Source organism: Coffea arabica, chromosome 6e (genome assembly GCF_036785885.1).
Source record: "Coffea arabica cultivar ET-39 chromosome 6e, Coffea Arabica ET-39 HiFi, whole genome shotgun sequence".
Lineage (NCBI taxonomy): Eukaryota > Viridiplantae > Streptophyta > Magnoliopsida > Gentianales > Rubiaceae > Coffea > Coffea arabica.
The window spans coordinates 10,223,503-10,349,701 of NC_092321.1; the positions used below are offsets into that span (position 1 = coordinate 10,223,503).

Genomic DNA, 126,199 nt, shown 5'->3' on the forward strand with positions numbered 1-126,199 from the left:
GAACGAATTCTTGGGGAATCCCACCATGGAATTGATTCTCCCCAAGTTGGATGAACCTCATGAAGCTTAGATTTCTGACCTGAGGAGATATAGTTCCAGACAACTGCTTACTCCTCAAAGTCAAGGCAATGACCCTTTGGTGTCGAGTGCCACAAGTGACTCCTTCCCACTGGCAATGGTGCTATGAGTGGTTCCAGGAATCACCAAGAACCGTTTTTATTCATTTCTCAAATGTTTGATGTTTGGGTTTAAGCAAAAACAAAAGGAGGACAAAGAACAGATGCATAGGAAAGGACGAAGAGATACAAGTGCTATTTTTAACTTCCTAAATTGACCCTGAATTTTGTCTTGGAAATCGTGTGAACAGACAGATTGACAAACTTAACGGCTAAATCTAACAGAATGGCCACGAGTTTTAACTTTATACATTTTAGTGGCCAAAATCATACTTTTAATAGTTGAGTGACCAAAACTTGACGATTGCAAAAGTTTAATGGCCTGCCGGATAATTTACTCTAATATATATAATTGTAAATTATAGATATTATTATATATTGTATATATAATTATATTCATATATAGGTTGGGTCTTAATTGGGTCTGAACTCGGTATGATCCAATTTTCGCTCACATTTAATTGAGACTGGTCTAAATTCTGCTCGATCTAATTAAAATTTAGGTTCAATAAATTTGTTTTGGATCAAACAAATTGAATTTAGACTGATCCAACTGCATTAATAACTTTAATTGAATGTATTCAAAGCAAGGCGGGGTTGACCTCCTCACTCAAATTCCATTTTTTTTTCTTAATGTCTTTCGTAACTCCATCAAACTTCCCCCCACCAAAAAAAAAAAAAAAAAAAAAACCTAAGACCTGCAGAGAGAGGTCTCTAAGCGTGAGGGACACAAAAACTCATTTAAAAGAATGTAAGGGGGTACTGTGCAATCCCCCCCCCGCCCCCCCAACCCCAAACAAAAAAAAAATCCTGACCGGAAAACCCTATAACCCAAGTCCCGCCACAATGGGAAGAAGCGAACGAAATTGAGAAAGAACTTGGCAGATAGTTGACCAAAATCGGGATGGAGGGGTTCCAGAAATCTGTTCGTACCGCCATGTCTCAATCAAAAGACAGCTCAGACGACCTCGCCACCGCTCTTTCTTCCACCTTCGAGAAAGCTAAAGCCTCCTTCAACAACTTCTCTGCTGCTGCCACGACTGCCACTCCGTCCAATTCCATCCCAGCTGATCCCCCTCAGCTCTTGCTCACCAGACAGTCCGGGTACGCCAATTACCCTCGAACCCTTCTTTCTTTTTTCCATTTTCCATTCGTTTTCTGATTTTTTTAATTATAATGTCATGTATTGTTTTCGCCACCAGTCTCTTACCTCGCTAGAAGCAAATTTATATCCAAATCCAAACGATTAAGAGATATAACGATTATAACATATTTTCACCGAGCGATAACCCATTTATTAGTAAGATACACAATAGCAATCTAAAGCATAAAAGCCAACGCATTTGCGTTTCAAATAATTTTTGTACGACAAACAATACTCTAGACCGTTTTTGAGAAGTACATTTGGATTTGGGTCGTTTTTCTGCGAAATGATTTTTTCTGATAAGTTATTCAATTACCTTTTTATGCGTCACAGGCATGTTTATCTAAAAATTGCTGCATTAATAGTTTCTTAGAAACTCTGTACAAGATATTGTGCATGCAACTTACCCTTTCGGATGCCTATATGATATAGGGGATTTTCCATAAGTGATGTATGCTATACTGTTATGTTGGGTCTAATTTAGAATGCTTCGGGGGCTATTTGCAGATTTTTGCATTTCTACATAATAGATGAAGACGGTCTCCTGGGATTCAATTGTCCACTTCTTTACTTGCATTGGTCGACCATTACCTCCAACTACTGATTAGTATTTCGTGTCATGCACTCCATTCCTCTGTCTAGTGCAAGATAAGTGGGCATGGTTGTGGGTGTGGGTTTTGTGGGGAAAATGCCATGGATTTAGTAGTGCTCTTAGGGGTTTTTGACTTTGATGCTGTTATTAGCCAGTGTTCAGGTCAAAGAAACTCATCCACCTTGAATACATGTGATGATGTGTTTGTCTAATGAAATCAAGTGCTAATTAAAAGTCTTTCCCACAGAAATCTCTAATTAAAGATAAGATGTGCATCTTATATGACTATGTGACTGTCAAACCTTTATAATTTTGTTGATTTTTTTTCATTCATGATTATTTTTTGACGGAGCTCTTTGGACCTGCTTATCTCTTGATGCAGAAAGGTAGTGTCACTGTTGACTTGCTCAAAGCTTTGTGCCGTTTTCTTTGTTGCTGGAGTATTTGTTGGCTACACCCTCAAGCGGCGTGTCCGGCGCTGGGCATCCAAACTTCTTAGGGGGTTGAAAGATGAATGAATCCATAGTGCATAATGACAAGAATTTTGAGCTTACCATTGCTACATATGGCACAAGATTGTAGTTACTAACAAAGGGCAATTGAGGTACAAGAAGTTTTGCATATTCCACAAAGAATGAAGCTGTTGGGGCTATTGGATTTTCTCCCTTGATAGAAGTTGCATGTTTACTTTTACATACCTTTGCCCATGCTCTGTTACTAATATGAGTTGGCCGTACAAAATTCCAAGTGACTCAAGAGTCTGTTTTTCTGTACTTCTATATATTAAAAAATTTTCACGTAATGGTTAATTTATTCTGCAGACCTCAGCGTGCTCAACTTTGTAATATTTCGTCTTCCAATGCTTTATCAACTCTTTTGTTTAAATAGTAGCTTTGTACCTTTGTTATTTTATCACATAAGGTGTAGTGCTTTATAAACATGTGAAGAGGATTTTGCCAGATATCATCTTTAAATTGATCCTGCAGCCTTCTTGTTTAAGCAAGGGTTTTTGGAGTACATGAAAAGAGAAATTAAGGAGGAGAAGGGAATGGAAACCTGCTCCACATTAGTTTTAAGCACTTGCTGTGGAGGCAACTCAGGATCCCATCTTAGGTGAGTTCCTGTCAATTTCTTATTTTGTAAGTTGATGATGTTTGTCTGACCAGGTGAAAGTTACTTCTCTATCAAAAATCTATTTCCTCTTCTTGTATTTGTAAATGAAAGAGGAGATTATCTCTGAAATATGGCTTGTCAGATAGAATTGATATCAAGAGATATGCCATCCATTATTCAAGTACACAGAAGCATCAAAATTTTCTTCTTCCTTCTGGAAACTCTAAGAAAATTTGACTACTCTAACTGTATGCTGTGTATTTACATTTTTCCATGTAATTTGTATAATAGTCCGTCTTGTTTAATTTGTATAATTACAGAAAGGGTAAAACTTCTTCATGTGCTTGACTGAGCTTTCTCTGCTTCAAAAATACTCCTTGTGGAACTCAAACCGTGTCGATGTCTTGTAAGTTAACTCATGTGATAGATTTTTCAGCTCCTTGGCCAGGACAGGCATCCCACAGTAGAACACTCCTGCAAAGTGATACGGCCTTTTTCTTCAGCAAATATGATATGCTTACTTCATAATATTAGTTGCAAAAAACCTCTCATGGTATATCCATAAATAATCTTTCAATCCCATCTTGCTCTTAAATGAGGAAGTATTTCTGGCATCCTAATGTCCTGCTGTTGTTTGAGTTATTATTGCAAGTATACTTTTAGGTTTACCACCTAGTATAGGTTATTGTATGCAGCTGGTGGTTGAATTATATAGGACTGACTTCAAGAAACACATGGTGTGTTCCTAGATCTCTATAAATTTGTTTAAAAACAATAATAGATATTCCAACATTCGTAAACTTTTCTTTAGGATTAAATGTTATCTCTTTCAGTCATTGCTCTAAGTTCCTGGTTTTTGGAAATATTTTGAGGATATTATCTGGTTATTGTTGCAATGACCTACTGAAGTGTAGCTTAGCCATTTGATGGTATTGAAAGGGAACGACTGTTTTTGTCAACCTATGATCCTGATCAGCATGCAGCTTGTAAATGATGACAGAATGCATATAAGTTGTTAGTTCTGGACTTTACCTACTGTAGAATATGGATGCTTCATGGCTATTCTTTTGAACACTTCTCTCCAATTTGGTCGTGCAAAATGTGTCCTTACCTGCAAAAATTTTGGAACAAATTTCTTCAGTTTTGGAACTAAATTGTGTTAAACACTGATGTGCCTTCTACTGTAACTAGATGCTATTGCTTGAAAAGACCTTGGTTACATTAGGTTGCTTATGTAATACTAGTATAGTATCTGTGTCGTACTTTGGTGCCAGAGAGGATGTCCACCCCATGTTTGGCATGGTTAAGTGCTTGGATCATGGTGATGAGAGTTGACCTCGCGTCACCCTCTTCATAAACACTGGTAAGATAATTATGCATCTCAATCTGTCCCTGTTTCAGCATAAGAGTCAGCAAGTCTATCAGGATTTTAATTATAATACGTGAAATTATAACTGCATGCATAGATTTCCTTTTAGAATAAGATCTGCTTTACTTTATGATCCATCTCTGCAACTTCATGCATTACTCCTTTAAACCACTCGAAGGATCCAGGCTCCCTTGTAACCCAATAGAAGTGTGCACTTTTAGCTCTCTGTGGTTTCTTCTTTGCGCTTGATGTTGTGCTGGAAGAGCCAATACTAGTCATACTCTCATCTGAAGTGCTGGTTTCTGTTGTTGAATCCTATCCAGAGTGAGAGAATAGATACCATAAGTTTTAGGAATTTATCATCATTGGTTAGAGAGAGAGAGAGAGCTCTGCAGGTTCATCTGTACCCCATGATCTTCCGTTTTTGTGTTGTTGAGTAGATCCCTGAGAATACTTATAAAAGGTGTGGCTCCAATTCCTAATCCAACCAAAAGTAACACATCATAGTTCTGGTAATCCTGTGCTGGAGCGCCATATGGTCCGTCAACAAGCAGTCGTGGTAAACTGTATCAACAATTCATGTTATATCAACCTTCCCATAGTTAATTATAATGAAAATGGACTTTGATTCTGTTATTCGCTTCAGGTAAGTTACCCATTTTTGTCTATATTCCCTAGTTCTCCAAACTTGGCTCGACCAATGGCTGTTGATGAAGCATTAACGTCTGTAAACACTCGCTTTAGTTCTAGCGTCCAGTCTCCAACCGTACGAATATGAAGGCTGAGGTTGTCATCCCCAGGAGCTGAAGTTATTGAAAATGGATGCCTGGACAAATGTCAATGTACATGCTTAATGCTTTGAGTGGTCGTACACATTCCTCTAAGAAAGAATGCACAAACTTACCATTCAAATGGGGAGATTGTTGGGCACTTCAAGAATATATACTGCCCGCTTTTGTATTTGAATCCATTGGGTTTTGAAATGATCAAGCTGAAAACATCTCCGGGGAGCACAGAAACCTGTAAATGCCAAGGTCACCTTAACAGCAGCAGCTTGGATGAGAAGGAAATTCTCAGGTAGATTTGTAGCCACCCAAGTGACCAAATCATCATCAGCAATGTGGTGCATGCTGATGTAATACAAGGTAGGATTTGGGGACTTGGGTAGGCGTGTGTGGGTCCACCCAAGAATTTGACAGAAAGGAAAACTACTACTGTTGTCCGAGAGAGTTACCTTCAGGATTTTAACTGCATAATGTCCTGACCGACACGTTCTCAGGCTTCTTTCTGCTACATAGAGCAAGAGGGGAACAGAAATGTACATCCATGTCTGCGACATTTTAGAATTCATTATGCAATTAAAATTTTGAATTGACACGATGAGTTTTTCAAAGTCCATTCGCGTGTTGAATGTTCTCACCGATTTCTGGTACCATTTGTGGACGAGGAACAGGAAGGATCCGTGTATCAGAAACAATATGTAGACCAGAGCTAGAAGATGATGAGAATACCAGAATGCATTGAATCCCGTCAATCTGTTAAATGGAAATGGCAGCTTCACCACATTCTTCCGGAAGAGTCGCGTGGCTAGGGTGAATGCTATTGTCATCAAAATCACCATGCCGATTCCAGACAACCCTACCACTCCGGTCAAAAGGCTTTTGTAGGTGGGTTTTACGTTATTGAAATCTGCAGCTATAACTGCAAACTTTTCGGGGGGTGAGTTAACAAGGCGGGGGAAATCACAAACCATGTGGTTCCCTGCATGGATCACGACTCCAATAGCTATGGCGCCCGCTATTATCTGCAGATTAAAAATAATGTAGTTGAGAACAGATCTTCTTTTTTTTTTTTTTCAAAAAAAAAAAAAAAATCGTTCTCTGTATCTTTTCAACTGTTACATTAGAATTTACGCTAGCGCATGCATGAACCTATCCATCACAAAAAGACTCTGAACTGGAGCACAAATTTAGCGGAAGAGTATTTATGTCTCACCTGATGGAAATTAAGGTTGTCATCGAAGGGAATGAATAGCCTTGCTCTTGTAGATCTAAGCCAGGTCAAGATATTGCGACACACCGGCAAGAGAATGAGAGCCATGTTGAGCTTCAGAGTCTCTGCAGCCCCTTTGGCAGTTGTCAAGCAGTAACCCATTACTTGAAATGCTGCCTTTCGCCTGTACTGCAAGAACTTCCATGTAAACAGTCCGGCCATGGCCATCAGCCACAGCAGCAAGATCCAACCCCTTTGCCAGTTCTCCAGTAAGAGGCATTTCAGCGCGCATCTTAGCCTCCGCACAGCATCTTTGGGCCGAAAGTTGCCTAAATTCTGACTCCATCCTACACTTGCTTGGCTCAGAGGCCTGCTGTAGTTCATGTATGCGTCCCTTTGTAGAAGCAGTGTTTCCAATTGCCACAACTGAGCGACGAAAAAAAAACAAGGGGAATTTTCTCCCTTCTATGTCTTTCCAAACAAGATTTCTTTGTCTAAACCTTTTGGACATGCCTTCGGCCTTTATTTGATAGTTATTCTTTCTTTCTTCTTTTTTTTTTTTTGGGGTGCAAGTGCAATAAATAGATAAAATACGAGTTAATGCGAACCGAAATGAAATTGTTAAGTGAAAATTTTGAATTTTGAGTTACTGTCAAAGGCAGCCAAGGACTGACAAATGTATATATTTTTTTCTGAGTTTGTAGCTTCATTTTTTGCAAAAAAATTGTATGGCTTTGTAGTGGGTAACGATGGCTATGGACACGGAAGCACACTGTAAAATTAACAAAAGATTAGACAACTCATGTCACTGGTGTTGTTAGAGACGGCCGGCCAATTCAGCTGTCTTTTCATTTATCTTTAAGACTTTGGGGCTGAGGGCCAAGGTTTGTTTATGTATCGTCATTTGGGAAAAAAACAAAAAAGAGAGAAAAAATCTAGCTGAGCTGTTTAGCATCAAGATTGATGATGGATCTTCTTCTTTCACTACTATTTAAGTACGTGTACATGTCGAAATGGTTTAAACAGGGATCTTGTTTGGACAAGACAATTAGGGGAGGCAATCCCGATAATTGAAAGGGTGAGATACGAGAAACCCGACAAAAGAATTAGAGGTAGCTGTTTAATTTAATTAATACCTCAATGTAACCGAGATTTTCTGGGTCTAATTCTTCCATTATTAAATCAGCATACTCTTCGGCACGTTCTTTCAATGTGGACAACTTATTCGCAGAAGCACTCAGCATTATTAGCTGTTTTTTTCCAATATAACCACCAAAAAAAAAAAAAATCAGATAGAGATTAGGCTTATCTTATGCTTATCCCAAGGTCAAACCAAAAATTAAAATATAAAAAAAAAGTAAAAGAAAAATGAGTTGCCTTGCCTGAGAGATACATATTCCTACCAACTACTACTTGTTGTTTTCTTAACAACAACATATATAGTAGTTGTTTCAAGAAAACCACAACAGAGAAGTAGATAAAACTTTAGCTAAATAGGGGAACCTTGTGTTTAAATTTTCGATTAATCTTATTTCCTACACTGGCAGTGTATGCACTGTCAGCGTTGGATGAATAACAACTATATAAAGTTTGAATTTGAATTTTAACTTTTGCACACATGTCATAAATCAAACGGTGATAGCATATACACTGTCAGTATATATAAGATTTACTCTTAAAATTTTGGTAAAACAGGCAAGGGAGACGCATGGTTTTGGATTCATGAAATCTCTCGTTCAAGTCATTAGGAAATAATCTTTATAATAATTATTGAAGTAAGTTAAGATAAAACATGGGTTGACTAAAATTCAACAACTTGCTTTTCTTTTAATCATTGAGAATGTACTTAAACTATATCTTACCTCTCGGACTTCATCCCTTGTGATTCTTCCATCTTCATTGCTATCCACCCTATAATTCAATATATAACAACCAAAAAACAAAAAAAGATTAAAGGAAAAATCTGTGACATTTCCATCACTAACTTCGATAACTAAAGAAATGGAGAAGAATAAAACCATCTCCTAATTAAATTTGCTGCTCATGCGGTATGATGTACTACTCTACTCTCACTAATTTGGCGTAATTTATTCTTGCATGAGTTAGAACACAAATTAGAATCCCCTGCCAATCATTTGTGTAGTAAATAAAACTTAACATAAAAGTCTCCTGCTTATGCTGTTTCGAAAAAAAAAAAATCCAATATCGCGAACGCATAGAATTGAAAACAGAATCAAATTCACAAAACTGGATCATAAGAAGAAAATCCCTTGTAATATGAAGAAGGGTAAAAAAAAAAAAAAATGAGGAAGAAGAAAGCGCACATGTCAAAGAAAATTTGGAGACGGGCGTCGAAACTCTGATCAGAAATCTGCAACCAAAAATCATGCAGCTCGGCTTTGGTTATCATCCCAATCCTCTGCCGCCTCCGACGCGCCAATGCATCAAAAACCCCCACCGCGAATTCCTTCGAATCCGCCATCCCTATTTTCACATTTAAACATAGATAATTTTTTTAAAAAAAAGGAAGAAAGAAAGAATGTCTTCATGCAAAAGTAATGGTTAAGATTTTTTTTTTTGTGTCGTTTCCATATTACAGCATAATTAATATTAACAGTCGTAGTGATCGTTGTACTTCATGCATAGCTAGTAGTACTCTAGTTACTGTATACGGTCGTTACCTATGCATTCACCAAAATCTTCTCGAGAAAGCAAGCCATCTTTGGCCAGGGAATTGAACCGTTCCTCCACTTTTCTCCACAGCTCAGTCGCGTCGCAATCCCTCGTAGTTTTACTAATGAACCGTAGTCCTTTCAGGGCTCTCTGGGCGCTCGATTTCGTCCTCATTAGCTTGGCCTTCATCTTCATCTCTTCTCGTTTATCCGCCACCAATGTCGTTGAGCACTGATCGCCGACTTCAGATGAAGCCCCGGACGAGGACGCCGGCGATTTTAGCCAGAAGAACTTCCTCCTTAAAGCCGACGAACTCCTGGACAAAAATCCATTGGCGTTCTGAGGAGACACGAGCTCGCTATTTCTTTCTCTCTCTTTCTCTCGTCCCCCTCCTCCTCCTTCGCCGCCACCGCCTGCAGGCGCAACACTGTATAAAACAATGGAATTATCGTCGACCTCTAGCGTGACTTCGACCAAGTCCTGCTCGGGATTGTTGGCGTTTCTCCTCAAATCGTTGAGAAACACCGGCAGCATTGCTCCTCCGACAAAGCCGAAGTCTTGAGAGTCATCCGGCAGGTCGAAGGAGCGGCTGTAACTCGAACGCTTGGAGCCGCTTCCCAGTGACGGCGTCCTCAAAATCGAGACCATTTCCAAAATGCTATCCTGCTAGTGAAGGAGTATTACTTGATCAGTTTATAATTTGTCGTGGATATCTATGAAAAAACATTACATTTGGGGAAAGAATTAAACACTACTATTTGGTGATGATTTTGGAAAAAGAAGAATGCGAGGAGGGAGGAGAAGTACAAGGAGGTGGAGCTTGGATCACACGCTTGGTGGTGAAGGTATAATTTCGGGTTGCAATTATTTTTTTGTTAAATGAAAGCATGTAAACAAAACAAACACCTCTCAACTGATCCGGAGGCACACGATTTCAACGCTTTAATTTAGTTCTTGTGCCTTAGTCGTGCCTTTGGGAGTAGTTGGGGTTCGTTCAAAAATTCCAATCCAACAATATACAATATATATACCTATATGTGTACACCTCTTCGTTCATTCTTGTAACAGTGTGACTTTTTCTTCTTTTTTTTTTTCTTTTTGTTTTTTTTTAGCACCGAAAAGTTTGGTTGATTTCAACTTCGATTACAATTAACACAGTTCTTTCTTACATTAATTATAGGATTTGAATACACACGACCTTGAAGTGCCGATTAATCTTTCTTTTATTTATATTGGCTGCTAGCTAGTATGTGACTGTGTGTGTGGTCTTACCATAAGACCATCCTATGGGGTGAAGGTGAACCTTAATTTGTAGTACCGCTACCAGAAGGAGGTAGCAGTACCGTGCAGTACATTTGTTGGAAGGTTTGGTGGGCTGGCTTAAGTTTCCTGCTTTAATTACCAAACTCTTTACTGTTCTATCCAGCACTATACTTGTTTGTTTCTACTCTTTAGCGTGGAAATTGAATACAAGAATTTTTATACGTGTTTACAGGAGGGAAGAGGAAAGAATTTTTAAGTATTTGGTTTGGCTGAATCCACGGCAAGGATTGCGCCAAGTAGAGGTGGATGTAAATGTTAACAGGTTTAAAATAGGTGCAGGGTTTCTTTATGTTGTACTGGTACGACTACTGGAATTAAACTAAGTAATGGATGTCCAATTTATTTTTAAGCGTCATGATTAGTGCCAGGAGCAGTTTGATGAATGCTACAGCCTAACTGAAAACAGGAACGTAATAAGAGTATAACTGGGTCAATACATCAAATTATACACAGGATCCAGTCTAATCTTAGGTAATTAGATTACCCAGAATAAATAATCATAATTAGTAGCACGACAACTTGGATTGAACTTTGATGAATTCGATCGATTCGAGATCTGCTTACTCAGCTATAGGAGTGCGAGTTGAGTCATTTTTTTTTAACTGAAGGCAAATCGTATGAATTGTGCGCAGGATTTCTTGCGAAAACGTGCCTACAATCGTATAAATTGTATGTAGGTAGGATTTCTCAAGTGTCACGAATGCCTCTTTTGGCCACGGATCGATCTAAAGGGTAGTTTTTTTAGGCCACGGCTTGATCGAGGGAAAAACAAAATTGATACTATAAAAATAAAGGAAACGGCAATAGTTGTGAAATCTCAATGATTTACAGACATGTATAACTCTCAAAGTTATATATAGCATCTGTAATTTTACGAATATGTAGTTTCTTTTTTTTTTTTTTTTTGCAAGTTCTGATGTGGATCAAAGTAATTTTGCATGATTTTGACTTTTTCCGTTGCTGTAATTAAAATTTAGTCACCTATAACCCAACTTCATTTTCCACGATGTAATTATTTTTTCTTCTTTCTTTCGAAGAGGGATGATATTTGGTCAACGTTTAAGACAGCATTGAGGTGATTTGTAGACGGGTCTCCTAACTCCTAAGAGATAAAAACACGCGGCTTTAGACTTCTACTAGGAGATTGAGTATTCTGATGTATTAATAATGGAAAATGTTAATTGCACCTCGCTTTTTTTTTTTTTTGTTAATCACGCTCTCATTATTTATTTTATTATATAGTCTAATAAATGAAAACTATATGATAAGAATGAAAATGGGTGCGATTAAAGGCAAAGGGAGTGCCATTAATCTTTTTTATTAATAAAATGATACTACTATGTGACAGTGCATGACTTAAAAGCCTTGAATTTTGCTATCTTCTTTTCCTTTTTCTTTGCTTATTTAAAATTTTTGTTTAATTTCGTGGAGCAATTGAAAGTTATGCTTTTGTAGCTATTTTAGGTTTTAGCATTAACCTATAGATAAAGAGATTTACGTTTATCCACGAAATATACAAAATTCCATGTAAAATCAAATAATACCTGTTGGTGTCCATAAATATTTGTGTGGTTGAATTATAAAGCCTTATTGACACGGATCCATACGAAAATATACACACGCTCCAATCAAACAGCTGTTTCTGCTCGACTAATGCTGATTTGATCCTTACTTTTGACTAGAAAGAACAACTTAATCAAACTTCTATTGTAACGTAGATGTTTGTGGTTTCAAAATTACAGGGCTGTGATGCGATTATTATTGATTTAACAATTAGGGGTGCCACGGACAATGACCCCTTAACCGTCAAATGTTTGTAATTTTCATAAGAATATTCCAAACCATTATTTAGTCCCTAAAAGTTACGACCACTTTTACGTGTTTATCTAATTAATAAAATATCTCTCACCTGCAAATCCCTTCTCCGTCCGTATATATTTTCCCTCACATCTGTTTTTTACTTAACACAATCAGGATCGATAGTGATAATTAAGTATCAACTTCGGAAAATAATTAGCTTCATAGTTCAAAACTAGAGTGCATTAATTTTTGGACGATACACTATCAGTGTATAATTATTTTTTACACTAGCATGTTCGTATCATGTCACATACACGAATTCCAATTACACGCATGTGCCATACATTCATAATTGCTGGCGTAAAAAAATTACTACACTATCAACCAGCTCATAAAAAGTTACCGGTTTAAACTCATCGTTGTCATTTTCTTGCTCTTTCCAACTGTGGACAAACTTACTATAAAGGAGAAAGAGAGAAAGATGAAAGGTGGTGTCATTAATTAATGTAACTATTATATTTGTGGCTGAAGTTAATGCATCCTCCATCATAAGTTGAAAATTTTGCTATTAAGTATTAGCTAATCATTCAACAAATCATAGAGACCTTCTCCAACTCTCTTTGACCAACGAACAAATAAACCTTTTCAGCTCCAAGAACATTTTGTTTTGTTAGTGTTTCAGGCTATAGACTCCACAAACAAAAATAACTTCAAATTCAACAACCTAATCCAAGCAGGCCTAAAGCTCCTCCCTATAGGAATGCTGCCCATATCGGTTAAATTTACATGCACATTTCAAGAAGGAAATTCATATTCAACTGAGGAGCACCCTAGCTACTTAAGTAAGCACAGAAACTTAAATAGACACGCAATAGCTCTATTCAACAAAGTTTCAATCTGAAACGTTCAAGTACTCAACAACCTCAGAATAGAATATGCAAGCTGAATTAATTCATTAATCAGACCAAAGTAATAAACAATCTAAGCACATCTTAACAATCGTATTCGTGTCCCCCACTACCCTTCTTTGCCTACAGTACCAAGTCGTCTAGAACGCCTGTTTTTTATTTTTGGCATATTAATTTGGGTTATGGGGCCAGGCTACGATTGGGGTGGGGTTGAAGAGGTCGGTTCTGGAGAATAGTTGGTAGAATATCAAATTGAATGTACAATTCTCTCGAGTTCCTTCAGAGAAATTTGAGTACCAACTCATCATCTAGTTTGCAAGGAATGTCCAGAACTAGAGTAGCAACCACAATTTAATAAAGTCAATTTTCGATTGATATTCTTCAATTGCTATCCGAAGACACATAACTTAAAATGGTCAACTTTATAATCAGTATCACATTAGAAGATTAAATTTGATTCCCTTCTCGCTCCAATTAAAATCATGCTGTGTAGCTGTATCCTCACATTCTTTTTCTTTCTTCTTCTTTCAGTTTGGCATGCCACATATCACGTCCAGACAGACGAATACTAGTCGTGAAAAAGCATTTCCACCTAACTTTTTTAAAAAAAAAAATCAATAAGCCAAACATTAAGATCACCTAGTTGGCTTGTGATCCTTGATAATTAAGTTGATGAATGTAGAAGTATAAGTCTTTGGATTAAAGAAACCGAACAATTGTCCCTGGATTTTTCTGAAGGGGTTAGTTACATCTTGGAGATTTTGGAGAAGCTTTAGAGCTCGATCTCAAACAAGTAGAAGAAAGTGGCATGCTGCAAAAAAAAAAAAAAAGCCCGGAAACCTCTTTCTAACCTTGAACTCGATCTTGAAATGTAATTTTGCGGCCATCAAATTGAAGAAAATTTTTTGTCACTTCTAATCATGAAATAAGAGCATAAGAAAGAAAAACAAAAGAGAGAACCATGAAATAACAAAATGAGCAAGCGCCTATCCTCCCCTGACAATGTCGAACATCTTTTTGGTTTTTTTTTTTCTTTTAATTTTGAAAGCGACACATGTTTTGATAACAGTTGAAGGAAGATGAAAAGTATCGGGCATGCATGGTAACGTTGGGAAAGTTCGGTTCCGATTGCACATTCTATGAGTACACGCAATGAATGAAGAAGTACAACTACAACATGGATCCAATTGCTTTGTCGTTCTTGTACTTTGTACTAATTTTGTCCGTGGTGGACTTTTGTTGGATCTTTCAAAAAAAAAAAAAAAAAACCTTTTGTTGGAAGCTTCTAAGTTTCAACTTACAAGTGAATTATTAAGGTTGAACGCTTAGAATATATTAGAAAGTTAGAACAGGAGCAAATTTGTAAAACATTTCACGGTCTCATGATGCTTAGATTATTTGATAACGTCTAGAAAATGGATAATTGTTGTTGTTTGAGGGAAACTGATTAATTATGGTACCAGAAGATGGTTTTCTGAAAACCGATTGCTTTCGCTTCAAGGCTTGAGTTATTGTGCATGCGGCTAAGTAATTAAGCATCAAGCTACGGGAAACCCAAGGTACTGCCCACTTCAACAAGAAAACAAATCTCCCTATCAACCCAGAGAATGTCAAAGGAAGGTAGGCTGCTTAAAATATATGTGTATATAATACTTCATATTCTTTTTCTTTTTTGATCAGCTAAAGTTGACAATAAACTGAGTACGTACCCCAAAAAAAAACAAACAAACTTTGAAAAGCAGAGTGATATATATGACTAGTATAAAGATGAAAATGAGCGACTACATATAGGCTTTGATAATACCAAAAAAAAAACAAAAAATCTTTTTTTTTTTTGGATAGAAGGCCTAAAGGTTCATTGGCATATTGGATTGGCTTGCATTTAATTTTAAATGGGTGTGTGATGTGTCATAGGTAGTTGCGCGGATCAAGACATATGACTAACCCTCAACCAAACGTTAATTCAAGTGGTAAAAGCTTGGTTTAGGGCAGTAGTTAAAGGGTGAGTTAAACTACATCTACGTACAATGACATGCATGCGAGCCATCTGTAATTCCACCCTGTGTGAGGGAAACGTTTGAATGGGAGGGAAATTTACGATTGACCAATTTAATTTTTCAGGCCGGATTTTAAGATAAATTATGTGTTGGCGATAGCTTGAGCCTCGAACACTTGTGTTTCTTATGGATTCATTGTGCAATCACTCTAATGCAGAATATACAGCAAATAGGGAAACCCCAATACATATTCTCCATTGGAGCTAGCTTGAAGTAAGAAGACAATTAAGTGGTGTACAATGAAAGAGGATTTCTTGCAAATATGTATGTACGGCTTTTATATATATATATATATATAAAAAGATGGTAAAGAACACTGTGTACTTAGGTCCTATTTGATAACTCAATTCAGTATTTAAATTTAATAGATTCAGATTTTAACATGTTCAGATGTCATTGATAACCAAAAATAGATAATTAAGTGGTACTGAATATTCTATGCAAAACTTGTCTTAAAAAAATAAGTGATAGGTTATTAACTTATCATTTAATATGATATACACTCAAATATATCAAATTTACTACTTAACAATTTAGTAATTTAATGAATTTAGACTTGAGATTTTATATTTCAGATTTTAGTTTTATCAAACGCCCCCTTAATTTCTTATGCCAAAAATACGAACTCATTTCTTTTCAAATTTCCACAGTTTAATAATTAAATGTTCTAGCAAATTTATCTTGACATTTATAAAATTGAAATTTCGATTAAGCCTTGAATACTTGTGTTTCTTAATTGTGGATTTATTGTGCAATCACTCTATTACAGACGACCAAGGATAGCAAATCCATTCTCCGTTGGGGCTAGCTAGTTGGGAGTAAGAAGACATTTGACATGTGGTAAAGAGTAACAAAGAATACACTACTTAATTTTCTACGCAGATTCGCCACTCTTGGATTACGAACTGATTTCTTTTAAACTTTCCACTATTTCCATAGTTTAATGAATGTTCTTTATTACGTTAACATGTCGTTAATTAATTAATACCCTGTTACCCTGTAGCTAGGTACCAAAATCGACACGTATTCGAGCGGAAATTTTCTTATATATTTTGACCCTTGTTCGGTGCGAAACTAGATGACATTTGTACAATACAATTAGTAGAATTGCATTCTCATCTTTTCATATTTTTCTTTTTAAAAAAAAAAAAAAACCTTCAAGGTTATAGGTTCATCAAGATTATTTTAATATCTATGTTGTCATATTATATAGTATTGAGTTCGACAGAAATAAGCAATGTTCTCTGAATCAGGATGTATTGGTTTAAAAATTGAATCCTGAACCCACTGCCGTGCTAGCGCTAAGATATTCTTTAGACGGGAAACCATTAAGATAGAGCACAATCTGTTCAAGAAAGCAAGAAACCAGTTATATCCTCGCCTTCTTGGAAATGCCATGAAAGCTTGTTTCTTCACTCCTATATTAACATATCGCAACATCAAATTTTGAAAGGGGAACCAATTTCGACATGTATTGAATGTGAGAAATCAATTCGGAGATAAAGTGAAATGAAAGGCCTCGATTAAGTTATCAACAAACTTTGTTGTTCCCTTGCCGTCAAATAATTAATATAGACATTATTAGCATGTAGTGTATACGTTGCGTGCAGGGATTTGAAAATTAATAATGTCCCTCTCAATAACTCGATTCATAAGAGCTTTTGGAGACTAATTATGCATATTTTACATAACAAAACCGTGGAGTCATTTGAATATAACCACCAATCTTGACTTCCCTGGTGAGGCTGCGTTTCTTCCACTGTGAGGCTGAAACCCTATAGTAATTGTTACGTGAGCAACCGATCATGAAGCTGCCTTTCTTCATGCTGAAACCCTGAGCAACCAATCATGACTTCATGCGGTTCGAGGCTTCACAAAATGAAAATGAGTTCTGTTCAATTAAAATCTAACTCGTGTAATTCTTACTATATTTGGTGTAAAATTTTAGTGTAACCGTAAATATAATTGTATGAGTTGACAAATTCAAGTTTTGTACGGTTTATGATAAAACTTGTAAAACTCACATCAACGGATTCTGAAACCATGCATACGGTATTTGTTAGGTGGGCCGAGATATTAATTACAGTTGTGGAATTAGTGACATAAATACTACTATTCACTTACCTGCAAGCTGGAATTTGAACCCCCAGCCTTAGCAGTGGAAAGTGGAAAAACCTTAGGATAAGGTGGTTGAATTGTGATCTCGAACTTGCAATTACATTCCTTGGTGTTATTGCTAAGATTACCAACTTATTATGACTTTGGGGCTGGCTCTGAAAGCCACAGCTGAGCATTATTTGTCATTTTACGGTGAAAGAAACGTTAAAAAGGTGGCAAATGTTCTTAAAAATGTCAAATTGAAAAGGCTTAAACTCAACTAATCCGCTTTCAATTGTAAGCCCCGCGCACGTGTTTTACCAATGCAAGAATGTGCCTTTCTTTTGCTATCTGAACAGCTTGGAGTTTAGACTCGTTCTTTTTGTCTTTTTTTTAAGCAAAACCGTAAGTCTTTTGTTAAGATGAACAAGCAAGGAAAAAAAAAAAAAGATGAACCGTAAGTCTTGATTTTACCAGAGAGTGACTCTCATATACAGTTTAGACTCGTTGTTAATTTCAAGAAGCTGTTGCTATTGATGTACCCGGTTAAGAGCTGTGCAGATAAGTACGGCTTTCAATATAAGACTCGGTCAATTCATCTTCCATATATTCTCTCATTGGAACGATGGTATTTCCACAATGGCACTTCACCAACCTTTCTAACGTGTGCTTGTGGTTTCAGAGCTATTCTTCTTCTGTTATTTTGTGTGAGTTGAAAAGGATTTTCCAGTTGTCAAATCTGAGAACAAATTTTTCAAAAATTTGATATGGAGTATGGACTTGAGTAAGTACTATATGGACGACAATAAGCCAGGTGCCTGCAAGGAGAGAAATGGGGTAGGGAAAATATGGGGCTGGAGGCCGAGAGGGGGAGGGAGTTTTCTCCCTTGACTTTAAACAAGGCAAGTGGTGGAAGAGGACACCCTCGCCTCATTTCTAGCCTATAAATAAATAAATAAATAAATATATATATAACATATACAAAAAACACGCACATATATTATAAAATATATGCATATATGTTATAATTTGAAAACTAATAATATCCTAAATTGTGTGATGAAATGATGATTTTATTATTTTTTTGTTTACTTGAATTTTTCACACATTGCAATTTGTTTACCAAACAAATAAATGACGACTGCAAGTTTAAATTGGCTATCTAATATGAAGAAATAGATTCAAAAGATCAAATAAATTTTAAAATTGATTTCACGTTGAATATTTAGCTAAGAATTCAAAAAAAAATTATAAAGCTGTGTATTGATTTTTTTAAAAAATTATTTAGCTAAGAATTCAAAAAAAAAATTATAAAGCTGTGTATTGATTTTTTTAAAAAAAAAAATCAGGTCAAAATAAAATAATAAAAATTATAGTTAGCCAGTGGCCGGGGGATGGGACAAGGCACGGACTTGGGTAAGCAGCAGTGGGGATGTTCAAAACACTGCCCCAAAACAACTTCCCACAGATGACGAAATCTAACATGGGCTCGGGCAAAAAGATTGACAGCCTAGGGAATCATATAGGCCAGATATTGGGCCTTTCTTTGTCAAACCTGCCTCTCATTTTGGACTTGGGTTGAGGGTTCACGTAATACCCATAAAATTCATGCAAGAAAGTAGGAGCCTTTTGCCGCTCAGGATGGTGGTTCAACATGATTAGGTTGGGCGCTGTTGATGTATACTTTATAAACTTTTTGTATACATAATGAAACGATACACACAAACCAATTTTATAGGTAAAACGAGTTGTATGAAATACAAAAACCTTAAAATTGTACCAAAAATCTCAATCCTACCGATCCACTATATGCAAATAGTCATGCAAAATGTAAACCAAATTACTTTTTAATTATGGGATATACACGTTGAAATAATATACACAAACAAATTATACACGCAAAAAGAGTCGTACGCGATACAGAAACCTTAAAATCGCACAAAAAAAAAAAATCTCAACCCTAGTGGTCTACTATATGCAGATTGTCATGCAAAATATAAACCAAATCACTTCTAATTATGACCAAGAGACCGTTTGACATTCAAATTTACACTAGCACAATCAGAAGCAAGCGTTCAAAAAGACAGCAAAAGGAAAGTTAATCACTCGCGCTAAAGTGCTCAAGTTTTGAAGCCGAAGGCATCCTTCAAAATTACATGCACACGTGGAATGGAACGTCAAGTAAAAACAAAGTTAAAGCTAATCAGTCGTGAGAGATGCGAGTTTTGCTGCGGTTCTGCTGATCCCATCAAATCAAGATTTCTAATTTCCTTAAACTAATTGAATCTTTTTGGAGCCCATTTTGGAGTTAGTAACGAGGACACTAAAAGTCAATGGCCGTTTATAATCCTATGGTATGGTCCAATATCGCAAAAGGAGGTGAAGCCAGAAGAGCTGGAGAAACTCACTGCGACAAAAAATGAAACGTACTTTAAACAAATCTGAAGGTTGGGTACGTTCAAGTTCTTTTGGGGATTTTGTTTCGTAAAAATTACTCTCTATTTTTTGGTACAACTAATTTATTTATTTATTTGTTTTGGAAGGGCGGGGCGGGGGGGTTAATGTTCTGAAATATTTTCTCTTCTTCGGAGAAGAAGCTTAAAAGAGAAAAAGGCTGTCCATTTTTGCTACCCTTCTCCTCCTCAATCCTCCCCACCTGGAGCTCCTCTTCTTTCATGCATGAATAACTCATTATCATCATAATGGTTTTTCATCTTTACATGATCGCTAGTTGACGGCCCCTCTGCCTCCTTCCTTCCTTCCTTCATCCCCACCTTAGCCTTTTCAGGTACACTATTGCCCTCTCTCTTTTTTCTGTGCCATTTATTTGCATTTGCTAGCATGATCATACTGACTAATTGTCCTTGATAGAATCTTTCACCAATTTACCTAGGAAAATTATGCATGATGTATTTCAATGCGATGAATATCTCCTTATAGCTTAATTTTAGGTAACGAAAATTTTTCTTATCATTTCTTGATGCTTTAATTCCATTTTCTACGGCTTTTTCACGGCTTTTTCACATATCTTCCTTTTCTTACTTGATGTTTCCTTCCCTCTTTATATGCCGACCTTAATTTCTTTCTTGTCCTTGTGTTTGTGTGTGTGTTTATGTGGTTTTGTGGCTGAGGATGAATGTCTCACCTGCCCTTAAGGACCTAGAGATTTTAACATCTCAATTCTGTCCGTTTGACGATCATGATCATATAGTCCGATAGCTGCACCATTATTATAAAAAAAAAAAAAAAAAAAAAAAAAATCTAAATTCATATTTTGGTGAACTATATGTGCAGTTATAGCCAAAAAGCAAAGAATTACGTGTAGATTTAAAGTTTCTTGCCAGGACATTGGACATATCTATCAGTTTATTCCTCCAGGAGCACAAAATATTAGCTAATAGATGCACGATCATTATGTTCATTGCACTTTTCTTGCTTCTTGAAGGCCGGTGTTTGATTCGAATACTGCCATATTGGCAATTATCTGATTTCATGGTTTGTTTAAGCAGAGCATCTTGTTTGTTTGGCAAAAGCCTGACAGTACAACTCACAAGAAGAAGGCATTTCGCTCTAGACCTTACTTTGGATTGCTTCAAACAGGAAAATCAATTTTCTAGTACATGTACTGCTGGAAATGCCACTTTGTTAACGACATAATATAATTTTTTTTTTTTAAATCTCTAGTCCAAGAAAGTCATTAGATTATACTGATCATGTGAGGGCAGGAGGCTCTACATCCGCGTATCTCTTAAACAAATCTAAATAACTACGAGGACTAAAATTAGCTTTGTTCCATTGGAATCAATCATGCATTGGCTCAAAATTTATAGTGATTTAATTAATCATAAAGGGATTTCTCCAGCTTGTAATTAACTGTTGTCTTGATGCATAGGCAATACTAATTCAAACCGCAGTACAGAGACAAGATCGCACTTGTTATGAAAATTCTCCTCAACTTCAGTGTGAATTCTTGTTGTTACTTGTTCACATGCATCTCTTTTACCATCATTCTATAAAATGCAGCGGAACAAGATCTGATGAGACACATTAATCTACAGGGGACTGGGCGATCTAGTCCTTGAATCGAAGGCGACCAGTATTCTCATCACTAGTCTTGTAGTAATTAATCTTGCATTAATGGAAGACCATGGAGGAAGCAAGGTAACTGGAATCAGACAAATTGTTAGACTCAAGGAATTCCTCCAAAAGTGGCAAAATGTCACACTTGGAACGAAGGATGGTGATGCTAGTAATACGCAATGCGACAACAATCAAAGCCGCGGAGGAATTTCACCTGCAATATCTAGGAGGCTGATGAGTTGCAATGTCTACTGTGATTCCGATGAGGATGGTTGCGCGAGTCCTGAACCACCCCACGATGTCCCCAAAGGATACTTGGCTGTTTATGTTGGCCCTGAGCTTCGGAGGTTCATCATTCCCACTCGCTATCTTAGTGATCCATTATTTAAGGTGCTGCTAGAAAAGGTTGAGGAGGAGTTTGGTTTTGATCATAGCGGCGGCCTCACTATCCCGTGCGAGACTGAGACCTTCAAGTACCTCCTGAAATGCATGGAAACTCATCAGAGAGATCAGGCTGAGGCTGAACACAACCATGATGATGCAGGTAGTGCATGAGATAAGACCCTTCTCTGATTAAGGTTGGTTTAATTGGACTGCCATCAAATTAAGGAAGATGTTTCTGATCTTAGAACTCTTGTGTGTGTAATTTCTTGCAGCTGGAACATCATCTCCTGTTGAGGAGTGACTACAACAGTGTCATAGGAATGGTCCCAGTTTTTTTAGGGGCTGATGATCTTCTGGTGTAAAGTGATGTCTCCTTAATTCTATGCAAATATGACTATTTTCTCTTTCATTTTTCGTTTTTCGTTTTTTCTCTTCGGTGTTCAAAGTGACAGATGATTAATTAGAAGATAGATAGACATTTTTGCAAGGCTTAATTGCCCAATGTCAACGATAGCTTTGCCTGCCTTCCCTTAATTACCTTGAGGATTATGCCCACATTTGATGCTTGTAATTGATTAAAAAGAAATGTTATTTTCTCCAAGAACGTCCAACGTAATTCTTGGTATGGTTCTAAAGGAAGATTTCTTAGATATTGTTAGTAGCTATGAATACATTTGAGAGCCCTGTTAGGGCATTTCTTTTCCACATTATTTTTGTGTAATTATTCTCACATTGTTCTTTTCAAAGTCATAATGTGCAAGTCCTCATCCTTGCTATCCACATTGAATGTTACCTCAAAAGAAAAAAAAAAAAAAGATTTTGTTATATTTCTCAGACGCTGTTCTGTGAATGTTAATGAACCAGCCCAATTAGAATTGCTTTTGGTGCCTTATAAGTGGAACAGAAGTGACCCAGTTCTACTGCAGCGGCGGCCTGTGTAGTGGACGGACAAGGCCCAAAACATAACCCAAGATGTCATGCCCGTGAATCAACTAAATGATGGATATGGATACGCATGTACGAAAAGGACGTGACACTCCATCATCCCATTTAAAGTAACAGAAGAAATGGAATCCCGGAACTTTATTTTGGGAGTGCTAATCTCGTTTACCAATTTTTAATTACACTTACCTATCGTACAAGAAATTATCCCTTAATGATGGATGCTTGATATTTTAACTACCAACGAATTAATCTTTCCTACGCTGTCAAGATATTCACTGACGATTCTAGATGCATGTTACATCATTTTAATTTGAATTTAAATACCAAATTTTGTATATGTGACATGTATTTAGATTCGTTAATGTGTATACTGTCAATATATACATCTAAATTAAATTTTGACCTAAACTAGCTCGCCATAAACTCTTTAAAATGCAGTGTCATGAGAAATTTCAAAATCCAATTTTCGATCCGAACATGCAACTGTATATCTCATACTGCATCATCTCAACACCCGATCTTTATAGCCAAATTTAGCATTACAACTCACAAGCCTCTTGACCCATTAAGAAGTGCCATTCTGCTATCAAAAAATCAACTTGTTTTCCGGATAAAACCTCCTTTTTATAAATTCAAAAGGTAAAATGTAAAAGGCCTAAACACAAATTCTTGCTATTTTTTGGAGTTTTTGTAGAAAAATATATTATAATAATTTGATATATGTAAGGTAAAAAAAGTGATTAGAAAATATTTCCACAAAAAACGTAACAATTCTTTTGATAAAAACCTGCAATCCAAACACCACCGTCTTTTTAAATCCCACACACCACAGATATTTTCATAATCTTAATTGTTATTATTATTATTATTATTTTACTCGCAATAGCATTTCCTTTTAACATCTTGTCTAGTAATTCTTCCAACGAACCAGTTAATGACAATCGTTCCCAGACGATGTGGCATTTTTTAAACTCGGTATAATTTTACGTGAACTACTTGTAAAATTACGTAACAAAAAAGGTGTAATTATTATGTATGAAACTTATATGAACAATAATATAATATCGCATCTCTATTATAAAATATACAAGCAGTTCACTTAAAATTACAAAATATTCAAAAAAATGTTAACACCATTCGGGGACAATTGATCTGGCCTACTGGGCACCCAGTAAATCCTTCTCCCAGTCATATGCTATGGGCGAATATACCTAATCTTCTGTGAGTTTAAATTGGTTCTGATCAATATTGCTGCATTATTTATTGTTGTCAGGGTTTCACGTCTTCTTTTTCCTTTTGCGGGTAAAATTTCATGTCTACAAAAGCATGCAGCCACGTCTCCGTGCTAATTAACTCTAAAGTTGCTCGGTATTAAAAATACAAGCATTCATATGGGATCAAGGATTGAACAATAAACAGTCATCATTAGCGTAAATTGAACTTTTGTATATTAATCGTACATTTTCATCCTTGAACATGCGCCAAGAAGTATGATTAGATGTAAGATTACTCCTGATCATGAAATACGTATGTGATAACAGCCTTTCATTCTCCAATCATCCTGGATAATCACTACTGAGTTTAAAGAAACTTAGGAGTGATTGATCGATAATTTGGTTTTGTAATCCATATGCTAAAATGCAGCATAGCATTATCTCTATACGTGCTTAATCTCCGACGAGTTTTTGAACCAAGAATTCTCTTCTTCATCACCAATCAAATTATTGTTTGCGACTCAGGATTCTATTTTAACTTCAGTTATACTTTATAAGATGAAAACAAAGTGAAAAATAGCCAATTTCTTAGTATTTAAAAAAAACAACTATTTTCACATCTATGACTAACCATCTAAATCACTTTTTATAGTTGAACTGTCAATATCAATACACACTAATTTAACCTCTCTAAGTAAATATGAGGGGTAACACTTCCTCTCAAAGCATCAGACGTAAATGAAAAGAAGATTAAATAGGTGCCAAGTCATTTTGATCTCCATGCAATGTACTAGTGGAAGAATTAAAGTTTGAGCTAGGAAGATGCCCGACTGTCCAGCATGAAATCGCAGTAGATTCGGCGGGAGCCCACGTTGTTTGGCATCAAACTGACATCCATATTAGCGAGTACTATATGGATGTGTTCAGGTACGTCAAGTTGGCTGCTGAGTTGAAGACTGCTGCTTCCATGTGTGTCTGGTTTTCTTCTATGCCTATTGACTACCTCTGCGACGTACTGAGTAGGAGTAGTAGTTAATATTGACTGAATTCTTCAGCTGCGTTCGCTCGAGGGCAGTAATACTAATAACTAATGACCCCGATTGTCCCTTTCTGCTCACTGTCTCCTTGGTCCCTGTCTCCTTTTCCCTTTTCCTTTTTCACCGATGATTTTCTATAAAGAGCCCACAGGAAATGGGTGGTGAGAACGTGGGATTTCGGGGCCGCGATTGCACATGTCATGTCTCCTGCTTCCTTCTGCGCTTCTTTTGGAGTTTTCTTCCTGACGGCACTAGTGAATGGTTCAAATGTTCATTGTTCAACCCAAATGGAAAAAAAAAAAAAAAAAAAAAAGTAGTAGTAGTAGTAGTAAACGAAAATGTTTGGATTGAACTTCGACATTTATATTAGCATTAGCATTGTATATTGCAAAAAATTATGATAGAGGCAATAGTCCATCGTTGAGATAGCTAATATCCTGGATTTCATTTCATTTATTTGGGGTTAATGGAAGAAGATTAAAGGTTGCCAAGCTCATATGGAGAGGATCCGAATCCCCTAGCTCTTGCCTGGTACTTGGAAAGAGTGGATAGGATTATCCCTATGTGATCGGTAGCATCTCATTTTCAAAGTTCAAGTAAAAGTTTAATACTCCGCGCTACAAGATATGGGAAATGCTTCTGCCAACTCCTGATAAGTAACTATCAAGAAGGATAATGGAGCCAGCTTTAGTTGGGGTACAATTTTGGTCCCATTTAACAGAATTTTAGTTTGGCGATTTCCTGGTACGTGAACGAACCAGTTGAACTGGTTCTTATTCATTCATGTTTAAAAAACTTCAACCATAATGGTCATCATCACCACTAATTGACCTCTTACTTCTCTTTTCTCGTTTCGTGTTTTTGCCAAATTGTAATCCTGTTTCCTTTCAGGCATATCTGCGTGGTCACTGTTTCATCAGCCAGACTCGCAAAGGAAGAAGTCAGGACTTGCCTCTTTTTGACAGTATGGTTCAGTGGAGACTCAACTCAAGAAGCGGACAGTGATGGTTTCTTTTCATTTCAAGTTTCACGTCGTCCATTTGCTAGCTACTGACAGTTGTTGGTCCACTTGTCTTCTCCAAATTTTCTGTGGGCCGAACCTTGTTTATTTTGCTCCTGTCTTCTCCTGAAATTTAGTCCCATTATTTTCTTTTTCTAACATTTTCCACCACTCACCATACGTCTGTGCTTAGTCCTTTTAGAAGGCTGTAGATAGAGATGGGTGGGTTAGAAGAAAGGTCTAAATACGAGGAATACAACAATTGTGACTGTGTGTATTCACATGATAAATTAAATACTATAATTTACATGTGTTAACAAGTGATCACTCGGTATTAGACCTGCCAATCGGGTAACATGAATCGGGCTTTCATAAACTCAGATTTAGCTCATTTTATTTGTAGCAATTTTGGGGTTCGGGCCATGAGATTTGGGTTAATAAATATGAAGATCATACTCAACTTACAAAATATTCAAATTTTGAACCTTATTCGGACTTAGCCTAAACTCACTTGTTACTCCTCAATTTTCTTAATATAATTACTATAACTATTAAGTTGTAAAACTAATTTAAAATTCACAGGACTACAATATTAAAACTAAATATGAATAAGTAATAGTTTTTAAAAAGTACATAAATCAAGAATTTTTCAATGGTATTTATATCTAATTCATTTAAAGTATACAAAAAATAGTAATAAAACATGCGGTCATATAAGAAAACTTGCGTACCCCTCTAATTTAAAAAAAAAAAGTGGTCATAAGCCAATACGTTTTCAAATGTTGGAATTTCTTCATAACCTTGTGATTTGAATCCAAACATGCTTGATGATTTGTGTTTTTGCTAGAAATTCTAGACCAAAAAGAAATCAGCCAATATTATGCCAACACAAAAATTTATTCAATCAATAACAAAAATTAGAACTTCAGTTATGTATTACCAATATTGACTCTCAAAAAAACTACCAAAAGAGTTTTCAGATGTATTTTTGTGTTTTATAATTTATATATATTTAGTATCTAGCAATAATATATTTGGATATATAATTATGTATAATATCAAAATATAAATATTACATATATATCATTATATGTATAGGCAATTAAAAGGTTGGGCCTATATAGAGTTTGAACCTAATGAAACTCAAGCTCGACGCATATTTAATTCGAGCCTAATTTTTAGGTCCAAACTCAAATCGACTCACTAAATGATCGGACTCATCGACCTTTTTCTCGGGCCGAACAAGCCGAGGTCAGGTTGGTCCGACCCATTGACAGTTCTACTCAGCATCCTTTAGAAAAATTCATTACCAATTTCTTATCATAATCTTTTAAAAGAATAAAGCACTACAAATTGATAGAGCCATTCAAGTACTAATCACCAATATCTTTTTAGAAATAAATCTCCATGTGCACCTCTCGAATTTCTTTTCCATTTTCGATTGAGATAGAAAAGGAATGAAACCAACAAAGCACATGCCTTGAAAGATTATGAGCTAATTATGCCCGGATTATGTGAAATTTGGTGTAAAGGTTACGTGAGAGTATTATTTCAATATATCTATAGTTATGAATGAATTTCATGGGATAAGTCAAGAGCAATAAATAGAACTCTTCTTTAGAATAACGATATAATGGATTCACCTCAAGTTTATCTGGCAATTGGCTCCCAGTTTAAAAAAAAAAAAAATAGAAGCAGGTTCCACTGCAGAATTCTGACCTTAATTCTTTTTCTCTTGAAGTTTGCTGTTTATTTGGCGATTTGTGCAAGTCTGCGTGATTTTAAAATTGATAAAAATAGACAAAAGTTTAGGACCAAAATATCACACGAGTAGCTGGAAACGAGGTGCTTGGGAAGGGGGCCTATGAATCGTGAGTCTGATTTTGGCGGCCCACTTACATGTGGGCTGGTCCTCGGAGGAGTGGCTAACCTCAATGAATGCCACAGTTGACAGTACATAAAAGTAGAGTTTCGTACAACTAAAATTTTTTGCAAACAAACACTTCACCGAATACAAGATTAATATTTGACCCAAAAAAAAAAGGATTAATACGTTTAGCTCCTGGAGTCCAACAAACATTGAGCACTTTTTTTGGTAAGAGATTATTTGGGGCAATTTTTTCAAAAAAATACCGTAACACTTTTTCGATATGATGTATGTAAAATAAAAGGGTGATTCAAAAATGTGTTGATGATACAAACAATTAAAAATTGTACAAATGAACACTAACCAAACAAACCCAAATTGTTAAATAATTCCTCTCAACCATTTTGAGAATGTCAAATGTCAATACTAATTGTAGCTCAAAAAGGATTGTCCTACTACTACTACTACCATCTCTTCGAAAAAAAAAGGTGTACAAGTTTAAGCTTCACTGAGCCAAAAATCTTGCCCTCAATTTACAAAACTCATGAACACACTCTTTTTATCTTTTATCACAAAAGTTTGAAGAAAGTGAATTCTAGAAAGAAAAAAGAAAAATAGTGTTAACAAACTTACTATGTCCTGCAAAATTTTTTAAATCATTTTGTAAAACAAAATTCCAATATGTTAGCCATATTTTTTGAAATACTTTGAATGGTCCATTTGGATTGAGATATTAAAAATCTACAATTAGTGATGAAATTTAGTGAATTCAAACTCTGCCAATTTGCATGCAAGTCCTCCTCGGACCTCTCTCTCTGCCTGTTCCAACGTTATTTAGTCCATGAACTTTTCTTTTTTAAAGTCTACCCCTATTGTTTTCTTAAATGTAAGTTCTAGTTGTCCTGTGACAATCGCCAGCCAAACAAAGGTATTTGGTTTATTTTCAATTACAAACCTAGTCATTTCAAATCCATTAATTTGACAACCTTTTCTCAATTCAAATATACTCGTTCATAGGTATAGGAGGTGTTGTTGCACAATAAGGGAAATGGTTTGGTGACTGATTATTGACCCGTTTGGCAAATGAGTTTTTTGGGTGTTTGTCTAAAACTTTACCGTAATTTACTTTAAAAATTGTAGGAAAAATTTTAAAGTGTGTAAATTTTTTGATATTTTGAAGTGGATAGTTTAAAAACTTTGAAATTTTTTTTGAAGTTACTGTAGTTAAAGTTATTAAAAAATTTATATCAGATAAACTTAACAAAAAACTTGTTTGCCAAATGGGCCAATTGTTCGGGAAAAATGGATAGTTCCCATGACATTTAGTGCCAGAAAAAGTCACCACATCAGGCCAGTCAAAAAACATTTAATTGACTTCCAAATTCTCACTTAAGCTGTATTCTTAATTTGTGCATTTGTCCATGACCACAACTGATGGAGTTGTCCTGTAAATCAAAAAATGTCCGCAACCAGTTCTTCCTCGCCTGTACAAAATAAGGATTTCTACGCCAAAAAGAGAGATTGATAGTTAAAATCATCACGACAAAAAATGCGATTCTAGATATACCATAGATTCCAAACACAACCCCCCCCCCCCTTCCTTCGTGTATTGGCATTCTCATGAGTTTAAGTTTTTTATGCGCATTCAGTGTACAATTTTTTTTTATATTAATAAATTTAGATCATGTCATATAATACAAATTCATAATTATTAACATAAAAAATCACCGCGCAAATAGCAGCAAATAGCAATACCAGTAATACAACCACCAAACGATGAAAATGAACAGTGAGGTCGTCGCAGCATGATTGGCTGTCGACCCTTCGTAAAGCCGTAAAACGCGGTCGTCTTCTTCTGCTCGTTTTGTCTTTTCCGAAAACTTATACCAAAACCAGAAAACAATTCAACTTTCAAATCACGTCCTTTTGCTGCCGAGGGCTAACCACCAACACCGAATCATCAAAAGATAAAGATGTAGTCAGAGGGATGGAACCATGGAAAAAGAAAAAGAAAAGAAAAACCTCAGCTCTCCCGAATAAAACGAGATCATATGGTTGAGTTGTTTAAGACTAAAGCGACAGATAAATGTGCTCTAGCTACATGTCCGATGGGTATGCTGAACACGATACGATACTTCGTTAGATAATCCCTTTGAGGAGGGATGTTAACACAAGTACCTACTGATTCATGCTAAATTATCAGTACAATATTTACATGCCTATTGTAGAGATGAAATTCAGTGTAGGTTTAGGTTGAGGAAAAGAAGCACACGTCAACCACAAAAGTTTGTCAATTTGAGTTGCAATCAAGTAGTAATTCAATCAATTAGGAGATAAAATTAGAGTTAGATGTAAAGCTCATGTATCACGAATTGCATAAGTTAGCAATATTGCAACTAAATCTCACATTTAAAAGGACTCTTACCACACCTACACCTTAAAATTAACTTGTGCTTTTTTTTTTTTTTTAAAGGTGATTGATTGTGATTGTTCGCGAATATGTATATATATGCCGCTAACCGGAGATTGAGATAAGTATACTCTATTGATTCAAAATTCATTGTTAGGGAGAAACGGCTCTCGAGAGAGACCATCAAATAACCCAATATGTAAGTCAGGAATCCAACTCGATCTGACCCAAAAACTTAACATGTTAGGTCTCGGATCCTTACTTACATATTAAGTGCTCTTTCTACATCTCTCGAATCAACGTAGGACATAATCTTTTACTCATGAACATAACATTCATCTCTTCACAACGGCATAACTAGGCCTTTTCACCTTTAAAAATAGATACTTGACTCGTAAAATTGTGGCCATTTGAGAATGCAGGCTTGATCACTGCCAGCACTTTAACCACTTATGGATGGAGTTTATGAATACTAATTTATCACTATTGCCATACCTTGCTGTTGCTGCTGAACATATTTATCTTTGTCGTTAGAGGTGGCAGCTACGAAACGCGTTACAGCCTTGCAGGTGACATGGAGCTAAAACTCGTGTCTTCCGCTTAAAAGCTATTGATAAAGTCTTCAAAGAAGCATAATCAAAGGTTCCACCTAGCTTTAACAACAAACAGACTGCGCGTGTGCTGCTGCTGAATCAATCAAAAGCAAAATAAAACAAAAAAAAACAAACAGCATCTCTAACTACCCAATCATTACCATCTTAAACTATACACATTTCTGACTTTACAAAAATTATACAGAATATATGCATTGCTTGCCTACCTACGATTCGCTTCATCATGCCCCCTCTCCCAAGGAAACTCACTACTTACTCAAACCAGGCAATTCTTTTCCCCATTTGCCTTTTGGGTTCTCAAAATTTCAAGTAATGAAGCATTATTATTATTATTTTCTTTATTAATATCAATCTTAATTAATTATGAAGCCAAGACAACGGATTCTTCCACATAGTTTATGTTAATAGCTTTGGACCTAGCCAAATCCTAATATGTACCGACTCATATTTAAGGCTAAACTTCTCTTTTCTGGCAGGCTGCATAGTACATACCCTTTCTTGTATTCCGGCCAGGTTCAGAACTCTCGTTTCTTGCAAAATATCATCTCTCAAATTAATCTAACCATCGCACCAAGAAGAAAAAACCAAAAAAAAAGAAAAAAGCGCACACACTCACGCACTGGCAAAGACCATGAAATGCAAATGAATAAAGACGAAGCTGTCAATATGGTCGAGTTCAAAAGCTGGACAGACCAAAATCTGCAGTGTAAATTAAACGGGTCCAAATTTTAGCAATTTGCAAAGAAAGAAAAGAAAAGAAAAGGCGTTCATGAATGCTATAGATAATTCGACGGTAGGACACATAGGAATATTAAATAATAAAAGGCGGTGCGTAATTTACGTTCTTCATTTTAATAATCAGTCTTTTGACACATATCTTTCGTCTAGCAGCCATTAGACAAATACACTAATTGAAGTGTTGACTGTATTATGCGATTAGAATGGTTTTAACTAAGTGTTTAATTCTCTTCTCTTCATTATTTTAAGGTGTTTGTCAAATGCTGGGAACCACCAAATTTTTGAAGAACTCAATTTGAAGAAACTTGAATTTTTTTTTTCCTAGACAAAGGGGTGCTTGGGGTGTTTTGGCACCACCGTTGGATTTTTTTTGCTGTATGTGAGATTTGGACTCCCACCTTTAATCCCACCTCTTTGGTAACCACTGAATCAAGCTCTGTGGTTTGAAGAAACTTGAATGGCACTGGCATTAGTGACATATATATATATGTAACTCTCTCCTTTAAATTCAGTTTCTATGGCAAAAGTGTAGATTATATAAGATATAAGCAAAGCAAATGCTTGTCCGTTTCAACTGGATCATTATCCTACCATGTGAAAAACCAGATATCAAGAGACGTTTGATAATGTATTATTATTATTTCTGGGTATTCTGAACTATCCTTTAGTACCCAAAAGGTGTTCTCTTTTTTTTTTTTCCTTTTCTGGCAAGACACTTTACATAAAATGTTATTGTCATTGCATCATGGAGAAAAACTAATGCTTAAAAACAAGTTTTAGCGCTAATGAGGCTGATTGCTCCTAATAGTGAACCTAAAGTTTCATTACTTCTTGAAAAAAGGAGAACTCCACTGGCACATTACCATTAAAAAATATCACTCGGCAAGAAGAAAGCGACATTGTCTTAATTGGCAAACAACGAGATCAATTAACACCTTGCATTGATGAATGAAAGAACAACATCAATAATGATTATAGTAATCAACATAGTAATCTAAGTAATATACCCACTAAGCCATGCTGCTTAAAGAGTAGCCATGTAAAAATGGGTTAATCCTCACCGTTCAGTTGCAACAAACGAAGGATGATCAACTCTCCTCTCCCTCTCACACAGTCCTCCTTCTTTTCTACACCGCTAATCGTTATTACTTTTAGAAGCATTTACAACTATATACCATACGGATGACCGCACAGAATCACCCCTCCCTCAGCACAGGGAAGCAGTTATTCCTCTCTTTTCAGTTTCTGACAGACAGTTACGCAAACCTCCCACCACCCGCCGCCACCAAATCCGCCGCTGCTTCTTTCTTCTTTAACAAGCATAAAACTCGACCAGCTCGTCCAACGACTCCGGCTGAGGATCAGCATTTTCCAGCATCCAAAGCAAATGCTCAAACAGCACAACTTCACAGCCGACTCTAATGCAGTCATCCGAGTCACCGGACCGGTCCATGAGCTCCCGGAAAAGCGGGTTCTCGATGACGTCGGAGCTGACGAGGTATCGGCGCCGGGACTTGCCTACGTAGACAGGATGCAAGTCTTGGTTGGATACAGCGTTTTCATCGTCGGAGCAACTGTTGGCGGCGGCAATGGGGCTGCCATTGGCCCTCCCAAGTTTGAAAGACTGCATTTTCTTTAGGACTGACTTGAGCTTGGTGAGTTTGCCAGCTTTGGCCATTGGTGGGAAGAGGAAGAAGAAGAAGATGATGAAGTATTTGGAGAATTAAGAAGCTCGAGAGACGGAGGAGGAGAGAAGAAGGAAGAATGCTGGTTTGTGGGGCTTGAGAAAGTGGGAGGAAGCTGCGTATTAAAAGGGGCGGGAGTGGGGTTAAAATGGTTAAATTTTGGATTTGGTTTTGGCTTACTGTTTAATTAATTAATTAAGCGAGCCGGCCACGTTATGGGAACCAAGCACAAATTGTAAAGATTAACGGTGAAGGTTGGTTTGGAGCAAAAACCAGCTGCGGCCTTTGGAGGCGGGCCGGGTCTTGGGTCTGAATTAAATGTAAGGGACTCGCCCTTGAGAATATTAACCCACTGCGAAAAATTGGAGTTATTTCTAAGAGATTTGATAAGAAGCCAATGTTTGACATTTAGGGTATTGAAATTCAAAAATTCTACGTCAATGTTATTTTTCTCTGTTTGATTAATGCAGCTGAATTGAGAACAATATGTAAACAGAAAAAAAAAAAATTGGGTACGTATAGCCTTCATTCACCTTTTAGGATAGATGATTTTCAAAAATTGCTCCTATCATTTTCCAACAGCTTTTTATATGATTGAATGCGTTGTTAATGGAAAAGTTTAGTTCATATTCTGTCAAACTATCTATTGATGCATGGGAATACAAACTTTTAGTGGATATATATGCTTAGGATGAAAAGGAGAGTAAAAAAAAAAAAAAAAACAAGAAAGAAAAGACACCTGCCTTTTTCGCTGATTCAGCAAAAGATGACGAAGAACAGACACATGCACGTTCAAAGGATCTTCCCTAAATAAATTGAGTGGCTCAGGAGACTAAGCAATCAACTTAGAACTCTATGGTTTGTGGATGGAGCTGCAAAAAATATTTTCCAAATGGAAACATCATTTTCACTTTGGGGAGGATGCTGGGAAGTGGAACCCAACCCCTTTACTTTAGATTAAATGAAGAATATAAACAAAAACCTCCACACCATCCACTAATCCAATTGCTGCATGTTTTGAAAAGACTTGTCCAGTGTGACACATTAAGGAACTTGTACCTGTAGGTCATTAAGAAAAATGGCATTTTCCACTGAGCACAACTTGCATCTGTCCAGGTTTTTTTAGCTATCCCAGAAAGGGCCAGCCAATTTGCAGTGTTAAGGATTCCAGGACTAAATTCTTCCCCCTTCAACCTTCATTTGGGACCAAATTCAAGCCCCGGCCCGCTGGCAGACAGGAAAAAAACACTGAAGAAAATCATCAAATATCACAGTTGGCAAACTCAAAAGCGGCACGCAAGACTTATGCATCCTTTATTTTGTTGTAACTTTATAGATAAAAGTTGTCACACCATAATCTACAAGAAGAGTGTGTGTGTGTGTGTGAATTATATATATATATTAATCAACTATACATTAACAGCTTATACACTTTTACCATTAGATGTATGACACATAATTCGAATTTGAATTTGAAACTCAAATTTTGCGTATGTGTCGTGTATCCAAGCGTGATAGTGTATACACCGTCAGTGTGTGTGTATATATATATATATATATGTATATATGTATGGATGTATGGAATTCCAATGAGAACAAAGAGCCAAAACCTGATAGAAACCTAGAAAATGAAGCAGCTGACAGGAAGCACATATTTAGGCAACTAACGTGTCTGATTAAGCTAATGAAGATTCTCATTAGCTTGTATGCAATCATTTAGTGGTGCACTTTTTGTGCTTTGATTTAAAAAAAAAAAAAATTAACCGGAAAAATGTTTGCAGAGGAGGATTAATAAATCAGGCGGGCGAGGTCATTTTTAATCTGAACGGTTGCCATTTTCGTAAAAGACAAAGATGGAACTGTTAACTAATCGAACTATGAAGTTGTTAGGGTTCTTAAGATGCCACGCAACCACGAATTAGCTACAGGAGTCGCTGCTAAGCATTATTTTACCAGCTGCGTCTATCAATTAAACTATATTTTGGCTTTGCTGTAGTCCTTCATTTGGATATTGGCTTTTCAAAAAGTCTGAACTCCAAGAGAAAAATTTTCTTAGGAACGTTACACAGTCTAACTTGCAATCTACTCTTGAATTCGGTGATTGAGACCCATGGACATCTTCACGCTGGCACTCGAGAATCCAGAGTTCTCAAAAAAAAAAAGAAAAAGAAAAAGGATACATTAGGGCAAGATGAATGGCACTCTCAACAACTTCAAGAGTGTTTTTTTGTTCAAATTGACATTCACCAAATACAATCTCAATGCCAACACAAGATGATTTAATTGGTAAACGCTTCCTAAAATCTCAAAGGTCGTGTCGTGTGTTAAAATCTAGTTTCTTTATGAGTTGGTAAGACCAGGCTGAATCTACCCAAACATTTTTTTTTGTTAGTGGAAAAAAAAAAGCTTAAGGATTGTGGTCATGGGAGGCATGTCTTGACTTGTGGAGAAAATTAAAGACCAATCGATTCAAGCTTTTTCTTACCGAAAAAAAAAATTCATCCAAACTTTTTTCTTACCAAAAAAGCAAAGGAATTTCAACAAATTTCAACATAGACACTGCATATATGTGTGCGTATATTTACATCTATCATGTGTATGAACATTTAAAACTCGCGCATTAAAAACTTGAATTATTAGCAATACGATCTTATACGGTAAAAGGGACATAGATGTTACACTTCCTTATCGTTATATTATTCATGTTTATATACTTTTGATTTACTAGCTAATTTCAAAACTGTTATTCTCTGAACAAGCCTTGCAACCAATTGTATTCAACTTTTTCATATTCAATATTTTTTTTTACTTTTTTTTTCCAGAGACGATAACAATTGTATCATATATTTTATCCTAAACTATTGAGGAGGGGGAGTCTAAAGAGACTTGTGTTAGAGGTTAGCAAGTACACAGATCTTACTAGATCATAGGAGTGTTTTGGCATCACTCTTGAATTTTTTTCGTTGCGGGTGTGATTTGAGCCCCCACCTACAGCCCATGGCAGTTATTGAACCAAGCTCAGTGGTTATATTTCATATTTTTTTCTTGAAAAGAGTAAATTAATCCATCTTCAAAATGAAATTCTTTCTTGAAAGCGACAGACATGTGCCACGGAGTTGCTGAATTCTGGATGGTTACAATCATCCAAGTCTCATATATATATATATATATATATACATTTGGTTCGAATGCCTGCTATTTTTCCAATGAAGAGTTGATAAGAAATAGTATACATATGCACAAGAAGCAACTGGTGGTAACCACCACAATCCCCCTTTTCCTGTAGAACTAAATAAATATATAGTAAATTCGAGAGCACTTATTGGTGCATGAAATTAATTAATCTGCTTATTTTTGTTTGTCAGTATTTAACTCTGAACTGTTAACGTTTGAAAAGTTGATATTTTTGTCTCCTTCTCAAAAGATTCTCTGTAGGTAGGTAATGAACATTGTTGACCTACATGAATTCTCGTTTAACCAGTATATGAATTATTTGCCATTGTCCTTTTGGATCCAATTTATACTACTTGATCTATTTTGCTTCCACCACAGCGGTTAAAAAAGAAAACAACAAAGATCAACAATGCCTCGATAATATCCCCAGATCATTCACAAATTTTTGGTCATGGTGGGTTACCAAGGGAGCAAAAGCTTCTTCTTTCTGAGGTTATATTTTGGCATCACATTCGAGAATGAACCTTTTCCGACAAAAGCACAGATGAGGGGGAAGGAACATTTATTTGCCATTGCAATTTCCTTTGAAAACTAGTAGTAATTATTGCGTTAAACATTTGTACATCGGAAGATCCGCACAAGCTTCGAATGTACCTCCAAAGAGAAAATGATATTTTGGCATTATATGATGGTTTTGGGTCTTTAATTTGATGTCGGAAGAATGGCCGAAAATGAATGCGAAGCCATTGTACCAATTTGCAATTGTGGTCCTATTGATGACACAAAACATCTCGTAATATTAAATCATCATCCATTTCGCGCCGTAGCATCATCCCCCGGCCGACAACATACGAAAATCCATACATACACACACATATATATGTATATATTAACGAGTGCTCATATATTTCAAGTTTATATTTTTGAAAATATAAAATTAATTAAAAAAAGTAAATAATATAAGAAAAGGTATGTAAGATTAAATAGAAAAAATATATAAATGAAAGAAAAGAATTGCTAGTATGTGTGTATATATGAGGGGTTAGGTAAACATTAGATACGTTAACGAGTATCTAAGGGTATCCGTTATAAAAACCCCATATATTAATATTGCAACAAAATCCATTAATTTTGTTTGATCAGTCAGAATCCGAAACTAATATGTGTTGGATTAGTTGAATTAAGACTGGTTCATTGCTAATTGATGATCCAGATGGGGCGAAACCTTGAAAGTGACGTGGAAATGTTTCTCCTTAATTAATCGAGCAATGCCATGTGAGCTACACATGGACTGTGCACGCCGCAAACGTAGTGTTTGATCCTCTCTTCAACATGTTTGATGCACAAAATATGAATCCAAATCGCCCATACCATTCCCATGTGGTTCACATAATCACCAAAATTTGTTCAACTTTAGCGAAGCATTTATATGCAAAAATTGTTGGCTACTATATCTTCTAGCGTAGCTAATTAAGCTAAGTCGAGGGTGGGAATCGGAGCACCGAATTCAATGTGCCGTACGTATCTCTGTCAATACTCAGGACAAGTCTCAATGATGAAAAAAGCGGAGCAGCCGAAACATGGAATCTTGTTTTGCACTAGCATGAGCGACTCAAGAAGTCCAGCCACAATGCAGAGCCGGTAAAAGTTCAAGAGGCGCATGTCGACCGTTGATAGTGAAAAGCGTGCAAACTTTAAATACTATAGTTTGGAACCAACTTGATTGGAAATTAGATTGAAAAAGATAGCCATAATTGACAACACAAAAACGACACAATCTGCCCGCAAACACACTTCTTCTGTTTCCGGGCATATTGTGTCGTTTTTATTTAGATTATTAAATTATTTTAAATAATATTTCGTTTGTATTATAAACATATTTTTTAATTATTTTTTATATTTTTAATTATCATTTTATTTGATATATATTAAAATATAAAAAATAATTATTTTAAATAATACCCTACCCCAACACAATTAAAAATTACCCCGCATGAGTGACAGTGCTCAAGATTCCTTTATGGGCATCATTACATGTAACAAATGCTGAGATCATATTTGTTCAATCAAAACCAAATGATGACTAGGGGTTTGTCGACAATCAATGGGCATATGTGCATGTTTTTGTTTTTGGATCCGAGTGGAGATACGATTCTCTCTCTGCTAAGAAAGCACAGTCCAATAATGGGCATGATTTTGCAAAATGCAATCCAAACATCTTTTTATTCCAATAGTAGCAGTGTTTATGAAAACCGATTTAATGCACACAGTAATTAACCAGAACTAGATAATACACGATTTTATCTATTTAAAATTTGTCCGTGCCAACTTGTTCACATGAGATTCTAGTGTTTTTCAAAAAAATGCGCATAGCATAGAAGTTGTTTGGCCCGTTATAGAAGATCTTAGTATTTTGTTTAAATTAATGGGATTATTATAGTAGGTAGTGGTGAGGTTTTTCTACCGTTCCTTTACTGTTAAAAATACAATTTGTCAAACCAGCTAATGTTACCAATATCTTGCTTAACTGTTAGGGACATTACGCAATTTGTCCGACTAGATCATGTCTCGAATGCCTTGCATATTAGCTGATCGGAACATTTGTCAGTTGATTGTGAAGTCAGCAGTAATTTTTTTTAAATTCTTTCCTTTCTCTTACTTGTAAGGCGTAGAATTAATTTTTTCTCCTTTGCCATCTAGAGGAATTAATTCTTCTCCACAAAACACCTTTTTTTTTGATTAATTTTTCCTACATTAACAATGTATATACTGTTAGCGTTGGATGAATAACAAAGTATGTAAAATTTGAATTTGAAATTCAATTTTTACTTACATGTCATGAATCAAACGATAATAGTGTATACACTACTAATGTATATAAGATTTACTCTTTCTTTTTTTAAAAAAAAGCTTTTGTACACTCTTTTTTCTTTTGGAAAACTAGAGACTGCTACTTGGTATCTTTGGACCCAATACAAGATTGGTCCTTGTAGCCCAATATTATGCCTTTTATCTCTGGCCCAAAGTAACACCACCATAACCCTTGCCTTCCTGCTGTTTCTAGAAGCCCAGCCCAATTATTTGCCTGATTTCAAAATTCTGGTATTTCTGCGCAAAAGTTAACTAACGAGTAGGACCCACTGACTCCCTCGCAAATGTTCAATGCTGAACCGTTCCACCAGCCACTCATAGGCGTCGAATATAGCCAACGACCGGGCTCCACCACAGCCACGTCATCTCTCCACCGCATTTCTCCACCGTAAACTCCCCAGTCTCCACTTGAGTTGCTGATTTGACTGGCTTCTCCAGCTAGCAATGCCGCTTCTTCGTCTTCTTTTTCCTTTTATCACACACAAGTAGCTTTTTCCAGAAAAGCTTGTCCCAGGTGGAGAACCAAATGAGCCTCAAAATTCCGAATTTTTACCATCAATCGCCATTGTCGACACCTCAGTCGGGAGCTCAGAGAAAATTCTCGATTCCTCGTCACCGAGGATGGAAGCGCCGGCAATTGAAGCTCAAATCAACTCAAAACCTATCTCTCACAATCCGATGCCACTTCAATTTCAATTTCTTGGACTCCTCGCCTTTCGAAAATCTCTTCCAGAGCTTATTTTCTCAGTTTTCCTCTGCGAATTCCCTCCACTTACTCGCCCCCGCCCTAGGTCTTGCCTCTGGCGCGGCAATTTTTTTCTCTCAATTTAGCGAGAAATCGGAATTGATGAGAATTCCGAGAAAACATAGGAATAATAAGTTCGTTGGTGACTGGATATTGTTTACGAGTCCGACACCGTTTAATCGGTTTGTGGTGTTACGATGTCCTTCGATGTCAGTCGAGGGGAGCGAATTATTGGAGGATGTAAATGAGAAGCTTATGAAAGAAGATAGACACTTTGTAAGGTTGAACAGAGGGAGAATTCAAGTGAAGGAAGGTGATGTGGAGGAGGCAGAGAAGTTGGTGTATCAGAGAGTTTGCGTGGGGACGGAGGATGGAGGAGTCTTGTCCTTAGATTGGCCGGCGAATTTGGATTTGGAGGAGGAGAGAGGGTTGGATACGACTATTTTGATCGTTCCGGGGACGGCAGAAGGGAGCATGGAGAAGGATATTAGGGAGTTTGTGTGTGACTGTCTTAGGAGAGGGTGTTTCCCGGTTGTTATGAACCCTAGGGGGTGTGCTGGTTCACCACTTACGACGCCACGGTGAGTTTTTCTGTTTGATTTAATTGTAGTTTTTTTTTTTGGGTTTTAACTTTTAGTGCTGCTTTGTTGATAGAATTTGATGGTGTTGACACTGTACTAAAGACTACTTGCTCAATTAACTGCACAGAAGTTTTAGCTGATGGACAGGAGAGTGAGTTGTGAAATTGTTGTGCATGTTAATTATGCTCGAGTTTTGTGAACCGAAGACTTAGAATTAAATTATCGTTTATTGTTTCCTGTTCAGTACTTTGATTTGTTAATTATCAAGCGGTGCTTGAGAGATTTGCAGTAAGGTTCCTGATAGTTGGGTGCTTGGTATTTTACCAAAAAGGATTTTTCTAGGCACTCATCCATACGTTCACTTTGTGATACGAAGTGCACAGACTAACATTTAGCGTCCCCTTGCTTTTGGTCAGAGACCCAATTTATCTTCATTTCTCAAAAAGTTTAGCAGTTTGGACCACTTCTAATAAGTTCCCTTTAGGTACCTGTTTGTCAATGCCCACAATGTACCGACATAGTTTTCTCCTAGTTACGTCGATTTAACAGTTAACCTGTGATGCATTAACACAAACAATTTGGTTGACATATATGTTTCTCCTCTCTCTCATGAGTTGTGGAGGAGTAAATAGAAAGTTTTGTTACTAGATTATCAAAAAGAGAATATAAAATCGTGTAGAAAAGTGTACAAACAAAATAGGAGATGTGTACTCACAGGCTAAAATAGCTGGGAATATATTGTTGTCCGGGTGAATCAACAAAATAATAGACAGGGTTCCTTATTTCATCATTTGTTTGAACAATTTATCCTGATGCTCAAGAAGTTAGGCTTCTAATTACTGCTATTTTCAAGCTTAGAAAATGTTTTATGTCATGGACACCGCTCCTCTTGTTCAGTAATCCCAATGTGTATTACTTTGATTTTTAAGTTCCCTCACTCCCGATATTAAACCACATGGTTTTGAAGTTTAAGTGGCTGTTGCTCCAGTCTCTTAATATTCCTTTAAAAGTAGGGATAACTTTGTTGCATGTTTGTTATGCACCTTGACGCTTGTTGAAGTGCTAACTCTATAACTGAAATCAAATCCTATTTTTTCCTGTTTGGGTTCCTCATGAAAGATTCTTCCTGCTTCTGACCCTTTAAAATATTTGTGCGTGATATCTGATAGTAGGACACTTTAATTACTTTATTCATGTAGGTTATTTACAGCTGCTGACAGCGATGATATCTCCACAGCTATACAGTTTATCAATAAGGCAAGGCCATGGACAACAATGATGGCTGTTGGCTGGGGTTATGGCGCAAATATGTTGACCAAGTACCTGGCAGAAATAGGAGAGAAAACACCTCTTACAGCTGCAACATGCATAGACAACCCTTTTGACTTGGAGGAAGTGACAAGATCAACTCCATACCATATCTTCTTAGATCAGAAGCTTAAAACTGGCTTGATTGATATATTGCGTTCAAACAAGGTTATCATTCCTATGGCATATGCATTATTAGCTTTCCATCTTTTCGCCCTTTTGTTTATGCATATCTTGCAATTTAGAAAGGTCTTTGTACTTTATGGCAGAGGAATATGCTCTAAGCTAAATTGATCCTATCTTTTCTCTGATTACTATCATGGTAGATAATATTTACTTTATGCATCCAGGAACTGTTTCAAGGCCGTGCAAAAGGTTTCAATGTCGAGAAAGCTCTTTTGTCAACCTCTGTACGAGATTTTGAGAAAGCAATATCCATGGTATCTTATGGTTTTGATGAGATTGAAGATTTTTATGCAAAATCTAGTACTCGAGACATGATTGGAAAAGTGAAGATTCCGCTTCTTTTCATACAGGTGTTCTTTTGTTGTTCTACTGTTAATGCATCTGGATACCAGTCTGGTTGCCCCATTTTAATTTCTGATCTATCATTCTTTTCGAGTTAATTATCTCAAAATGCTGATACAAATTAAAAGTCTTCTTTGACTGCATATGCTGCTCATTTCTGGTATATCTTGTTTATCTCAGTTGTTCAGTTAAGTAATGGAGCATTTCATGTCTAGATCTCTGCTGTTCTCTGTTTGCATTGTTTCTAGTGCATTCACCTTGCTTTCCCTTGCCAAGGTGATAAACTATTTGTAGAACTTAACTGCTTAGGATGCAATTCCAGTGCTATTATTGCATCCATTGTCTGGTAACTATTTTATACCAATCCCTTGGTAGTATTTGTCTAGTACCTCTCTCTCTCTCTCTCTCTGGAAAACATATTTCCAGCCTTCTATACTTTTTGCATTTGAAATTTGTTGGAAAATGTTGAAAGGTTTTTTTTCCTGCTAAATGTGCTTGATGGTCTTGAAGTAGCAAGTATACTTTAGTCCAAGTATTGTATTCTGGATCCCGAATCCCCAGAAATATCTGCTCATGTTTACTTTGTGCTTGATAAATTTGACAATGATGGTTCTTTGAATTTAGCAGAATGATAATGGGACAGTTCCAATATTCTCTACTCCACGCAGTTTGATAGCTGAAAACCCATTTACCAGTCTCCTTTTGTGCTCTTATTTGCCATCTAAAGAAATCACAGGCAGCAAATCAACTGTATCCTGGTGCCAGCATCTCACTATTGAGGTAATGATGGGAACTATTGCAATCCCTAGCAAGTCATAGTCAGAAAAGTTAGTTTCTAATGTTCTATTTTTTGTAATGAATTGCGGATTAATTGTTTAATTACATAAGACTTTGTTTCTAGAATTACTAGTGGAGCAATTTTCTGGAATATAATTACTGCTTTACAATCTTAGTTTATGCCACAATATAGCTTGCAGAACATTATTAGGAATTTCCCTCGCAACATGATGGAAAACTTGGTAAAAGGGATTTCCCTTCTTTAGATGAAGACGAAGCTGACACTTTCTTTTGAACTGGTTTTTTACAGAGGTTCTTATTGATTACTGCATTACATAATGTGAATAGCTTATGTAATATCATATAGTAGAAATATAGTAGAGTGAAATATCTATTAGTGGTCTTATCTTTGCGAGTTGAATAATAATCAACATGAGGTTCAGTCAATTAATATTCAGAAAAAGGGAAAAAGTCAGAGAAAAATCTTGCTTCTTTGATGTCTTTTCCTTTTCTCATTTGGGGGCTGCCTTGTCGAGGGTAGTTGTTTCCCTCCTGCTTCATCGGCTCTCTTTATGGACGTAAATAGTTTTTTACAATTAAATACATGCTATCTTGCTTTTTTAATTCAATAGGTTGGCTTCTCTATCAAGTCAGGTATAAGGTTCTTTGGTTGTTAAATACAGCAAGTTTCTTTATCCTACAGTGTGTACTTCATTAGATTCCTTACATGCTTGCATTACAGTGGCTTGCAGCTGTGGAGCTTGGACTTTTAAAGGGTCGACATCCACTCTTGAAAGATGTTGATGTTACCATCAATCCCCCCAAGGGTCTAACACTGGCTGAAAGCAGAGCATTGCACCAAAATGGCAGAGTGAACAAGCTCTTGAATGTTCCAAACTTTGATGCTTTAGGATTGAAAGATGTTGATGTTACCATCAATCCCCCCAAGGGTCTAACACTGGCTGAAAGCAGAGCATTGCACCAAAATGGCAGAGTGAACAAGCTCTTGAATGTTCCAAACTTTGATGCTTTAGGAGTGCATTCCCTTAATCTTGGAAAAGATATATTTGAAGCAGGAGATACTAGAGCTAAAATTTATTCAAGATCTAAACAAGAATCAAAAGGACTACGACCAGATAAGGATTCATTAGGCCAAAGTAGTTCTATAGATGCACAATTAGTGAGAGAGGAGATTACAAATCCTGATGATGGTGAAATGGGCCAGGTCCTACAGACTGCAAAAGTTGTTATGAATATGCTAGATGCTACAATGCCCAACACACTGACAGAAGAACAAAAGAAAAAGGTAATAGATTTGAATAGTTTGTGTGTCTTCAGGAAATTTAATCACTGTATCTGCTCATCCTAGTAAAGCAATATTTTGCAGAGTCATGTAAAGGTCCTTATGTGAAGCATCTTATATCTAGAGGAGTTAAAGCATTTTTGAGAGATGGCAATAAAGGCTTATAGATATTTCTTATTACTAATGACTCTGCTGTTGACACATTTGAAATTAGTTGACCACTGTCTTTTTTTGGAAGAGGGCAACACCCGCTATAGTTTTATATTCTAGAAGATATTATTTGCCAAAAGGACAATATTGTGATGTGCAATTCTAACAGTTGTCTCTAAATTGCTTGGTAATCATGTGCAGGTCCTCAGTGCTGTGGGTCAGGGGGAGACATTAATTAATGCTTTGCAAGGCACTGTTCCTGAAGATGTTCGCGGAAAGCTTACAACTGCTGTTTCTGGTATCCTGCACAGTGATCCAAATCTAAAAATTGATAGGCTCCTGAGCCTAGGACGAATTCCTGACATGGCATCACGATTGAAGTCAAAAGTGGAAGAGAAAACTGGACAGCCTAGCACAGATAATGGGAATGAAGATCCTCAACCTTCAGCTCAATCACAAAGGACTGATGACTTTGCAGATGTGTCTAAAATTAGCAAAGACAAGACCTCTGTGGGACCAGAATCTGAACCTCAGGCATCAGAGTATGGACAACAATCTGCTAACTCCAACCATCTTCCGATGACAAATGGTAATGCAGGTGAGATTCTTGATTCAGATAAAAAGGCTACAAATGACTTGGGAAATCACATGGAAAATATGGACTCTTCTAGAGATAGAACTGGTTTAGGTTCTGATTCTTTGGTAAATGGGTCAGAAACAGTTTCTAAGCCCGAGTTGCCTGGTAGGTCTGAAGGAACAGTCAACGCTGAGGACATGGTCATTGAACAACACAAAGAGAATGACAGTGGGAAAGGTCAGTCATCCATGAAAGGGGAGAGCAGTAGCGAGGAAGATAGTGTAAAAACTGCTGAATCTTCTCATCTTGACCAAACAATAAGTATGCCATCTGCTCAGACAGAGGACAGATCTTCTGCTCCAGTTCCCATGTCAGAGAGCCAAATCCAGGAAAAAGAAGGTGATAGTAGTCTTAAAAGAGAAGAAAACAGCGTTCAGGCTGGTTCAGCTGAATATGATTCTAAGCTTCCAAGCTTTGATGTTTCTCAAGCATTTGATGCTTTTACAGGAATTGATGATTCCACGCAAGTGGCAGTTAATAGTGTATTCAATGTAATTGAGGACATGATCACACAATTAGAAGAAGGAGGAGAGAATGGTGATGGAGCCAAGGATAGTACCGATGAAAATCAAAAGAGAGAAAACATTGGATATGAACCCAAAGAAAGAGGTGAAACTCAGGACCAGAAAGTTGACCCAACTGCTCAGAACCAGTTTACTGATGATGACCACAAATTGGAAAAGCAGGAGGAGAACAGAAATGAAAAGAGCATACCTTGTCACAGTTCATTTGGTATTCATACTTCTAAAGAATTTACCTCCAATGACCACACTGGAAGAGATCCTGCTATAAGCAGTGGTACTGATACCAATCTCTCTTGGGAAACCCACTCAGAGAGTTATAAAAGGGAAGGAAATGGAAGGATTAAAGATTTGCCCACGAGAAAGCTGTCAACAGAAAGTCTAGTTAGATATTTAAATGTCATTTATCAACCCAATTTGTCGTCTGTAACTACAAACTTATATGGAGACCATCTTTACAAAGAGGTTCTTCAAAAGTATTTGATGTCAAAAATGAGCAATACCAAAACACTAGATATGGATACAACAGCAACTTTATTTCTTGACTACTCTCCAGAAGAAGGTAAGTGGAAACTTTTGGAGGAACCACAAAATAACAGTGACAACATTCATGGTGATATTACTGATGTAAAAGGTGAAACTGAAGCTGAGACCAATTTTAGTACAGATGTAGACAGTATTATAGAGCCATCATATGTTATATTTGATTCTGATAGACAAGAGGAAAGAGTTGAAAAGTGCAAAAAAACACACACTAGAGTGGGTATTGGTGATGACAATTTGGAGGAACTACTACTCTTGGTTAAAGGTATCATATTGGATGCTTTAAAGCTTGAAGTTGAACGAAGGGTAAGTGACAAAGATATAGAAGAAATGCAGCCCAAACTTGCCAAAGATTTGGATCTAGTTGCCAATTCTGTCTGTCTGTCAGTAGGGCATGATGAGCAGGTTATCATGAGAGGAAAAGATCTTACTTTGGATAAATTTGGGACACTTGAAGGACAGCATATAATAAGAGCAATAACTTCTGCTGTTCAGGAAACCAGTTATTTAGGAAGAGTTTTGCCAGTTGGTGTTATTGTTGGGTCTAGCTTAGCTGCCTTGAGAAATTATTTTGATGTAGCTGCATTAAATGGTAATAGCCAGAATGAACACCTGATACTTGATCAAGTGGAAAAATCAAGGAATATAAATCATACTCGATTAACTATGAAAGAGGCTGATAAAATGGTTTCTGGAAAGATATATGAGAAGGATGACTGGGATAGTTCAGTTGACAAGTGTAGCCAAAGTAGTGCAATTAACAGTTCAAATGGAAATACTGTTATGATCGGTGCCGTCACTGCTGCTCTGGGTGCTTCTGCTTTGCTCGTAGAACAAAAGGTAGTGGTTTTTTGTGAAACATACTTTCCTACTATGTGTTGATTTGAAGTGTTTTTCTCATCCCAATCCATGGGTTTCAACATCATTTGTGCAGCATCGGTTACATATTAAACGAAATGTTATCCTAGCTCATCTTCTGGTGTATATTTTTGTATGCTGTGCTTGGTAAAGCCTGAGTAAAGATATATCTTAGCTCCTTAAGTTTCCCTTTTCATGAAGGCTAGTATATCCAATCAAGAGATATTTGTTTGCTTATTGTCCCAAAATGAAAACTGAAATCTATTCAGGCCTCTCCTTTGTTGTTATTAGTGAGCCTTGTCATTAAGTGCCATTGAAGTTTCTGAGAAGTTGTTCCTGTCTCAAACTGTTTGGATGAGTGTGCACGAGTGTAAGAGAGAGTGCACTATTGCTATGTGTTTCCATTACCAATTTGTTATAGGAAATACATGACTCAGTTTTCAGCGTTCAATCACATGTTTTCTCTAATAGTTTGTATCTTTGTCAATGTAGAGTTCTGGAACTACAGAAACTTTATTGAAGCCCTTGGAGGAGCAAGATAGTCATTTCAAGGGCCCCAATAATGAGGAGGAAATGTCTGAGAAAACCCAGAATAACATAGTCACAAGCCTAGCTGAGAAAGCTCTGCTGGTTGCTGCTCCTATGGTACCCACAAAGGAAGGTGGCGGAGTGGATCATGAAAGGTCTGACATTTTCTTCTCGTGCAAACCTGAATCTGCAAATGAAATTACCATATTTTGTACTCCAAAAGTTCCTGACAGTTTTCCTTGTTTGGCAGGCTTGTTGCAATGTTGACAGAACTAGGACAAAAGGGTGGCATTTTGAAGCTTGTAGGCAAAATTGCTTTGCTTTGGGGTGGTATACGTGGTGCATTGAGTTTGACAGACAAGCTCATCTCATTTCTACACGTGGCTGAACGGCCATTGTTTCAGAGGTACCATTTCATTGCTTCACTTCCTTTCTTTTTAAACATGGAAAGTTGATGATCTGGTTTTATCTCTTAAAAGTTCTATTTGCTTTTAAAAGCCTTAAGCAACACAATTTACATTTCGCTGAAATTTTCTCTATTCAAAATTTCGTTTCTTCTCTGAGTGATCACAAAGACGGATCTCCAGCACTCCGCCTCGCCCCCTTCGCCCCCCCTCCCTGTTTCCAACACCAATAAAAAACAATGAAATATCTTTCATGATTAAGTAACCTCCTTAAGCATCAGAGAATCTCAATCTGAGAGATACTAATCTTTGCCATATTCTTTTCTGGGATAAAAATGGGCAAATATTCTTTTCTGAGATAAATAATAGCAGATAACAAAAATATGGTTACTAAGATGGAAATTGTGGTTAAAGCAATTTAAATATTCTCGGAAATTTCTTACTTCTGGAGTTGTTGTTGGGAATTAAACAAGAAGGATTGCCGTCTCTTTCCTTCTCCTAAATGAATCAGTAATTAGAGAATGATAGTTCACCCATGGTCCCTCCTCAATGCTAACGTTAGAAACTTGATAGAAACTAAATTTTATGATGTAGATATGTCACCATGTGTTCCTTTTCTTTACATGTAGCTTGAGAATATTAGTAGTTGACAAGAAAGACTTAATAGTTGTGACAGAAACAAGTTTACCTAGGCAGACTCTAATGAAATAGACAAATTGTACCCTTGGTAACTTCGAAGGTTCAACTTTAATACTGTGTTAGAACATTCAATTCAACTTATCCACCTGATAACATGAACAAATTGGTTGTACTCTTGGTAACTTGAAAGGTCCAACTTTAATGCTGTGTTTGAACATTCAATTCAACTTATCCACCTGTCTACCCTAGGTGGACAAGTTGTCTAGTATTAGTCACCTTAAAAATTATTATGCTGAGTTCTCAATTCTTTCATGTTTCCCTATAGTTGTATGAGCTAATTCAGTGAACTCTAGAGCCATCTTCACTTTGTTGCACTGGAAATTTTTTTTTTTTCTGGATCATGTTGTAACATCCAAATCAAGATTTTCCATTTTTAAGTAGCATTCATCATAAATTGATATACTTTAAATGTATTCTATAAAGTATTATGCATTCCTACTTTATAGAAACAAAATTTAGAATAAGTCAAACATCATGAACTCAGCGCTGTTACAGCTGAACTTTGAAGCAGATTGCTTTCTTATAAAAGTCCTATGTAAGCAAAGTGCTCAAAATGACACCTTTCTTATACTGCCTTTGCACAAAAAAATTGTAATAAAAGAAGCACATTAAATTCTGCTAAATTTGGAATGGTTTCCAGCATCTATGTGACTCCAGAGTCAGTCTGTAATCATTTTCAACTCTTCTGCTCTATGTAAATTAAATTCAACTGGGCAAAATTTTTATTATTTTTTATTCTAGTATTTTCTCATTTTTTTGAAAATAACCTAATGCTGCTTTTATGGCAAAATCTGACTTGTTTCTGATTATCTTTGCAAGTTAACTTTTAACCCCCTAGTTGGGATTCTCTAGAAATTGTATTTTACCTGTCACTGTGTTTGCTACTCTGTTCATTGAATTCACTATGTGCTTTTGATGGTCAAACTCTAATTGGATGATCTGACTACATTAGAGTATCTGATAGGCGTCATATTGATTGTTGATTGCTTAGTATACTTGCATGTTAATGCATGTGATGCAGATATTTGTATTTATTAGATGAATAACCAACAGAATTTGGGGTTGGACATTTTCAGAATTTCTGGGTTTGTCTTGATGGTGCTTGTTTTATGGTCACCCGTTGTTGTTCCATTGCTTCCAACACTTGTGCAAAGCTGGGCAACACATAACTCGCCCAGGATTGCAGAGCTTGCTTGCCTTGTTGGCCTCTGTGTTTCCATTATGCTGATGGTTACCCTATGGGGCAAAAGAATTCGCGGGTATGATAATCCTCTTGAGCAATATGGGCTGGATTTGACTTCACCATCAAAGGTATGGACTTTCTTAATCAACTGTTGTATGTTCATAGAAAAGTATGCAATTTTTGTCACTTCTGGATAGTGGCCAATCTGTTGTCTATTTTAGTATTACTGTTTAATGAAGCAATATAGGTGGGGCTGATCTCTTGTCCCCCCTTTCTGCATTAAGTCAAAGAGGACTTTCCTAGACGATCCCATTTGCTACTTAATAGTCGCAAATGTTGGTCACTGCTTTGTTTCCTCTAATGAAAATAGTTGTAAGAACCTCAGAATACACTTCAATTTCAATTTCATCCATTTCATGGTACTTGTTCAAAATACACTTAAGGTGGGATGTATCATTGAAACTGGCTTCATCTAATAATTGCATTTCTTTATTTTCCTATTTATAAGTCCAATTTGAATTGCTTAATACCCGCTCTCTGCTCTCTCTCTCTCTCTCTCTCTCTCTCTCTCTCTCTCTCTCTCTCTATACACGTTTGAAAGCTTTTAAGTTTAATTTTGTATTGTTTAGCTTCAAGAGAGACCTAATGTGACTGCTTTGCTTGCAGGTCCAACATTTTGCGTACGGTTTGATTTGGGGAGTCATGCTTGTTCTGCTGATACATTATGCAAATTTTGTTTCTGGATTTGTCCACCCATCTATGCCTACCTATCTTTCTTCATCATCTTCAGATGCTGTTACATGGCTTAAAGTGTGTGGGAGACTTCTTTGGTTAGTGTTTCGAGGACTTGCAACAGCAACTGGTGTCGCAATTGTCGAGGAGTTGCTCTTTAGGTCATGGTTGCCTGATGAAATTGCTGCTGACTTTGGATATTACCATGGGATCATCATATCAGGACTTGCATTTTCTTTGTCACAGAGGTCTGTATCTTTTGTTATCCAGTGTTCCCCTTGGCCCTTCATTGAGAATTTTCCTTTTGTGTTGATGATCTTAAAAGTTCAATGATTGACTGCAGGAATTAAGGGGTGGGGTTGTAATACATGGATTTTCCTATTGTCTATTTTGGACTTGCAGCAGAAACCTTACCTTAAAAATCCCTCCGTCCTATATTGCAGCTTCTCTGTTCATGTTAATTACATTTCCTGATCGTTTCTAGAAACTTTCTCCCTTGCCGCCTTGCCGCCCTCTCTCTCTCTCTCTCTCTCTCTCTCTCTCTCTCTCTCTCTCTCTCTCTCTCTCTCTCATATGCAGACCTGCCCATTCAAGCAGCTCAACCCTACCTTGTGTTGAGTATTGCTTTCTCATAAATTAGTGCATGCTACATACCACAGGACACGCAGCAGCTCTCTTTCTCTCTCTCTCTCTCTTCTTTTTGCTTCTTTTCTTTTAGGGGGGGATGGGGTGGTTGGGGACAAGGGAGGGCCACCCATATTTTCTGGCTTACTTTTTCTATAGTTCATTTACATTTCTTAGCATCCGTGTGCTGTTGCTGAAAATACCGGAAATCAACTAATCCTTTCTGGTCAAATGGAATTTCAGGTCCCCATGGGCTATACCAGGCTTATGGTTATTGTCACTAGGTCTAGCAGGCGCTCGACAAAGAAGCCAAGGGAGCCTATCCCTTCCAATTGGGCTTCGTGCAGGAATAATTGTATCTAGTTTCATCTTACAAAGAGGTGGGTTTTTGACTTACAGTCCCAGTCTTCCAAATTGGCTCTGCGGTTCTCACCCTTTTGAACCTTTTAGTGGGATTGTGGGTATTGCGTTTTCTCTAGCATTGGCTATTATTCTTTATCCTAGGCAACCTCTTCTTAGAAAGAAATCTGGGGCCATCAGGGAGTTCTCAGAAGGGACTGCAAGGGAAAGATGAGAAAGCAGAGAACTAAGAGGACACTGGAGAGAGAAAGTGTCAGTGAACTGCTTGCAATTTTCATCAACTTCACGGACTTTTGGTATCTTGCAGGGGTGTACAACCAAGTGTATAGCTTTTAAATTTCGAGAAGTAGCGTACAGGGAATGAGACAAATTTTGTAATATGGAACGGTAATTTCTGTAAATAGTCATAGAAAGAGATACCCCGTCAATTTCTGCCTGTAACTCTGATGATGCTGGGAGAATGTAAGTTTTGCAGTCTGAAGTATAATGGAATTGCCAACAGTAAATACTTTTTCACTTTTTTGGCAATAGAGGTTGGTATGGAAATAATTAGAGTGTATGATGCTCAAATTCTTTCACCTAATAGATACATGAGTTAGTGCAAGCCTATTTTACAAAATGCACTTCGTGTTATGTTAATTCATCCAGAGCTTTTACATACTGACCAGTGACCAACAGGAGTGCCTGCCACATAAAGTGCTGTGAATGGCAATTGGCAGGTGAATCTGCACCTTATGAGCTCGTGTATTAAGCTGTTGTGTATTATTAACAATTGGAGTTTAGAAATCAAGATACATGATATACTCCAATTGTTTTGTTTTTTTCTTAAAGGAAAAGGTCAATATGCATACAAATATGAACAGGAGGCCGTACAGGGAGAAGCTAAGTGGAGAAAACACTGATCTCTGTTGACTACACACTAAGTGAACAAAGCTGAAGTTTGGTCCGTAATCATGTTAGAATACTCCTTATCAAGTTGGTATATACAGCAATATGAAGTTCAGGAACCGCTCAAGAGAGGGAAACACTATCGATTCTAACCAGTTATCAGCTCCATGCAAGAATGCTCCAACGGCAAACTGTCTCTCTATGTCTTCTGTGCAATTCTTCTTGTACCCTCCCCATTGAACTCTTCTTCTGGTGTCGGAGCCAGGTCCTGTATTCATGTATTCAATGTACTCAATGGTGTCCAGCCTGCTGTATTGGTTCCACACACTCCATCCTTGCGGATTTATCAGGTCATCTAAATAGCTCTTCATGATGATAGTCCTCGAAAAGTTCCTCCATGGCCTGCCCAGAAATGTTGGGAAGTATTTCCTATCTTGAAATGGGAAGTCTGGTGCAGCCTTTATCGTGCAATTCTGCAATATCATGCCAGTATTCTGATTGGGATCTTCCCTCCCCTGGGCAGTGATCATGTTTCTCTGTCCTGGACCTGGTTTGCGGGGAAGAATGAGACAGTTTTGGAAGATTGCAGCTGCATTTCCGAAGATGAAGTCCACGGTGCCTCCAATTGAGCATTCACGATAAAATTGACGCAGGGAGTGTGCATACAAAGTGTCCTGATAAGAGATCATCTCACAACGGTAGAAAGCAGCATTGGACGTAACCCTCAGGGCAACTGCCTGATGCTTCTCTGCCCCTGCTGTGTTAATGATTGATAGGTGCTGGGCAATGAACTTGTCTCCAACCACTGCTGCAAATCCCAAGATAAAATATAGTATCTACGCAGTATGAGAAATCCAGAAATGTTCTGAAAAATAATAAACAAAGCAAAACGAAACAAAAATAAAACCCAAAAGAAGAGACTTCACTTCACATACTCAGGGTGGCTGAAGCAAAAGTTGAGTATCCATCCACAAAATTTTTGGACCCAATGAGAATTGTTGAGTTCATCCCATCTCCAGTTAACATCAGATTAATCTTCTCCCTCGGAATGACCACATTCTCACCGTAGATTCCTGCATTGATTTTTATTACGTATCTTTTCGTGCCAAAGTCTGGTGCATTGGCTATTGCCTCCCCAATTCTTGTGTAATCTCCACTGCCATCAGAGGCTACAATTACATTAGGACTCAATTCAGTTGGTGTTTCCATTAGTTTTCGATCTGCTACAGTCATCCAATCCAAGAATCCGTCTTCTTGCACTTTCATACTCAACATCCTTGGATTGTTGAGAGTTTCTTTGCTCATTTCCCTCTCCACTTCTGCGATCATGGCCAAACAATTACTGATCATGTGAGAGATTGGAGTAAGCAAATTTTCAAAGTGGCCTTTCAGATCCTTTTGGCCATCTGAACCTAATTCTTCCAAGTCAGACAAACCATCAATGCAGGTGTACCCATTAGTCATTGCCGCACTGAGGAGGATTTTGAGGTACCCATGAGATCTCGGAATATATCCTCTTTTTGAAGGAAATTTATGCAAGTCATCAGTGGCTTGTTCAAGTTCATAAGTGGTCTGATCAAGCATTTCCATGCAATCCCTAAGTGCATTTTGCTGCTGTGCATTCAATTCTTGGTTTTCAAAATGAGCCACGCTTGCAACTTGGGTATTCAACACATGTTCCTTGGTTTGATTGATAGCAAACTCAAGAACATGATGGAAAGTTACGGTTGCGTTGGAGGGAGGAATGGAAGAGAGGGTGGTGAAGCACAAAGAAGAGTAAAGAGTTTTAGTGCAAGCTTTTTTGATCACCGAACTCAGAGGAGTCTGTAAACTCGTGGGTCTTGGATGGTGAATTCTTGCACTTCTTGAAGATGGGGGATTCATGAAAACTAAAGCAGCCAGAACTGCTATCAGAGCGAGGAAGACCGTGATTGCGATCGCTTCCTTCCGGGCTTCTTTAAGATCCCTCAATGTTTGGGGCTTCTTCATTATGATTGAGAGCGAAGCCAGTTAAGATTAAAACTTCTATAAAGAAGCATGATCAGCCAATTAAAGATTCGAAAGAGGTGAATAGCTGAAGTTCAGCGGGGCAAAGTCGGATGGCAAAAAGGGAGAAAAATGGGAATCTTGATTTTGTTGACCGTTACATTAGCTAAGTGGCATGTGATGGCAATTTAAGGCGGTTGCTGGCAAGAATATAGGTGATGCTGTCTTGTGTGGTATCGCAAATGGACCGAGCATCTAATCCATTCCCACAACAGAACCGCAGAAGCCCAAAAATAAAAAAATAAAATAAAATAATAATAATGTCGAAATGGAAGGTAAATTGATCTTATTACAAAATGACATTTGAAAATGCCCAATTACTCGCACTACCAAAAGCAGGAAAAGAAAAGGAAATGGCAAACAACCCAACGAAAATCACCTACAAGAAGAACCTAATTGACACTTGAACAGGGACTAACAGACAACCAACCAAAAGAAAGGCAAGACTAGCAGAAGTAACAAAAACACAATCCTCTTCTTTTTACACGATCTCAAGCTTTTTTATTTATTTGTCTCCCTCCACGTGCTTCAACTTTTTCTGCCGCAAACTCTTACTGATCAACAGCCAATGGAACAGCTTCAGCCTGGAACCCAAAACAGAGAACACGATTGTAAGAAGAAATGCTTTTGAAAGAGGAGAGCTGAACAATGCAGACTCATCAACTCAAGACCAGATAACTTACCAACTTGCGATACTTGAGAGCATAAAACATTTCCAGATAACGGCGGATCTCCTGGCGATCAAGCTTGGAAACACATTTCCAGAATCCATAAACTCCAGCCAGCGTCAGCAACCGATCTGAGTAAATTTGCCAGGTGTACCTTTGGATTTCAAACAGGTGAAAGTCATTTTAGCTGTCAACTATAACTGAACTAATTCGTACAGAGTAATGTAGAAGATCGTTGTGAAATTGCTTGCTTACTTTTCCTGGATACGCTTCAAGCCACCGGCTGAAATGGTGTCCCAGTAAGAAGGCTCTTTCTTGCACCTTTCAAAGAAATTGGCAAGGAGCTCGCTGACCTGCTCACCATGGTATGGATCAATGTGGAAACCAGATTTCCCATGAATAATGATCTCAGCAGGACCACCATGGTTGGTTGCAAATGTTGGCAAACCACATGTCATGGCCTCGACCACAGTCAACCCAAATGCCTCATAAAATGCAGGTTGCACGAATGCTCCCCTGGTGTCAGCAATGTACCGATAGAGTTCACCATTTCTAACCCTGTTCATCTGAGAAGAAATCCATCTGAATTGGCCGTTCAAGTTGTAAGTTTCTATCAATGAATACATTTTCTTCATCTCAGCTTGTTCTTCCAAATCTTTGGATTCCTTCCTTCGGTCTCCACCAACCACGACAAGATTGACCAATTCCCTTAGTTTTGGGTTCTTAGCATACAATTCAACAAGCCCTGTCAAATTCTTTACGCGATCCAGTCTTGCCATGGTGAATAAGATAGGCTTCTTTTTGTCTTTTAGCACACATCTGTCAGATAAAAACATGTTGATGAGTACTTCAGAGAACTTAGTAGTAACTAATCCATTAGTACAGGAAAGAGATAGATATTTACAGGTGTTCCTCATTCTCCACATCGCTGAAAAGCAACTCCTCAATTTCAGGATGGAAAGATGTCAATCTCTTTTCCTTCTCTGTGTGTGGGAAGTAGAGGTTTGTATCAGCTCCAGGTGAGACAATGTTGAATTTTGGATCAAAAACATCAATGCCATGTACAACTCTGTATAATCCTGGCATTGTGAAGGCCATATGGCTTTCATATTGCCCAACAGTGTCCTTGCTGAAAAAAAAAAAAGACACAAAAAAGGCAATGATTATCAGAGGGATTAAGATGCAAAGATTAATTAGTTACAAACAAGGAACTTCAATGTACCTTCCAGCTATTTCTTGGAAAGTGCTAGTGATAATGAAATCTGTATGGTTCATTGCGATAAGATCCGCAGTGAACTGGCATGAGAAGTGGTACTTCTCATCAAATTTGCTCAAATAAATATCAGAATCAGGATACTTGGTTTTTTCCAAAGCATGAGCAATGGTACACTGCAAAGATAACACACTAAAACATTAATCATCTTATCTGCAAACCAAAGAAAAGAAAGTAACACTTAAAGCAATGAGAACTGTAGCACAGACCTGTGTTACACCTAACTTGTGAGCAAGCAAGGAGGCAACAAGGTTACCCTCACTGTAGTTACCAATAACCAAATCTGGCTTTGCCTGTAATTCTGCAGTGACTTCTTTTGCAACATCCTGATAACGGAGAATTCAGAGAGATGGTTAGATAGCTCATGTATTTAGAAAAAACTCAATGACCAAGGGATCTGTGAAAAACAAAGGACTCACCTCAGTAAATGTTTCCATGTAGGGCCAAACTTCAAAGCGAGAGATCCATTTGCGAACAACTCCCTTCTCAGTTCTGAAGGGGACTCTGAGTATATGGGAGTACTCTGATCCATATACTTTCTCAAGCCGTTGACCGCAAGTGGTTCCAGGGGCATCAGGTAGCAGCCTAGTTATCTAGGAGAAGATGAAATTGATTGTTAGTCCAGTTTCACTTGAGAATTCACAACTTTGAACCAAAAATCTAAACGGTATAGAGCACTCACAATTAGAATGCGTGGCTTGACATCAAGTCCTTGTTCCTTTATCCTCTTCAGCATCTCACGCTCCAAGGCAGGAACTTGATCCAATATGTAAACAACCTGCAAATCCAAAAAAAAAAATGTCAATGTAAGCATCCTGGCACGTTATTAAAGTGGGATTCAAAGAGTTTAATCAAGAACATACCTGGCCACCGGTATCAGGATAACCCAATACGTTTTCCTGGGCAAAGTATCCATGGGGGGAAAGAATAACAACATTGAATACCATAGGGATTCTCCCTAGGAATTTCTCTAGTGTGCACGAGTCAGGAGCCTCCAGAAGATCCAGAAGCATGCAGATCATTTCCAAGACACGCTCAGCAGTATCACCCCAACCTCTCTCCAGTCCAATTTCTTGGAATTTGTGCTCGAATTCAGAGTATGGTGTATCTGCAGAGAGTGTTGTTAGGTACTCCTCTGCCTTCCTCAGAACTGCTTGGAGAGTGTTAAGGTCCTTGATCCTGTCGTTAAGCATCATTGTCTGCAGAAGGATTCCAATCTATCTATTAAAATATGCTGAAAACATGTCGAAAATTATATAATTCTCACAAGCAAATATAAATTAAGTGGCTGCAACATCTTGACTTTCTCAGAACATTTTAACAATAAAGAAAACAATTATGAGACAGTGAAGTTATGAGAAGGCTACCTTGCCCTTGTATTGGTGAACACGGAGAAAATCAAGGAGAGGGGCCATGCTCTCCTTGTCATGGAACATTTTGGCAGAGAGGTGCCTGTTGAGGAACTCAACTCCGTCGCCTATGTACTTAGTTAGAGTTGGCTTGGGAAAAGAGGCTGTAAATGGTTCGAAGTCCAGTTCCAAAACAAAATTCCCATTTTTGCTGCATTAACACATCGCATTAATTAAGCAGAAAAACAAAGGGATTGATGTAGTCATTAACCGAGTAAAAAGTACCATATAAAGTCCAAGACACTTATTTACCTTCCATCAACGAGTTCTTCCTTGAAATGCAGGTACTCTGGCACGGTTAACTCCTCAACAACGAGTGCATGGACATTGACTCGAACATACTCCCAGACACCAGGTCTGAGACGAATAGCAAGTGCAACCCAGGGGGGCAACACAATTGCTTCCTGGAATAGTAAAGACCGTTTAACAGAGTTGCTTTCTAGTAATTAACATGTTAGTCATAGACTGTAAAAACAATTCTACCTGTGTGGACTTCAGGACTTCTTCAAAGGCATGATCATGAATTTTTTGTTTACCATCCTTGTTAATTTCTTCAAACTCAGCCAAAAGTTGGTGGGGTTTCAGGATCCCTTTCCCATGGGTTTCAAGCCTGCAAACACAAAAAGCCAGTTCAATGGTAATAATAGTACTACCCTCTCTTTGCAGTCAATCAACAGTAGTAAATCTAAACCATTAGGCTGTTTAGCCCCAGTAAACAATAATATACCTCGACATAAACAGCAAAACATCGTTGCGGTGGGCAGCCAAAGTAGCATCAAGGCGTTCACGGAGGCTGTGAACACGGGTCAGAACACGTTCGGCCATGGCAGTTGATGGATCGACCAACGAAATCTCAGACAGGTTTCAACTGCAAAACAAATAACAATTCAGATCTCATCTTATCCAGAATAGATTCCTACATAATATAACAAGAGATTGACCCAAAAAGTCAAATGATCCCACCTAATTCATTCAATCTAGAATGTTAAATATTTCTAAACCTAACACCTCAACACAGTATCCCAACTCACTTATTTAGCATACCTACCAACATATTGACCTGAAGATTTTTTTTCCCCTCTTAGCATAGGTTCTACCTGGGCATTCATCACAGGTTTGATCACACCATTCAACCAAAACAAAATTAGGAACAAAAAAAAAAAAAAAAAGTTGCATGCGTGACAACCAAGAATTGTTACAAAATCTGTCACAAATTCAAGTCTGCTAGTACAAGCAACATTGCAAAACGAGCACTTTTTAAATGTCAAACCCCATGATCAGATCTGAACGAATTATGCATGCAAGACTTCAATAAATCCACTGAACCAGTTAGAAGCAATAATTGAAGCAAGACTGTAGAATCACGCTTGCAAAACAAAACAGGATTAGCTTTTAAAGCATGAATCACAGTGATCCCGAACCAACTCAGGATCTATGTCCCTCCCACGACTCCGTATGACAGATTTCAGAGACTGAAACCTCTAGATCCAAGAGCAGTTAGCTATTGAAGTAGAAAAAACAAGTTTACCAGGAAATTTTCCTAAGCAACAAAGCAGAACAACATATTGTGCATAATTTGTAATGATCAAGATAAATACACAACATTAAAGAACAAAACTATGCAAAAGATTCTCGGCAGAAAAAGTCAGTAAACTTTAACATGCAAGAGTGAAACAGGGAACCAGCAACTGAAAGAAACATGAAGCCAGAGAAAAAAGAGCAGAAACAGCCAGAGAGGGTATGTAGAAAAGATTAATTAAAGATGCTCACATGAAAAACGTAAGAAACAGAGAAAACAACAAGTATGGGAGAGATGGGTACTGTTCTTCTGGCATGAATTTATAGAAGAAACAAAGAAGATGAGCTAGAGCTCTAGACGGTTAGACCCCCCTCAGAAATGGAAATTTCTTGACGAAGAATTTTCTGCAGAATATATTATATTAATTAAACAGATTCTGCATTCCATTTTTACTTTAAATCTTAAACATGGAAACAATAAAAAGAAAAATCCGGGATGATCATCTAGAAGCTCTTGATTGATCATCCTTGCCGGAGAAGTCATATCTCCGGCGCCGACCAAGCGTATATTATATTAGTCAATGCGGATTCGTTGACTAATAAATACTACTATCGAACGGATTTCAGTTTTAGAGCATTAAAAATCTCCCAACTTCTTAAACAAGAAATTTCCATAGTCCTGCTCTTATTTATTATTATTAGTATTATTATTACTTGCCATAGGTGACAAAAGTTTCAAAGAGCAGAGAAGAAGAAAGAGGCAAGTGTCCGGTTTCCGGGGTCCGGGGTCCGGCCATTTTCTCCCTGGTATCTAGCAACTCAAGATCTAACAGAACCGACAAATCAGCTCAAGGAAAGGATACTGGAAGAGAAACTTTCTCCTCTGATGAAAAGAAAACGAAATTTAATCCAAGCCCAGCAGAAGAATTTTTCCAGTGAAGATCAATCTGACCGACACAAGAAAATGTAGCATGCCATGAGCAAAAAATTAAAATGTGACATTATTTATTTATTTTTACCTCACAGGAGAAAAAGTAGCTAGCAATGGATTGAACGTGGAGAGAGAGAGAGAGAGAGAGAGAGAAAAGAGAGCGCCAAATGGAGCCCCCTCCTAAGAAATAAAGAGCACGAAACAGAGAAATGAAAGAAAAAAAAGAGTAACAGAGAAACGGAGTATACGAAAAAGAGAGATGAATGAATTCAGCTCTGATGGTGCTTCAACCTTCAAGCCGAGCGTGCCTTATATACACAAAAACCGTATTAAAAAAAAAATCTTCCAATTAAAACAATCTTGATTAAGTCATGATGATGGTTGGTCTTGGACAAATATCACTACCATACTACGACTTAGTGGTCCTCGGTTTTGCCGAGAAAGAGGCAATTAATTGTCCACAGTATTATAGAGCATTTAGCAGTGGTTAATTGTCCACTCCACCTCCACCTTTCTTCTTCTCTTTCTCTAGCTGATTAATAATAGTAGTACTAATTTATTCTAGTTCCTCTGTTCCTTTCGTGGAAAACCACTCACCATCCATCCTATGTAAACTTCTCTCGGTAATCCAAAACCACCCCCGTTTTGCTGTTCACCAGTAATAATCCTGTGGACCCTTCATTTGATTAATCAATTTCATTTGATTAATCAATTTCTTGATCCAATTTTTTTAATCCCGGCGAGACCTGACTACTGTGGCATTTTCTTTTCTTTTCTTCCAGATTGAATTGTACTGTTTTGTTTGTTTATTCTATAGTGTCACGCTTGTGTAAAATCGTCACTCTCTACGTTAGAAGAACAGAGAAGATATTGTATATCAGTATAATAATAATAATCCAGTCTGGAAATTAGTACGGGATAAGAAAGTACTTGACTCGGATGATGATAATAGCAATTTAGTACGGGAAGTTTTTTGGCATTTTTCGTTTATTTTAAGGTTAAAGATTATCGTTCTTCGTTCGTGTAATGTAGTAGCATTGCAGGAGTACATGACTTTACACCTTCGAAGCAAGCTGTATCATGCCTTGTCTGGGTGACACGGGTGTCTATTTTGGCGGGTAAAAGGTTTCGATGTTTTCTTGAGGGTAGCTTCGTCTTTGTGTCAGATGTATTCTTGGCTTGGGTACAACTGGTGGATCTGTAGACCTTGTGATTGACGCCTCAAGATTTTAAGGGTCAGATTGAAGAATCAAATACTACTACCCCCTTTTCCTTTTTCTAACACAGCTGTTTGGAAACTAATGACCGCATACATATAAAGATTTAGCAATTTAATAATAATAATATCTTTATGTTTCAATTTAGGGAAGCGAATTCTCTTCTTTTTGTCCAAACCATTCACCATGTTCATGCAAGGAGAATCGAAAATACACATATAAGTATCAACTTTGCTCACAGGGAGGGAGGCTCTTGAATCGACTCTCTCTCTCTCTCTCTCTCTCTCGAGCACTTTGGCATTTTCCTTATAAGATTTAAATGCTATTGCATTTATTAATCTAGTTTTGATAAAGGAAAGTAACAAACTATAATGTGGGCTTGGTCTTGTTTGGATTGCATTTTTCTGAATTTTTTTGTAGAAAAAATACTACTGTAACAATTTGATATATGTGAAATAAATTTAAAAAATTGCTGTCCACAGCAAACAAGGTTTTCTCTGCATATTATTCTGTACAAAATAAATAAAGACAAATGAAATATACTAGTAGCATGTAAATATATCTTTAAAGTGTGTTTGGATTGCAATTTTTTAAAGAAAGATTGCTACGTTTTCTGTTAACATATTTTCATTAACCTTTTTACCTCATATATATTATATTAGATCACTATAGTAATTTTTTTACAAAACGTTCAGAAAAATTAAATCCAAACAAACCCTACTTCCAATGAAGAACGCTATGCTATGATTTTAAGGTATTCTCTTTTTTTTTTTCCCCTTTCGAGATATTCTCTATCTTGTACTACATTGCAATCCATATATTTTAATTAATTGATCTTTGACGAATTGAAGTACTTTCTCTTGTTTCAGCGTCCAAGGTATTTAAAGCCAACAAAACACCCTACTGGTTTGAAGGTACTACGGCATGTAAATAAGTACTAGTAAAATATGAGTTTTGACGTTTGACTACACGGATATAGGAACTTTCTTATATCCATTGCAGTGGGTGGCGTAGCTTCACTAATTTGACAATTGACCTAGATGATCGATATCCACCGCAGTTCAGAATGGTCTATGATGGGGTCGAAGCAGCCAAGTATTTGCTGGGCTGATCTAAACAATAATAATAATATGTTCTCGAAATTTTGTTCAGTAGCAAGCATTACACATTTCATATTAATTTGGCTTGGGGTTGACGGTGAAGCACCGCCCGTGACGTTTGGTAGTAACCGAGAGGGTTTGAGGTCGGTCATACACGTCGGCAGGTGGTGGTTTCAATAGGTGACGTGGCATGACGTGATTGGAAGAAGACAGATCAACCTGACGGAAAAAGAGAGAAAAGCTCAAACCAGCTTTGTTAGCAGTCGGAAACTATGGGCCCTACCTTCTCCAATTCTAATGCATTGCCAACTAAGGACCTGGAGCACAGCCGATTGACCTTACAACTCAGAACCATTTTTGCCGATTTTATCCAATTTCACAACCGATGCATATTTATATTTTTTCAAGCTGCAACTCTGAGCACAAAATAAACGTAGAAGAAACTTTTATGAGTTTCATCATGCATAACATTAAAAAACGATTTATATATATTGATCTAAATTATACGTACACATACATTGGCCAATTATGATCGTGATCCTTCGGGAGAGTAGTGTCATTTTGATGATTCACCAATCACCATGTTCCAAATCCATTAATTGGCTTTGTTTGGATTACATTTTTCTAAATTTTTTATAAAAAAAATTACTGTAACGATTTGATATATATGAGATAAAAAGGTGATTAAAAATTATGTTCACGAAAAACGTTGTAATTTTTTAAAAAAAATTTGCAATCCAAACAAAGCATAATCAGTGGTACTAAAAATAATTAATAAAGCTAGTGGTAATTTAGTGGGGGACGGTTTGGTCAAGTTGGGCTATTATGTCAACTAACACAAAGCCAAGCTTCAAGAGGTAAAAAAAAACACACACACACACACAAAGAGCCGAAAGGACACATCACCGCTGGCCCACATTGAAAAAAGTGGGAATTGTGGGACCACCAAATCCAGCTAATTTATCGGCACAAGTTTCTTTCATTTTTTGGGCTCATTCTTATTTCTTCCCTCCTCTTTTTTTGAGTAGATTCAACTTGTGACCCCATCATCACTTTAGTTATTCTATATGGCACTCTCAACTTTACCAAATTACAGTAGCAGTGGCAGTAGTTAGACCCAACAATATAAATGAATATTATGTTACTTCTAAACTCCTTTCCGCATACAGCAAGTATTTCTCTACTTTATCAAAAAGAAAGGACAAACAATTATTGAAGACGCAAGTGAAGGTAGAATTCTCTCCGTTCATATATTAATCAGCTAGGCATATTATTTTGTGTTCGTCCTAGTGAAATATTTTATGTTTAGATAGAGTATTATTTCAAATAATAATTGTAATATTTTTTATAATATGATATATGTGAGATAAAAAGATATTTAAAAATATATTTTAAAAAAAGGTACGGAAACATGTTCATGATACAAGCGAAATATTATTTGAAAAAATTGAACTATCCCAATATGAATGTTTGATTAAGTGGAGAGGTTGTACTAAGGGAATTCATCCTTTCGGGAAATCTTTTCGAATTTTAATCCGTCGATTTGCAAAAATAATTTAATATTTGATTTATCCTTCAATTTTTTTGGAACGTAGCGACATTAGCTGGTAGTGAAAATTTAGAGTCCCTTTTTTGAATCAAAAAATACTTTAGAATTATGTAGAGCGTTGTTATCAATAATGTTATTACTTATGATTGATTATTGTTTTGGTGAGACACCAGATTACTTATATGAGCACGAGGAACTTGAGCCTAAATGATAAAATGCACCCTAGTATTTTCAGGCACAGATGACACGTGAACTACTTTTGTTCTCTAGCTAATTGGGTTCGAAACGTTTTATTATGAACAAAATCTAGTCAGAAGCATTTGTACCCTCTTAGCTGGGGGAAATAAGTTAACAAATCAATATACAGGTCTACTATGCTTAATTACGAGGAACAGCATACATGAGAGTGATATGGCATCGCTTTGCGGTAGTTTATTGAAAAATACTTCTTTAAAGAAATTTTTAGTAAAGGTACGTATTAACTACTTAAATGCTTTTAAATATATTATTTGGAGGTATAGTTTAATAAGTACTTGTTGTATTGGATGATATATAATTTGAAAACTTTTAAAAGTGTTTATCTCTTTATTTGGTTCATAATATAGGATAAAATGATTAAATTTGATTATTTATTTTTTAAATCACAAAACTTACTCTAAAAGCACAAAAATTGCTAAAAGTGTTTTTAACACCAAAAACTCTAATTCTAATTTTATAGAATGATATTCAAAAAACACTTTAAAAGCACTTTTAGTTGTGCAACTCCAAACGGGTCTTAACATGATTGATTGAAGTTTCATCCCATGGATTCTTCTTTGTTCCCAAGGCGCAAGAATTGAATTATCAGGTGCTTTTCCTTTTCTGGGCTCAATTATTCATCCCTTCTTCTTATATTAATAAAAAAAGACCATACTCATTTCCTACCGCATAGTTGGTCGTAATGAAAATTATTGCTTACCTGTTAACGTGGTGACATTTGTGCTGGGAATATCCAAGTGTACGTCCATTGAGAAAATCGGATGGATTGATTGACGTCCCTTTCACTTCGCCGGAGAATTTTGGAAGACGCATTTGGGTTGGACTTTGGAGTTGTAGTCCGGTCCGTTGGACGTAACTTTCTTGCTTTTAAGCCTTCAACCATGACCCGAGATCCACGTGTGTTTAAATTTTGGTGCGCTTTTTTTAATATAAATAGCAACTTTTTATATGCTGACAATGTAGCGATGTTTTTACCCATACATTTATGGATGGACGTATAATAAATGTATATGATTTTATTTTTAAATTTAAATTTATACTATATAATATGGTCTAAAATTATCAGTGTAAAAAAAATTTATACATTAACAGTATATAATATATGTGTGTGTGTTGGAATATATATATATATATATATATATTTCTTTTTTTTTCCTTTCTTTGGTCAAGCATGCACGAGTGATTGTCGTTTTTTTCATTATTATTATTGTGTATTAGCCTCTTCTCTTATTGCAGTGAATCAAACTACAAAAAGGATGGCATGGCAATCATGTTCTTGAAGTATGGATGGAGGGTTGTAGCAGCACTGCAAAATTCAGACGGTACAATTCATGCACCCTAGAAATTTCAGATGATACAATTCAGCCGGAAATTTCTGTTATTGCTGATTCAATCATGTTCTTGAAGTATGGAGGGTTGTACAAGCCCTGCAAAATTTTCATACACCGTAGAAATTTGAGATGATACAATTCAGTAGTAAATTTCTGTTATTGCCGCATTGTTTGATTCTTCTGCAAAATTTCTATGAGATGGAACTTTCATCCACCACTCACCAGCCTTCTCGAAGTTCTTTTCCACTTTTGCGGGTCGAAACAAATTTCTTTGAATTCGATTCCCTTTGCATGGCAAAATGTGAAAGAGAATAATATGAATTTACGTGTCACCAAGAAACAGTTGACCATTCGGCATCAGCGGCCTTTTTTTTTTTATTTCGTAGTGTGCAGTAGCAGTAGTTGATTCAAATATGGACTACTCACCTTTACTGCACACTTTTATTCTTGCGGAATGTATATGACCAAAAGTATGCAAACTTTTCATATCCCTTTTTTTTCCGTGGGATAAGAGCAAATTCTTTTACGTCACGTGGAAAGAAATGGTTTTCATTTCTCTAACATCACCTCCAAATTTTTTTTTTTTTTAATTTTAACTTCGAGAATGAGAATTTGGTCTATTTTGGCTTCTCGTTTTCAAGTTTAGGCGGCTTCGGCTTGCCTAAAAATGCCGAAGCATTATTAGCAAAAGATCTGCCTAAAAATGCTCCACTATTCAGAACAGCATTTGCATTGGTAAAGGGTGGGGGATTAGTGGTTCATGTTTGAAACAGCTTTTCATTTCTCTTGGATGAGTTTTGATCCTATCCACTTCCAAAACATGCCAACTAATAAGATGAAACACTTGATACAAAAATGGTTAAAACAGGTCTGACATGATCACCTCTAGACCCAACAATGTTAAACATTGTACTAATGTGTGGGGGGGCCAACTCCCAGAAAAATATCAAAAAATTTTGAGATGAGGATTGAAGATTTAGGCCCTACATTCCGTGCATAGGCAAAGATGATCAGCAGACAGTAAATGCTGAAAAAGATGTATTGGCAGCTCACCCTCCTACAATTAGGCTTGGGACTGCCTACCTCATTGCTTTACTAATCTCTTGACTCTGAGATTAGGACATCAACCTAATCCTGCATATCCTTTTGGTTCAATCTATTGAAGTTCCTCTTTTTCTTTTTTTCCCTTTTTTGGGGAAAGAATCTATTGAAGTTTCTTGTTTTGCATTCTCTTTTTACGGACTCGAACAAACAGGAGCGTTTGGATATCAAATTTTTTCAAATAATATTTCGTTTGCATCATAAACACATTTTTTCAACTCATCTTTTTGTATTCATAAGCACATTTTTATCTCACATACATCATACCATAAAAGTGTTACGGTCATTATTTCAAATAATACTCTATCCACACAGTTTGTACGAGCCATCCGGGCAAAGCATAGGATGGTCCTCCCCTTTCATACTTTATGCAGGACTTCAGGCCACTCATCAAAATTAAAAGCTAAAGAAGAGAATATGTTACAGCCAATCGTTAAAGTCTTCGGGCTAATTGGTATAGGGATTTGTTCTTTTGCTAAGCAAAACCGAATCCTACCTCGCAGCCAACGAAGTAATTTAAGTTAAAAAAAAAAATTTCAAGTCAACCCTAGTAATGGCGTTGAAAAAAGAAATGAATAACAGCCGCCTCATCGCAACTTTTTTTTTTCTTTCTGCACAAACAAAAGAACTTGCAAATTTTCGTGTTTTCCCGTCACATCAGCTTGGACTTGTAAAGCAGTTTGTTTAGATTTTTCTCTCTTTTGGTTCGACAAATCCATCCTGCTTAATCAGTTCACAAATGCAGTTTATCTTGAGTAATCAAAATGTCTGCCTTTGTTTTTTTTTACCACTGCAATGTACCTCCAGAGTTGATTGAAGTTGTCCATCACCTGAAAATGAAATTGCTGATCCCATTATTATTTTTTAACATATAAACAACGAGGTCTGCAACAAATCTTATTTAATGACGGCTAAATTTTTAGTATTTAGGCATTAGATACGGAAATCCAAGCCCACCAATTACCGCGTGAGTTGTGAATTAATAACGTAATACTGCTTTCGTCATTCTAACCAAGTTTTCTAATGGTGGTTCAACCGATTAATAGAATTAATAATAAACTTGTGGGCCACCACCAGGACCCGGATGGAAGGTTCCTGTCCTGCGTCGTCCTGAAGCAATTGTTGCGTAATTACAGTTATTATTTTAAGCAATTGTTGCATATATATATGTATTCTTGATCTCACCGCTCAATTATACAACAACGAGAAGAAGTACAATAAAGAAAACAGTGGACAGGTTTTGATGGCTTGTGGGGCACAACAATTTCAGAATGATGTGCTGGAAAATTGCACTGCGTGATCCTTATTGTTTGTTTGTTGTGGTTGATGATCGCTTTGCTTTTACTTCAAGTGTCTCCAACCTCCATTGGTTGTAAAGATTTCGCTTCCTGTACATTGGGTCCCCTCCCCTCTTCCCTCTTCAGAATTGTTCCATCCATCCCTTGCTCTAAAGATTCCAGAGATCAAATGATGAACAATTGTACCCGCATTGTTTGAATTGCAATTGTTGAAGCACAGATCGACACCTGATTCATAACTAGTAGGTTAGCTGGCTCACATCGAAGAGTTAATTAGAAAAAATATGTAAATACAAGTGAATATAATAATTGTTAGTATGTGTATCCATACATGATAGATAGGTTGGATGCGATCTAAGTGTGTGAAAAACCCTTGATTTAAATTACATCCAATAACCAATAGCCAGATCATTCAACAATGATGGTGATCATTCTAAATGATTGGAACAAACTAATCATATGATACCATCATATGATTGAAAAAAAAAATCTTATTTCATCGTCTGCTGACGAATTTCAATCTAATCGTGTAATACCAAGATGGGTTTGTAGCATCTCTCCATCTAAACTTAACACAAATATGCATCATTTATAATCACATGAATCAACCCAAGATTAAAGCCAACATTTCGAATTTTTTATTGGCTAGATGTGATACATTTTGCTTGCTACAATAATTTTTTTACAAAAAATTCAGAAAAATACAATCCAAACAAAGCCTCATCCAAACACTCGGCACCTGGTCTCTTTAATAAGTGCAGTCTTGGCGTGATAATCAATCTTGACGTGCGGGAGAACTAAAGTCCAACGTGCTAGGTTTAAAATAAAAAGCCAAACATTTTTAACAAATTGAGAAAACCATTGGAAAGGGACCTCGCCTGATAAATTGTCATTTTTTTTTTCTTTTCAAGTTATTACATGTCTTAGTATGAGATGAGCCAAATAAGTCTGCAGGAGAATTATGAGATCCACTTTTTAACCAAAGATAAGATAAATATTGCTACTACAAAGTTTGAAAAAGCAGAAAAAGCGAATGTACACAGGTGACAACATGGACAGCGGCCTCTCCTCAATTTGTCTCCTCCCGAAAAATTATGACAAACAATCTAGCAATTTCCACATTTTGCACTATTGTTCTATCCTTGTGGTTCTGGAGAATATGCATGCAACCTTTTCTTTTTTTTCTTTCTTTCTTTTTTCTTTTCTTGTGTTTCTAGGATTTCTAGAAAAGGGCGAAAAACGTGCTCTGTTGTGGGACGAGGAAATTCTACGCATCCATCATTTTCCTACTTTTAATGTCCTCCTCCTCCTCCTCATCGCTCTTCAGTCCCCCCTGATCGATGAAAACCTGAATGTATCCGCAGAATGTGCGCCATCTGTGCCATCATGCAAACTGATTAACAACAACAACTTCTTCTTTTCAATTCAACATCATCATGATTTGAACGCATAGATACCAAAAAATTGGCACATTATATACGGACTTTTTTTTTCTGGTTTTTCTCCCTCACTTTGGCTAACCCAAAAGTTTCTAGCTAGATTACAAAAGAAATATAACAACACACGGACACCAATCTCTCCTCTTTTCTTTTTCGTTTTCTTTTCTTTTCCTTGGCACATTATGGACATTCATTTTTAGCAAGAAAAGAAAGGTGATATGGGAGAGATGAAGAATATGGTTCCTTTCGTTTTCTTCAGGAGATACTAACCATTATTTTTCTTCAGGACAGTGGCCGACGCATATTGAAAGATTGCATGTGTAGTAAGTCGTTGAGGAGAAGCATCATATGCTTTGAGAGAAAATCTGATAGCAAAAAATGGAAGAAAAGACAACGTACAGTATTTAACAAACATGTAGAAAAATCTTTTCCCAAAAAAAAAAAACCTTAGAAAATGGCTTATACCTACTTTTTAATGCTTTTTTTTTTTCTTTTTATCGACATAGTGGAGATCTTTGCTGCGTTATGATAACTGATAAGACACGAGTCATTTCGTTTTAAGCTCGGAAGAGCACAAAAAGATGTACTCACATCTTCCATCGCAAGATGATGAGGAGAGGATCATTCCTATATCTCCTATAGTGCGCAAAAGCACTCCGTCTAGGTTGGCATACAGTTGATTAATAAAAACTGTTAACGTTTTGAAGAAAAAAAAAAGATTTAGAGAACCTGACAAGTCACAATGATGCTTTTTCTTCTTTTTTTTTTTTGGGACAAAACTGAATTATCACCCCATATAAAACAAAAAAAAAGGATAATTAGCCTTGTTATTTTAAAAAAAAAAATCTGTAAAATTCTTTGAACCCCCAAAAAAAAAGGGTCATTAGAAAGAACAAAACTCTTTCCCGATGGATGAGAAATGGAGAAACAGGAGTACGTATTAGTAACTATTGATGCATTGCAGACCATGTTCATTATTTATTTACACATATCGAAGATGATGATAGAATTTAACTATTGATGCTCTAATAATGAGACGTCAACTAGCCTAAAAATATCCGTACCTTGCTAGCTAGCAGAGGATTAAAAAAATAACAAATTTCCAAACTGATAAAAATGATACTCCACAAAATATTTATTACATTATCTTTGTACTCTTTTTTCACGAGGAGTATATTTTTTTTTTTTGTTTTTGCATGAGTTGGAGATATATTTATTTGAAATTCTCTGGATATATATTTTATATTTGACATAATTTCAGACGGGCTCATAGAAACAAAATCTGTACATTATTGTACATAAAAATAACGGAAAAAAAGATCCACCCAAATTATATCTGTCAACTTTTTTCTGCTTTATTGCCTGGACCAAGTGTAACAGAACATTTAGATTCCGTTTACAGGCCTCGGCCTATGAAACTGTTGAACAACCCATTCCTGAAGATGGGCCCATCTTTAAAAATAACCCAAGGGACAAAAAAAAGGTTCTTCTGATACGAATTATCTCCTAGTCCCACCAAGATGATGATAAAAATAATTAGAGTGAATCTTCTACTCTAACTGACATATAATTGTTGTGAAGTTGATATCAAATTAGGAAATTTTCACTTGATACATTCTAACGTTCACAAGGAAATCGGGATATTTGTGTCCAAAATAGATTTCTTTGTCATGGCACTAAAGAAATGGGCTCATTTGCCTTGAGGAGAATATTCTCTAACTTTTAACTTGTTATATAGTGCACAGTATATCCTTTCTGCACACATGATACTGCGCTCCATAATTCAGCTGACAAGCATGTCGGATGCCCAATTTTACCTTTTTTTTTTTTTTTTTGTTGCTGCAGAAGGAGAAGCCTAAAGAAGCTGCACAAGGAGTAGCATGTTTCCGGCTCGCCTAGATCAAAGAGGTGTTCTAACGCTTTCTTGGATTTTTTCATTATAGATGGGGTTCGAACTCCCGACCTACAGTCTAAAGAGAGATTTAATCCCTTTTTGGTGACCACTCAGCCAAAACTCGGTGGTTGCAATTTTACTTGCCTATATCAAGCGTAAATTCTGGTTGCAGAATTCATGGAAGCTTATTACACATTCCCACTGTCTTGGTAACAGACTGAGCTTCCCGTACTAGTACTATTAGCAAATTCATGTTGTTATACATATATTGTTGGTATATCTATTTAGCTAAAGAAAAAGTTGCACAGGACATAAATATGTGAAATAACTAGCAACATCATAAACATGAAATCTAAGAAAATATTGAATAACGCATAAATTAGTTTTGCTGATGACAAAAAGAGTTTCAATTTCAAAAAAAAAATTAATTCTTGGAAAATTGAAAATTTTGAAATGAGAGGGTATTATAATTTATACGAGGCCCAATTTCCATTTGGTTGGTTGGCTGGCTTTTAATGGGTTCACAAGAAAACAGGGCTGATCCTATTTCCAGGTGGGCGCGGAGTTCGGAAACGGAAATTGTATATTAATTCAATGAGCAAAAACTAGCCGTTGCACGGGTACTTTCCCAAAATTACAAACCAAAAACAAAGAACAAAAACCCCTTTCCGTAGATGTCTCAGGAGTTCTATCCGTTCCCATTTCTTTATCAGAAGCCCCTGAGATTGTTCGTCCAAGGCAATATACCCAGACCCACATGCCGTACTATTCTTGAACGCTATTTTATGAGATCTGGAGGCTTTTCTTTCTCTTTCCATTTTCAAGAACTTGGTGGGCTAACTCCAATTGTAAGTCAATTCATTAAAAAGGAAATTTCTTTCTTCTTTTTCTTGATCAGGATTTCATTTCCCGTTGTGGGTTTTTTTAAAATAGTTGATATTTCAGTCACTGCGTATTTTTTCTAATTTTGGTTTACTTGCTAAAATGCTTACTGTCTTTAGTGTGTTTGAGGGTTTAGCGATTTTTATTTTGCAAAGAGATTTTCATGTTTCTTATTTTTTTGTTGCTTAATCTCTTTAAAAAATAATAAAACTGTAGTTTAAACTTTCTTGGTTCTTTCGTTTCTACATCCTTGAACAATTTTTTTGTTATTTTTCTTTAATAATGATTTTGGTATGAGCACTGCATATACATAATTTAGTGTTATGCTTACATTTCTGAGTAATTTTTTTGTGAGTCAATTGATTATTATAGTCTCCAACGTGCATTTTTCTGTTAATTAAGTAAGGGAATTTGTGAACAGAACGCTTGAATATGAGAATTGGGACCCCAATAACGACGCCATCTTCAAAGACCAGGAGGACTCCTTCATGTACGCCTGGCGGTGGTCCAAAAGCTCAGGAAGAGAAGATACTTGTGACTGTTAGGGTGAGGCCACTTAGTCCCAAAGAGCAAGCTGCATATGATCTTATTGCTTGGGAATTCAGTGATGAACATACGATCATTTCAAAGAATTTGACTCATGAGAGACCTACTGGGCCATATACTTTTGGTATGGAAACCGATGTGGATGAGATATGTTGATGATATATTTGTGCTTGAAGTTCTGGATATTAATGAATTTGCTGTTAAACTTATGGCAGATAAAGTGTTTGATCCGTCCTGTTCGAATCAGAAAGTTTACGAGGAAGGTGCTGGAGATGTTGCTCTCTCAGTTCTAAGTGGAATTAATGGTAATAGGGATTGTTAAGTTTAATTCAGTATCTTGAATGTTGTTGAATTGCTAGATTCCAGAGTCAACTTTCCATTGCCGATCTTCGGAAAAAGCACTTCATAGGTTAAAAAAAAAAAATCTAAAATCGTCTTTGGACAATGCTGAGCATGTGTGCATATAAAGATATGTGCATTGATGTCTATAATGAAAAGGAGACGAAGGCTCGTACAAGATACTTTTGATTGCTAACTTTGGGTTGAGAGTTAGTGATGTTGTTGTTTAAGAACAAGATGCCCTTTGATAGGAAATTTAAAATCCAAAGACTATGAAGTTTTAACGTTTTAGATTTCACATTTAGAAGTCTTTTATGCTCCTCTTGATTCTCAGTCAATGAGGATCTGAAGATGATAATGAAAATCTCTCTCTCTCTCTCAGCTTAGACCTGGGAACTGAACTCTTACCATCCTGAACAAAGATAAGGAATCAACAGAAGGTAGAAAATGGAAATAGAAGAAAAAAAGGCAGGAACACTTTAAAAGTTAATGACAGCTGCAGACCTTAAAACACCAAGAAAATGACTTGATTCTGTTTTGTGTTTTCAGAGTTGATGCACCTGTTGAAGTCTTGCTATTTTAATTTTTCTGGAGCAAAACAATGTTGTCATAGTTTCATCTGTTGAAAGCTGTAGTTTTGCCCATGTTGTTATGCTTGGTTCTATAAGTTATGCATTTAATAAAATCTGGCTTTTATCTTGCAGCAACAATATTTGCATATGGGCAGACCAGTAGCGGGAAGACATTTACCATGAGGGGAATAACAGAAAATGCCATTAAGGACATTTACGAGCATATCAGCGTTGTAAGCTATTCTTCCTTCACCAAAATCTGAAGCAGCATTTTGTAATAATGCATGGTGTAGCTTTAGAAATTTTCCTGCAAAGCTTTTTGTTGAAGGTGAATTCCTATGTGGCATATTCTGACTAAATAGTTTATTTCACCCTCCAGACGCCAGAAAGAGAGTTTGTGCTTAAGTTTTCTGCTCTTGAAATCTATAACGAGACTGTGGTAGATCTCCTAAACCGTGATTCTGGCTCCCTGAGGCTTTTAGACGATCCTGAGGTAAACAAGTTGTTTTTAGATAACAGAACTTGTTGAATTTGTTTTTTCCTTGATCTCATACATTCAATATTAATCTCTTAAAACAAGTTTAAATTGTTCCTTTTTTTATTCCATCTAAACAGAAGGGCACTATTGTAGAGAAACAAATTGAGGAAGCTGTAAAGGATGCCCAACACTTGAGGCACTTAATTGCTATTTGTGAAGGTAGGAGATTCTGCTGTACTCATACTGAATAGCCTGTCATATGACTGGTGCTACATGTGTGGAAATACTCTTGCTTCTTTCCCTTGATGATCTTGACGCTCTTAACATGTCATTTTCTCCTTGATCACCAACATTGCTAGTAAGCACAAACTATTACTATGCCTGATCTGAATTCTGCATTGGCAAACTGTGTTCACTTGCAGCTCAGAGACAGGTAGGAGAAACTGCCTTGAATGATAAAAGCTCAAGATCACATCAGATAATCAAGCTGGTAAGGAGAATTTAGTAATTTGGGATGCTATTTTACCACTGTTATCTTGATTTTTCTATTGTTAACTTCTGAGTTGTCAGTTACATTCTCCAGTATTAGCATTGCTTCTACTTAGCAGAGACAGAAATGTCATCCTCTAAAACCCCCTTTCTGAATAAATAAATTTTGTAGTTGACTTCTCTTTACTAGTAAAGCAAGAGCATTCTTGCTTACCTGGTTTTCAGTGGAAGGATATACTTTTCTTCCATTAAAAACTCAATTTTGTAGTACCACTTCAATACTGGTGAAATCTCTTGAGAATTCATTTTTTTTTCTCTCGTGAATCTAGTGATGATCAGTATTCTTTCATATTTTAAAAGCCTCAGCCCTCTTTACAAATTCTTTTTAGATATTCACAATGTGGTTGGTTTGTACTAGTTCTTTCTAGTTCTAGACTTCCCTTTTTATTGGTTTGTGGGATTGCATGTTCTCAAACTAATCCATCAACCTCTCAAATTTTACATTATTTGTATTATACTGTTTCATGAGGCAGGATGTCTTTTTCTCGTGTGTGGCCTGTTAAATAAAGTTTGATTGAGTATCTGTCATGGTTGTGATGTCTAATCCAATACTCTTTCATATCCAGACAATTGAGAGTAGTCTTCGGGAAAGTACTGGATCCTTGAGATCTTTTTTAGCAAGTCTGGTATGCATCTCTTTCCCTTGATTCGGAACTTTCTTTGGGGTATATCGCTGCATATATCTCACTTCAAACTCTTTTTCCTTGCAGTATCTAGTTGATCTTGCTGGAAGTGAACGTGCTTCTCAAACAAATGCAGATGGTACAAGGTTCAAGGAAGGGAGCCATATTAATAGAAGCCTGCTGACTTTGACAACTGTAATTCGAAAGCTAAGGTAGCAGCTCAGGGATAGGAAATACTGGTAGTTTAGCCTTTTGATTTGAAAGTTCTCTGTATGATCTTGTTGGTTAGCTGATAGAGTTTTTCAAACATATCAAGCTATTTCTCTTGCTGATATGATGAGTATAGGCATTCTTTTATGCTGATTTTAGAATCACTAGAGCTAGATAAGTACAAAGGCAACAAATGAATATAATCTTCTATTTTGCTATATGCAGTGGTGGCAAGAGGATTGGTCACATCCCATACAGGGATTCAAAACTCACAAGAATATTACAGTCTTCAGTTGGGGGAAATGCACGAACAGCAATAATTTGTACGATGAGTCCTGCTCTGGGTCATGTGGAGCAATCACGGAATACACTCTCCTTTGCGACAAGTGCAAAAGAAGTTACAAATAATGCACATGTGAATCTGGTATGTTAGCAAAAAATTTTGGTTTAAATGATTCAGCACTGTGTTGCATATTATGACGTTGTTTGTTTGTCAAATATGGTCAAAAGTTTGTAAAACTTCCACTAAAAGAATGACTTGTTACTAAACAGAATTTCATGGTTTAACCAATTGCTTACAAAAGGAACATTTTTCAATTTTGACGAGGCAGTATTATCAAAATTGTCCCAACTTCTTGTGGAATCTAATTCTACTCCAGATGGAACCAGCTTGCACCTTGAATTTGAATAACTGATCACATGGATTTCACTGTGTATTTCCTATAATTTTTTCCAGCAGGATCTAACCATGCCAGCTCAAGTTTATTTTGATCAATGAAATGAAGTAGAAATAAGTAGGTTCTTCTATCTTCAAAAACTGAATTCTTATAACACGAACTGAAAGTGCAACTTCCAATGAAAATATTAAATAGATAAATGAACTTTCAGCTTTACCATGTTAGATATCTAATTTGAGTGGGAATATTTACCCTAAGGACTGAGTTTGACTTATTTACTTTGTTAATTGGACTCTTGAGTTTGGTTTGATTGGCTGCAAAGGAAATGCAGATGGCCACACTCTTATGAACTAATATATTACACTAGAAAACTTGGGGATGAATTAGTTCAGTTGACAAACTGAAATATCTTGAAAAGTCACAGCCTATTCTGGTATTATGCCTTCTGTATATCAATATCATTTCATGGATATTCTCTTTCATCTTTGCACTATTCTAGTACACTATTGGATACTCTCTTCTGTATATCAATACCTTTGTACTATTCTCTTTCATGGATATCAATATCCTTTCATGGATATTCTTGTTCATCTTTGCACTATTCTAGTACACTATTGGAAAGTTGGGGACGATTAGTCCATTTGCTAAACTGAAATATCTTGAAAATTCACGGACCATTCTAGCATTATGCCTTCTGTAAATGAAGATTCTTTCATGCATACTCTCTTTATCTTGCTGAGTAGAAGGATTGTTTGCACTGCTGGGAAGCGTGGCATATTTATTTGGTTCAAGCACAATGAGCCATCAATATGATAAAAGTCCTTAGTTTGAAATTTATTTCCACTTTTCTAGGTTGTTGCAGAAAAACAATTATTGAAGCATTTGAAGAAGGAGGTGGCAAGACTTGAAGCAGAGCTCCGAAGTCCTGAACCATGTGGCTCCTCGTCTTTAAGGTCCTTACTAATTGAGAAGGAAATGAAAATCCAGCAGGTAGACTACAAAGAGCTCTTTGGGTAGATGTTAATGCTAAGTGTGCAGTAAACCAAGACACTTTCAGATGGTTTTTGGTCAAATTATTGTTTCACTTCTGTTTCTCAGATTGATTGCATGACACCCAATGTTAGTGGTGCATTTAGGAATGTGCTATATACATACACTTGAATGAAGGCACAAGTTTTAATAGCAAAAGTTTTAAATGCAGATGGAGATAGAAATGCAGATGGAGATAGAAATGAATGAGCTGAAACGCCAAAGGGACATTGCAGAATCCCAGCTTGAATTAGAAAGAAAAGCACACAAGGAACCAAAGGGATCAAATCAGCACGGTCCGTCTCGTCGTGTAGTTAAATGTCTTTCTTATACTTCTGAGAACGAGTCAGTTTCTGGAGGGCCTCTTCCAAAAATCCAGCCCAGGAACTTAACTGGAAGGCAATCACTGGTTAGACAGTCAGCTACTTCTTCATCCATGCTGGTGCATGAGATTCGAAAAATTGAGATGAGCCAGAGGCAGCTTGGTGAGGAAGCGAACCGTGCACTTGATTTACTTCACAAGGAGGTTGCTTCTCACAGAATTGGTAGTCAAGATGCTAATGAAGCTCTGGCAAAGCTGCTTGTAGAAATTAAGGAGATGCAGGCTATCGGTTTAGTTCCCGAAACTATTGAGATTAAAGACAAAGGTAGCTTGAAAGAAGAGATTGCCCGATTGAACACTCAGGAGACTAATATTGCATCTCTAGAAGAAAAGCTTGAGAATGTTCAGAGATCCCTAGATAAATTAGTGACGTGTTTTCCAAGTGGAAAGGGGACTCCTGATTTGAGGACTTCAGCCAAAAAGAAAAAAGGTCTTCCATTTACACTGAGCAATTCACCTAACATGCCAAACATGATAAGATCTCCATGCTCACCTGTGGAACCAGGGATTGAAAATAGAGCCCCAGAGGCTAACAATCTTTCATCTGGTAGTGATGGCTTCTACCTTCGAGAGAGCACTCCTCGTAGAAATCACGAAGCTAACAATATCTCATCAGCAGAGACTACCCCTGCACCAAAGCATTCAACCTCTGTTGGTGTGAAGAAAATGGAAAAGATGTTCAAGAAAGCGACTGAGGAGCACATCCGGAGTATACGAACTTACGTCACAGGGCTTAAAGAACGTGTCGCAAAGCTGCAATACCAGAAACAGCTTCTGGTTTGCCAGGTAAGATTTATTAACTTCAGGCTGTTCTTCTTCTCTTTTGGTTAAATGAGGTTCTTATTTATATGAACTTAAGAGCGGCGGAAAATGACTCAACTGGTATGAGAACATGTTGAACCATTCAACTTCCCATTTCTTGTTTATACATAAACATGGATATATTAGGATAAAGCTGGTAATGATAAAAGTACTTGAGTTTGAAATGGTCTGCCATGAAATTTTATTGTATCATAATGTTGTATGGGCTTGAGAAAAAAGCAAGCCTTTAATAGCTGCGGGCACGTGGTGTATTTTGTTTTTCAGTTGTTCTTTGAACAAATGTTTGGTACCATTTTAATATCATTGGCAGCAGCATCTGCCATAAGTATTAGTATCTGAGCTTTGGAATCTGAATCATTTTTCTCCGCTCCCAGTCTCTTTCTTTTGGGTATTGCATTCTTCACTGAATGAGTTTCTTATCTTTCTATGGTCACTTTTTACCATATTTGTATTAGGTGTTAGAGCTGGAGGCAAATGAAGCTGCATCTGATGGACCCGATAATATTGAAGAATCTAGCATCTCATGGCAATCAATGTTTGAAGAACGAAGGAAGCAAATTGTCATGTTGTGGCATTTATGCCATGTGTCAATCATACACCGCACTCAATTTTATTTGCTGTTTAAAGGGGATCCTTCAGATCAGATATATATGGAAGTTGAACTTAGAAGGTTGACATGGTTGGAGCAGCATTTGGCAGATCTTGGTAATGCAAGTCCAGCACTTTTAGGTGATGATCCTGCAAGCTTTGTGTCATCAAGGTATGTTAGAAGCGTTTCAGATTGACTACTATACATGCGGGCATGCAAGTGGTGTAGTTTTATACCTTTTCTAGTTGATTTTTTCTTGTCTAAGTGCTCTATTACTTGCTTTGAAATGCAGCATCAAGGCCCTTAAGCAAGAGAGGGAATATCTAGCAAAGAGGGTGAGTACAAAGCTGACTCCAGAAGAAAGGGAAATGCTATACTTGAAATGGAACATCCCACCAGAAGGGAAAGGCAAAACAAAGAGGAGGCTGCAACTTGTAAATAAACTGTGGATGGACCCTCTGAATATGCAACATATAAAGGAAAGTGCTGAAATTGTTGCAAAACTCGTGGGGTTCTGCGAAACTGGTGAGCATGTCTCCAAGGAGATGTTTGAGCTCAATTTTGTCTCCCCTTGTGACAAAAAGACTTGGATCGGTTGGAACTTGATATCCAATCTCTTGCACTTGTAATCACCAACCTGTTATTAGTGCTTCGAATTCCACTCAAGTTTCTGAGATCATAGCTCTGACCAACCGTTTGTATAGAATGTCTGCCTGTCTATCTGTCTGTATGGTCTTAACTCCAGCTTTTGTAGCGGTAACAGTTCAAAATAGATGAATGAAGAAAGCCCGTTTCCAGAACAGAAACGAGTGCTTGAAAAATGCCCGTTTTTCTTCTTTTCTTGGGCTCAAGTGTCTGTTTTTTGTGGAATGATCATCACATAGTTGAGCCTTCAAGTGACTTTACTCCCAAGTACGGGATAGCTCCAGATGTTGTTTGGACTCTGGACTAAAGAGTTCCTTGACAGCGCAAAGGCGTGAAGATGATGTGCTGCTTTGCCTGGTTAAACCAGTAAAAAAAACCATGACCTGAAAAGAGGCGCATCTCCTTTCAAATGAGGGACAATAATGTCTACTGGAATAAAAAAGGGGGAAGAAAAAAAAAAAAAAATATATATATATATATAGTTGTCCCCACTCATAAAAAATGTGAGCTATAAGACATGGTTAAACAATTAAGATTCAAAAACTCGTTTGAAGGTGTCATTTGTTCATAAACTTGGAATGTGTGTAATTATAAAATTAGATGTTTAATCGATTAATCAATTATTGATCATACAACTCACTGATAAAGGGTAAACCAAAACTAATCTTATCTATAATAATTTACTACTAATCTTTTTTCAGTACTGGAATATATTCAATATTCATCCTCCTTTTTTTTTGTTTGTTTTGTAGAGAAAAAGAAAGTAAAAAAAAAAGAAAAGAAGAAGAGAGACGCAGTATATATTGGAAAAAAGTGAAGGGCAAATGAGTCTTTTCAGCAAGTTAAATATGTCCCCAGTGTTATGTTATCAGCAGCTGCCCTAAAACCTCTTGAACGCTACCCGCAGTGCAAACTTCGGACGTAAGATTACCTGCTGAACTACGTCGTATTATACACCTCCTCCGACCATCTTGATATTTCATGGGAAGAGAAATTAGCAGCGGCGGACAAAAATCCTCCTCTTCGTCGTCGGCGGGGATGTCGTACACGGTGGAGCAGCTCGTCGCCGTCAATCCTTACAACCCTGACATTCTCCCCGATCTCGAAAACTTCGTCAATGAGCAGGTTCTCCTTTTTTTCTTTTGGTTTTCTGATGATGATGAATAAGGGAAAAAAATTCTTATCTTTATTTAATCCAATAACTAAGGTTTATTTTGAATGTTGAAACTATAAAAACATGTATTTTTAGGTATCTTCCCAAACGTACAACTTGGATGCTAACCTCTGCCTTCTCCGCCTCTATCAGGTTAGCCTACCGCTGCAATTGGTCTTTAATATTTGATTTTTATATTGTAATAATGCTGAAGTGATTTTAGAATCATGAAAAATGAACTACTTTTAATGTTATTAAAAACGGTTTCTTTTTTGCGGATTTTGTAGTTTGAGCCGGAGCGAATGAGTACTCAGATTGTTGCTCGCATTTTGGTTAAGGTAAAAAAAAGTTAGAAAACTATTAACCTTTTGTTTTATTTCAAATTTCATAGTTTTGGTCAACTAATCATTTATCTAATATCGTTGAACTTTGTAATAATGAACAGGCACTTATGGCAATGCCGGCTCCTGATTTCAGCCTTTGTCTCTTCTTAATTCCTGAGCGAGTGGTACCTTTTGATAGACTTTATCTTTTTTTTTTTTTTGGCACGTTCTTTTTCTTTTTGCAACTTTGTCGAGTTGGGAAAGAGAATATGGAAGCTGTTGTAAACAATGTTAATGTTGGTTTCTTTTTATTCTTTGGGTTTATGAAAGTAGTCATTCTCTTATTGCTGTATGAAGGAATTGTGTTGATTGGAAGAAGGTCACGTGTCAAAAGTAATCGGGAAAAGTTGAAGCTTTACAATTATGAGAAAGTCTTCCAATTAAAATTTTATTTTCTGGTGTACTTTTGAGTTTTTGTTGTTCCAGCTAAATATTTGGTTTACAAGTTACTTTCAAGTCGGTTCTAGTTCTTCCTTTTGTGAGATCTAGTGAGGCAAGTTTATCTTAGCTCGTTTGTTCCAGTTCTCTTTGCTGTTAATTTGCTCTGTAATCTTTTGTTTATTGTTGTATTATTCCATTGATACCTGGGTTGTCTACTTATCATGTGCAGCCAAGGCATTTCCCATCATGTACAGGGATTGTCCACTTATTCAAAGTTCTAGTTGAAACTTGTTTCAATCAAATGGTTCAGTGAACAATGAGAAAATCGACTAGTAAGAAACAAAAGAATTATATCAGTGTTAAGGCCCTTAAACATAAGAAGATGCTTCAATAATTGTAAACATAGGATGGTAGCATCTTATGTTGCTCCTCGTTTTGAAGTGGGACGGTTAGTCTTGATGATTGAAATGAGAAGCTTTTGCTTGTATCTCTGCGTGGTTGGATGGATGGTCCTGGGGTATATGTTGGGGTTAAGTGGGAGGGAAGGGGTTTAGGCTGAGTGGCTCCGTGCAGATGAGTTTAATTGGGACTTTCTTGCTTAACAATGCAAACTAATTTGGCTTCTAGGTGGACAATTTCCACTTGAAACTGCTAGGTGCCAATTTCGTGGGGAGGTTAGAAAATCTCTATTACGTGATCTTGGCTTGGTATGCTAGTAGCTAAGATTGTTATATAAATCTCCTGTAGCTGGCAGGCTTTGAACACAGCCCTTTTATTTAGGAAATCGTGGCATACGCCTTTTGCAGCACATTTGTGGTCAAACTTTGTTGAAGAAATTAGTAATTGAATAAAATACTTGTCATCGGAATTATTTCAGGCTCTTTATGCAGGAGTCTAAACTATGCATGAGGTGGTTGCTGTTCTGGAAATAGACTATCTTTTTCTAAACAGTTTTATTTGATCATCAACTCATCTCATCTGAATTGGCAGCAAATGGAGGAACAGTTCAAGACGTTAATTGTGCTTTCGCACTATTTGGAGGTACACTTTTACCTCAGACCCTGGCATATATTTTTTATTAAACAGATTATAGATCAGAATTTTGATTCATATTCTGCTGCAGACTGCAAGATTCCGTCAGTTCTGGGATGAAGCTGCTAAGAGTCGGCATTTGTTAGAAGTTGTGCCAGGTATGTCATAATGTCTATGTAAGTTGTAGCATGTAAGTCTATGGTTGGTGGTTTCATTTAATGAGTATGCAAAGCAGTACATGGTTACGAGTCTCAAACTGCTGGAATCATCTTAATAATCTGTCTTGCTGTTTTTCACATTCTGTATTCTGTTGCCTCTTCCCCAGCTTGCTTCTGGCTCTTATATTTTACTTCTGCAATGTAAGCTTTTGGTTGTCTGTATACTCCTGTTAATGAGGACGCAACTGCAGGTTTTGAACAAGCAATTCAAGCATATGCAATTCATGTCCTCTCCTTGACTTACCAAAAAGTTCCAAGGTCTGTCCTTGCTGAGGTATGGTTCGCTTCTGAAAATTGCTTTATGAATTTTCCAGTTGTTCTTTTATTTCAGTAATGTGACTGCAGATTTTTGCAAGTTTTTCTTTGTAGATGTTACACCAAAAAGAATTACCTAGCTTATGGCATCTGGTGCTTAGATATTCCCTGATCCCCGTTAAAGTTTGTCTTGGATTCAAATTCCACCACATGCATTATTGCTTTTGCATCGGTGGTAGATTTGGTGTTTAATCTTGTGTTTTAAAACTTCACTTCTTGTTTCGCAATTCTGCTCTCTCTCTCTCTCTCTCTCTCTCTGCATATACATTTCATGCTTACACCATATGAAACGTTTTATTTGAGTTTAATCGTAAAATACGCGTCTGTACTTTTGCCCTGGTATCATACAGGCCATCAACATAGAAGGTCTGTCTTTGGACAAGTTTGTTGAGCACCATGCAGCAAACTCTGGTTGGGTTGTAGAGAAGGGCCATGGTAAGAGCCAACTCATTACACTTCCAAGCAATGAGTTCAGCCGTCCAGAGCTTAAGAAAAATACTGCAGATGGTGTACCATTCGAGCATGTCGCCCGTATCTTCCCCATTCTTGGCTAAGTATTACAGTTCAATGGGAAGGAAAATATCTCAAAAATGTTGTTTGTTCTAACGGAATTCTGGTGATTAAGATGAAATGAGTTGTAAAAACAGTTTTGCCCTATATTTTAGATGCTTGAATTCTTCTTTTGGAGAAATTTTTAGCTGTTGCTACATTTCGAACATTGGTTAATAATCTTTAGGGTCTCTTTTTTATATTAGGTTTGACATGTTTGCACTGATAGAATCGTATTAAAATCCAGGACGACATAGGCACGGCACCCCCATTACAGAATTATACTTTCTAATGTTCAATATATGCTTGCAAACAGAGAGAAATGCTAGTAGCTTATAACCTGATATTATCATGTTTGGATTAACTCTACTTAGATAAAGTTTTACAAGCACGCTTAATTATTTTAAACCAGGGTCTCTGAACGCATGTGCTTTGTTAATGGACTCCGGTGATTTAGCACTTGATAAAGGATAATTCCAACGGCCGTATGCGGCTGCCTCAGCGAAAAGTAGTTCAAATTGACCCAACACTGATCTAGTTTGACCGAGGGGAAAGATTTCGTACAGATGTTTCCGAAAGCATTTTAGAAACGCTACTACTTTACTAGGGTTTTTTTTTTTTTTTTTTAAGGAACTTTACTAGGGTTCAGCAACACGTGCACAAAAGGAAAGAGGGCTTGTGCATTCTACATGGTCAAATTCTTTTCTTCCCTGTTTGCCCCTTGTGTTACGAATTAAAGATTTTGGTCAAGTTGACGAGGCCTCAATTTTGTGAGCAAAACTCGATACTTTTCAATAAGAGCGAGCTCCCAGAATGGAACACCGACTGCGTTTAGTGGGTTTAAACGATCTTGGGCCAAAACATCAAAGCGGCAAGCACGTGTGCTCTTAGGCTAGCAAATGAAAAGGCATGTGCATAGGACTCTGCTTCCCAAGCAGGCTAACAATCAAAGCCAATATAAGCTAGCCACTGGTCCTGACCCATAGCATGTGATAAACAGATCATGCACCATCCATTGTATTGCAGAAGCGAAGCAAGTTGCTATTGGGAACGTAAGCACCTTTATAAAGGAGGTGAGGGTTGGATTGGTTGATCAGAGAAGAGAGATTGTAAGTAGAAAATCTTGAATTCAATCCCTATCACTCACCTAAAAATCTTGTCAAATTCTAATTTGCATATCTAAATCTTTTATAGAACTCTATCGAATAACCCTATTAACTGTAATGCTCATTACCAAATCCTCTTGCTCCGATTATGAATTTCAACTCTAATAACTAAACTCTCTCGTTTTAAGTTCGAAGAGAATTAATTTTTATCAAACTAAAATCAATACATTATGTTAAATCATCACACTATGTTGAATTTTAAACTTAGATAGTCATAGAGAAATTGAACATGTTATGAAGGATAAATTTAATAATTTTCCAAAAGAAGATTTAAACAACTACCTCACAATTTCCCAACAAACAGTTTTACATAAAATATGGCAAATAACAATCTACAAGGCAAACATGCATGCCAACTAAATACAAACTAAACTCACAAATGTCTAATTTTTTCTTACCCACTGCCATCTTTATTGATAAAAGATTGATGCTAGTCTACTACACAGTGCTCCTTGGGGTGTTCTCAGTTGTAAGTCAGCTGTGGATCGCAATCCATAGCATCGAGAAGCCTACAAGGTCAATCCTTCACACTTTTGATGGGGATACATTTCAACCCAGGGAGCCAAGGCGGCCGACTGATCTGGCAACCCAAGCAAGTCACTGAAAAGAATTGAGCAGAAAGAGTGGCATAGTGCCATCCAATAGAATATTGTTTTCGCTGGTTTAACACTAGAATGGTACCAATCGTAACTAAATTCTTCAGATGCCTATCAAACACACATACGAGAAACAAAACCTTCACACATACTAAGAATGCCTACCTTTAGCAGTGTTTGGCCAAAAAGATTTACCATTATTTTTTTGCCCGTCTTCAAATTTCTTCACCATGGCTGTTCTTTCTTATGCTCCTTCGGAACCGAAGTAAAATTTTAAGTCGAAACCACAAAATCAAAACATAAACTGTCCTGCCAAAAGTTTATTTAAGAGCTTATTCGCACGATAAATTTTGATAGATCCAAAAATAAATGGACAAAACAAATCAATGGCCTAAAACTGCAAGAGACGGGAGCTCCAATGAGTTGGATCATATTTACACCACTGCAACTAAGAATCGGAGGATTAGTTGTTGACGAAAATAACTACAACGAAGTTGATGAGAAAGAGCTCCAAAAGAATCTTTAAAATTGTTGATGGCTATTTACTCGGGTGTACGCTAATGTATCAGGCTCCGACCGAAGTTTAGACGATCGAATTCATTCTGCAAATCAGACGCATGGGCAGAGAGGAATAATTTCCAGAAGCTCGTCAAACAAAAGAATGCAGGCACAACAGCTCTTTTACTCGTTTCTTCAACTCATTTTAGACCTGCCACTGACACCTCAACTCTGCCCCCACAAACAGCTCTTCACCCCACCCCCTCCATTCTTCCCTTTCCTCTTATCATAAACCCAGTGACCAGTGCCTCTTTAAGTATATCTGCAAAATGCATACATCGATGCATGAAAACTCAACAAGAACCTCAGTGACACAGAGTTTCTCCATACGTCACCCAATGTACAAAACAATCTGAAAATTCCTCATGAACCTCACTACCATAGCTATCATCATAGCACAACTCAGTTCCAGTCTGGTCCCTACCCTGCACAGAGAACAAAGTTTCCATTAGAAATCATAGGTAAAGTAACCATTTTCTAGAATTTATATGCCATTTATTATAAGAGTTGACAAATTAGAGAGGTATTGTTAATAGATGGCAACGTATTTAGCACAGATGATTCTTTGAATCATTAGCAACATTAGGATGATACTGATCATTGAGTAGAGTAGAAAACCTAATTTATTCAACCTGCATAACACAACCGTTGAAAGAATGTCTTTTCTATTTCAAATCTCATCTCTGCATCTTTAGAAGATATATGTCTTGAAAAAGTTTTTCCATAGGTCTATGAGATAGCCAGATGAATCTTAATTCTAAAAGAAGTTTTGACATCAATTTGTTCACTGAACAAATTCCCGCCACCACCCTGGGAAAAAAGAATAGAAGGGGTAGAGAAGGAAAAATGAATTTGTTATGAAGCCAGCTGTGGCAGTAGTTCACAGTAAATCCGCATGTAGCATAAGCAGTTTCACAAGCCCATGACTGGCAACACAATCCTTGTATCGAGTGGATCAATTTTTAAAGTAGGGTACGTGCAGATAAAGCAATTGCATTATTATCTAATTGAGGTGTTTTGATTATAGTAACCAAGTTACACATTTGAAATCCTATAAACTTTTTTGCATTCACGTCTTGAAATAATTTTTTAGTTCATTGAGCAAGCTAATTGCAAAGAGAGCAACGAATACCAACCTTCATGCTAGATCCGCACTCACTGATTACTGGGGTTGCTTCCCCTGCCAAATCACTGACAACATTATCTGATGAAAGTCCAGCAATTGGAGATGTAAGCAGCGACCTACAACCATGGAAATTCAGTGAGTCTCCCAACAAAGAGAACAAAAGAAGAAAAGAATGAACTTATCACAATAGAAGGCAATCCAAGTTTTGTTGGAGACTAATGTGTCATTTGCGTTGACAAAATAATTCAATCTCGAGCCTTCAGCTTTTTCAAGACCCATAAAACTCTCAATTGGCAAATGAAGAAAAACCATTCAATCAAATTTGATTTTTTTTTTGGGCAATCTTACCATGACAATCAAATATGAGAAAGATTATAACAAATAACAATAGGAGTAAATGATGCATGTCAACTTCTTCGTGTTGATCAGTAGAATTAGTGAAGTTGCTGGAAAAGCATCAGAAGTAGTGAACTTCAGAAAGTCATTCAATATGAGGTTGGAGAAGACAATAGAATGGGGATTTAATAAGATATGCTGTGGTAATGAATGATGTATTTACCCTCCAGTATTGATTGTATTAAGGCAAACTAGTTAAAAGCGTGAAAGAAGGCCAAAAAGGGAGGATGGTCCAGCAATCAATCCTTAGGTGGAAGATTCATGATTGGAAGTAGACAGCAGAAAATTTCTACGACCATAATAAAAGAGGTAAGCTCTTCAGCGGAATGGGATAGAGTAACAAACTTATTGAGTTCTTTATAGCTACACATTCAAAGAGAAACGACTAATAAATTCTAGGAGGTACAAACTGAATACATGATATATAGACAGGAAGCTCGGCAAGTGATAAACTGAGGAAGAGAAAATGTCTATGCAAGTTAGTCTCCTTGTTCTCGTTCATTGTTGGTTACGTGAGGATTGATTCCTGTGATGTATAAGCAATATCTTCCTACCACAGGTATGAAAAACATAGAACAATGAAGATTTTCTGATGTCTCAAGAAGTCTATCAACTTTTCAGCACATGCGAACTGACTCTTCACTCAAGAAGAGAAGGATAGATGAATGTAGTAGTCAGTCTTGTTTGAGGAAAAGAAAAGATGAGGAACCACAAGTTTCAATGCAGAACTATCATTCTAGAATTCTTAGGAGCTTCAAATTTGGAACTGTGCTATTAGGTGACCTATGCCATAAATTTAAGTGCCAACTTTTATACAACTCAATTGTTCTACAAATACAAGAGTTAACTTACGCATCTTGCCTCTTTGCAATAACTATGGGACAATATAGACTGTTCTCCACTGAAGTAATAACTTATTGCCTTGTAAGCAAAATCAATTTTTCATGGAAAAAAAAAAAGAACAGTAACTATTGTTAATCTATTCTTCAACAGCTTCAGCTAAGCCCGGCAAGGATTAATCAAAGAAAACTAACTACCATGATGGTGTACTATCACTTTATCTTTTCTTGATCCTTACTCCAGAATAAACAACATAAGCTTGAACAAAAGAGAGGTTCCAAGAAATTCTGCAAACTAAAAGTTCAAAACATATTAATCACTCTAATAATTTATCTATATATTAGCAATGCATCAAAAATAGTCCTAAAATCACCTCTCCAATATCTCTTCTTCACATGAATTTCCAGAGGAAGATAGCCAATCCAAATCAACAAAATTTGAACAGTCATAAGAATCTCCATTTTCATTTTCCTGACATCTGTCTCTTGGCAAATCTTCGAAAAGTTCCCTCACAGGCATTGAGGGTGTATACCTGCAAAAGAACACCCAAAGAAGACAGATTGAATCACAACTCCATGCAAATGTGGTGGATAGAGAGGTGGCGGGAGGGGGAGAGAGAGGAGAGTGAGTTGAGGCAAATGTGGTGGATGAGACATGCCAAAATTCTTTTTGACATGTGGAGTCACTAAATCAATAGGAAAAGAAGAACATATAATAATTCTGTCTTCTGTGGGGGGCAACAAGAAAAAGAAAAATTGATCTATTACTTGTGAAAATAAGAGTACTCATAAGCTACCAATATTCTGGATAGCAGGCAATGAAATATTGAATAAAAGACCTGCCATATCTCAAAGTAAATAGAAAACAATGTCAATATTTGTAACAACACAACAACAAAGTTCAACACAGCCTTCGGCTCATGAAAGAATCCTTTTGGTCTCAAAAGATGATAAGAAAGACACAGGTTTAAAAAATTACTGAAGTTTAGCAAACAAAGGTGCACCTCAAATGTGATAACTCGTTTTCACAAGTTGGTATATTGGGTGTTGACTCAGAGAGAATATTGCTCCATCAGGCAAAGAATTAGAAATATCTTTGCTCATGTTAGAGGTGGATACAGGAGTGTGAGTTTCTCGAAGAATGTTTCCATCTGATAAAGATCTTTTAAACAGTGACCTGCAGACGCAAAAGATGAGATTATAACCTAAAGTGTCGTTGAAGCAACCAATCACAAAAATGTACCCAAGGGAAGCTTGTGCGCAGAAAAAAGGCATCACATTCTTGGGCATTAAGCATTTATAATCCATACAGCCAAGAGACAGTTGGAATTCAATGCAACAATTTTCTTATCTTTCATAGAATAAGTTGCAGTTCAAAAGTCCACAATAATCACAGCAGAATATGTCCCAATATGGTCATACCTTCCATTTTTATCAATATTTGATTGCCCATTCCTACTTTCCCTGTAAAGCTGGTCAGAATTCAGCTCCCAGACTTCAGGTTTGCCTGGTTGAGGCTGAAAATGCCCTAAGAATCTGCAAAATACCATATTCTGAAATGAATGGGACTAGAGGTCGAAATAGAAAAGACATCACAATGTGGTATTTCAGATAACTCTTTAACCTGCCTCCAACGATCATCATCTCCTCCCACTTGGATTTAACTCCAAGAAAGTGCATATGATATAACTGACTATTAAGAGGGGAAGACAAAAATGGAAAGAATCTAACATGTAAATGAAATGGACTTACACATTAATGGCATTTTGTTTTTCTGCGTCCATGTAAGCATTGCTGTAATACCGTTGTAGAGTCCTGAAAAACTCTTGGGACTGGGTGGCTGCCTTCCATTGACCTCTTCGCTGAGAGAAAATCTACGTAAAACCAAGCATTTCAATGTACAGCTCATAAAAAAACTAATTACTCCTGAAATCATTACTCAAAATCAGAAGACGAGATTGAAATGTGGACTTCTTCCTCCTAAATGTAACAAATACGCCAAAAAAAAAAAACACTAAGGATACTGTGCCTGTGTGTTTATTGGGCAATAGTCCAAAGGGCAGAACTATCACTGTTTCTGTCCCATATGATACAATTATCAAACTTCACATCTAAAAAGAGAAAGGGTTTGAAAGCTCTTGTGACACAGTCCATAACATTCCGTCATCGTAATAACGGGTTGCTATTGCTGGTTGTTTCTTCTTGAGTAGCAGGTAAATGTGAAACAGCAAAAGTCTCAAGTCACCCTAGTAATAAGTGATCTCCAGTAGAACCACACATCATCCTACCTTATTGTGAGCAGCTGAGCCACCATATTGATGAGCAAGTGTATCACCCATTCTTTCATAGAAGCCCATCAATTCATCAGCCAAGGGATCATCAAGGTCTATTTTTGTGGAATTTATTATTCCCAGAGCTCGCAGTTGATGTCCCAAAGCAGCCAATCCGTATGCATATTGTGCCACATTAGTACGATCCAAACAATCTATGCAGTTTGTCCTGAGCACTCCCTTTTGAAGAATTGGCGGCTTACCAAAACCACCACCATTAGCCACATTGTTCCCGGTACATAATCTTCTGTCAAATCTATCTAAGTTCTCACTAGCATCGTCATGGTGGTTGTCATTTGACTCGTTTTCAATTTCACACTGTACTGGCTGCTGCGTGTCACTATCAACAGAACTCCTGCATCATGAGAGTTGTCAGCCGTTTAGTACATGATCGTTACTGGCAGAAAAATTAAATAAGTAACCTCGTAATTTATCCAGAAAACAAACCATGTTTAGTACTAGTTATTAATTGTCTATGAACTCCCAAGTTTAGAAGAATGGCAATATCTAAAAGACATATTCTCCCCGGACCAGATGATAACCTCAACTCTTCTAACACACATTCTGACACGGATGAGAATAGATGGCTGGAATATCTATATACTTTAGGATTTGAAGCAATTATAGACATTAGGAGTATTATCCTAATCTCTATAACATCCATAAGGGAATCCTTCTTGGACCAAGGGTTATGAATTACTATCCCCGATCAGATACATAAAAAGGTTCAAAACCAATTTAAGTTGGCTATCCAAGGGTTGCATGTTGGACCAAGATGAAAATGATGAGACAAAACATAGGCACTATGATACTCTAAAAGAGCAGATAAAAACTTCATCTTCATCAGCTAATCATTACCTTAATAGTACTTTCTCCTTCCCCTTTTATTTGTTTTTCACTGTTTCTTTTTCGAGGGGTGTAGGTGTTATAGAAGGTTAGAGACAGCATACTTCATGAGAATAACTAAGCTCCAATGGAGGGGGAAAAAATGGAAGAAGTCAACAGCACAACCCAATTTTACATCTCCCATCAGGTCCTACAACAGATCTCCAGACTACATGAAACTTCCCCTAAATATTTCAAAGTTTGTCCTGATATTTGTTCAAGAGAATATGTGCCATTCAATCTGACCATTAATGCTGTTCAGACATACTGACAATGGTATTTTTTTAAAATTCCTAACATTCCATTTGAAGTCAATATTTACTTCCAAAGACCTGAGTCTAGACTTCTGGATTTCAACATTGAGAAACATGGATTAATTATCACCTACAATATGATTTGACATGGTCAGAATGTCAAACGACAACAGCTGGGATACGTAGAATAAAGATTACTGAAACAAAATCTCCTGATTTGACGACAAGTAATTGTATTTGCTAAAACTCTTCGTATGTTAATTGGCATTCTAACTTCTACATAAGATACAATACTTGGAATGAGAACTAACAGAGTGTCTTAAGTACTTCCCATTACAAGAACTTATTCTGCTTCAAGAGATATAACATCAATCTGTAAAACTGAGAAAATATAAGACAAACAAATTATCTTCTAGTCAGATTAAGACTTTCTGCAAATTTCCGACAATGAAGTCCAATGAGCTATGACACCAGGAAGAGAAAAGTAGGCCTTATAGCTGAGTTTACTGATAAGACAAAACCGAACACCTAAACATAAAAAGAGGTTGGGAAAACAATGGAAACCAACAAAGACACCAGCAAACCTGGAAGATGGAGGCGACTCTCCAAATGAAAGATGGCCAACATAAATCTTAAAAGATAGGATTATGGACAACTACAAAGGAAGCCAACTATGGTATTCCAAACAAAAGTAAGAGCAGGGTAGAGAGCTAACTCACTCAAAATAAGGCCATTTCAAGCATCCCTCAGTTGCTAAGGCTGGTGTTACTTGGCAGTAGAAGAAGCCTGTCAGTGTCAATGCATATGTAGCCACTTTTCCCAGAAGGAGCAAAACATTTGTAGCTTTGCTGGTGTAGGAAGGGAAAATGAGATTCCACACAAATTTAGGTAAAAACCAGACAACTATAAATGACATAAGCAGAAAGTAAAGTACCTTCGAGAATGCTTGTGCAAATCCCAGTGAAGGAACTTGAGACGATTCTCCTCTGACAAATCTTTATTGATACATTCAATGGCATTGGCAAACTCAGCACGAAGAATCGATTCTCGAGGCTTCTTCTCACTCGTCTGTTGATTATCAAATCTAGTACACATCAGTTTTTTGCTTGTTCTCAAATCAGTAAGCTCTTCACAGTCAAGGAGTTACTTTAGGCAACCTATCTAAAATTATTCTTTCCTTATTTTGCTGATCTTTTGTATTTCAGTTATACAAGAGTCTTCTTGCAAAATAACCTCTTTTACATAAGAAAATTAAACATTCATAAAGTTCGTTGAAATCCAAATATATGTAGACCTCTCACCTTAATCAAATTCAAGATGATTATGGGATGCCCATATCTACCGACCAGATTTTCAAAATGAAGTCTTGTAGCCTCGTACCTTTGGTCCTTTTTTGACACTGCAATGACATGAAAACAAATTTCAGTTGGAAAGAATCCTAAGAATGACGGTAAATGAAATCCTAATAATGCATGTCTGACAGGGAACAAAAAGAAGGGGGAACAGATACTCTAATTCATAAACATACATATGATATCAGGCTTAAGGTTCAATCTTGAAGTTTCCTGTGACCAGAAAAGTGGGATTGATCCACGATTTTGAACCACAGAACTAATTTGAATAGGGATCCCCTCTGGAACATTCTCAAATACGATCTGCTCAGTCTCAACATCATTTGCAACCCTGCCCCTTTCATTCACACCACGTTTCAGATATCTGTATCAAGGGAAAGTAGGAAAAAGCATTACACACTGCCAATTCAACCTTCTGACAAAAAAAAAAAACCAAATTGCTATCTTCAGAAAGAGAAAAGCTGTACTAATGGAAAAGAAAACCATGTCTATACTATGTGTGATACTTGACCATTAAAAAAAAGGGTAAACAAAGACTCCCAAAAACCTATATTTATGCCAAATGAGGGTGCACAGCAGTAGTTATAGTTGGCTGATGTCCTTAATACTTTTGGCTATACATATAGTAAATGTTGTTATTCCAAGTCAACCTGAACTAATAAATAGTAAACAAGTTATAATATTGGTACAAGTATTTGGTCACAGAAAGTACACGAGTCAGACAGCATTAATCCCTTGTATTTTTTTCTAATTAGAGTACATGTAACACGACAACCCCAGCTCAGGAGCACCACGCCTTTCTTTTTCCATAAAATATCAATACATGAATTGTTTCATTATTTGTTATTTCCTGAGTTTTATCATTGCATTCACTTACAAAAAGAAACGACAACAGTACCAATGCAGCACTTGCATTATGGTGTACTCATTTTTGTTGCCTCGATCATTGAATTCTTACAACGTTCATTTAATCAAGCAGCATTCTTCTTTCAATTAACTTTAGCAGATGCAGAGAACTTTCTATCTAAGAATGGCTCTAGCACAATAAGCAGAATAAGACAACATGATCAAATGAAGAACAAATGGAAGCGTCATAGGACTGATGACCTAACTACTTAGGGTTCTTTCTCATATATAGTTATCCTGCACCCTCGGACCACACTCAATCTATCTATATATGTAAAATTTGACAGCCCACTAAGAAAGCCCCTCCTGGATAGATACAATTACAAGAAAGCAATTTGATGCAAAATGTTACAATATTCTTGGAATTATTTCATCTTCAGCAAATATTATATCTGCAAATACATAAATGTCTGAACAAGCAAGCAAACTGTGATTGCACTTAAGAGTGTGCTTTTTTATGATATTCATCTTACTAACACGGCCAAATCAGTAGGGCCTTCTGCTCCATGTTTTCCAGGACCGCATTAGAGAAGCGAGTCACCAAAGCCTCTCATCAACATATTCACAACCAACACTAGAGAGCCTTATAGAGTATGGTGTTCTTTAAAAAAAAAAAAATTAAAACTACAATAACTTATAGCCAACTATTTGACCTGACCACTGAAACCTAGAAGCTTGTATAGGGGCTTCCCATCTTCCTCTATAGAAGACACTACACCGCCCTTATCAATAGGATCAAAATGCACTCATGCAATATTAGACAGTGATATTTGCTGAATAAGCACTATAAACCATTAAAATGGCACTCCTAGGCTGGAGGAATAACTTAAAAGGGGTTAAATTGTGTGCTAACAGAAGCGTGGCACAAGGTTGCATTATAAATGTGCGCGCCTTCCTCATGTTTACTTAAGATGAGCCATTTTGCTTTCTAAGTTCAAAAGCCAGTTCACTGTGTTATCCTTTGCTCCATTTGTCTCCTTTTAGCTCATCTTAAGCCCAAACATGAAAATAGTCTATGCAAAATTGCCCAGTTATTACTTTGTTATACCAGCATTTACTTTTCAAACTTGTTGGACAAGTTTGTAAATCTTAAACTTTACCCAATAGAAAATTACCTTCTTCACAGCACTAGAGCAAATCAAGAGCATAGATAATTGTGTCATTTGAGTGTAGGATAGTTATACAAAAAAGTAATTTTCAAACAAATAAATAGCATGTGCATTGTTCCAATCTATATCAAACCTTGTCCCAGCATAATGACGAGAACGTCTTGCAATAAGTGTCAGCCTAAATTGTCGCCCAGATATGGACAGCGTAGCCTGGATCCACAAAGTAAAAAGTTGTAACAACGCAACGCAGAAAGTATGCACAAAAAAGGAAAAAAATTCAAAATCAGAATCAATAATGTTCAGCAGCTCATATACGAAACTAACAATTAAATGCAATACAAAATACTGAATTCAGGATCAGCTAAAACAATCGTACGACAAGTGCTAACGGCATATCCCTGTTATTCTACCTTCAGTTGCCAAATACACCTTTTGCTAAATCCAAGGAAAGGGTTTAAATGGAGTAAGGAAACAGTTTGATTAAGGTTTCTAAAAATATTGACAAGGATAGGCCTTAAACAGAACCAATATAACTGACAAGAAATACCAAAAATAACATCTAAGCCCCCGATTAAAGTGCAGAAGTATTTTTTTAAAAATATTCAGTTCATAAATTTTTTCCTTTATTTCGTAATTTTTTTCTTTATTTGGAGAAAAACTAATGCACTATGTCAACCCTGTTCTGGCACTAACTAAGCTCACCTGCTGGAAGAACCCATAGACTAGTGCAACTGTCCAGAGAGTATTCTGAAGGATGTTCCTTATTCCGCGAGTCAAAAACTCATTCCACACAAACATAGTCTCATACAGGACATTCCCTGTCTCGGCATCACAGATATTCTTTTGTACACTCCTCATAACATGATATGAATAACTGAAGAAGAAATCCTTTGTAAGATCAACCGTGCAGAGAAGCCTCTTGTATCTAGAAAAGTCAAGGGGGGAAAAAGGAAAATCAACTATATAATTAGAAGAAATTCCCCAAATAAAAAAAATACAAGCAGTAAAAAGACTGCAGATAAGAACCAATAATATAGTGGATTTCATACCCCTCCTCCAATAACTTATGTTTGAAAACTTGACAGGGGACATTGCAGGAAAATGAGAATATCAAAATGTGGATAACTGCCACACATCCACAAGTGTAGTTCGAGAAACATAAGCAAGGATGCATGTGATCCAATTATATTTTTTTAATGCTGGGAAAGAAACCACCCCATGCCTTAGATAGCAACTTGATTAAATTCTGCATCACCACGACTACAACCGCAACAGAGGCCACCAAGGTTATTTAGATCTCTGGAGGGTAGTAGTCATCACTTAGATTACTTGCAGAGATGCATTGAAGGTAATGTAGAAAATTTTATTATTTTAGAGCTTCACAGTTCAAAACAGTGGGCTAACCAAGATGACGGCTTGCGGAAGAACATGTCTAGTACCTAAATCCAGATGTTGAACTTATTATGTAGTCTTACATCTATGACAATGACACATCTGCTACTGAGTAATGCTCCCCTTCCTGTATTAATAAAAGCTCTTCAGGTGTACTGTTAAAAACGTTTTTGCATGTAGTTAATGAATAACCTGTCTTCATTTCGATGGTCAATCATCATACTGGATCGAACTGCAGAGTTCGGAAGCGGGATTATCTCACTCTTCGAGATTGAGTATACATTGTGACCAGATATTGCACCAATTTGCCTCCTTTTGGTTATAACCAACATGTAATAGGGCCCCAAGAATTTAATAAAACCTGAGATAGGGAACCAAGGTGAATGCAAAATAATGACGATCAAGCTTCCAACGGTGGAATAACAGACTTAAAAAATTTACACATACCAACAATTCCATAACAAGTGGTGACAAATCTAAGCCCTCCTGTAGATATATTTCCCTCATGTATCCTCCTCAAAAGGTCAGAACATTCCCTTTCAGTGTACGTTGTAGAATCTTCAAGTATATTTAGCTCATAAGCCTCCAACCTGTTAATTTTTAATACTCTCCAGCATGTTCGGCTCTTGTCCCTACCTATCATATAAAAATTCTGCAACAAAAAATTTGACAATGGTTTAGCTAAGATTCAAGATAAAAAAAAAAAATTAAGCAAAAGCTTATTCATAAGTTAAAATTCGCAAATGCGCATCTACATTGATCAGATATACAACATGTGCCACTGAAAACGTCAAACAATAATGGCTATAGTTTTGTCATCTTTAGCACAATGCCATTAATGAGAGTAAAACAAGGGTTTTCGACTCATGCTGAAATATAAGATCTTTATGCCCAAAAGAAGTACTTAAAACAAGACAAGTATGTAGATCTCTAACACGTGGAAAGATTAATTGCAATATTAAATGCAGAATATGAAAATTGTTAGTTAATGCAATCCATTTGCCACGTAACAACCTGAAAACTCAATCTTATCTAGAACTATCCGAACACATAACATGAATTTGACTTTTTAGTTACAAATAAATCCCCCATACTGCAGCAATTCTACTGAAGCTTATATGTACCATACACTTGGAAATTCTTATATACACTGCATCTGACACTCTCCTAACTGATAAAAGAAAGTTCTTTCAGAACAAGTTGGAACAGCCAATCATGGAAAGCTAAAACGAAAGGCAAAGAATATCAAGCGATCAACACATGGAACAGATAGAATAAGCTAAACAAGAATTATTCGACTTGCACTGTACATAAACTAGAACAGAATGTGATCTCTCAATAAATCAAGCAATCACAGAAGCTCAAAGATCTAACTTTGGACAACCTATACGCAGTGCCATCTAGAAACAAACTTAAAAAACCGGAGAGAGCAAAAAGAAGATTAAGTGTAGAGAAGAGAAGGAATGATATACCGATCGAGTTTCATAAAGGCGGAATTTCTGCATAAAGCCCTCAGGTAGAGGGTTAGGGCGACCAGGATAGCACTCTCCTGCTGTCCCCTGATCATTTTCTGTCTGGTGCTGATCATTTTCAGCATAAGTATGATCATTTTCGGAGTAAGAAGTAAGCTGCTGCTGCTGCGGCGGTGGCTGCTCATTCTCCAGCTCTTCCGCCATTGGATAAATATTCCGTTAACAAAGATCCAAAACACAGTAAAATTAAATCCCGAGCCTCCGGCTCGGGAATCAATCACTCCCGCATTCAAAGCTCCAAAGTATGTTTTAAGTCAACAAAATCTCACCTCTCTTCCCCTTTACCCCTAAATCCTCTCATCACCCACACCGCCTTTATCACACACGCCATTCTCTCCTCTAAATTTGATCTATCACCTTTTGACTTCAAAACAATAGCATTTCAAAACCCTGAAAACAATCAGAAAAATCTAGCAACTGGATATAATAAGAAATTAACAGCTCCTGATCTCTGGATCAAATAAGCGTATATTAAAATGAAATTGATAAAAAGAAAATGACTTGGAACAAATTTGATTAGTGAAATTGAGGAATAGTTTGAGAGAAGATCGAAGAAGCAAAAATTTCAGGAGGTTCTAGAATAGCTGGAAATGTAAGAGAGAGAAAGAGAAATAGAGAGAGAGATAGCTGGATGTGTATGTATATTTCATTATTTCTGCTGTATGTATATATTTTGTTGTGTTGATGATGATAAATTGATAATTGATAATAATGATGACGACGACGATGTATTGTTCCTTACTGCTTCTCACATATATTTTTATTTTCTTTTCTCTTTTTTCTCTTTTTTTTTTCAGTTTAGAGAGAGAAAGGGCTCCAACCTCCAGAGATTTGCAAAAGGCAAAACGAGATGAAACGAAAACCACATCTTACTATGGAACTTGTCGAACCATACGTTATATTCGTACACCCCAATCAAAATCATATCATATTAAATGAAGGGAGGAAAAAGTTGTGACTGTGTATTTTCATTCTATTGAATTAATTGTATGTTGATTTAGGGCTTGCAAATCATGTTAAAAAACAAACTCTTTTTGTTTCGTCGATAATCATTAGATAAGAATCTAAAGATGGTATGTTGATTTAGGGCTTGCAAATCATATTTAAAAAAATCCCTTTTATTATGTCGAGGATCATTAAATAGGAATCCAAAAATGGTATGTTGATTTAGGACTTACAAATCATATTAAAAGAAACCCTTTTTATTACGTCGAGAATCATTAGATAGGAATCCAAAGACGAAGAGAGAAACAAAAGATATCATTAATGTATAAACGAAGAGTTTTTGAGTAAGTATTACACAATCTCCAAGATAATTTTTCGGAAATGAACCTCTTAAGATAGAATTATTACTCTAATATTTTGATGATGAGAACACTAATAATTCTCTTATTTTTCTTTTTGTTGCTTTCTTTTAAAATATTTAAAATTAGACTGTAAAATTTTTGTAAAAGAATGCATAGTGTAAGGATCTGTTAAATATGATTGAAAAATATATTAAAAGAATATTCTAAAAATTTTCTATGAAACTTCACAATTCAAATGGAAATTAGCTTGATTTTATTATGTAAGGTACAACTGAGACCTGAGGTCTATTACTCACGAATCAATAATGAGTTTTGAAGGTTGTCGTTATTATAGAAACATTATTACCACGTAGTGATGCATTAGATCATAAATTAATTAGGTTGAATTTTTATATTTGTTGAAGAAGCAATGAGTAGGATATACTAGACGAGGAATAATAAATTTGAAAAATTCTGGGTATTATAAAAAAAAAAGAGAGAGAGAAAAAGAAAACACCGGCAGCTAAAGAATTTTAGACGAACCATTAATTAGTTGCAAGTTTTATACCTACTCAATAATGAAATTTAGAGGAATAAACGATGAAATCATTGGCACAATAAGTTGATTGTTTATATTATTGTTGGTTCTTTTATTTTATGGCATTGCAAAATTTGGCAAATTGAACTTATTATTTTTAGCTAGTTGACTAGCGCTAAAGAATGTTGCTTTTCCATTGGTTTAACTTAATGGTCAATCAACATTAAACGTACAAGACAGTCCAAAAGTACAATTTGGTAAAGAAATGGTCACAGACATAATAGTTGTATGAATGATTAATACAAGCAAAGAATCATTAATTAATACTTCGAAACGTGTTTCTCATTCTAAATTGATGATTGACTTTTCCTCCTTAAAAATTCTTCATCGAACAAAAAAATATATATATATATTTTTTTTTTGCGTTTTCCTGATTTCTTAAATTATCACTGTGTAAAATCAAAGGGAAGTTACGGCTGCCGACTTCCGGCAAAAGAAATTAAGGAAATTCAAAATTTAAAAAAAACACCGACCACAGTGGATATTGCTACATGTCACAAAGTGATTTATTTGGCAATGTCTTTTTTCTCTCTCTCTCTCTTTGCTTGAAACCCGTGGAGGATATCCTTTTCAATGATTGAAAGAATATTTTTTTAGCAGCCCTATTTTAGTAGAGAAGTGTTGAATGAGAACATAACCTTGACTTGAGCCCACGTCTGCAGATGAGCATTGTTTCAACTTCAGATAAGAAAACAAAAGAAGATTGTGCTGCTGATCAAAACGGGTATTTTTCAGCTACATTTCGCCTAGGGCTGATAGGCCAAAGTTTGCCTTTTTCTGGCTTTTTGAGTTTTTGACCTTTTTTATGTGTTCTTTTCTTCGCTAGTCCGGCCAACTCCATTGTTTTCTATGAATTATGATTGATTGTGCTCTATCTTGATTAGCTTGGACACTTGGTAGCATACAATAGGCTCTATATATAGATCAGTGACTTAAAAATTAGCGCGTGGGTGGGTTAGACGCGAAAACGGAAAATCTGTCTTTCGACTTTGGGGTAACAATTAGTTTGGGAGTTCAGATTTCAAAGGAATAGAAAAGAAAGGAAGGGAAAGGTGGACTTTTCACGTTTGGGAGATTTAAGTGAGACGGAAAAGAAAAGAAACGAACGGATCTTGAAGAGAAGCCAAGCGCTGCTACAGTGCAAAATTTTTCTGACCAAAACGGGCGGAAAGCGAAGGAAAACTGATGGAAGCTTACAAATTTTTTTTTTATCCTTTCTTTTCTCACATAACTTACCCTTTCTCTTCTTTTCTTTTCTATCCTCAACTCACAAACTAGCTAAAGTCTACGACGCAAGACCTCTACCCACCTCCTCCACAAAAAAAAAAAGAAAAAGAAAAAAGGGGAGGATGGACCTTGCATATAAGTCAAATAGCGAATTATTTTCGAAATCCGACAATTCTTCGAATGTGTCACAATTAGGGCTGTCAACGGGACGGGTCCGGGCCGGAATTCATTATTCCGGACCCGATCCGAATTACTATACCGGACCCGGATTCGACCCGTTTACCCGACGGGTCCTTTTTACTATGTTCCGGATCCGGATCCGGATCCGGCGGGTCCCGGATCCGGGTCGGGTCTACCCGAACATATTTAGCAAAATTTATAATTTCTAATAAAAATGAGAAAAAAATATATTTGTAAACTAATTTCTAACTAATGCAAAGAAAAAATCAAATAAGAAAAGAAATCAAATTGACTTTATTCAAATACATCACCCTAATCAAATTATATTGATAAATATATATATTTTAAATTATTAATTCATTTATATTCGGATCCGGGTCTAATACGGGCCAGAATACAATATTCCGTATCCGACCCGTTTTTTTGTTTGACAAAAACGGATCCGGATCCGGGAAACGGAATTAAATCCCTACCCATACCCGCAATAATTTCACGGATCCGGTCCGGATCCGGGTCTAGACCCGACCCGTTGACAGGCCTAGTCACAATTAGATCCAAATAGTTATTTTTCCGCTATCCGTGAAAGAACCAGTTAGTGCTACGAGAAGATAAGATAGATGTAATAGTTGTTCATTTTTCTTGTTTATTGCTTTCCATCTTGTTATTGTTGTTACGCGTCCCAAAACACTAGTTAAATGGGCAAAATACACTTTATTCCCTATAATTTAGCAATTTTTTATATAATCTCCTTATAGTTTCAAAAGCTATATATAATCCGTTTATAATTTGAATTAAAGTGTCAAAATGATGAAAATGATCATTTATAACAGAACCCATAAAAATATCAAAATCACCGACCGTTGTTTAAAAATTAAGATGGTTCAAATGATTAAATTATATAAATATAATATGCACGACACTCTAACTCCGTATGATTTTATATTTTATCAGATAACCCCTTTGTGATTTTCAAATATATACATAAACCTCATGGTTAATAAATGATTTTAAACTTTATATAGAGGTACTTTTGACATTTTAATTAATGCCTTTATGGAATGCAAATTCCGTCATTTTGACACTTTAATTCATAAAACGAGGGAATTATGTACAACTTTTAAAATCATATGGAGGTTATGTGAAAAAAACGCTAAATCATAGGAAAGTAAAGTGTATTTTGCCCAATTAAATCAAAATGAACCATCACCCTAACAAATACTATTTGCCTTTCTCTTGATGCACTTTAGTTTCTTCACTTACTTTAGGGCACATGTACCTCATAACCACGCATGAATGAATCTACAAACTAACTAAAGGGTTGAGTTGACTCCATTTTCTCTAATGAATGTCAAGGTAGGGAGGGTCTTTCTTGGACACCTTTAAATTATTAGACTACGTAACTCTTGCTTGGAGCTTGGATGATAATTGTATAGATTTGGAGAACCGTACGAGGAATAAGATGGAAGTTTATCTTGATATATTATTGTTCATCGCGAGAGGGGGAATGTTATTTACACTCCTCTTTTTGTTATTTGCACTCTCACTGTCATTTTTATTATATAGCTTTCATTTTTTAGACCATATGATATAATATGGTGATCATTTATTTCTAAAATAAATTTATGAAACACATATAGTCAAGACAATAAAGAGAATTTGCCATACCCAGAAAAATCAAAGGTAGATCATTACATGTGGAGAAAGAAACTTTGCCAACATCCATAATCCACTTTTACTATGTAAAATCAGTAAAATATCCCAATTTACCAGATTTTATATGGTATCCATCTATTATGTATCTATTATGTATGCCGAGAACGATTTTTTGATTTTTTCCCCCTATTTAACTAATATCGTGTCAATTTATACACAATGGCAAGTCTTTGGGTATAATATCTTTGACCTTTCACGACAATCTATGCCAACGAGGCTCGTATAGTTTCCATTTTGCTTTTGCCAATAGTCCTAAACCCATTAAAAAGTTACTGCTAAGGAGAATCCGTTGAATTTTTTGAAAGAAAGGGCATTACGGGGAGTCACTCCCATTACTATTATCATATTATGTGAACAAATCGCCAAATGCAAAGTGCAAACTTGTCTTCTCAGAAAAAGTCTTGAACAATTGGACTCTGCCAAATTGTCAATCAATTCATAAGAATTTGAGCTGCATTATTCTTGTTATTAAATTTCTTAATTTGGGAATTGTGCAATGACAAGTACACTTGATTTGGTCACAAGCACATGTTAAAGTAAAGGCTAGTCCTAGGTAACCAAAAGTACTAGTAGCTGAATGTACTGTGTATACTTCTGATTCCTAAGGAGAAGACAAGGTGTGGGGTTACTGCAATTGGATTTCTACAGATGTTAGTTACTACAATTGAACGAAATAATAATAACGTATGCTCCAAAATGTCATATGTAGAAACTAGAAACGTATAAAAACACAATAATAAGTTTATAAATTTTGTCTCAACCCTAATAGCATCATATGGAAGCTTTCTACAAATTGCCACTATGAGTTGTAGGAATGTTGTGCAACAGAAATAAATGCAAAAAGTTGAAATGTAGATACTTACATAATAATGTGCAAAAATACAACAACTTAGATATAACTGTTTCCCACAATCATTCCCATTCATTCAATTTGCAAATCAGATTAATTACTCTCCGAATCCTGTAGATCCAGTTCAAATTAACCTAATTTTCCTGATTTTTACTTAACCTACTTTATGAATTCAGAGCCTTTTACTTACGATGTCTTCCACCTATCATACAACTCAATCCTCTCCAAATCGACTTCCCATGATTAATTGTACGCATAATTTCAATTTCAAGTATTCCATCAAAAGATTTGCCGAGGTCTGGATTGTCGAAGAAATCACTAATCAGCAATCGTTTGCTTGTCGAAGCAACAGACTAGGCTGTACGGCCCCAAAGAAGAGGATGGCCCATCCCACAGAACTTTAGCAAAATGTTCACGGATCCTCTCTGTTGGATGAAAAGAATCTAAGCAAGCTTATGCATGGTCATTGTGGTTGTCACGTAAGTCGTAGTTTGGATCCTTCTCGTTGCCTCCACAAGCAAGAAATCCTCTGTTACGCCCTGTTCCACAGCAAGCACTAACTCCTTCCTTAAATCCTGCAAAAATTAGCAATCCATAGAGTACACACTATGTGTTACCAACCTTTTTCTTTTTCAGGCAGGATAGGGGACTAACTAGTTTCAAATCTCAACGCTGAGCAAAGTTGGCATAATCACTAGGCTATGACCCTCGGCCTCAGACAGACAATAGGACTGAGACCAAAAAATAAAAAATCCCCGCTTTGTGGATAATGCGTGTCGTTGTAGATGGTTGTAGAGTATTATTTGAAATATTATTTGAAATAATTACTGTAACATTTTTTGTGATGTGATGTATGTGAGATAAAAAGTAATTGAGAATATAATAAGATATATTGGAAAATGTGTTTGTGATTCAAGCGAAAAATTATTTGAGATAAATTTGCAATTCAAACACACATATTAGCACTCTTCAAAAAATCTCAAGCATTGATGAACTTAAGAAATGCTTGAGATTTTTTGAATAGTGCTAATATAATTTCTCTTATTTAATTAGTAGAATGGCGGATACACTTGCCATATTTGGTGGGATCATTAATCCTATCAAGCAATACTTGAAATCCTTGAGCAGGAGTTCAAGATTAGGGAGGATAGTCTGTGGAGCGTTGTTATGTGCAAATGCTAGAGCATTACCATTACGGGTGAGCAAAATTACTCGCAACCCGAAAATCCTTCATATACAATCCGATCAGAAAATTAGAATATCCAATCCATATTATTTGATTGGATCAAAAAAGGGTCGGGTACCCACTTAGACACAGGGCGGGTTAGAGTTATATATATTTTGATTTTTATGCACTATAAAATAGTATTTGTAAAACTAATTAAGTAATTCCATTGAACAAGTTGCATTACAAATATGAAAGACTATAGTTTATTTACAAGACTCATTTTGTAGAAGTCATGATCTTATGTTTTATAGAAAAGAGTTTAATTAATGTGGAACATATATTTAAAAAAATGTGCTACTTATTTCAAACTTTTATTGATTTTGAATCCTTTTATTTTTTTCTTTACTTTTTCTTGTATTCTCTTTGCATGCTTGTTTATTGGTGGGAGACTTTTTTGAAAAAAAAATATTTATTAAATTTTAGATGAATATGTAAAATACAAAATTAAATTAGTATAAATCATATTTTTTAAAAAATTAAATGATAAGTGGGGTGGGACGGGTACCCGTTGACCTGATCCTATCTCTGCAAGCATCTTATAATCGGGTATCCGCTGATATGTGGAGACAAAGATCAGAAAATGACAGGCCCGTAAACTGCAGATCGAGTCATTCAAATAGTGCACGGAACGGGTTTCCGACCCGAGCCCATTTAGCATGTTCAATACAACCAGCACGTCATGGCCTTTTGGATTGAGGGCTCTCAGGGCTGGGCCGGCTGGCAAGCAACCCAAAGGGGAAAAGCTCAGATGGCAAACTTTTAGGCTTCTTTCTCGTTCAGGTCCTCATCATCAATTGAATAAAGCACATAAAGTATTTGATATGTCATAAATCAGCAACAAACCCATGCCTAAAAGCTTACTTGAATACTGCTATGATTTCTCCTGCTTCTGCAATTCCTAACTTCTCGTTCACTGACAGCGGCACCTTATGAAAGTTCTCTAATTGTGTGTCTCGGAAATCAATGATCTGTGATTCAAGTATTCCTCTGTTCAGGGAGGCTAATAGTCCACGAAAACAATTTCAAACAAGCTATTCATTGGCGAAAGCTATAGGCAGAGAATAATAATGGTATAGAAACCACAATATTTCTTTGGCTTATGTCTAATTTAGTTATTTCCGGGGCAAATTTAGTTAGTCTCTAAGCGTTGTTTAGTGCCTTCGATTTTTCCTTCACTGATTTGGTAGTTTGTCGTCGTATGTAAGAAAATAATGGGTTGACAAACTTTTACTTTATCCTTCCTCCCTAATCATAAGAAATGTGCTGAAAGACGCAATAGTTCCAGTAGTATTTACTTTGGGAAATCTCAAGCTTTGGTAATCTTGTGGACAAAAATTACTATCTATCTGTTGCTGTCGATCCTATTCATTACGTCAATATTTCTTTCTTGTGGCAACTACTTTTCCTCTCTATATCATTCTTCCATTACCTGTGGACCAAAAAAACCTTAAACCTGTTTGATTGATATGAAACATTGGGCCTGGCTCAGCCTCTCATTATTGCTGATGATAGACAATATATTGCGACAGCGCCAGCCTGTGACAGAAACCGTTAAATACGAATACTAGGCTGAGCTAACCGCAGTCAGGGCCAGTGAACAAATTTGCAGAAAATCCCTGACCGCTAAATTACTTTATATTCCAACCCTCGCGTACGCTTCACAAATCACAAGCCAAATTCAGCTCAAGAGAATTTTAACCAATTTATGCTGTAGCTCCTCCAGGGACCAGGCACGGTTGAAGTGCGGTCGGAGAATACATAGGTTAAAGTTTAATTAGCTGTACATAATCGTTTGCTAATTGTTTTGGAAACTATTTTTGGTAAACATCTTCGTAGGTCGGCTGATGATCATAAGCTTTTTTTTTTTTTAAATTTATTTAGAAGAGCAAGTATCTGGGAGGTCTGTATACTATGCTATTTATCAAGGGTCAACTGTCCTGGATTGGCATATCTAGTAGAGCATGCTTCTGAAGGGAATGAAATTTGTTCTGAAATACTAGGCTGCTGAGGATGGAAATGAAGTTAGTGAACAAATGAATTTTGCATGTCTTTCCTATAGTATCCTGTTACTTCCTATCGCTTGATCCTGTTTTAGTTAATATAGCATGTTAAGAGATAGGTTTTTCGTTGCGTACTAGTTTCTGTGCATGTTTCATGTGTGTCCGTTCTACCTTTTATTTGTCCTGTTTTCAATTGACATTGCAAATACATCTCTGTCTCCGTTCATGGCAGTCTGAACTCTTATATAATCCAGAAAGTCACAGTGAAGAAACCTATGTCCATTTATAATCTGTCTACCAATGGATGGCCAAGCCCCAAAGGTTAAACATTAACAAGACCAATGAAATGTTCCCTCCTGGAAGGATGTCCTGTATTTTTAACATGGAACAAACTCTAGTCTTTGGTGTTGAATCACGTATAAGAGGAATAACACTTCTTTTAGCGATAATACAAACTTCTTACTTATTTGGCCATGAAAAATTAACTTCTCTTGTATCGTACTTCCCTCAAAAGATCTGCTGAGTTTCTGGATTGTCGACAACATCAGCAATAGTTTGCTTGTCGAAGAACAGACTTTCCAGGTTGTGTGGCCCCACAGAAGAGGACGGCCCATCCCAGAGAGCTTTTGCAAATTGTTCATGGATCCTTTCCGTTGGATGAAAAGAATCGAACCAAACATGGTCACTGGGGTTGTCACACAACTCATAGTTTGGATCCTTCTTTGTGCCTCCACAAGTGAAAATTCCTCTATAAGGTCCTGTACCACAACAAGCACTCTCTCCTTCCTTGAATCCTGCAAGAATTAATAGTAAATTGAAAACAACATTACTATACCGAGCAGGGACGTTGAAAAGTGTCAAGTCTCAATGCTTAACTGTGTGAATCAGGTTGGTAGCATCTCTAAGTTAAGATCCTTGGCTCAGTTAAAGAACCCTTGGCTCAGTTAAAGGATTTTACTCATACCTGGTAGATGATAATTTAATTAGTAGAATGGATGCTTAACTTACCATACTTTGTGGGATCATTAATCCTATCAAGGAGCCAATCATAGAAATTGGAGTTGCAGTATTTGAATCCCTTGGGCAGGAGGAGTTCAAGATTAGGGAGGACAGCCTGTAGAGCATTGTTATGTGCAAATGCTAGAGCACTAGCTTGTTCAAAACAACCAGCATCGTGGCCTTTAGGATTGAGAACTCGGAGGGCTGGCAAGCAACCCAAAGGGCATAAGCTCAGAAATCCAAATTTTCTGGCTCCGCGATCATACAGCTCCTAAATTGAATAAAGCACGTGTTTAGTATATCATCAGGATAAGCATAACAGAAGAGAAAGGAAGGAAGAAAGCTTACTTGAATTCCCTGCGTCAGATTACCAATAACCATCCTGACATAATCCTCGGGAGGATGCAGTTGTTGCATTTCTGGATTACCTAGATAACCTCCCATGTAATCATTACTGCCCATACTAATGAAATAAACTGCGTTTGATATAATTTCTTCTGCTTCTGCGGTTCCTAACTTCTCAGTTAGGGACCGTTGTACCTTATGAAAGTACTCTAACTGTGTCTTGAAATCAATGACCTAAGATCAAGAAGTTCAAAAATATTCGACTCTTCAGGAAGAATGACAAACCATGAAGATGATTTCAAGCAAGTTATAAAACAATGTTCATCAGTCATATGGCTATAGGCAGGGATTAAAGACAAAGAAATTACTCACCACACCCGGATTTGTTGTAGAAAGAATTCCAGCCCCACCAGAGGCAAAATTAACTCCATGACTGTAATCAGCAGATGGTTGCAGATACGGAGGAATTATAGGCAATTTTGCATACTCAGCTGTTTCAATCATTTAAGATCCTTAAGATCACTTAAGATATGATCATAATTCATAAATTTGCTCTCTGCAATCCTTTCTTGCAATTAACACGGTAATGATTGACTTACCAATATAATCGACGATAATTCGGCCATCTGAGAATCGGCCTGTTGGCTCCTTGAAGAAACCGTTCTGACCGTAAGGCTTGTAATTGGCTTGGTTTTCAGGCGTGGTCTTAATGTAATTGTTGTTGCCTGGATCCACAGTAGAATCACCAAATATGAAGAATGCACTGCTTCTCTCAGCTGAGCCCCCACTGGCCTTGAAACAAAGCACAAGTACAAGACTTGCATAGATCAATGATGAAGTTCCAAAGCGAGAATTTAGCCTCATCTTGTCCAGAAACTGAGGAGAGCAATCAGGAGCGTCTGGATCCCTGAAACTACTACTCAAGTCACTCCGTTTTGGGTTTTGACTTTATAGATCAAGGGCGATTCGACCAATGCAGTGCTAATTTGTTTTTTCTTTACAGTTGTACTACAATCTTCTAGGTAGCCTCTTGAGGTTAGTTTTCTTCGCAGCAGCTGGAATTGTCATCTTTTTCATGGTGGTAGTAGTTGTGATCAGAGGAGAACAACTAAAACACATCACTATCAGATTTCTTTGGTTTCATCTAATTGGTTTCAATGGGTCATGTCTTGTCTACTTATTATTTCTTAAGCACATTTCACACACTAGTGTTTGACTCTCTGAAGCACTGTATAGGATAGATGCTAAGCGACCAGGGTGTAAAAGTAACTTTCACAGTGATGCCTTGATTTTTCTTTGATAAAAAAGTGTTCGAAAACTTCTTCTCCGCCAAATCATGAAAAATCTGTTGTAAGACGTACCATAATAGTACTTAGGAACATCAAACGTTGGTAAAAAAACCAAGGATTCCGGACACAAGCTTAATTAAATCTGTTGTTATCAGTCCCATTATTATATCAGTCCTTTTGCAACCACTTTTCCGGTTTCTTTCATTTTTTTCCGTCAGTTGACCAAGTAAACCACGAGAGAAAAATAAAATGAAAAAGACAAAACGGCTTAAACCTGGGACGATCGAACCAGAAAGAGTTGGACAAAAGCATTAGGCCAACGGGTCGACAAGTAGTTGGATACGAACACTAGACTCGGGCCTAGGCAGAGCCCACCACAGGTCCACAGCTCAGGGTAATGAATTTTCGTTAAGTGTCAAGGGTATTTATGTACTTTCACCATAAATTCAATCTCATCTTCTTCGCAACACTCGTCTTCATTGTCAAGCGTACTTCTTAGTGGAAAATCCCTAACCGGTAAAATTCGTTAGATTCAAACCCTGACGTACTCTTCAGAAGCCAAATTCAGCTAGCAAAAACCCTGATTAACTAAATACGTCGTTTACTATCAGCTTCTTTTCGGCCCATAAATTTGTCAAATGTCGTCCAAGCGTAACAATTACAAAGAGAAATTAGCTCGTCGCAAGTACGTCTTGTTTTCCTTCTAATCCTGCTTCCATTTGTTTTTTTTCAGCAATTAAATTATGTTTTCTTTGCAATTTTTGTTCTAAATACTAAAAGTTTGATGCTTTTTTGTTGAATTTCCATGAATACAGTAGAATAAGTGAGGGTTTCCTTTTCTAATATGTCTGCTTTGTTCGGGTCTATTTATTTACACGCATATACCCGTATGCTTTTCGAATTTTTGGTGTTTATATGTTTGTTTCCTGCATGGAGATTAGAGAATGATGACTTGGACATGTTGTTTGTGCGCTTGCCTCTATGTTTGTTTGTAGAGAGGAAAAGGCGGAGGAGCCAGAACAACCAAAGTATAGAGACAGAGCGAAAGAGCGGAGAGAGGATCAGAACCCTGATTATGAACCAACAACAGAATTGGGACATTTTCATGCTGTAGCTCCTCCAGGCACGGTTGAATTGCGGTATGAGAAAACTTAGGTTAAGTTCATTTGGCTTTAATCTTTTTTTTTTTTTTTTGAGCGGGGTGTTTTCCATTTAATTAGTAGTTGTTTTGGAAGTCATTTGCGGGCAATGTCTTTGTAGGTCGGCTGATGCGCATAAGCTATCTATTGAGAAGAGCAAGTATCTTGGAGGTCAGTTTACTGATGCTGTTTATTAAGGGTTATTTATTGACATGTCGTGCAAATCTGTGGTTGTGAAGGGAATCAGAGGTTCTGAAGTACTAGTCAGCTTGCGAGGATGGAGCTGAACAAATGAATTTTGCATGTCTTTCTTATTTTGTCCTGTTACTATCACCTTATCCTATCCTGTTTTAATAACAATACCATGTTAAGAGTGAGGATATTCAATGTGTATTAGTTTCTGTGCATGTTTTGTATGTATTTTTTTTCTACTTTTTGCTTTGGCCTCTTTAACCCGCATAGGAAACATGTCTTTGTCGAATTTATAGCATTCTAAACTCTACCTAATCCTCAAAGTCACAAAGAAGGCAATGTTCATTTCATTCTCACAATCTTATTGCAACCTACTTTTACCATGTGAATTTCTTCAGGATGTGTTATTGCCATTTTTTTGAACCATTGGAAAATAATTCAATGGAATTTGATTTGTGAAGTGAGACTCAGCTATTTATTAACTTGATTATTAAGAGTTTCCATGTCCTATTAATTATTCATAAGAGGCCTGCTGCAACGTTTGATGAATTAATCTGCTAAACTACCTGCTTTTGCAGTGTGGCATTTTTTACATGCATCCCCCTAGTTTAGCTAGGAACTTTGAGTTCCTGGTCCCCCCATCTAGCTGTCTTTGGATTTTCAATCAGCTTAAGTGGAGTAAAACCGGCCGATATAAAGCTCATTCAACTATTTGTCTTTTTAGAGGGTATACATATTAGACATGGATTGAGTGCATTAGATTAAAGGGAATATGTACTAGATGATTGAATGAGTGCATAGAATGAACAATGCATGTAATCTTTACTGCATGCAGCAAAGGGAATGCTATTATACTATCCTCAAGCTGCTTCTTTCATAATTCTGAAGAGTTAGCTTTGGGTTTATTGGCATGTATTACTTGCTTCGACATTTGACCAGATATTTTCTGTGATTGTTGGATCTCTGATTTTCTTTACTTTACCCCTCATTTTGGGATTCTTGTGAATTTTAGGTGATGTTGAACACACACATCTTGTTAAAGGGTTGGATTATGCTTTGCTTCACAAAGTGCGAAGTGAAATAGACAAGAAGCCAGATGTTGATGACGATGCTAATGAAAAAGCTAGGTAAGTAACTTGATTAACATCTGACAGCACCACTTTTGGAGTTCTGATCTTGGTAGATTTGCCATGTTCTTGCTCTGTAGTATGAGGGACCTTCTTCCTGAATTATTTTTGACTATATTGCCTCAAAACTATTTTTCCATTTTGACTTTGGCCTATTTAATTTGTGACTATGTTTTGTTGTGGCATTGATGAATTCCTTCCATCAATAGAGCATCCAAAGAAGATCAAACACTGTCATTTCGCACTGCAACTGCAAAGGTCCGTTGATTTATTGGCAACCTTCTTTTTTTTTGGGCAAAAAATCTCAGCAGCCATTAAATTATTGTCTGTGTCGACTTTTGATCATCAAACAAATTTTTGTCACAAATTAGCTGCTAAACTAACTAATCAGCGCACTCATGGCCATTCTGTCGGTTTTTGCTTTTAATTTACAAAATAATCAGAACCGCGTTTTGACAAAAAAATACCTATGGTGGACAAATATACCCTTGCATTTTGACGTGTGTTCTAATTATTTTGTAAATTATAAACAATAATCGATGAAATGACCAGAAGTGTACTGATTAGTTAGTTTAGTGGCGAACTTGTGATGAAAAATTGTTTGATGGTCAAAGTTGACAAGAACAATAGTTTAATGGCCGCTGAGGTTTTTTGCCTTTTTTTTTTTTTGGTTCATAGCTACAGGTGGTAGCAGTCTTTGCTCCTTTTTGTGGATGAACAACTTATATTTTGCAGTCTGTTTACCAATGGATGGTCAAGCCCCAAACTACCATCAAGACCAATGAAATGTTCCTTCCTGGAAGGATGTCCTTTATTTTTAACATGGTATAATCTCTTACTCCTCTGCGGTGCATTTGTATGAAGAAGGATTAATCTTCTGTTCGTGATAGTAGAAGTTCTGACCCATTTGCCAAGAATAATATGTCTTTTCTTGAATCATTTTTTTTCTTCACCAATAGATTTTTTATAAGAAGCGATCAATGAATTATCATTTTGTTCTTCTAATAATTCTTTGTTCTGAATTTTCATGTCAGGAAAATGGGTATTCTAATGATATTCCGACAACTCTTCACAGGAGTAAAGCTGACTGTCCAGTCCCAGAGGTACTTCCTTTACCGTCTTAATAGTTTTTTTATTTCAGTAAGTTGGCATTGAGGTTATTGACATCACCATCCTATTGCATTTTCGTGATCTTCTTCCTCCTTAGGATGACATTAGTACTTTTTGGTTTCCAGGAAATGGTTACTGTCGGTGTGGATGGTTCTGTTTTAGATCGGATTGCCAAGATTATGTCGTACCTTCGCCTTGGATCATCTGGAAAAGTGCTCAAGAAGAAGAAGAAAGAAAAGGATGCAAAAGGTGCTTGCATCTGTTTATTTTTTCCTGAACTTGAACTTGAATCTTTTAATTGGCAAGAAAAAGGCTTTCGTAGAATTTTTTTGTTTAATTTGGCTTAAGTTCTTCATAACAAAATATTCCTAAGAACCTGAGGAGCAGAGAGGAGGTGCCATTCTCTGTCTTTGGTATTACCTGACACCTGTTAGGAGTTGAACATTATGATTACTGTTTTAGTGGTTGGAAAGCAAGTGCTTGGATATAGAGGTGGGCACATGTGTGGCTGAGCAGTTGTGACAGTGGCACTTATGAATTATCACCACTTGATAAGGATCTGTCTTGTCATCTTCTCAGGGATAACTACCTTGTTCTCCAGTGGAGTTATAAAATAGAATCTGTGCTTTGGTCCTGCTAAATCAAACTTCTAGACCTTCTTGGTAGACATGTTAATGTGTACTGTGGTATTCTAGTGCCTATTTTGCAGGATTAACTCTTCTACAATAGTGAGCCCAGTATATTACTTCCTCAGTTGTATATGATTTTTGAGAAGAACATGGCATCGCTCTGTTTGGGTAATTGAATTTGGTATCCCAAATCTAGTAAGTGTGGTGTAACTGCTTGCCAAATGGGGATGGATATATACAATTATTACAAGCAGCCTATAGTAGATGTGTCATATTCTGCTGCACAGACAAGCTGCACAAGTTGAGAAATACAACATTAAGCAACTGTGACTTGTAATAGTTACTTTATCATATTAAGTTTGGGTGTACATTGATGCTTGTTTTTCCCTACTTGTGGGTTGTAAGTTTATTGCTTTATATTTACCTGTTGATTACTTTTGTCGTACAGGGAAGCTATCACGTATTTCAAATGGATATGATGGAGATCAGAAGATGTTGAGGTCTGATGCATTGAAGAATCAAAATGACAAAGAAACACCACTGCCACCACCTCCACCGCTTCCGAAAAGGATTCCTGATTCAAGGCAGAATCAGGGTCCAACTATTGTTAGACCTGAAGAGGATGATATATTTATTGGTGATGGTATTGATTATTCAATTCCCAGTAAGGATATGAGCCAAAGCCCTGTCTCAGAGGATATGGAAGAATCTCCTCGGAACAAAGAAAGGGCATCTTATTTCGACGAACCTGTTTATGGCCCTGTACCACCCTCTGATCCCTCTCATGGTTGGCAACAAGTGGTGAGTTTGTTTGTGTGTTTCTTGGATTTTTGCTGTTGATAAATGGCAAGGCTAGATATATTCATTTTTTTTCACCAGAATTGGCATTTGTTGGCTTTTAGAATCTTTCTTTGTTTTCTATTCCCCTGCATCTTTCTCTCTCTGGTGAGGGGATGGATCTCGACTGATGCAAATTCGTTATACATCTACCTAGAGAGTGTTTGACCTTGTGTTCTGATTTTTTTAGAGTGGATATGATGCTTTGCAAGCACAAGCATTGGTTGGTGGCTATCAGACAGAGTGGCAAGAGTATCAATATGCAGAACAACTCGCTTATCCTGACCAATATCTCCAGCAAAACCTTCAGGCTTACGATGTGCAAGCAGGTCTAAATGTGCTTCAGGACCCTAGATTCATGACTCAAGAAGAAAAAGATAGGGGCTTGGGTTCGGTGTTCAAGAGGGATGATCAGAGGCTTCTGCAGCTAAGGGAGAAAGATGCACGGGAGAAGGACCCCAATTTTATATCTGAGAGTTATTCCGAGTGCTATCCTGGATACCAAGAATATAATCGCGAGATAGTCGATAGTGATGATGATGACGATCTATCAAAAATGGATATGGGTGGAAGGGTAAGTGTATCAAATACTAGGTTTGACTGGTTGATGCCTGTAGTGTTATCCTGCTGTAATCCATATTTATGGTGCTCTGTCTTTTTAGTCATTTCTTATGATGTACTCGTTAGATTTTTAATTGACGTAGCTTTATGTGTTAATGTTCTGGTGATAATTAGATAGTTGACGCTGTTGATACTGATTTTTTGACAGGCAAAGGGGCGGCTTCATCGTTGGGACTTTGAAACTGAAGAAGAGTGGGCTACATACAATGAGCAAAAGGAAGCAATGCCAAAAGCTGCTTTCCAGTTTGGTGTGAAGATGCAAGACGGTAGGAAGACACGAAAGCAGAACAAAGATCAGAAACTTACAAACGACCTCCATAAGATAAACCAAATACTGACCAAAAAGAAGATGGAGAAGGAGGCAAACAACGATGGAGCAAGCTATGATGATGAACCGCGCTCTGGAAAGAAGCTCCGAATATGAAGCAAAGAAATATCTTTTATTTCTTACTCAATGGCATAGAATATTATACTCTGTATTATCAAGTTGGATCTGCCTGATTCAATCGTATATGAATAGTTATCCATCAATGCATCCTGGAAATAATCCGTCCTCTTTCTTCTTCCCATCCGTGGCGGTTTTGTTCCATCAGCGCAGCATTCGACATTCTCCGCAATTTGTATTAGTTCAAGGTCACTGGCTGATTACAAGTGTTCCGTCTAACTACGCATATTTCAAACCGAAAGGTCGAATTTAAAAGCAGGGTCGCTTATGAGGGGGTTTTAGTTTTGGGTCTTTTGAAATGTGATGGTTGTATTTATTGCTCGTTCTCAGCTTCATCCTTTCCCTTCCTACTTGATTACTTTCTGTAGCTTTTACTCCATTATTCTCGATGTGAAGGTTGCTGATGGAATGCAGTTGGTGCATGCGAGGAATTGAGGATTGTGTTAAAATATTCGGAAAGTTCATGTTTAAGTAGGTAACTGGGTAGCAAAACAACAGCAGCAGTTTGCGCCCCTAGAGTGAAATACATGTTATGCAACTGCAATGGTAATTCAATTTTGCATGGTACTTATAAATACTTGATACCATTTTGAAGATGAAAATTTTGATCTTCCACAAAGATTGTATTAAACTAGCGTTAAGGACAAATCAATGTGCGTGCAATTTAAAACAATTAAAATGATTTATTTTATGCAAAATTTGTCTTTTACATAAATCAAATCGGTATAAATTTTTATTAAAGAATTTTGGTTAATAAAGTTATAATAATTTGATAGTTAGATTAGTGTAGTTATGAATAGTTATAATGGCAAAATGTGATTAAGGGATAAGGGAAAAAATTAATCTTTTATAAGGGTAAAGTTAAAAATTCAAAAGATGATTAAAATTATTTATATCAGATAGTATCTCTCTGACTGCATACATTGTATAAATAAATAGTATGAATTATTGTTGACAAATGTCAAAATAAAAGGGCATGAAATGCGTTTAATAACAAGGAATGGAATATAAAAGTCCATAGATGGTTTCCTAGCACAATCCACGTATCGATCCTTGTTAACCCCATGATCTTTTCATCGCAAAGAAAAAAAATTGTTTCCAAAAATATTTCTGGTCTAATTTGTCTGAGTGGAAATCTTTAAATCAAACTTAAGGTCTAAGACACAATTTTGAGAACTTTGGAGGGCATCATAGCAGTTCGCATTTTATCGATAAGCCCCCAAAAGCAGGAAGGGGTTTATCTTTTAAAAATCCGGAAAGGAAAAAAACAAAACTACCCAGACCCGAATTCTTCTGCTCATCCAAAACCACTGCAGTACGCAACTCGGATAAGAGTTTGTCAATTTTTTCACCATCTCTGCTTCAAATATAGCAGAAATCAAAAGCTCTTACGCCATCACTATTACAGAGAAAAAGGTAAAAATTCTTCCATATGATTTTGGATTTCTATGTTTTTTTTCCTCGTATGTCTTTGTGACCTGCACTCTTCTCTGTTGCATATATATTAATAACCCTAGGATCTTAATTGAATTTCGGTTAATAAGATTTGGCACAAAACCCTAATTTGATTGGGCAGAGTAGTTGGTCCTCCGTTGATTCTGAATTTGTCAACCGCAGTTGTCGAAATTCCTTCAGCTGAAAGCTCGAACAAATTGACCCAACCATTTGAGTCATTGACTTCAAAAATTAGGTCTCGCGGCAACTAGAAGAATCTCCCCAACTACAGCCCCTGTTCGTTTAATATTGGGTGTGTTCATGTAAGTGTTTCTTGTAATTTAATGTAATGCGGATTAGGAATCTGCATCCTTCATTCTAGTTGATGGGTAATCTTTGAGAGAAGGGTGTGCATCCTTCAAAGCAACCGAAGGACGGTGCTTAACTCTTTATTTTATTTATATATATATATTTATTTTTTTACGTGCTTAACTTTGATCTTCCGTAGCCATCTCCTCCCTTGAGTTGCCTTTCGTTCTTTCTTTCCTCCCTTTCCGCTTCTCTCCAAATTTTACCACCACCACCCGTGCATATGATATGAAAGCCTTCTCGTCTTCCTCGCCCTTTTATTTTTCCTTCTCGTTCTCTTGAATCTCTGCCACCCACTTGCTGTTTACTTAAGAGTCTTCAAAGAGAGAATTTTGGGTTAAAGGTTGATTTGTTATTTCTGTCTTTCTGTGCAATTTCTCATAAATTGGATATGGGTAAGTTATTTATTTATTTATTATTTGTTTATACCCTAAAAGCCTCTGAAAATCATCGTTGCCTCCGTTCATGGATATCTGGTGAGTCAATGAAGGTTGAATTGGTGGACTCGGATGCTCTTTTGAGTTCTGAAGCCGACTCAGCCCAAAGAGTCTGAACGAGTTTCCACTGGGCCTACTGTCTTTGGGATAGGGCAGACCAGTTGCGCAATGGAGGCGGAAGTTCTGGTGACGACTTGGCTGGACCGAGCCTTTGAACGGTCTGGACACTTTATGAGTTCGGCCTGGAAAATGTTTTTGTGGGGGAGGGCAAATTAAATGAGAAAAGAGACGACGATATGGTTGTAACCAATTTATGGCTGTTGATACTCACAGATTTATCTTAAAGCTTCTGGCTTTATTGTGGACTATTGTTTGACCTTTTTAAGTTCTTGTTTACTACTTGATTTCCTATTGAAACATTCTAGTAACTTTACTTCCTCTTCTAATTGGCAGAGTGTTCTTTCTTATTTCAACAATTTCCACTGCAAGCAGGTGTATCAGGAACAATGCCATATTCCTCGATTTCAAATTTAGACAACAAGAAAAGCAAGTTCAAATATATTGATGACTTCAATGATACTGCTTGGCCTGTGCCTGGAAGCCAGAGCGCTAGCCCTTCCAGCCCAAGTTCCTTGAAGCAAGGTAATCTATACAACTTTCCATTTGAGTCTGAAGACCTTTTGGATGGAGGTTATGAATCCAGTGATGATCGCTATAAGACTGTACAGCATAATGGTCCTCCTGAGGTGAACTTGAAAAATGTTTTGAGTGGTATTTTTGCCATTTTGACTGGTCGGAATAAAAGTCTGAATGCTGCCGGAAGTCTGCAATTCTCTAATTCGAATGTTTCATTTCTTGGGTCTGCGAAGAATGGGGATGCGGTATTGCACTCATCAGTTTACATACCGAGTGCACCACCACTTCTTGAAGCAACTGCATTTAACTATAGTGCTTACAAAGATGTGTTGGAAGCTGAACCTCCGGAGTGGCTTCCAGACAGTTCCAGTACTGTGTGCATGCAGTGTAATGCTCCATTTACTGCTCTTACACGTGGAAGACATCATTGTCGATTTTGTGGAGGGATCTTCTGCAGAGCATGCTCAAAAGGAAGGTGCTTATTACCTGTTAAGTTTCGGGAGAGGGACCCGCAAAGGGTGTGTGACACCTGCTATGACAGGCTTGATCCTTTGCAAGGAGTACTCATCAACACCATCAGCAATGCAGTTCAGGTTGCAAAGCATGATGTGATGGATTGGACTTCAATGAGAGGGTGGCTAAATCTTCCTGTTGGCTTCTCCATGGAGCAAGAGATATATAAGTCTGCCAATACATTAAGGAATTACTGCCAGGTGGTGTTTCAATATTTTTACTTGACTATGTTGTTGTATTCTGTAAGTTTAGTAACCTTTTTTTTGAATGTGCTCTCATTCTGTTGAGAGGAGCAAAGGTCACGTGTTTTAAAGTTATTGTTGTTTGTCGTCCTTGTAGCAAATTTTCTACTCCTGGGCTTGAAAACAAACTTATCTTTCTTGTCTTGTCAAGAGGACATGCATGAGTATGTTTTACCTTTGAATGACATCATTTATTTTACAAATACATAGAATATAATTGAGAGTTCTCTTAATGGACAGGTTGCTCGCTTGAATCCTGAGAAGTCCATTCCTGCAGCAATTCTGGAAGGGGCCAAAGGTTTGGCAATCTTGACGGTGGCTAAAGGTGGGGTGGTACTTGCTTATAAACTTGGAACTGGCTTGGTCATTGCTCGAAGAGCCGATGGATCATGGTCAGCTCCATCAGCTCTGCTTTCTGTTGGCCTGGGATGGGGTGCGCAGGTATAGCATCAACAAAGATCTTTTCTTCCTTCATTTTATTCCCCCCCCCCCCCCCCCCCCCTGGCCGCTGCCGGGGCTGAGGAGGTCTCTTCTTGAAAATCATGTTATTTGAGATTCAGAATTTGTTCTGTTTATCATACTTTTTAGGTTGTGTTATTGACAATTGTAAATCATACATGTGATATCCTCAAAGGGCAGATCAAAAGATCATAATTTTGCATTTTGATGCAAGGATTCCCTCTATTTCTTTTGAATATCTTGATTTATCCAAATGAGTCGAGAGTTTACTTTGATTGGTCAAGCTACTTCATTTTGCCATTTTCTCCAGATTTATTGAAAGGTTCTCTTGTTACATGGTTTTTGCTCGCTGCTGTTTACTTTAGCAATTGTTGTAGCGTGTAACTGGTAATGATTTTCTTGTGTCTGTAGGTTGGCGGCGAACTCATGGACTTCATTATTGTACTACACGACTCAAAAGCTGTGAAAGCTTTCTGTAGTCGAATGCATTTCTCTCTTGGTGCTGGATGCAGTGCTGCAGCTGGACCAGTTGGGAGGGTTTTTGAGGCAGATATGCGAGCTGGAGAGAGGGGCTCTGGCATGTGTTATACTTACAGCTGCAGTAAAGGTAATTCATTTTGGTGGACCCTAGCATTAACAATATACCATTCAGACTGAAATGCTACTAGTTCTGAGAATAGACGTAGTAGGATGCTTAGAGATGCTAACTCTGAAATTTGGTTGGATTTAACAGCCTACTTTTCCGCTGAGAATGTACTCATTGTTTTTTATATCCTTGTGCAATAGATTGACCAAATCTTCATTCTGATGTTGCTTGTTATGTCTCAGGTGCATTTGTAGGTGTTTCACTGGAAGGGAACATAGTCTCAACTAGGATGGATACAAACCTTCGCTTCTATGGTGATCCTTATCTTACTGCAGCTGACATCCTTCTTGGAATAGTGGACAGACCTAAGGCTGCCGAACCCTTGTATGCAGCTCTCCAGGACCTTTATGCAAGCTTCCGATGCTAGTGGCATCTTGATGTTATAATTATATTTACCTCCAATGTGTTCATGGCGTTCCAATTCTCGGATAAGAAGCTGTACATACCATGCTTCATGGGTGGAAAATCCTCACCTCCAGGACAAATAAGCAACTTGCGCTCTCCCTATTATTCATGCACATTAGGGTTCGTCATGTTCATTTGTTGTTTATCATTGGATGTACAGTTAGTGAACCAGCTGTCTTCACCTGTGTATATATATAGATGATTCTTATACGTGACGGTACATATTTTGGTAAAAAAAAAAATGGTTCAGTTTAAACTTGGAAGTGTTTGTGTGTTGGTCCATGCTCTGTTCTTTCTGTGGGATAATGCAGAGCCGCCTGCTACATCGCAAGACCTCTTAGGAGAGTTGTGAGAAATGGAGTGGCAGTGTTGATGGGCCAAATCAAAGCCCATAAACAGTGTCATTTCGGCGGATTTGAACAAGCATCAAGCAAATTTGCATTTGGGCTTTAATATGTAATATGAACGTGTATTGGTAGTTTGTTCATTTCTGATTCCTTTCCAACTCATCCAAACAAACGATAAGAGAAGGTTGGTATCTTTGCTTTCCAAACACCCCCCCTCCCCACACAAAACCCCACCGCTCTTAAATTTACTTTTATTTTATTTTATTTTTATTAGAGGATTCGGGGAAATTTCTTTCAGCGATTAACAGTTTGCATCCTGACTTATCAATTATGGCACTGAAGAACATTTTACTATGAACTTCTATTTCATAAATTTACTAAAAATCATTAAAATATTTTAATGCTATTTTTTTTTTTTTGATTGAAAGTGCTTATAAACGAATAAGAGCATTTCGGTGGGATGACTCAAATTAAGGATCCTAAAACCTTTTCACTAAAAACCGTTAAGCATGTCTAATTCATTCTCGACTAGTTTGAACAATGTGTTGATAGCATAAGATGATAAAATAAATACTAATAAAATGCTTCAAAAAGGCATGGGGGTATTAAAATAGTACTAAACTTAATAGTAATTTCTATTGCAAAATGAAGATAAATAATTGCAGCGAGGTGTTCGTTTAGTAAATGTCTCAACTTTTCCCTTTTTCACTTAAAACTTCCGAGGTACGAGCTGTCCTCAAAAGTGGCGACTACAATTGAAAACAGCCCTAATTTAAAATCATTTTTCAAACCCCATCTCACACCACCAACCACAACAGCAGCAGCATGGGGACTAAGGCCCCGGAGGTTGTGATTCTCACCGGCGAAGATCTTAAGAATGGCTATGATGATGACGATGATGCTGATGTTTCTGTACTGTATGCAAAACCCTTCTCTCGCAAGGAGGGAGTCAATCCAGAAAACCCCATCTCAGTTGAAAGCTACTCTGATGACAGAGACCTCCAGCTCGCCATAATGGCCTCTCTTCAACCTCAATCAAAGAGTAGCAGCAGCGGTATTGGCATTATTAGTAGCAGTACAAGTGGTAAAACTAAAAGGGTCATTGATCTTTCCCAAGATTACTTCATTTGTGATCTTGATGATGATGATGACGTTCAATTAATTGCCTCATTTTCCACAACTCCAAGGAAGAAGCTTTTCACAGGCGAGTCTTCCAATTCTAAGGCTACAGCCAACAATGATCATGATAATGTCGATAGCGGTGATGTTGATGTTACTTTTATGTGTGATATCTGTGTTGATGAAAAGCCAAAGGCTGCATTGTTCTGCATAAAGGGTTGCACTCATTCTTATTGTTCTGAGTGTATGGCTAAATATGTCGCCTCAAAGTTGCAAGACAACATTACTAGTATTTATTGTCCGGTTCCTGGGTGTAATGGGAGGTTAGAGCCTGAATATTGCCGGTCTATATTGCCTGTTCAAGTTTTTGATAGGTGGGGTGATGCGCTATGTGAGGCATTGTTATTGGCTTCTGAGAAATTTTATTGCCCCTATAAAGATTGCTCCTCGCTTTTGGTGGATGATAGAGGGAGCAGTGATGAGGCTATTACACATTCTGAGTGCCCGGAGTGTAGGAGATTGTTTTGTGCAAAGTGCAGGGTACCTTGGCATTCGGAGATTTCCTGTGATGAGTTTCAAATGTTGAATAAGGACGAAAGGGAAAGAGAGGATATTCTGCTAATGAACCTGGCCAGGAGCAAGAAGTGGAAAAGGTGTCCCAAGTGCAAAATTTTCGTTGAGAGGATTTCCGGGTGCTTGTTTATGAAATGCAGGTAGTCATAAGTTTTGTTGTGATATTCTTGAGTTCTATTTGAAATTAGTCTTGTTGTAATCTCTCAATTTGCAGCTTCAATTGGCAATTCTCTTTATCTGTCTTTAACTTGGATTGTTGCCATGTTTACAACTCCTTTAGATTTAAATTTATTCTTGTAGATATGGATCTGTATGTTCTGAAATTACAGAAATTTACATCTCATACAAGATTGCATACTTAAAATGATTTACTATGCAAACAAGATATGAACTCCTTTCTGAGTAGTGTGAGATCTTGAAATCTGATTGACATATAATGCTTTCGTGTTATTGTCATCAGTAACTTCTAAGCTGCTTAGGTGACTTAACGTGAAAGCAGTAGGTGGCAAACTGGCAAATATGTCATTGCAGACTCAGATTTTGGGTAGTGGAAAAGCTATTTTTAACCAATGCACTTATCCTCAAAATTTGTATATTAAATTCTTTAGTGACTTCTAGGAGTCATTTTTTGTATTAGGCCAATTTGACGGACCCCTCTCCATTGTGTTAGATCATATTACTTCAAAAGATATCCTAATAGAATTCAGCAGTTTGGGGATTTTGAACTGAAAATTAGCTTATGCCCAATCTCAAGACAGTTAAGCAGGTCATTCCTTCAGCAATTATGAGAACAATGTGCATGTCTTAATGAAGAATAAGAAGTAACTAAAATTTTTCCGTTTTCTTTTACCCCTTTTCTTTCTTCTTTTTTTCTTGTCCCTCTTTTGAGTTTTTTGGCCCCTTGATTTTTAAGTCCATCCATCCTGATTCCTGTAATCCAACCTACATGCCAATTTGTGATCCACTTTTAGACACAAAAGGGAATGAAAGAACCTCCTTGGAAAGGCTATTATCATTTGTATCTAGCTTGTCGGTAAGTAAAGTTAATACAAGGCATGCTTAAAGCTTCTCAAAGCTATTTTTTGTTGTACTATACTAATACCATTAATCAGTTTGAGAAATAATAAATTTGCTTACTGTATTTTTGAAATTTTGTGTATTTTTGCTGTACCGTGCAAAAGTTTTGATTTTGCTCATATTCACCTGCATTTTTGGTTTTTTTTTTTTAATATTTGGAAAGATGCTAATTAACTATAATATGGGGGATTGCAGGTGTAAATACACATTTTGTTACAACTGTGGAGCTCAAATGGGTACTAATCATTACTGTGCCAATTGTAAGCATTAGCTTAGATCCTTCTGCAGATTGTGGATGGTGGGGACATTTTGTATAGCATATATCTTTACTGTTTTTGGCTCCCTCGGAATAATGAATGAATAGTATCTTGGGCACATTTTGCTGAAAAGTCTTTCCCTTTTCTTTGATAGTCTTGGAAGCATCTGCCTGGATAAAATATATGTGTATAGTGTGCAAGAAGCCACAGTAAAATGCCTGAGTCCTTTACCTGGCTTCTTGTTATTTACTCATAATAGGAGTTTAAAGCTCTGTAAGCTATCTCCTGATTGTCATGTAGTGTATCCAAATACCAGGTGGAGCGTATATTTTGCTGACAATATTAGAGCGGATGCACCATCATGACTGAGTGTGATTATAAAGGCTGAGATAAAAACTTCTGCCAGGCTAGGTTTCCTGACTCCTTGATCACATGATGGATCTTGGGTAAGGTTACATGTTTTGATTTTCGGAGATGGAATATTTGGATGCAGAATTTGCTGAAAGCAGCTTGGTTTTTGTGCTTGGTTATAGGTCAGTTTTGGATATTTGTTCCATTTGATCATAGGAAAATCGTTTTGCATGATCTTTCCAGTTTTTTGTCTTTGACCAAGTTACATGGGTACTAGTCATGAGCGATATGTCTCTTACAGTGCTTAACATTAATTTTGATTCTGGACCTGAGATCCGTTTCATGCAGCTTGGTACACACACACACACCCCCCCTCCCCCTCCCGGGAACCTGTTCTTCCACTTTTGTGACTATTGGTGACTAGTTTTTAGATTATAATCAGGGTTGAATGGTTTCCACATTGAGTTGTAATAGATCTTTTTCAAGCTTATAATGCTTGATACTTCTATGTTATGGAATCAGCAATTAATTACCTTAATTCTTTGTCCCCAAAATAACACGAGTAAACCATAGAAGTCAGCTTTCAATCCTCAGACTGCATAAGTAACTTTTTATGCACTGAAGGTTAAAGATACAATTTTGATCTTTCTCTTCCATGGAAGGTATACAATAATTGCTGGAGACAAGTTCTTGTTGATGTTTCTAGACTATCTATTTCTCCATGTTTGCAATGGTTGTAAGCTGAAGTGCTTTCTTTCTTGAAATGAACTCTTAAGACTAAATTACGTTGCTAGGGATGAAAGTTGACCTTGAAAGTGCATTCAGTCATTAGAGTCTCGTCTGAGGAGGGACAAATGTTAACCCTCACCTTGGTGGTCCTTGTGTCCAGTTAACGGGGATACATAACTATATTTTCTGATTCAGGTAGATCCCGAGTAGGATGTTTTTTGCGTGTGTGAAGCCATTGTTCTGTATCTTTGCCTGGTGGCTTTCAAGAATTTCTATCTACTTTTACATTTCATTGGCTGTATTTAGTTATA

At 36.9% G+C, this 126,199-nt stretch overlaps 13 protein-coding genes across 18 annotated transcripts; 7 read left to right on the forward strand and 6 right to left on the reverse strand.

Moving 5' to 3' along the window:
* Positions 1–3,142: 3,142 nt before the first annotated feature.
* Positions 3,143–9,982, reverse strand: LOC140009486 (respiratory burst oxidase homolog protein E-like). 2 transcript variants are annotated; one of them, XM_072055175.1, is made up of 14 exons: positions 9,068–9,982; positions 8,711–8,870; positions 8,249–8,297; positions 7,523–7,636; positions 6,390–6,812; positions 5,815–6,198; positions 5,629–5,724; positions 5,299–5,414; positions 5,050–5,220; positions 4,802–4,958; positions 4,521–4,709; positions 4,289–4,417; positions 4,058–4,136; positions 3,143–3,499 (listed from the first exon to the last, which is right to left on the reverse strand). In XM_072055175.1, the coding sequence occupies exons 1-14, from the start codon at positions 9,705–9,707 to the stop codon at positions 3,390–3,392; spliced, it is 2,817 nt and encodes a 938-aa protein (XP_071911276.1). In that variant the 5' UTR covers positions 9,708–9,982; the 3' UTR covers positions 3,143–3,389. The 2 variants fall into 2 exon arrangements, with proteins under 2 accessions (XP_071911276.1, XP_071911277.1); XM_072055176.1 differs by lacking the exon at positions 7,523–7,636 and having other exon boundaries at positions 9,068–9,981.
* An 11,264-nt stretch (positions 9,983–21,246) lies between these two features.
* On the forward strand, positions 21,247–22,254 carry LOC140010046 (protein SMALL AUXIN UP-REGULATED RNA 16-like). Its single transcript, XM_072056420.1, has one exon. It carries the CDS (start codon positions 21,382–21,384, stop codon positions 21,877–21,879), a length of 498 nt encoding a protein of 165 aa, XP_071912521.1. The 5' UTR covers positions 21,247–21,381; the 3' UTR covers positions 21,880–22,254.
* A 10,187-nt stretch (positions 22,255–32,441) lies between these two features.
* Positions 32,442–33,332, reverse strand: LOC140009487 (auxin-responsive protein SAUR76-like). The gene has a single exon (XM_072055177.1). It carries the CDS (start codon positions 33,209–33,211, stop codon positions 32,846–32,848), a length of 366 nt encoding a protein of 121 aa, XP_071911278.1. The 5' UTR covers positions 33,212–33,332; the 3' UTR covers positions 32,442–32,845.
* Positions 33,333–39,576: 6,244 nt separating this feature from the next.
* LOC140009488 (uncharacterized) lies at positions 39,577–52,260 on the forward strand. Of its 3 annotated transcripts, none has more exons than XM_072055178.1 (11): positions 39,577–40,589; positions 41,789–42,065; positions 42,248–42,433; positions 43,053–43,205; positions 43,945–44,508; positions 44,857–47,196; positions 47,707–47,897; positions 47,993–48,148; positions 49,922–50,156; positions 50,695–51,008; positions 51,628–52,260. In XM_072055178.1, the coding sequence occupies exons 1-11, from the start codon at positions 39,790–39,792 to the stop codon at positions 51,956–51,958; spliced, it is 5,547 nt and encodes a 1,848-aa protein (XP_071911279.1). In that variant the 5' UTR covers positions 39,577–39,789; the 3' UTR covers positions 51,959–52,260. The 3 variants fall into 3 exon arrangements, with proteins under 3 accessions (XP_071911279.1, XP_071911280.1, XP_071911281.1); XM_072055179.1 differs by having other exon boundaries at positions 40,449–40,589; positions 41,827–42,065; XM_072055180.1 differs by having other exon boundaries at positions 40,451–40,589; positions 41,800–42,065.
* Positions 52,261–52,618: 358 nt separating this feature from the next.
* Positions 52,619–54,753, reverse strand: LOC113692918 (pectinesterase-like). The gene is made up of 2 exons (XM_072055184.1): positions 53,568–54,753; positions 52,619–53,440 (listed from the first exon to the last, which is right to left on the reverse strand). The coding sequence occupies exons 1-2, from the start codon at positions 54,619–54,621 to the stop codon at positions 52,716–52,718; spliced, it is 1,779 nt and encodes a 592-aa protein (XP_071911285.1). The 5' UTR covers positions 54,622–54,753; the 3' UTR covers positions 52,619–52,715.
* Positions 54,754–54,939: 186 nt separating this feature from the next.
* On the reverse strand, positions 54,940–60,760 carry LOC140009489 (sucrose synthase). Of its 2 annotated transcripts, none has more exons than XM_072055181.1 (14): positions 60,566–60,760; positions 58,756–58,896; positions 58,512–58,638; positions 58,281–58,432; positions 57,987–58,179; positions 57,483–57,818; positions 57,302–57,397; positions 57,039–57,212; positions 56,829–56,945; positions 56,569–56,735; positions 56,251–56,475; positions 55,602–56,165; positions 55,362–55,500; positions 54,940–55,262 (listed from the first exon to the last, which is right to left on the reverse strand). In XM_072055181.1, exons 2-14 carry the CDS (start codon positions 58,851–58,853, stop codon positions 55,230–55,232), a joined length of 2,421 nt encoding a protein of 806 aa, XP_071911282.1. In that variant the 5' UTR covers positions 58,854–58,896; positions 60,566–60,760; the 3' UTR covers positions 54,940–55,229. The 2 variants fall into 2 exon arrangements, with proteins under 2 accessions (XP_071911282.1, XP_071911284.1); XM_072055183.1 differs by lacking the exon at positions 60,566–60,760 and adding an exon at positions 59,799–59,910.
* Positions 60,761–72,278: 11,518 nt separating this feature from the next.
* Positions 72,279–80,183, forward strand: LOC113691779 (kinesin-like protein NACK2). The gene is made up of 14 exons (XM_027210077.2): positions 72,279–72,512; positions 72,968–73,216; positions 73,308–73,397; positions 74,136–74,236; positions 74,383–74,496; positions 74,619–74,700; positions 74,904–74,971; positions 75,597–75,656; positions 75,741–75,865; positions 76,089–76,287; positions 77,393–77,530; positions 77,760–78,737; positions 79,229–79,533; positions 79,655–80,183. Exons 2-14 carry the CDS (start codon positions 72,979–72,981, stop codon positions 79,989–79,991), a joined length of 2,835 nt encoding a protein of 944 aa, XP_027065878.2. The 5' UTR covers positions 72,279–72,512; positions 72,968–72,978; the 3' UTR covers positions 79,992–80,183.
* A 687-nt stretch (positions 80,184–80,870) lies between these two features.
* On the forward strand, positions 80,871–84,180 carry LOC113694031 (eukaryotic translation initiation factor 3 subunit K). 2 transcript variants are annotated; one of them, XM_027212881.2, is made up of 8 exons: positions 80,872–81,132; positions 81,257–81,313; positions 81,448–81,498; positions 81,606–81,668; positions 82,915–82,965; positions 83,048–83,114; positions 83,366–83,448; positions 83,840–84,180. In XM_027212881.2, exons 1-8 carry the CDS (start codon positions 80,989–80,991, stop codon positions 84,041–84,043), a joined length of 720 nt encoding a protein of 239 aa, XP_027068682.2. In that variant the 5' UTR covers positions 80,872–80,988; the 3' UTR covers positions 84,044–84,180. The 2 variants fall into 2 exon arrangements, with proteins under 2 accessions (XP_071911287.1, XP_027068682.2); XM_072055186.1 differs by lacking the exon at positions 81,606–81,668 and having other exon boundaries at positions 80,871–81,132.
* A 1,912-nt stretch (positions 84,181–86,092) lies between these two features.
* Positions 86,093–99,118, reverse strand: LOC113694292 (phosphoinositide phosphatase SAC3). Its single transcript, XM_027213200.2, is given in 17 exon segments — positions 86,093–86,783; positions 87,495–87,600; positions 89,094–89,252; positions 89,724–89,790; positions 89,793–89,896; positions 90,142–90,255; positions 90,472–90,593; positions 91,008–91,404; positions 92,908–93,036; positions 93,123–93,256; positions 93,490–93,587; positions 93,717–93,904; positions 95,689–95,765; positions 96,258–96,480; positions 97,140–97,308; positions 97,395–97,599; positions 98,420–99,118. Coding segments are annotated over 17 exon segments (2,616 nt in total). The 5' UTR covers positions 98,624–99,118; the 3' UTR covers positions 86,093–86,663.
* Positions 99,119–107,825: 8,707 nt separating this feature from the next.
* LOC113691705 (GDSL esterase/lipase 5) lies at positions 107,826–109,949 on the reverse strand. The gene is made up of 5 exons (XM_027209971.2): positions 109,505–109,949; positions 109,278–109,396; positions 108,909–109,139; positions 108,570–108,831; positions 107,826–108,355 (listed from the first exon to the last, which is right to left on the reverse strand). The coding sequence occupies exons 1-5, from the start codon at positions 109,767–109,769 to the stop codon at positions 108,069–108,071; spliced, it is 1,164 nt and encodes a 387-aa protein (XP_027065772.2). The 5' UTR covers positions 109,770–109,949; the 3' UTR covers positions 107,826–108,068.
* A 729-nt stretch (positions 109,950–110,678) lies between these two features.
* On the forward strand, positions 110,679–116,418 carry LOC113693703 (suppressor of mec-8 and unc-52 protein homolog 2). Its single transcript, XM_027212313.2, has 11 exons — positions 110,679–110,879; positions 111,190–111,333; positions 111,455–111,504; positions 112,538–112,652; positions 112,862–112,910; positions 113,388–113,477; positions 113,687–113,755; positions 113,888–114,011; positions 114,840–115,192; positions 115,419–115,802; positions 115,998–116,418. Exons 1-11 carry the CDS (start codon positions 110,833–110,835, stop codon positions 116,271–116,273), a joined length of 1,701 nt encoding a protein of 566 aa, XP_027068114.2. The 5' UTR covers positions 110,679–110,832; the 3' UTR covers positions 116,274–116,418.
* Positions 116,419–117,545: 1,127 nt separating this feature from the next.
* Positions 117,546–121,698, forward strand: LOC113693662 (uncharacterized). The gene is made up of 5 exons (XM_072055187.1): positions 117,546–117,710; positions 119,027–119,883; positions 120,166–120,366; positions 120,796–120,991; positions 121,213–121,698. The coding sequence occupies exons 2-5, from the start codon at positions 119,041–119,043 to the stop codon at positions 121,395–121,397; spliced, it is 1,425 nt and encodes a 474-aa protein (XP_071911288.1). The 5' UTR covers positions 117,546–117,710; positions 119,027–119,040; the 3' UTR covers positions 121,398–121,698.
* A 782-nt stretch (positions 121,699–122,480) lies between these two features.
* Positions 122,481–124,940, forward strand: LOC113691682 (E3 ubiquitin-protein ligase RSL1-like). Its single transcript, XM_072055188.1, has 2 exons — positions 122,481–123,614; positions 124,747–124,940. Exons 1-2 carry the CDS (start codon positions 122,608–122,610, stop codon positions 124,820–124,822), a joined length of 1,083 nt encoding a protein of 360 aa, XP_071911289.1. The 5' UTR covers positions 122,481–122,607; the 3' UTR covers positions 124,823–124,940.
* Positions 124,941–126,199: the final 1,259 nt, after the last annotated feature.

Bases quoted from the DNA above. Each gene is read 5' to 3' on its own strand.
- LOC113691682 (XM_072055188.1), top strand. From the start codon at position 122,608: ATGGGGACTAAGGCCCCGGAGGTTGTGATTCTCACCGGCGAAGATCTT. The intron at 123,615-124,746 runs GTAGTCATAAGT...GGGGGATTGCAG, and splicing joins TGCTTGTTTATGAAATGCAG to GTGTAAATACACATTTTGTT.
- LOC140009487 (XM_072055177.1), bottom strand. From the start codon at position 33,211: ATGGCCAAAGCTGGCAAACTCACCAAGCTCAAGTCAGTCCTAAAGAAA.
- LOC140009486 (XM_072055175.1), bottom strand. From the start codon at position 9,707: ATGGTCTCGATTTTGAGGACGCCGTCACTGGGAAGCGGCTCCAAGCGT. The intron at 6,813-7,522 runs GTATTAATTAAA...TTCGTCGCTCAG, and splicing joins AAAATCTCGGTTACATTGAG to TTGTGGCAATTGGAAACACT. The intron at 6,199-6,389 runs GTGAGACATAAA...TTTAATCTGCAG, and splicing joins ACAACCTTAATTTCCATCAG to ATAATAGCGGGCGCCATAGC.
- LOC140010046 (XM_072056420.1), top strand. From the start codon at position 21,382: ATGGAAGACCATGGAGGAAGCAAGGTAACTGGAATCAGACAAATTGTT.
- LOC113691705 (XM_027209971.2), bottom strand. From the start codon at position 109,769: ATGAGGCTAAATTCTCGCTTTGGAACTTCATCATTGATCTATGCAAGT. The intron at 109,140-109,277 runs GTGAGTAATTTC...TCTTGATCTTAG, and splicing joins CTACAACAAATCCGGGTGTG to GTCATTGATTTCAAGACACA. The intron at 108,832-108,908 runs GTAAGCTTTCTT...TATTCAATTTAG, and splicing joins ATCTGACGCAGGGAATTCAA to GAGCTGTATGATCGCGGAGC.
- LOC140009489 (XM_072055181.1), bottom strand. From the start codon at position 58,853: ATGGCCGAACGTGTTCTGACCCGTGTTCACAGCCTCCGTGAACGCCTT. The intron at 58,639-58,755 runs GTATATTATTGT...TTGTGTTTGCAG, and splicing joins GTTTTGCTGTTTATGTCGAG to GCTTGAAACCCATGGGAAAG. The intron at 57,398-57,482 runs GTATGTTCTTGA...TTGGATTTGCAG, and splicing joins ATCCTGATACCGGTGGCCAG to GTTGTTTACATATTGGATCA.
- LOC140009488 (XM_072055178.1), top strand. From the start codon at position 39,790: ATGAGCCTCAAAATTCCGAATTTTTACCATCAATCGCCATTGTCGACA. The intron at 42,066-42,247 runs GTTATCATTCCT...TTATGCATCCAG, and splicing joins ATATATTGCGTTCAAACAAG to GAACTGTTTCAAGGCCGTGC. The intron at 43,206-43,944 runs GTAATGATGGGA...CTTGCATTACAG, and splicing joins GCCAGCATCTCACTATTGAG to TGGCTTGCAGCTGTGGAGCT.
- LOC113692918 (XM_072055184.1), bottom strand. From the start codon at position 54,621: ATGAAGAAGCCCCAAACATTGAGGGATCTTAAAGAAGCCCGGAAGGAA. The intron at 53,441-53,567 runs GTATGTGAAGTG...TGGGATTTGCAG, and splicing joins TTTTGCTTCAGCCACCCTGA to CAGTGGTTGGAGACAAGTTC.
- LOC113691779 (XM_027210077.2), top strand. From the start codon at position 72,979: ATGAGAATTGGGACCCCAATAACGACGCCATCTTCAAAGACCAGGAGG. The intron at 73,398-74,135 runs GTAATAGGGATT...TTTATCTTGCAG, and splicing joins AGTTCTAAGTGGAATTAATG to CAACAATATTTGCATATGGG. The intron at 79,534-79,654 runs GTATGTTAGAAG...TTTGAAATGCAG, and splicing joins GCAAGCTTTGTGTCATCAAG to CATCAAGGCCCTTAAGCAAG.
- LOC113694031 (XM_027212881.2), top strand. From the start codon at position 80,989: ATGGGAAGAGAAATTAGCAGCGGCGGACAAAAATCCTCCTCTTCGTCG. The intron at 81,133-81,256 runs GTTCTCCTTTTT...ATGTATTTTTAG, and splicing joins AAAACTTCGTCAATGAGCAG to GTATCTTCCCAAACGTACAA. The intron at 81,669-82,914 runs GTACCTTTTGAT...CTGAATTGGCAG, and splicing joins TCTTAATTCCTGAGCGAGTG to CAAATGGAGGAACAGTTCAA.
- LOC113693703 (XM_027212313.2), top strand. From the start codon at position 110,833: ATGTCGTCCAAGCGTAACAATTACAAAGAGAAATTAGCTCGTCGCAA. The intron at 111,505-112,537 runs GTCAGTTTACTG...TGTGAATTTTAG, and splicing joins GAAGAGCAAGTATCTTGGAG to GTGATGTTGAACACACACAT. The intron at 115,803-115,997 runs GTAAGTGTATCA...ATTTTTTGACAG, and splicing joins AAATGGATATGGGTGGAAGG to GCAAAGGGGCGGCTTCATCG.
- LOC113693662 (XM_072055187.1), top strand. From the start codon at position 119,041: ATGCCATATTCCTCGATTTCAAATTTAGACAACAAGAAAAGCAAGTTC. The intron at 119,884-120,165 runs GTGGTGTTTCAA...CTTAATGGACAG, and splicing joins CATTAAGGAATTACTGCCAG to GTTGCTCGCTTGAATCCTGA. The intron at 120,367-120,795 runs GTATAGCATCAA...TTGTGTCTGTAG, and splicing joins GCCTGGGATGGGGTGCGCAG to GTTGGCGGCGAACTCATGGA.